General features: G+C 41.5%; 4 protein-coding genes across 10 annotated transcripts; 1 reads left to right on the plus strand and 3 right to left on the minus strand.

The window, feature by feature from the left end:
* The first annotated feature begins 3348 nt into the window (after positions 1 to 3348).
* Positions 3349 to 84293, plus strand: CYFIP1 (cytoplasmic FMR1 interacting protein 1). 5 transcript variants are annotated; one of them, XM_065075051.1, is made up of 31 exons: positions 3349 to 3556; positions 24608 to 24731; positions 24995 to 25084; positions 26477 to 26554; positions 27586 to 27687; positions 28930 to 29111; positions 30478 to 30574; positions 30715 to 30843; positions 32078 to 32182; positions 32357 to 32448; positions 33694 to 33811; positions 34491 to 34613; positions 37161 to 37286; positions 37574 to 37740; positions 39135 to 39282; positions 40705 to 40852; positions 42543 to 42699; positions 43265 to 43361; positions 43716 to 43792; positions 43887 to 43995; positions 44574 to 44693; positions 47284 to 47483; positions 55381 to 55468; positions 67315 to 67458; positions 68971 to 69061; positions 76783 to 76913; positions 78795 to 78867; positions 79789 to 79883; positions 81440 to 81678; positions 82619 to 82766; positions 83234 to 84293. In XM_065075051.1, exons 2-31 carry the CDS (start codon positions 24615 to 24617, stop codon positions 83396 to 83398), a joined length of 3756 nt encoding a protein of 1251 aa, XP_064931123.1. In that variant the 5' UTR covers positions 3349 to 3556; positions 24608 to 24614; the 3' UTR covers positions 83399 to 84293. The 5 variants fall into 5 exon arrangements, with proteins under 5 accessions (XP_064931123.1, XP_064931101.1, XP_064931117.1 ...); XM_065075029.1 differs by lacking the exon at positions 40705 to 40852 and adding an exon at positions 41177 to 41330; XM_065075045.1 differs by lacking the exon at positions 40705 to 40852 and adding an exon at positions 41177 to 41330 and having other exon boundaries at positions 32360 to 32448.
* LOC106145683 (fibronectin type III domain-containing protein 9) lies at positions 58648 to 63726 on the minus strand. The gene is made up of 2 exons (XM_021287656.2): positions 63251 to 63726; positions 58648 to 61968 (listed from the first exon to the last, which is right to left on the minus strand). The coding sequence occupies exon 2, from the start codon at positions 61814 to 61816 to the stop codon at positions 61145 to 61147; it is 672 nt and encodes a 223-aa protein (XP_021143331.1). The 5' UTR covers positions 61817 to 61968; positions 63251 to 63726; the 3' UTR covers positions 58648 to 61144.
* A 1864-nt stretch (positions 84294 to 86157) lies between the features above and the next one.
* NIPA2 (NIPA magnesium transporter 2) lies at positions 86158 to 98145 on the minus strand. Of its 3 annotated transcripts, none has more exons than XM_065075127.1 (8): positions 97868 to 98145; positions 95127 to 95183; positions 91875 to 91935; positions 91321 to 91543; positions 89604 to 89660; positions 88765 to 88855; positions 88040 to 88200; positions 86158 to 87140 (listed from the first exon to the last, which is right to left on the minus strand). In XM_065075127.1, exons 4-8 carry the CDS (start codon positions 91457 to 91459, stop codon positions 86503 to 86505), a joined length of 1086 nt encoding a protein of 361 aa, XP_064931199.1. In that variant the 5' UTR covers positions 91460 to 91543; positions 91875 to 91935; positions 95127 to 95183; positions 97868 to 98145; the 3' UTR covers positions 86158 to 86502. The 3 variants fall into 3 exon arrangements, with proteins under 3 accessions (XP_064931199.1, XP_064931202.1, XP_064931210.1); XM_065075130.1 differs by lacking the exon at positions 97868 to 98145 and adding an exon at positions 97505 to 97529; XM_065075138.1 differs by lacking the exon at positions 95127 to 95183 and having other exon boundaries at positions 97868 to 98100.
* Positions 98146 to 103567: 5422 nt separating this feature from the next.
* On the minus strand, positions 103568 to 119506 carry NIPA1 (NIPA magnesium transporter 1). The gene is made up of 5 exons (XM_065075145.1): positions 119295 to 119506; positions 115561 to 115608; positions 111564 to 111654; positions 110017 to 110177; positions 103568 to 108780 (listed from the first exon to the last, which is right to left on the minus strand). Exons 1-5 carry the CDS (start codon positions 119452 to 119454, stop codon positions 108269 to 108271), a joined length of 972 nt encoding a protein of 323 aa, XP_064931217.1. The 5' UTR covers positions 119455 to 119506; the 3' UTR covers positions 103568 to 108268.
* Between the last annotated feature and the right edge of the window lie 23921 nt (positions 119507 to 143427).

Here is a 143427-nt window from a genome sequence, read left to right on the forward strand (position 1 = left end):
ATGTCTGACACAAAATGAAGTCTGTGCTGACAATTTGTATGAAAAATCTTGTCTGGTCCTTTAGAGTATGGACCGGTGACTGGTATATTGCTAGAGGTTGGATTTATTTTTTTTTTAACTGACTTATAGACAATTACTTGTTTTCTTTCTTCGTAGTTTTGTATGATGTCCTATTATTGGTGTCATTGCACCCATTGCCTGTCGTGGCTCCATAAATACCTTTCTGTGTCAGGTCATGACAGTTTCTTTTGTTACCTTAAGTCATTTCTGAGGATGAAAAGACCTCTGTGGACTCAGCAGGGGGAAAAACAAGAAAAGCTAGATATGCTATAAAGCTTATCACTAAAATAATGGAGTAGAAAGGTGCAAAACCAGGGAGTACGTCAGCATCTTGGACAGAGCAGGCGCTTCGTGGCAGGACCACAAGATTCCTGTTGAAGGTGTGAGGCTGCTGTGGAATGGAACTCTCCCATGGATTCTTGTGGGCTCCTGTGGACGATCTTCTTTCATTGACTACTCTAAAGCCCAAGGAAAGAAATTAAAATGAAAATACCTGGAATTCAAGAATTAGACTTGTGTCTGTGGCTCACATGGTGCCTTGAGCAAAGGCTTTATCTAGTTTTCAGATGGTTGCATTAAGCTTGTTACTACCGTGTTACGTGATGTTCATCTGGTTTAGGAGTAGGGCTTGATTTTGATCAGGAGTATATAGATACATGTATCTTTAGCTAGGCCAAGAAGGCCTATGTTCTGTGAGACAGGGATGATTAGAAGGATGGATACGGTAGAGGGAGAAGCAAGTCATGAAGACCCACTGAATGCCTTTGATCAAGTGCTGTCACTGCAATACTTGAATTGCACAACAATGGAAAGAGCAGGGAGTCATAGGGTCATTGCAGAATTAAATCAGGCAGCTGGAATGGTGCAATGTGGGCTTTTCTAAAATGGTTACGACAGACATCTCATGTTACATGCGAACATAGACACCCAAATGGTAAAATGTGTTTGTCCTCTAATTGCAGTATCAAGTAATAGGAAAGCAACACAAATCTTGACTAACTGCATGTCACCATCAATTATCATTTTCTTTTTGTCTAACCTATGGATAGCTATAAACTTGAGTATGGGAATGTTGATCAAGAGTAACTTGCACCAGCAGTGGGAAAGTAGCTCCTTTGCCCACCCAGTTACTTTAGAAGTAGCATAGCAAGACCTGAGACATCAGCCAGTCCTTAGGAGAAGCTTTTGCTAGGACATTGTGCCAGGCGGCAGTGTCTTGCTTTCATAGAATCAGAATAGTTTGGGTTGGAAGGGACCTTCAAAGCTCATCTAGTCTAACCCTCTGCAATGAGCAGGGACATCTTCAACTAGATCAGGTTGCTCAGAGCCCCGTCCAGCCTGGCCTTGAATGTCTCCAGGGATGGGGCATCTACCACCTCTCTGGGAAACCTGGGCCAATGTTTTCCCACCCATGCAAAGCAGTCATTCCTGGCACCAGGTGGCTTTTGGCAAGCACAGGAGCTGCAATGTCAGTCTCACACGGGAGCACAGCGAAGTGTGACCCATCTGGGGACAAGCTGCTGTTGATTGGATCTCACTGGGAGATTCTGGCCTTGCTTGGAGCAAGTTCCCAGTCCTTGCTGCTCCGCTGTGGCTTGGTAACGGGGTCTCACTGCTGATGTGGGCCGACTGATGGCATCATGACAAAGCTCTCCCAGGATGAGGAAACAAAACCAATCCTGTGTTATGAAGGTGAGTTATTCTTTACTTCAGCGAGCTTGTTTCCCCACATGGGGTTTGTGGAAAAGGGCATGGGGTGGATTGCATTGAACAGTGTCAGCTGTCATTTTAGAAATTGAAGCGTCCAGCTCTGGTTGTGTTTTACAGCTTTGACTGAGCTGGGTTTAGAAGCTAGGCTGATAGGGAACTGCGGTGGGTGAAAGTGAGTCATTTGGTATATGCACTATAAATACTTATGAATAGATACAGAGAAGAGTAAGCAGTCGTATGCTAAAAAAGAGATTGTTTCATAGAAAATACTGTATTGTGGCACTGGGAAAAATATGACTGTGAAGATGTGTCTGTGATACGATGAAATGGTAACAATAACATTTTGAATTATTGATGATATGGAATGGGTAGAATAATTGAATTATAGAGAGTACTTGAAATAATGAGAATTAGGGGTTTTAGCAACTTATCCCCACTTATTCCAAAGGCTTTCTTGTAGATGCTATTACAAAACAGCTATTTAAGGAAACTTTAATACAGTGGAAACTTTTTTTTTTTTAGAAAAACCAACAAACAATAGATGAAGTAATTATTCTCAGCACAAAAATCAATAGCACAATGTCTCTCTAACAGCTGTTGAAAGCAGAGAACTAAAATTGCTTGTTACAGCAATACTGTGGAGTTCGCTAATGATTATATATATAAAATGTTGGATGCAACTTCAGGCAGTCAAATACAAGCAAATCGGCTTTGAGGAAAAGTCAAAGTTGTTTGGAAGCTCTCAGCTGACTGTAACCTCTACATATAGTGGGTTTGTGGATTCTGTGTGCCATAAAGTTGTGGGTAGAAACAACAATATTGACAAACCTTAGTGGAAAAAGCTGACAGTTTCATTTTGTGGTGCAGCATCAAGTCCATTAGATTAATCTTGAAGAAATAAAAGAAAGCCAGGACTTGAAATGGGAGGACATTACCTGGAAAAGGTAAGCAAAGTTTAAAAAGAGCAAGTATATACGTGTTTGTTGTGTTTTACGGGAAAGTAAAAGTGGGAGGTTGTCAACAGCCAGTGGAAAATGGTCATTCCTGTTTTTTTTTCTAGTTTTAGTTTCAATCAACAGTGGCACTTCGCATATGAAAAAGACACGCATGAGCACCCTCTCGAGGGCGTTTTAAAGGATTTCCTGTGGGATCCCCTTTGATTCTCTGAGGCTAGGTCCTGCATCCTTACTGCCGGGCTCTTTCCCTTCTCAAGTGGAAAAACAACTGTTAAAGCCACTCCGGAGTACCCGGGGTGCTGGATTTCCCTGTGGGGCGATGCATCAGGGCGCCGAATCGGGCTCCATCTGGTTTGTACACAAGTACGACGGCTTATATATAGACTTGTCGTCTTATATATATATATTTCCCTGTGCATATGGTACAGAAAAGGCCTCTTTCATTAAAGCACAGAGGCAGATCCCGCCGTGGCAGCCGAACAGGATCCCGCCTGCGGGAGCCTCGGAGCGGCTCCCAGCTCCCCGGGAGAAGGAGGAGGAACCGGATCCTGCCGGGGGAGGGAAGGGGCGGCAGGTTTGGGATGAGGCGGGAGGAGGAGGAGCTGGAGCGGCAGGAAGGGTGTTTCCCTGCGCAGCTCCCGGTTGAAGTGACTCAGACAGGAAACTCCCCGCCAGGCGCGGCCCAGGAGCGGAGCCGCCGGGCCGGCGCGACCCTCGGCGGCGGCGGACGGGCCGAGCCGAGCGGAGCCCCTGGGCGGGCGGAGCAGAGCGGACGAAGGGGCCCCTCCCGCCGCCGCGCAGCGCCTTTCCCGGGAGCCGGCGGCGAGCGGGTGAGCAGCGCTTCCCCGGGCCCGGAGCGGCCTGCCCGCGGGGTGGGTCCGTCCCTGCGGCGGCGACTCCGCCGCTTCGGCTGCGGCTTCGCCCCCCTCCCCCGCTTTTTACAGAGGCTTCATCCGACGTGCCGGGCAGTTCCACGGCCCCCGCGCCCCTCTCGCTGCTGGCCGCGACCCCCACACGCTGATTTTCGTTTTATTCATTCCCCCGCTCTGTTTTTGGTGCTCCCCCTGGCAAGCCGGCTGCGGCCCGCCGAGCTGCCCCGGGCCGCCGGTTTGGAGGGGGCTCCCGCGGGCTGGGTGGAGCCGGGCGCTGCTGCGGCTGGGAAGGGTCGTGCGGATCTCTCGGGCGAGCCCCGCCGGTAGGTGAAGCCTCAGGGGTCGTTACGTGAAAGCCAATTTTAGGCTTAGCTTCTGGGTGCCGGGTCTGAGTTGTTCTTTCTCACGCGTAGCCCATGTGCCTGTGACACAGGGGTGGTCGGAGTTTTGTTTCCTAGGCTGTCCGGGAGCAAGTTAGACGGGGAAAAAAGTTAAAAATCCTGTGCAAGTCTGTCTCGGTCTTCAGATGAAGGAGGTGATCTAAGTGTCTGTCTAAGAACATAGAGTAACTTCCTTTTGAGTAAGCTGAGCTTTATCCAGTTAAAATAACTATGCTATAGTGAGAATCACAGAATGTTAGGGATTGGAAGGGACCTCAAAAGATCATCTCATCCAGTCTCCCTGCCAGAGCAGGAGCACCTAGATGAGGCTACACAGGAAGGTGTCCATGTGGGTTTTGAATGTCTCCAGAGAGGGAGACTCCACAATGTCCCTGGGCAGCCTGTTCCAGTGCTCTGTCACCCTCACTGAGAAGATTCTTCTTATATTTCAGTGGAACCACAAAATTTCCCAGATGAGTGGTCAGTTACCCCATCCCTCTTCTCCCTGTCTCTGATGAGCAAAGAGATTGAGACGGACATGCACTTCATCAGTATGAGTGTTCCTGTAGTTCACCAGCAACTCTGCTAATCATCTTTGCTTTTCAGTAGGCTCTCATCGCCTTGATTTTTATTCCTGAGCCGTCTGATGACAAGTTTGAGTAGCATTTAGACATGTAAATGGTTGTTTATGCCAGGGAGGCTGTTAGGAGGAAGCTGTCTTTGCGGGGTGTAGCCAGTCTGCCAGAAGTGGTGGCTGGAGAGCGGTGTTGGAGGGAGAGGAAAGACGTCTGGAGGAATTTTCCTTAATTAGAAGGTCATACCACGCTTTGCTGTAAACTGTGGGAAATGGAAAGCTTAGGCTAATGAGTGACTCCAGTCCTTATTGCATTCCAGTTACTTATTTGCCTTAAGCTTATTATAATAAACTTATTGAACGCATACACATGCGGTGTTGCTGGTTAGCCTGTTTTTCGTATGCAGCTCTGTGATCTCTGTGTTATGTTTATATTAATTGCACTTATACGAACTGCTTTATGCTCAGACCAAGTATCTCTCAGACATATGCTAAAAATGCCTTGCTAGACCTTACTTCAGTGTTCTGGTTCTTATCTTTAGTTAAGCCCTACTTTTGCCTCTTAAAAACTCCTTTTTTTTGGTATTTGTAAACACAGTGTTCCACAGTGTTCATCTTATGTAAAAGCCTCTTTAAGCGTTCCCAGGCAACTGGTCCGTGAAGTCTGGCTGGTGCAGGCAGCCGGAGTCTCTGTAGCTGCCAGGAAGGAGGAGGAGGAGGAATTCGGAAGCAGCCTGTACAGCAGGAAGGCTTAGTCCCAGTATTGTCACGGCTTGCTCGGCTTGCCCTCTAAGAAATGTACAGTAGTCTTTCTCTGCAGCAGCTTAGATTTGTTTTTTTTTTCCCTGTGAAGGTCAATGTGATCAATGGAATAGCTCAATTGTATTTTGTGGGTTTTTGTGTTTGTTTGTTTGTTTTTCAGATTGCTGCACCTAGTTTATTTGTTTAGTAATTTAGAGAATAAATGTCTCTGAATCTTAGAAAACCCCCACCCCCAAGCTGCCCTGCTGAAGATGAATAAGACCATGTGTTTTGTATAGAGACCTTGGGTTTAGTCAATTCCCGTTGAGGGTTGTGACAAGGAGAGTGGAGTGGTGTTTGAAATATAAACTTAAAACTTCTCACTTAATAAGATATCATAGTATTTAAACCTAAGCTGAACCGAGTTACATAAATTGTCAAAAAAAATGAACCTATGTTATAAGGCAATGTTCCACAAACAATCCAGACTTTGCAGTCCTGAATGTGTGACTTAGAAAAGCTGATAGTACTTTAATGATCTATGTGAAACACCTGAAGTGTTCATTAGATAAATTTGTGTTTCTTTAGTTTGCCTTAAGTGTGAATTGGCTGACAAACTCTCTTGACGAGACTTCAAAGCTTAATTAAATAGTTAACAGATATCTGTTCCAGCTACATCTTTTATGCTACAACTTTGTCTGGTCTGTTCCTTAAGTTTTGGTTAGTGTCTTGTTTATTCATTGTGCAAGAGAGGTGTCTTGGAAGGTGGCTCGCACGTGAGGGTAGGTTTCACAGTCTTGTCATAACTCTCTTCTCAGAATCATCTGGTTTTTATTTTTTGTTTTGTTTCTCAAAGACCTCCTAGATACTCAGGCTGAGGTGGAAGCTTCAGGGTGGTTGGATTTGAGCTGCAAAGTTGGAACAAAAAGATGGAACAAAAAAATCCCCGCAAAGCTCCTTTTCTTGGTTTCAGTTTTATTCATCCTTTGTCTTGAAAGCTACTAGAATCGCTTGCAATGCTATGCAGGAGAAAATTAATTTTAGCATAATTTCCACACATATTTATGTGCACATCAAGATGGTTTCATTTCACAGTCCTTGCTCTACGTTCTCGGGGCAAGTTATTCGTGTGGTTCCTTTGCTGTAGCAACAAGTAAAGTAAACTTTAATGCTGGGTGGCACGTTGTGCCACAGTGAATTAGGAGTCGACCATGTGATTGACTTCACTTCTCTTGAAACAGCGACAGTGCCAGTTTCTGAATTTTTATTGTTTATATATTTCTAAATAGCTGTAGTTACTATGGCAAGCCCCAACTTAATAAGCAATTATTCTTGAAGCAAATTAAGCGCTAGGGATGCTGCAGGAGCTTGGCACAGCCCAAGCGTGAATGGCCAGTGAAGCAGCTCGAGTGGATCCGGACAGGCTCTGGGGAATGTGATTCATTTAAATACTCTGGAGCTTCCATTTGGATCTGCTCTCAGTTAGATCAGGCAGAGGTGGAGTAGTAAATATAGCAGGTTTGGAAACTATTGCTATTTAAAACATATACCTTGTTACAAGTGGTCTCTGATAGACCTTATTCTTCCAGGGCATTTTGTTAGTTTTTGGTTACGTTGTTATTTGAAGACATGGTGTGTGTGTGCTGTGTATGCAGCTCTGGTACAAGAACATGGAAGAAGGACGTTCCAGAATTGTGAAATATAACTGGATACCTACAAAAGTGTACTGAGAACTTAGTAATGGTACTCATATTTTAAGCCGAACACATCAGTTTGAGATTCCTCTTTACTGTACATCTGCCCTTAGAAGCTGACATTTGTAGGGCTCAGGGGTACACTCTGCTGTGTAATACAGATAACTGAGAGTGTGTATTGATTTGTTTAGTTTAAGTATAATTCTGTTAATCAACATCACCTGCCTTTCTAGTGGTAAAATTAATGTGTGTTGCAGAGATGAGATGTGCTACAGGAAGACAGGTGTGAAATTGCAGATAATCTTTCTATCTCTTGCCACCAAAAATGTTGTAACTCATCTTTTGGTTAGCCCCTTATCTCTTGTAAGCACACTGGGAAAGACCTTGAAGCTTGTTTCTCTGTGTCAGTATGTAGTTTCTTCTCTGCCTCTAATATGTCTATAAATACATTTATTCATAAAAGTGTGCATTGTGGAGAAAATTCTGTCTTCAAGCTGTTCATTTTTTGGGGGGAAAAGTGGCATACTTGGACTTCTAACTGTAAAAAGTAGGGTGATGGTGAACGTGGGTGTGGCACAAATGATTGTCAAGTGTTTGTCACTGCAGCAGAAACCCCTCTCCCCCCAGGCTAACCATCAACAGGGCAGCAAGTGAATTTATAGTTGTGCATCCTTTCTGGAGAAAGCCCATTGTAGAGGAGGTGACTTCAGGCTGTGTGCAGCAGAGCTGAGGGCAGATCTTGCTGGGGAGGGAGCCCAGCTCTCTGGGCCTCCATGGCTAGGAGGTGGTTGTGGTCCCTGGGGTGGATGGCTGGGAGCTGCCGTAGCCCTTCCCTGCATCTTCTGGAGCTGTTTCACCTCACCAGCACCCTGCTTCTGCTGTCAGGGACCCAAACAAGGCATCAGTCATAGAATCACAGAACCATTTCATTTGGAAGAGACCCTCAAGATCGAGTCCAACCATAACCTAACTCTAGCACTAATGCATGTCCCTAAGAACCTCATCTACATGCCTTTTAAACATCTCCAGGGATGATGACTCCACCACATCCCTGGGCAGCCTGTTCCAATGCCTGACAACCCTTTCCGTGAATTTTTTTTTCTTAATATCCAATCTAAACCTCCCCTGGCACAACTTGAGGCCATTTCTTTTTGTCCTGTCACTTGCTACTTGGGAGAAGAGACCAACCCCCTCCATGCTACAACCTCCTTTGAGCTAGTTGTACAGAGTAATAAGGTCTCAGCCTCCTTTTCTCCAAGCTAAGCAGCCCCAATTCCCTCAGCTGCTCCTCATTAGACAGTCTCATGGTCTGCTGAGGCACAGAGCTCAGGGAGGGTTCTCAAGGTGGAAATCCCTTGATAGTCAAACCAGCTGCTTGCTGGGCACTCCCTGCTGTGGTCTGCCAGGTGTGGATTTGCAACCCTGCAAGTCACACAGTGAGGTCCTTGTCAAACTCTTCTCGATAACCAGAGAGAAGTAAAGGTGAATGTGGTGGTCCTTCAGCTGGGTGCTTGTTCTCTGGTCCTGCACATGCATTGCTGGGACAGGAGCCCTGGTGTCGGCGCAACTTAAATTGAATGACCTCCTCAGGAGGGAACGTTCTACCTGCTAACTTTAATAAAGCTCTTCTTGTTTCGAATAATTGTGTAACACTAACACATGAGGAACTGGCGCTTCTGTTCCTGCTTTCGTTAGAGGTAAATGCCAGGGCAGCAGGCTGTGGTGTCCGCCTTTCCCTGGTTTACAAAACAGTTGCTCGTGGAGTGAAATTGCGTGATTTCTCCACACTGTGACCAGATGTTCGGAGGTTTTCTCAGTTTAACGGTGTGTCTCTCAGCAAGTCTCTTACAGGGCTGCTTTCTGCAGGTCTGCTTTTCAGGAATGTTGGTCAGGAGGCAGTGGAATGGCCAAGCCACTTTTTAACGCCAAGAATTACTCATCTGGAGCAAAAAATGCCATTCCCCCTCCCCGCCCTCCACCAAAAGGCATCTTAAAGCCTCAGACAATGTGTAGACTAACACTTATTAGATTACACTCTCTACAAATGATTAGCAGGGTTGGGTCTTAGTAACATTCTCATGAATTAATACAATGTAAGTAAAAGAAAAACCAGAAATGGTGCTTTTGGTTTTCGAAACAAATATCTCAAAACCTGTGCTGTGGGTTTGCGTTAGGACGTGAGTCTCAAGGGTTGACATGCTAAGTAGTGATTTCAGCTGTGTAAATGCTAGAAGGAGCTTTTGGAGATGTTTACGCACTACAGGTGTAGAAGGGATTTGTTTCAAGGGTTTAGATAAAAACACGTTAGTGCCGTATATTGCTTTAAAATACTTTAATTCTAACAGGGATATGGGCATTTTGTTGGCAGGAAATAAAAATGCTGTAGACCTGAACTTGATTTATAGTCTTTTCATTATAGCTCTAATTATTTTAAGTGGGTTTACTGACATATATTAAGTCAATAAGGAGAGGTCACTGAATTATACATTCTGAATGTAAAGTTCAGTTAAACTATCATGACACATTGCTCAAGAAAGATGTGCGTGCTTATCAGGTGATATCAGAAGTAAAGCTTTTGATTAATTTTCACTGAAACTGCATATTTTCATGTAGAAGAATGGAAGTGTAAAATGTTACAGATGATGAGCTCTTTTGGAGGAAAAAGAAAGCTTAAGACATTAAAAGCTATTTTGTTATTTTTCTTCTACCCTGACCTGTAGTATTTACTTTATTTTTTATTTTTTATTTTTTATTTTTTATTTTTTATTTTTTATTTTTTATTTTTTATTTTTTATTTTTTATTTTTTATTTTTTATTTTTTATTTTTTATTTTTTATTTTTTATTTTTTATTTTTTATTTTTTATTTTTTATTTTTTATTTTTTATTTTTTTATTTTTTTATTTTTTTATTTTTTTATTTTTTATTTTATTTTTTATTTTTTTTTTAAAGAGAACAGTTAGATTATAAGCTGCTTCTTGTCTGACTCTCCCCCTCCTCCCCAAAGTGCATGTAGTTGTATGGGGTATTTTATAACAGCTTCTGAAGTCTGTTTTTTTAAAATACAGTAATTTTGCAAAATTGTACATTATTCTTGTACAGCGTTGGATATTAAATAAAAAGCTAATTTAAAGCATAAGTATTACCAATTTGCCTAAAATATCTTCCAACTGGTTTTTCAGATAAAGCAGCATATTTTTTTCTTTCCTTTTTTGCTTCAGTGGAAGTCGAGGGAGTTGCAGTGCTGGGCTTAGTTAAATACTTTCAGGTAGAGGGAAGGAGTGGCAATGACAGCACGCAGCTTTGAAGAGTCGCTTTTATTGAAGCCTTTGTTCGCGTTTTACACTTCAAAATGAGGCAGTGCTGAAGCCAGAGCTTCACCTGCAGCTTTGCACTGAAGGAACCCACTGTATATGATTAATGCCTATCATGTCATCAGGGACATGTGCTGTAAGACGGAGCTGGATGTATCACACGGAGGCTCTGCAGAGGGACGGGAAGGAAGGGAAGCTCGGTGGCTGCCCTGACCCGGGGCTGTGGCTAGTGGTCTTTCTGTGGGCAGGGGCTGCTGCCAGAGCAGTGGGACTGGCCTTGGAGCAAACCTTGTGTGGAAATGGGCTAAAGAAGTGAGTGCTGTCTCTCTTCCCCCCCTGAGAAAACGGCGTTTCCTTCTTTGTTTCTCCCCAGTCTTGTGAAGTGAAAGTACAGTTCAAGAACTCACATGCTTAAATAAGCAGTTTGTCTAAGGCTGAGGGGGGGGTGTTTTTGTTTAAATCGAAATTTGAAGACTCCATGTCTTTATGTTTGTGACTCATCTCCCTTGCCTGTATTGTGACAGACACATACTCAGCCCACCGTCCACTGCTCCTTTCAGCATATGCACACAGGGGCACCCTTTTTGGTTAAAGTAACAGCATTCTCCCCACAGCAAATACAAAGGACAACTAACCAAGCCCATATTGAATAAGCATGAGAAATCTGCGACAACAGTCTTTCTGCAGGATGAAAGGTGCTGTGTCTGAGCAATGCCGGGTTAACTCGGAGCGCACGTGCTTCCTCCTTTCTGGGGTGTTTATTGCTCTTGCTACTTCCTTCCTTGTTCTTTGCAGAATCCTTACACTGGGAATCTTATCCTTGCTAAGAAACGAGAGAGCTTTTCACCACTGAACATGCCAGAAGCGCTGTGCTTCGGTGCTAAATTTTATTCTTGCCCAAAGCAATGCTGCACAGCATAGGGTTGCAATTCCTAACACACCCGTGTGACAGCAGGAAGAATCAGAAACAGAAGTATGGAAGAAATGCGTGTTGAGGACAGCTGCAGGAGACAGCAGCAGCAAAACAGCCCAAGCAGCAAAACAAGGAGAGAAGATTAAACAAGAGGGAAGGAGTGAACTGGGTGAGGGGGAAAGAACATGAAAAAGAGAAGGGCGGAGGGAGTTAGTCAAGAAGCAATAGAAAGAAAGAACTGGAAGTTGAAAGACAAGTAAAACATAAGTCGCATTTGATGCAGCTCAAAGATGCAGTATCAGGGGAGTGTTAAAGGGATGAGGCAAATAAGCGTCACAAAATAGATGTTTGCCCACCTAACCTAGAAGGAGATAACAGTTACATCTTTTAACTTCATTCCAGCCTGAAGAGAGGCCAAATATTGCAGAAGGGTTTTTAATATGTGTGTAAGTTTAGGATTAATACAGAACTGAGTTAGTATTCTGAGTGAACATGGAAAAAAAAGTAAGAATTAATTAGTAAATCAACACAAGCACCCCCTCAGCCATCTAGCTCCACCAATAGCAGAATTTTAAATTTTATTTTATACCGGTGACATATTTTGGCCTTCAAGCTTAGGTACACAGATTAACACAAACTAAGCAAAACCCCTCTGTGAATCCTTGTAGCACAAGTGCCATTGCAGAGGGGGTTGTGTGCTGCAGACCAGGCTGCAGCAATGGGCCCCCCCTCCTGGTTCACATGTGTGGGATGCCTTGGGAGCAAACTTTATGGAGTTAGGCTTCTCCCATATCATTGTAACTGTCCTGGCTTTGTTAAAAACAAGTTTCTCTTTCAGTGAATTTTGCCTGTCAGCTAAAGCCTTCATATTAGCTGCATTTTCCTGGAGAACCAGATACATGTTTTGGTAAACACAGCAATGGAATGCAAACTTATTGATAAGCACGGATGGACATCTCGCCAGAGGGGCAATGAGAAACAAGTGACCAAGAAACTGACCAACTGTGTATAACATTCCATTCACGTGAATACTTCATATAAAAGTGGGAGATCATGAGGATCCCTTCCCTTTTTCCCTTTTTTCCCTATGGCCGACATTAGGAGAGGACCTTGCTAGTCGTCCCTGCGAACTGAGGCCTAGTGACAGACTGAATCCAGCTCCGGTTGGCTGTAGAGTCCAATCCAGGGCTTTGGTTGCCGGCTCTGCAGTTGCTGAGTGGTTGTTTGTTTGTGGCGGGTTTTGTATATTTTGTATTATTTTCTCTATTCTTATTAGCAGCATTAGTAAAACATCTTTAATTTTTTCCAACTCTCTTCTCTCTGTCCTTCTTTCCTCCCAATTGCCTCTCCTTAGTGGAAAGGGGGGAGAGGGAGGGGCAAAAAGGGGGAAGTAGGGGGGGCGGTGAGGAGGGGGTTAACAATACATCTGCCAGGGTTTTATTGTCACCCCACAATCTTAACCCTCGACAGTAACGTATTCTCAAATGAAACGAGTTGCAATAAGCAGAATCAGTTTCCCATTTTCGAAGTGTGTGTGTTGTGCTACGCTTAAGATTCATGCATGGGGATAGCATTTGACCCTGCATTTTATCTTCAGGTTGTTGCATCTCTCCTCCAGAGCTTCAAGGTCTGGAATGATACTGCAGATATGTAGCCGGGCTGCCAGTCAGAATACCTGGTGATTACTTTCTGCATCATCCATTGCAGGTACTGCTGCTGTGGAATTAGTATGTGCTCACCCACATGCTACTGCTGGCTGCTAGTACAGCAGGAGAAGATAAACTTGCTCTTGTGCTGACTTGTTTGCAAGAATATAGTGGCTCCAGCTTTGTGCTATGATACAGGAGGCCTAGGGTTACACGATGTTGTCTAATCGTGGCAGAGTTTTCATTCTGATGCTTTAAAAGGGAGTAGCTATGAAACCTGAACCCAGTGGCAGGTGTCAGGGGAGGTGATTCTGTCCCGCCGTGGCTCACCGGTCTTGATGTAGGCTTTGTCCAAAAAGCCTGAGGGTTCCCATTCATAGCCTGTTGCAATGGAGCGTCAGGCCTTCCTGTCATTAAAAATGAATTGAATTAATCCAGGGCACTGGAAGGGAACACCTATAGTTAACTGACAAGCGGGACCGATTGTTGTCTGAGTGCTGGTGGTCAGTGTGCCAGTGAGATGTTTCAGCTGCATGGCAGCATCATTAGCAGTGGTGTCCTCCTGACTTTGATAATGGAGTGGGAGGAAGGAACAGTGCTGCCTCATGGAAGTGTGGTTTTTAGATTGGAAATGGTGCTGCTGTTGCTTACCAAAATATCTGATACTGAACAGAGTTTTTCTGAGGTGATAAGACTGGTGTATCACTGAGCGCTTGAACCTAAGTTGCACAGTCATAGCATATTATTGCTTGTGAGCAGGGAATTGAGCAGGGAGTGTTATTGTCATGATGTTTCCCTGCAGGGGACAGAAGCTAGACTGGTAGCAATGTGCCAACTTTAATAAAGAAGGTTGCAGGAAAAATTCACATGTGACTGAACACCAAGTGCTTTTAGTTTGGGAAGTCGAGATTTTCTAAAAAAACCCGCCACAAACAAACAAACCAACCCCAAACAAACACCCCCAAAACAAACAAACAAAACACCCAAACAAAACAAAACAAAAAAAAAAAAACAAACACAAAAAAACCCCAAACAAAAACCAAAAAAACCCCATTCTGTGCTTTAGCATTACGTTTTCCTCCAAATGGATGTCTGCTCTTGGAAGCCTGCTTCCTCTCCTGCACCCCTCCAGCGACAGGGCAAGGCAGCCACACTGCCCTGTAAGAGTCTAATACTAAATTAATTGTTTCCATTGTGTGGCCATTCTTCTGGGACTTGCTGCCGTGCTGGGATGGGATAATTCAGCTTCAGAATTTTTGTTTTCCCTTTTGCACCCATTAAGCCTTTTTTTTATTCCAGTCACAAATGTATTTTTGAAAGCTTAACAGTATGTCAAATAGGTTACACAAAGGACTGTCAGCTGCTGTTTGCTTTCTTCTGTCTTTAACTTTAATCAGGCAGGCCAGTAAATGATGTGAAAAGCATTTTTCTTCACTCCTTCAGCTTATGCAAATCTGTTGCTTAGGAACAAAGAGGAGCTCCAGTCCCGAAAGGAACATCTTAGCTGATCCCCTTGGCAAAAAGACAGATTGTGCTGTCCAGAGCACAGAAAACAAGCATTCAAACCCAGAAGATCCAGGGTGTTGCTGTTCTCTCAAACGCTTCAGTTACCAGTCTATTAAAATGTTTTCTGCTCATTCTGAATTGAAAGGTATGCAGCTGAACAGCTGAGGCTTTTGAAGTTTAATTAAAATAGAACTAAAAGGGAATTTTCGAGAGAGATTTTTGAGATTTGAAAGAAAATGAATATTACGGTAATCACTATGCTGTTCTTGGAAGAGAAAATCCATTCCTTTTGTTAGCCCCTTCACAAGGGCCTTTTGTGATCAGTCTCACAGTTTAACTTGGGTAGGAGTATTACACAGATTATAGAATCAACTTTTCGTCATAGAAAAATAATTTAATTGATTCTCTGCAAGCCAGTAGCATAGAAGAATGATACAATGGAACAGAAGGAGCCGAAAATGTTTTGTTGCTATAGGGATAAAACTTAACCTCTGCTGCAGTGTAGACCAAACCTATTCTTATGGGAATGTTGTCATTAGCTCCTGTGGAGTCCACTGAGATTGGTCTCATAGACCTCAGTTTAACAGGCCATTCAGTCATCTTTTTAGGTTTATCCCTATTTTAATCTCTCTCCTTCTGTGCGTGGACTTCTGAATGCCTTTGTTTCTCCTTTTTGAAGGATATGCTCCCTTTTCTTTAACTGCTGTATATAGAATTTTCCTGATTTTTGCCATGCTATCCTGTCCTGTAAAGCAGGGTAAGCTTTGATTTATTTATGCCTATTTTTAAAAAGCAAAACAACTCAGGTAGATACATGTTGTGATTCATGGGTTGTACAGTTTTAATTTGTGGTATACAAGCCAGACCTGAGATTTTATTTTAATTTAAGATTCCAACATGCATTTGCAGACTTAAGAAAGAAAAGGGGCAGTGTCAAAGGAAGTGCTGTTTAAAGTGCACACAAACTTCCTCTTTGTTTTATTTTGAGCCTGGGAACATGTACAAACGTTTGGGGATCAAATGCATCTATTTAAAAGAAGATGAAAAAATGTGTCCAGTGGACTCCAAAATGTCATGGGCTGTCCCTTCAAAACACCTCTTTTCAGTCAAATGAAACAGTGCTCTTGTCTGCAAAGTCATAATATTTTCTAGAACTTCTGTAATCCAGCATTTTTTTGGTAGTTGTTTAAACTCCACCTTAATTATCTCACTGCTTGGCATGAGTCCTCACCAGTTATTTGAAGAAGTAGTAATTTTTTCACTTACAAATGTTAATGTTTGAGATCTTTTGGGGTTATGTAGAGCATGGTCTTAACCAAAACCAATTCTTTGAATGTCTCAAACCACCTCTGATTTCTTGGGGTGTATTCTCACAGTAGTATTTGCATGTGTTTTATTGGTGAGGGAGTTATGCTAGCGTCAGGAGCTCAGATAGTACTGGGTGCAGCTGTGGCCCGTTCTGTGCAGCAGCAGGAGATGGGGTGTGCTGCAGCACCTCTTCTTGCCCCACTCATGCACTTGCACTGCCCCATCCCTGAACATGCTGTGGCAGCTTTTTTTCATAGAATCATTTTTGTTAGAAGAGACCCTTAAGATCATCAAGTCCAACTGTTAACCAAACACTGTCACTAAAACATGTCCCTGAGAACCTCATCTACATGTCCCTTAAAGACTTCCAGGGTGCCCACTTCCCTGGGCAGCCTGTTCCAATGCCTGACTCCATGAAGAAATTTTTCCTAATATCCAAATATCCAATCTAAACTTTCTGTGGTGCAATTTGAGGCCATTTCCACTTGTCCTATCACTTGCTACTTGGGAGAAGAGACCAACCCCCTCCATGCTACAATCTCTTTTCAGGTAGTTGCAGAGAGTGATAAGGTCTGCCCTCAGCCTCCTTTTCTCCAGGCTGAACAGCCCCAGTTCCCTCAGCTGCTCCTCATCAGACTTGTGCTCCAGACCTCTCACCAGCTTCATTGCACTTCTCTGAACTGTCTCCAGCACCTCAGTGTCTTTCTTGCAGTGAGGGGCCAAAAACTGGGCCTTTTTCCGGTGGAGAAAGAGGGAGAAACTGTGCTCGAGTGGGTCAGGCTTTGCTGATCCCAGCTCAGAGTTTGGTGTGTGTAGCACGTGGATGCCAGCTGCAGCCCCAACCTGCTGATCCAGCCTTTTGTGACTGGGGGCCCCAGCCTCTCCTGTGGAGTCGTGGGAACTTGCCCTGGAGTTGTGATGGCCAAAGGATACGTTTTTCCTGAACTGTTTCAGGGTGTTTGAAGTGTGATTGTCTGCATTTTGAATGGATTCATGCTCCTTTTAAACTTTATGTTTTCTTGGAGCTTGCGTTTAAATGACTGAAAAGATAAGCTTTGGAGAATTTATTTATTTTGCCCTTTGAGGTGTGTATTTAAGATACTGGTGTCCAAGAATGGTGAAGTAAAGGAGTCCCTGTGGTCTAAATTGTACAGCTTGTAAAAATGATGAGTTTGTGATAATTTCAGTGCTCTTTTGCATCTGAACAATGACTTTGTTTTATGCTTTGTTCCAGGATAAGCACTTGGGCTCTTGCATTTCCCTGTGGGCCTTATTGCTGTTGGTTCATTACAGTGGCAGGATGACCAGGGTTGCTGCTGCTTTGACTCTTCTCACCCTGAGATTAAACATAGCTCAACTCTTTGCCCATTTAGCTCTTCCCACCTGCCTTGTCGAATGCCTCCAGAGGTGGTGGTGTGTGCGTTTGGGGCAGGGAGATGCCATGATTTAACTTGAACTAGCAATACAACCATGATAGCCACTCACCCACTCCCACCTACCAGCCCCAGGTAGGGAAGAGAATCAAAAGGCAAGGGAGAAACTTGGATTGAGATAAACACAGTTTAATAAAATAACAAAATACTAATACACTACTACTGAATAGATATATAAAATAGAAATAGAATATAAAAGGTACTCAATGCAATTCCTCTCACTGAGAAGCCAGTCCCAGGAAGCTGATCCTGGGGAGAGAAAAAAAGGCAGAAAAGGCCCGGAGGCCTCTGCAAAATAGCAGGATGGCAAAGGCCGATCTAAAGAAAATCCTGAACAGAACTCTCCTGAACAGGTCTCCGAAAACGAAGAGAATGCAAGAGAGTGACTGGAAGATCCCGACTCTCCTTAAATAATTAGCATGATGCTAATGGGATGGAGTACTCTTACTGATCAGTCTGGTTGTCAAGGTCTCCCCTGCCTATGTCCCCTTTTCTTGATGTCTCACTTCTGGGGACAGAATGCTCAAAAATGTCCTTGACTCTCAGACCAGAGCAATTAAAAACTCTGTGCTGGGGTGTTATATCTTGTTCTCAAACTAAGTCTAAATAATGACTGTGCTAGTTATGAAAAAGAAAGGTTTCTAACTGCATGAAGAAAATTAACTCATTTCCAGTCAAGCCAGCACAGGAGGGAAAGGGCCTGTCAAAAGAGAAAGCAGTGGTAGGTGGGCTGCTCTGAAGAGGACAGGACCTCAGGAGGGGTTTGCTCTGCTGGTGCTGCCGTGGGGACAGCTGGGGTGGCTGGTGATTTGTTCAAGAGCAGGTGGAAGGTGCCTTACTTTTCAGCACCTGTTTTCAGAGTCCATCTGAAAAGTGGGATGAATGAGTAAAGTTATTTCATCCATCACTTTTTCATTTGCCTCTAGTAGCTTGCTGCAGCCCTTCATGCCAGGGCACCGTAAGGACACAACTGAGTAAAGGCACTCATTTTACTCTTAGAATATTTGGGATATTCTGGTAATTCAGTTGAAGTTAAGCTGAAAAAAAGGCACAGAATCTTTACATTGTTGTCTCTTTCATGCCTTTTTTTTTTTTTTTTTTTTTTGGTCTGAGGTTAATGATAAAAGGAATTCACCCTTCATGAACAGCTGAGCTATTGCCTAAATGAGATGAGCCTTTGCTCACCTTATCAGCTCGAGTTCCCTGGGCGGTGAGGTTGGCTGCTGGTCCTCCATGTGTTGTATCAGTGCTGAGGAAAGGTTCCCTCTCCATAGCATTTTCTGTTCACTCCTCAGATCTTTCCCTGGTCCTGCTATCAGCTAAACCCTTCTTTTGTTTTCCATGGAAGTTTACCTTCCAGGGCACGAAGCGATCATGTGGTAGCAATAGACTTGGTTATATCCATCACCTAATCTTTCTGGTACGCAGCAGTGTAGCAAAAGATGTGCTGTAAGAAGCTGGTGGCAAAAAGCCACCTGGAAGTTGTCACTGTGTATAGATCGCTACCTGTTCCAACCTTGCCTTGCTGGATTTTCGCTCTGATGGTTGTGTGAGGATCAATCCTTACAGATTTCAAGGTGAGGGTGCTCAGGTGTTCCCAGTGTGTCAAATTATTGAGTGATGCAAAGGAAAAAAACGTCCATTGGCTATGGGATTTAGGTTTTAATTATTTTTTGTTTAATTTAGGGAGGATTAACATTGTTACTTCTTTTTCCCAAAGGCAGAGCGGGGATTGCAATTAAGTGACTGCCTGTGAGTGCTGTGTGATAGTCTAAATTGGTGTCATCTGAAGAAAAGTTGCTTTCACTGTAGCTTGATACTCTCTACTTTTTGTTTTGGTTTGTTTGTTTACCAAAGAACTGAATTATACTATTTGTTTTCTGTGGGAATGGTCACTTCACAGTCTTAGTCCAGGGGATAATGCCAGTTTGCAAAGAATTAGGGCCATTAGGGGATGTTTCTGGGGAAGTCTTGGCCGAATGATTATGACAGAGCCTAAAGAGGAACTGCGTGGTAATTTCAGCATTTCTAATAAGATCTCAAGAAGCCTGCAGTTACCTAAGTTCGTTTGCTTTACCCGTATTTATTTTTTTTAACTTGGTTGCTAGATACGAGTTAGATCTGTTGGATTGTGTGCACCGTTGCTAAACACATGTAAGAACTATCTCCTGTCATCAGCCGTCATTTTCCTGTTTTAGCTTTTTATAGACTGAGTGCCTGAGTTGTCTTTTGATCTTATCTTTGATAAATAATGTGGTCTGCTTAACTCCGTCACTGTAAGAAATCTTAAAACCTCAAAGTTTTATTAATAACTACTTAAGGCTCTAGAATTTTGGGGAATTTTTTCAACTTTCAGCTTGAAAGCAGCAGTCTTCTCTCTCACAGTGATTCCGAAGTTAAGGCTCTTTTCTGTACTCTCTGCTTTCTCAGTCCTTTACCTTTTGGGTTTTTTTTTATTATTTCTTCTTGTCAATTTTCTATTTTTTCATCCAAAAGACTTTTCACCATAATTTGTTCCTATTGATATTTTTTTCTGGATAGTCTGGAGCTTCAGGAGACCTGAAAGCATGAGGCTGAGAGAAGTGTCCTGGCTGTTTTCTGATATGCTTGGAATTAAGAATATAGGTATTTTGCAAAGACTTCAGCATTATTCTGTAATGATGGAGATGTGGAGACAGTGCCTCTATAAGGATTGACACTCATCACCAGAGCAATGCTGTGAGCAGGTCACTGCCTACCACACAATTGCATGGCTGTGAACAAGAGTACAGAACTATGACATTTTAAAAAAATTGGCAAATCTCTTGTCTGAATGTGTTTTGGTGATAAGCCAGCTCTGAAGTTAAGTCAAAACGTAAAGAACACTAAAGGGGCTTCAAGGTCTGCTGCCTTTTTTTTGTTTTGTTGTGGACAAAATGCGATGAGGTGGCTCAGTGAGGTTCTCTGTGGAACAAGATTTTCTGAGCAAATCAGGTCCAACCAGGGCTCATCTCCTTTACAATTGAGGAAAAAGAATATCTTAGTTTAAGCTAGTCAGTGGCCTTGCAATAACGGACATAATGTTTCCCTAAAAACCCTGTGATTGATACCTCTGATCCTTGGACACGGTGGGACTTGGCACTGCAAGGCTGAAGCTTGCCTGTGCAGGAAACAGTGACTTTCTTGCTTTGGAATCCAGAAAAAGGAGATGAAAATCAGCACAGATTCTGTAGTCTCCTGCTTAGAAAGCTGGGTACGCTCATCAAACACTGAAATTTAGCAAAACCAGTGTATGCATTCTTTCTGTGGGAGAGAGGATGTTGGATGATGAATGGTTTTTCATTAAGTTGTTTATATCCATGAAAATGTGTTCTTGGAGTGCATTTTGACGTTACTGCTGTAATGATGGGTCCCAATACAAAGATAAAAAGAGGATTATTTCAGAAATAATTATTACATGTCTTCTATCCTGAAAAATCTCAGGTAGGTACAAAGGTGAAAACACAATATTGTAGGAATTTAGTAATAAAGTAATTCTCACAGCTTGTGTAAGTTTACTAGTATAACTATCAGTATGACTACAGCATTTTAATCTGTTCTCATTTAGGGAAACACCTAATCAGACTGCAGCTTCTGAATTTTTTAGGTAGATCTTTGAAGTTTCTTATATTCTCTGCCAAAAAAAGAGTCTGTTAAAGTATTACCTCTCCTGCCCAGTAATTTCACCTGTAAGAACTCATAGTTAAAGACTCTTAAGAAGCAAAACTATCAAATTTTGTGTCTTGGGATTTTTAGTTTTCTTAAATTAATTTTTCTGAGACTTAGGAGGGAAAAAAATTCTGGTTTTGCCAGCCTTCCATCATTGTACATTAGAAATAGCCACTGTCATTTACAGCTGGTTTTGTTAACAACAACAGCAAAAAAGAAAGAGGAAAAAAAACCCTTGAACTTGAAGAAAATATTTCCTCTCCTGGTCCCAGGGCTTCCACACCAGGTGAGGAGATGGCGAGCAGCTTGTGGTGGTGTCACCAGGCTGTGGGACATTGTCTCCTGACTGACAAGGTGTGTGTCCCCTGTACCAAATATGCCCCAAGGGCGGTCTGTCCAGCTGTGCATGTGCAGAGGTTCAGGTAGGGAGGAGGAACTCGGTGGCCTCAGAAGAGCCCGCTGGCAGCCGGGCCTGTTGCTGCAGGCTGGTCTCAGCAAGAGGCTGCGATGGTGTCTCTTAAATAACACGCACTAAAGAAGCGCAAGTGAAAGGCTCACAAGGTGGCTGGTGCGACCTGGAGCGCAGAGCCCTTGGGAAAGCCCGAGTGATGGAGCGTCTGACCCTCGCCGACTTCACATCCCGCTCACCCTCAGGAGACGCGCTGCATTTGGGTTTGCCAAAACGAGTTCTGCGATGCAGAGCCAGCCCCAGTTCCTCATTTAGATGGCTACTGGTGGCTAATTTCTCACTCACAGTGACCATGCCTTTATCACAGAATCATACAGTATTTTGGGTTGGAAGGGACCTTCAAAGGCCATCCAGTCCAACCCCCTGCAATGAGCAGGGACATCTTTAACTAGATCAGGTTGCTCAGAGCCCCGTCCAGCCTGGCCTGGAATGTCTCCAGGGATGGGGCATCTACCACCTCTCTGGGAAACCTGGGCCAGTGTTTCACCACCCTCACTGTAAAAAATTTCTTCCTCATGTCTGGCCTGAAGGGTGAATCGTGACCTTGCAATGTTTACAAGTGTGTTGAAGCTGGGCGGGAAGGAGCTGCTTCCTCTTTCACATCTCACTAGGTACCCGAATAAAAAAGCCAGAGAGCAGGAGCGTTGAACAAGGCCAACAAAACTCTTAGGCATGTGGATACCTTTTGGCAAAACTACACAGTGGAGCTGTGAGTGAGCGACCTTAAAACACAAAAACTTTTGTCTGCACCTGATTGCTTATGTTTTCCCAGTTCAAAAAATGCTGATCTGTCTTTGGGAAATCGTGTCAAAGGGCTTGGAAAAATGTGGCTCTGGCACAAGGATTTCCCAGATGTGTGCTATGAAATAGATGGCAGCATAAGTGAGATGGCGTTTTGCTTTCGCTTATGTTTTGTTTTCTATTTTTAAATTTCTTCCCAGTATTAAAACCAAACAAATCCAGAGATAGCCCAATAGTCTGAGAATAGAAATCTGATACTAGAGCATCACTCCTGTGCAATCATAAATATTGAGGCTAAAAGCCTTGCAGGTGTGCTTTTTAAAATAGCACACAGGGGGATTAAGGGCCACGTTTTCAGAATATTTGTTTATAGTGCTGAAGAAACACAAGCCAGCAGCCTGGCTTTTGTGGCTGCCTGGCTCTCTCCTGCAGCAGAGACCCAAGTCATTAATGGACCTTGTTTTGGGAAGAGAAGGAAGATGTGAGGACTGGGGAGAGGGTGTTGATACTTTTCTTTCATTAAATGACAGCTCCCCTATGAGTGGACTTATTAAGAGCAGTGAATTTTGGCGCAGAACAGGGAACCATTTTCCGCTGTGTTTTTGGAGTGCAGGTGGAGCAGTTTTCTATCACGTGCCCCTGGCTGTGCGTGCTTGGAGCCCGTGTTTTGTGTGTGTTTTCCTTTCCTGTGGTGCAGCGGGGGGCAGTAGGCTGCGAGGAGGAGAACTTTCAAGTTGGAAGGAGCCTCTCAGTTAAACTAAACTAAGTAAAGTGTTGTGTTTTCTTTTTTAGCTACAGTTTGATTTATAGATACTCAGGCCAAAAAATAAAAACATAGTTTATTCGAAATGCTCTGACTTCTTGGCAACTCTCTTCTGTTCCCTCTAGGGTAAAACTGTTGAGAGTCTGATCTCCTCACAGGACTTTTGGGCATTTGTTTATTTATCAAACGGAGGAGGCTGTGGGTTTTACCAGTCTCTAATTTAACTGCGGTTCATGTGATGGAGCTTGAGCTGGGTGTAGGCAGGTGTTGGGCAAGCATCCCAGCACAGGTGTGCCAGCCAGCACTCCTGTCAGTCCAGTCCTTCCTCGTCTTTTGGCAGGAATCACAAATTGCACAACGTGGGCATTTGTTTATTTATTTATTTTAACAAAAAGCTCACACTCTCAGGCTTGAAGCAAGGTTTGGGCTGGGGTTTCAAGAAGCAAAAGGCCTCTGGACTTTTCCGATGTTTTTTTTTAAGGCTGTTGGCGAGTGAGCTCTGTAACGGGGTATGTTAGTTAGCTCTGCGGCAATGGCTTGGGGCGTGGGGCTGGGCTCTGAAGGCAGGTAGGTTGGTTGGTCCTGGCTGGTTCCTTCCTTCCCTTGGCTTTGGGTGTGTGTTGGGGTTCTTTGTGTGGTGTGTTTTGTTTTTTTTTCCTGCTGAGCGCTTCCTTGGAGGTAAAGCTGCTGTTTCCATGAGGTTTTTCTCAGGAAACCATGATTAGGTAAGAGAAAGTGAGGAGTTTTTTCTGCTGTCGCACTGAAAGTGCAGGGAGCAGTGGGACAGCCAGCCCGTCCCATCTCTTGCACGGTGAGCTTGTGGCAAAACTGCAGCAAGATCTGCTTGTTCTGCTCCTGGTGGGGCTCCATGGGGGTGCTGGGTGCTAGGCAGGGCCCTGCAGCTTTGGGGCACAGGTGCTCGGTGTTCCTGCCCCCCTGGTTAAAGCGGAGAGCAGGTTCAGCCACTGCTTGCACATTGGGTGTGCGGTCATGTTCTGGTACAGGTGGGGAAAGTAACTTGCAAAGCCCTGCAGAAGAAGAGACAGCTTGATTAGAGGTCTTACCTTAAAAATGAGGAATTTTTTACTCCACCGAGGAGAATGAGTAGATTATAGAGAAGTGGATGATTGAGTTGTTCCACCCCATGCTTTCTTCCTAAAATTTCTTCTCGTTGCTGTTCAAGCCCCCACGCAGTGTCAGCAGTCACAGGTGTAGGGAGACTGCTGTGACCCTGAGGGGTTTTGTTCCTCTCTGTCACTAACCCCTCAAAGCAGATCTGGATGTCCTAGGACGTGAAACACTAGAGACCGCTGGCACCTTGTGACAGCCAGGTCTCCTGAAGATGGGTTAGTAGTGGTATCTGTGTATAAGGGTTTGAAAACTTGTCAGCTCAAAACTGAAACCTTACAGGAAAGTTTTATGCCTGCACTTGTTACAGAATTTTTCTGTCTTTATTGTGACTGAAGCAAACCCCAGAATACCTTTTCTTCTAATTTAACGAGAGAAGTGTTCCTTTTCTTACAATGCATTAGAGGTCATAATCCTTTCCTCTATTTTTGTGTATTTCTGGTGTACAGCCATGGGGGAGGAGAAACATTTCTCAACCCATAAAAGCAAGGAGGAAGATCTTAGTCCTAAAAGTCTTTTTTAAACTTAGTATACTAAAAAAAACCTGGGTTTCAGTTTGACTGTTTCTCTTCTGTTATGGTTGTAGGGAAACTGTACATTTCCAACAACATGAGTAGTTCCCTGCTCTTTACATTACTAATTTGTCTTCAGTGTATGTAATATAAAAAGTTATGTGTGTACATATTTATAGGTATGTATGTATTTTTTAACCAGGTGCAAAATGACTGCACAAGTAACGCTGGAGGATGCCTTGTCCAACGTGGATCTCTTGGAAGAATTACCATTGCCAGACCAGCAACCATGTATTGAACCTCCGCCATCATCTCTGCTTTACCAGGTGTGTTGTTATTATAGGAAAAAGATTTTTTTCATTTCCCATTGCTGTTAAGAAATAGAGTGTCTGCTATTTAAAACAAAGCACAAACCAACAAAAATAAAACAAACCCCAAAACAAACAAAAACCCCCAACACAACAAAACCAAACCACAAACACAAAACCAAACCAACCAAACCAAAAACCAAAGTGTGTTTATATTTGCAATATGTATAAATATTCTTTTCCCTACCAAGGATTAAATTCTGCATTTACTTTCTCTGCAGCCAAACTTCAACACTAATTTTGAAGACAGAAATGCATTTGTCACTGGCATTGCAAGATACATTGAGCAAGCTACAGTCCATTCTAGCATGGTAAGTAGATATTCAGATATATACTTTCATGTTAATTTGGAATAAAAGGAGAGGAACATGTCTTCTTGCATTTCATTATAAAATTGTGGTCACTGAAAACCACAAGCCAGGTAACCCACAACACTTCTATGCGGCTGTGAGATGAAAAAATGCATGGCTCATCTTTTTTTCACACATGCACTTCTTGATAATTTTAAAGTGATCTTTCTCCTTGATCAGCCAATGTTGCTCAAAAGTTTCTTGCTTTCGTTATGCATTTTTCCAGTATTCTGGGGTGAGTTGGTTGTATTGACAAGTAGCTGCTGTAACTTGAGTGAAAAATTACCTTCCATCCTCCCAAATATCCACTACTTCTCTGTCAGTTTAGTGGTATTGAAGGTCTTTTGTTGGCTTCCTCACTGTGGAGCGTGGATGTTAGTGGTGTATTGGTATGCTTTTGTGTAAGATATTCTCTGTTTTTTAACAGTTCCACAATATAACGGAAGACTTCATACCAGTAACTCCATCCATCTCTGCTGATGGTGTACCTGTGGTGTTTGGTTTTTTTTTTGATACAAAAGAAATTGCAGGCTGCAAACACTGGTCTGTACTGAACTTGTCGTTTCATGACATTCTTGGAAAATGAGGAGTAATATAATGTCATGCAATTCTATAAACCAATTAACAAATAGTGGAATAGGCAGGTTAAGCACCTGATTACATGCTACTGAAAATTATGTAAATTTACACCAATCTCTTCTTAAAATTATCTGGACACTCCTTAACCTCTTTTGATTGTTTAGATGTTGGAGGCCCTCTCCTTGGACCAGGAATAAAGGATATTGCTCTGCATGTGCTGACTCCTTCATTCTTGACCATTCTACCTGCAGTATCAGAATTTGAAAAGAAAAACAAACACCTCCCCTACCCCTTCAGATTAGCATTTTATTTATAGATCACAGTGTCTTTAGTTTGGGGAAGAAAGCACAACACAAAAACCAATCTGATCTGGGGAGATAATAATTTTTTTTCATTAGGTAGGCATAATTGCTGTATGTTTTGCTTAGTGATCTGGTAGGTTGTTACATGGTATGAAGATGATGATGTCAATTCTCTCAGAATTACGTTGGGCACTAAAACAGATGACTGAGAAAGAATGAGTAGCTGGTCAGCTCTAATTCATGTACTATGTCAGCTTAGCCTATGAATTATGGTAATATGATTTTATGTACCTACTGTATGATGTATCATATGATGTATCATTCATTCAGCTTGCAATAAATTTGTGTCTGTACATGTACATTATGATAAGAGAAACAGTTTTTTTTGGGCAAGGTTTTGGAATTATGGAAGACAAGTCGATTTAACCCTTTTGATTACAATGCCTAATTACGCTGAGTGTCTTTCTTACAGAATGAAATGCTAGAAGAGGGTCAGGAATATGCGGTCATGTTATACACATGGAGAAGCTGCTCAAGAGCCATTCCTCAGGTAAAGGATGAAAACTAAACTCTCATGCATCTTGTGAACTTCCTTCCTGTTTTGGTACATAGTTGCATGGGTGTAGCTTTATCAAGAATCTACTAAATGTAGTCTACTTTGACTCCTGTATAGGCAAGCTGAGTGTGCCATAGTGTCTTTTAGCACCTGAAGACCGGTTGGTCTCTCCTTTGTGTTAATCTTACTGATTGACTCAAGGGTAGTATAGGGGTAATGTGCTCTAGAAGGAGAATCTTTGATTGTCATATCTGCTAGAGGTAAAAATTTAATTAATTTCATTCAAGAGAATGGATCCCCCCAACTTAATACTTAAGTTCAGAACAGGTTTAGCAGGTGTCATAGCACGTAATAATTACAATTCAGGTTAAACATTAAAGTTTCTAGACATCCTAGGTAGTAATTTTCTGAATGTCAGAGCTATGCAGAATTTTATTGATCTGTATGCAGATTAAGCTCCTATGAATAGGTGAGAAGTCCATAGGCAGCCTCAAATGTCTGGGAATGGTTGTACAAAGGTGGGAAGAATATTAAGGTGCGTCAGAAAACTGAACAAAATTATAACCATGAGCTCACTCCTGCCTGCTTTATAAGGAGTTGGTAATGCAATTATTTTTGTACTCAAATAAAGTCTTGTCCTGTGGTTTAAATATATAGAGCGGAAAATAGGTAATCTGTTTTAATTTCTGGGTTTGGCCTATTTTAGTGCATGACTTTCAGCCAGTGTCTTAATAGTGTGGAAAGAAAATAGTCCTAACCATACAGAGGTGTTTGAAAACTAAATTATTTGCTGTGAGGTAACGGAGAGAAAAATCTTAGGGTTTTTTTTTTTTTTTTCATTTCTTTTTAACACATACAGTTAATCTTAGAATAGTAGCATAGAATTACCAAAACCAGCAATTTATGCCTTAAGTTTATTTCTTTAGGCTGATAATACATTTTCTCAAGTTGACTTTGGAGATCTTAGTTTCTGAGACTTTATCAGGAAAAGTTCCAAGTGTAATGATCTCTTTAATTGTCCACAGGTCAAGTGCAACGAGCAGCCTAACAGAGTAGAAATTTATGAGAAAACTGTGGAAGTTCTGGAGCCAGAAGTCACAAAACTGATGAATTTTATGTATTTTCAGGTAAAAGGAATGGAAATAAAATTTGTCAGTAGGCTTATATTTTCATATTCCTGTTTTATATGCTTGATATGGTATGTTCATTATATTTTGAAAAAAAAAAAACAAACAAAACCACAAACAAACCAAACAAAAATAACCTCACTAAGATATTGTCTGGTCAGAAGGGCAGAATTTTTAATGCCTGCCTTAAAAACTTCTGGGATTCTCCATTAAGACTTTCAACATAAAGTCGAAGGTAATTGTATATGGTCCCTATGTAGCACATGGGGACAGTTCTGGCACTTTAGGAAGAAAGGAAATAGAAATATAATGTATTTCACATGTATACATAAAAGTGTCTCAGCATAGGAACCATTTGTTGAGGAGTGAGGGATCCACAGTCTGGAGAGCAGAGCAGCAGATGCAAATCTGCTGTGGAAATTCATAATTGAGGCAAGCTAACCCTGTTGCTGTGACCCGCCAGCCACCAGAGCTTCATGGGCACTGGAGAATGGCCATCTGTCCGTCTGTCTTTCTTTCTCCTCCCATGCTGGCAGCTTGCCGCATGGTTCAATGGGCTGGGGATGCTTCCAGGCATTATTTGGAGGGAGCCAGAGCCCACGAGCTCTGGAGCACACAGGAAGAAGAGACTGAATGAAATGTAATACTTCCCGTCATCTTCCCCAACTGGCGGATCTTACTATGAACAATCTCCTTCTGTTCAAGGAGTTTAGTGCTCTTAACTCAGAACAGATTCCTCTTTACATTGCTGTCTTTTTTGTACTTGCAGTCCCCATCTCAGGTGGCCCTGAAGTGCGCTTGGAAATAAGCCCTCAAATAAACATGTGACAGGATGATTTGGGGAGCTGGCATGTACTGCTATTAAACAGCATGCTGTGGAGTTTTTTATTTTAAGAGAATATACCTATAATCTACCTTTTAGTGCTTATACATTTGCTCACTAAGGAAGATGCACTTATTTCAGAGGAATGTAAAACCTGTATGACTTTAATCTCTGAAGAAGAATCTTGCCTCTTGTGCCAGACAAGCTCTGTGGCAAAAATCCCTGACAGTAAGTTACACAGAGGTGGAGCTAGAAAGCCTGTACCAATGCCTTGTTAGCATTGCATGCTTTAAACATTTTTCTGCTCCAGTGATGCTTTTCATTGGACCAGCCCCAGCTACACAGTGAAACATTTTTCCTGGAAACATCATGGCTTTTATTCCCTTTTTCTTCTTCTTCTTTTTTTTTTCTTCCATTAGAGAAATGCAATCGAACGATTTTGTGGGGAGGTGAGACGCTTGTGCCATGCAGAGAGGAGGAAGGACTTTGTGTCTGAAGCGTATCTGATCACGCTGGGCAAGTTCATCAACATGTTTGCGGTATTGGATGAGCTGAAAAATATGAAGTGCAGTGTGAAGAACGACCACTCAGCCTACAAGCGGTAAGCGGCGAGGACCAGCAGGACCCCAGTTTCTGCTGCCAGGACACTGGCCTCCCACGAGATGGCAGCAGTTGCCCTTTTCCTGACAACTTTCTCTTCCAAAGCAGTCCCCTTATGTGTGGGACAGATTACTTTTAAACTAGGGATGCACTGCTTGCAGTTGTGCAGTTGAGTAAATCTGTTTTCTTTATGCTGTTCTTCTGCCTTTTAATGCCAAGCTGTCAAATACTTCTCTTTTGGTGTATGCTAAACACAATAAATATACTTTGTTCAAAAAAGCTTTTCTTTTTAAGTTTGAGAGGAAACTGCCCTTGTGGTTGCTTGTGCCTATCCTCTCCTATCTTTGGCATCCATTTTTGACATTTGTAGCTGAGAGTTTTTGAACTTGTTCTTAAGACATTTCAGCTTTGCCATTCAAAGTCGTCGAGACTGCAGGTGTAGCAGGGAGGGGAAGAAGGTGGGATAATGGCGGCCAAATTTTTTGCTTGAGCTGCCAGGCAATATTTGGTATCTTTTGTCGAATATGGTGGTCAGGGCAGCAGGGGAAGACCATATTTATGTCAGCTGTAGCATCTTTGGTCTTTCACAAATAAAACCATGCAGGCATTGAATAGCCAATTTATCTGTGCTGCTTCCACTTACATGAGATTTAATTTCTACCTCTACCAGTAGTTGCCTTTTGTAGTTGTTGTTGTGCCTGGAGGCCACTTAAACTCGCTTGGTTTCCTTTTTTTTTCTTTTTTCTTTGGAAGTGTGCTTCTGGTGGACAAACTGTTTTCTGGGAGGCTGACTTTTCCCAGGTTGTTGTGTGGCTTGGGTCCGTAGAGCCACTGCTTACCCCATCGGTTGATGGATATACCCAATCACTTTTGGGTTACATTGGGTCTTTTAACTAGGGTGCAGTGGGGGATTTGGGATTACAAAACAGTTAATTAGGGATAAATTAAGTCCATATCTCTCTTATAGTGAACTTAAGCCTTTTCAGCTATTTTCCTAAAAAAAACTTCCCTTTGTCTTTTATGAAACAAGCTCTTGATTTGTTGAATCCACAGCCTGAGTTTGGATAACTCACTTGTATAAATCTGTGGCAAACAAATACTGTCCGTGTCTGCCAAGTTCCCGTTCTACTTGGTTCAGGAGTTTGGAGGTGGGAGGTGCATGGAGGTTGACAATCGTGTATCAGCAGAGGGTGATACACCGTTGTACTGGCAGCTAAAGACGTGCTGACGACTGTCAGTTCCTGTGGTAGATTTGGGGATGAGTGTGTTTCTGTTGAGAAGAGGCAGATTTGGTTACAAGCGTCATGCCAAAGGGAAATACTTTTTTTACTTTTTTCTTTTTTTCTTTCTTTCTTCTGTTTGCAAAGAGCTGCTCAGTTCCTGAGGAAAATGGCAGATCCTCAGTCCATTCAAGAATCCCAGAACCTTTCCATGTTCCTCGCCAACCACAACAAGATAACACAAGTAAGCTTTAATTGTCTTTTTGCAAAGTACCTAATGCTTTACAAAACTGTTAAAATAAAATTCCTCCAGTTTGATAGTAACTCTTCTTCCCCAGGAAGTCTAACTAGTTGACTAATATTATTTTCTTCTGTTTTTTGCAGTCTTTACAGCAGCAGTTGGAGGTGATTATTGGCTATGAAGAACTGCTTGCAGATATTGTAAATTTGTGTGTGGACTACTATGAGAACAAAATGTATCTAACGCCCAGTGAGAAGCATATGCTTCTGAAAGTGAGTTTCTTTCTTTTTTTTTGTTCTTTTTTTTTTTTTGATTGATGAGCCAGATGAACCACATAACTCAAATTATTAATTTTTCTGTTTTTTTTTTTCCTCCTCTCTGTTGTCTTTTTATTATATTGCATGCTAAATCTATTTAGAAAGTTTCTGATCCATTTTTGTTTTTCATAAATTGAAGTTGAACTAATTGAACTGCAGCCTTGCTAGGAAACCAGTTCTATGGGAATATGTTTCTATAAAGTATGACAACAGAAAGGAACTACCGTGTTTTATTTTTAGACATGTGGCAAGTTTGTATAAAAAGCTTTTGGAGATGAGGCTGTGTATCAAAGGTTTCAGGGAACAAGTAGCTTAAAATTAGGGTTAGTAAGTAGGTAAGTTTAATTACCTGGAATATATACATGTAGTAGGAGAGTGTTGGGCACTTTCAAGTGTGGTTGATCTTATCAGCTGCATGTCTTGCAATGGAAGAAAAGTATAGAGTAAGGACTGAAAATTTGCCTCATGACAAATATTTTGAGTCACTTCAGTATTTAACTTCTGAAGAACTCTGTTTATTGGGACCAAATGGAAGCATCCTGAAAGAATACATAAACTCTAGAACATTTGCGTTCTGCCTTCAGGTGTGTCCAACATGTCTTTACTATTTAGGCCTTTTGTTCGGTAAATGTGCGCTTAGAACACATTAAGTGGCTGTTGCTCCACTCCTGCTATTGTAAATACTGAAGTATATCTTTATGTTAATGAATAACTTGGACAAAATGTAATTAGGTGGAGGTTTTTTTGGCTTTGAGCTCTTGTGTGTCTAATTCAGACATATGCTGAAACCTATAAAAAGCAATTGCTCAGAGATGTTAGATATAAAATTCTGTTACAGATTTGTTTGCACATACAGAATTTTAAGAAAACGGAAGTGGGAAAAAAAAAAGTCTTAAAATAGCCAAACTCTAGTTTCAGTGAGATTTTTTTTGTATGCTAAACCTTTATACAAGCAAGTCGCATCTTTTAAAGGAAACTGGTCAGGCTAATGTTAATGTAAAAACTTCTAAAAAATACTACATAAATGTATGTATTTGAAAATGTATTCTGTTTGAAGGAGGCTGGGTGTTTCAGCACTGCATTTTTTAAAATATTACTTTTTTTTTAATGATATGAAGAACAGTCTTACTGCAGGAAGTTTTTACCTCTGAAGTCCTTTTGTGGAGAGGTTTACTTTTTTCTTTTGCAGGTTATGGGCTTTGGATTGTACCTGATGGATGGAAGTGTCAGTAACATCTATAAGCTGGATGCAAAGAAAAGGATAAATTTAGCCAAAATAGACAAATTCTTTAAGGTTGGTTAAGATGTGATCTTAATACATGTTTTTAAAGGTAATTCCCCGTGCATTTTAAATATAATTAAGTAGAATGAAAAACACTTTGGACTATAATATGGGTAAATAATATTTATCTTTCACTAAGATCTGTGTTTAATAATTCATCTAATCTGATTTATTCCCTGTGTACAGCAGTTGCAGGTTGTCCCACTGTTTGGTGACATGCAGATTGAACTTGCAAGATACATTAAGACCAGCGCCCATTATGAGGAAAATAAATCCAGGTAAGGGGGAGAAGGAAACAAAGAGGGGAGCTTCTGGGCTGGCGAAAGTCTAACTGTTGGAGTATATTTTCATAATCATCCATTAGCCCGTGGGTCTGTGGTAATTAACTTCAATAGGATTTTCACTACAGTCTACTTTTTGGTGTGGGTGTTTCACTATTAATGTACTTCGTGTAATAGATACAAATAGAGAAAAGAGTTGTTTAAAGACCCTTCTATGCTGCTGAGCTCATTCTTGGATCTGTGACATTTCTTATCACCTGGGTTGGAGGAAATGAATTTTATCTTACACTAATTTAATTTTTATTTTTTCTTTTAAATATGAAACTTTCTTTAAAAGAAATGAAGGATTTTACTAAGCAAGGTGAGCAGTAGTAGTGCATGGGTAAATAGGCATGTGTATATTGTATATGAAGCAGCAACTTAGCTTGTCCACCCCTCCTTTTGTTTTTTTATTTGGCTAGGTGTGCAGCATAGCAAGGTGGCTGGAAAATGCAGCCAGTTTTTGCATAAATGGTTTATGGTTATTGCTTTGTTTTAGTGAACATTTCCATGCTCCTCCAAGACCTTCCCTCCATGTGGTTACATGAATTTAGAATGTAGTGCTTTGCATTTTAATTCCTGCAGAAAAAAAATCATATAACCTGCATGTAGTTGCTGAGAGAAAATCAACAGCACTGGGCCTACTGAGCTACTAAAAATACGAGACTACTTAACATGACGTTCTTGGTAGCATGTCTTTTGTGTCCCTCTTGATAACATGTGGATAGTATTTAGTAATGCCGTTTTTTTAATAGTTGAGAGCTTACTGTAGTGGGCTCTTCACAGTTAAGCAAGAATAACAAAAAACAATCTGAAGGTAGCTAGATGTATCTTGGAGCCTATACCTATACTTCTGCCTTGCTTTTCGATACTTTTCGGTCCTGTACCTAAGTGTATGCTCCTGAAGAGAGATGCTGGTTTGTATTTCATAGCAGCAGCCTTCAAAAAAAGCACAGAAAAGGAAAAATAAATTAATACTTGGAAGAAGTGCTGTTTGAACTCAGAAGGGCAATCCATCACTAATGGATTGTTCGGGGTCAGAGGTAGAGGTGTGAGGAAAGGCCTCAAATAGAGGACAAAGAAGTTGGGTTTTTGTTTTTTTTTTTTCTTTTAAGTTGCATATCGTGGTCCTTTCTTTGCAATATCAGTTGTACCGTTTATTGCCTAAACTGATTTAGGTGTTTTTGTTGTTGTCTGAAACAGATGGACGTGCACGTCTTCCAGCAGCAGTCCCCAGTACAATATATGTGAGCAGATGATCCAAATCAGAGAAGACCATATGCGTTTCATATCAGAACTGGCTCGTTACAGCAACAGTGAGGTGTGTGGGATTAGAGCTATTCGTGCAAATTTTACATCACTGATTAACAGTTTTCGTTAAACAGTTGAAAAGCAAGTAAACCTTAGGCTAGGTGAATGACAAAGCTTGATCACCTGAATCAAGAAAGGCTGTCTGCTGGGCTAGTACCCCACTCTCTGCGTGACATTAACCCTATGTAAATCTACAATAAATAATGATGCATCATACAGACTGCAATATTCTTCCATTTATATCTATCTATCTATCTAGGATATACACCCTAGATCTTTTGACACATTTCATTTGGAATAAGCCATCTAGCCCTTACTCCAAATGGGTGCTCATAGCAGTTTAAGTTACACTTAATAGAGTAGCTATTTATTTTTTTTTTTAAATGCATGTATACGTACATGTATATGCATATAGAACCTATAACATATATATATAATGAGTGTCTTGAATTCATCTGCAACAATATTTTGGTGATTAGGAATGCTGGTGCTTTCCATTTGACCAAAATCTGTGAATTTTAACTCTGTAAGTCTCTGGAAGAGAAAACTGATATTAATGCAGGTGTCAGTACATGATGCTGTTTTAATGCTTAAAAGAAATGTATGTAGAAATTTGGCTATGGATGCTGGATACAGCATGTTCTGATGTGGATTTGGGGTTTCTTTGTTGTTGTTTAATAATGTTCTAGGTAGTGACTGGGTCTGGTCGACAGGAGGCTCAAAAAACAGATGCAGAGTATCGGAAGCTCTTTGATCTCTCTCTCCAAGGCCTGCAGCTTCTCTCCCAGTGGAGTGCACACGTCATGGAAGTGGTATGTTATCTGTGGAATAAAACCAGATGAAAAAGAGCCGGCTTGGTGAGGTCAGACAGGCTTTTCTTTAGTGGAATGTAAAAAGTGTGTTGTATTTTGTTCCCTTAATTCCCCTCTTCCTTCACTCCTTTTCTCCTCCTCCTCCAAACCACAACCTTGGGGGAAGGTGCATTAAGTTCTCAGGGTCCAGGTGTAATGCTGCTGCTTTGAAGATCCAGTAGCATGTACAGTATCATGCAGCACATTCAACCTGTTGTATTTAATGGATAGGTGATCACCTGTGAGTCTTGACCAGCTGTTTTTATTACTCTTGATACGTACATTTTGTAAACTAAGACTTTGTTATTTTCCTCTAAGTGTTGTTTAAAATTATATTCTGTTAGAAATATCCACACCAGCATGCAGTCACACAGGAGGTGATGGAACAGCTTCAACTGACTACGTTTAGACATCATCACTTACTAAATTTGAAGCATGTAAGGTCTTAACCAAAGACACAAAAATGAATGGAAAGGCTCCCATTGGGTTTAGATTAGGCTTTTAGTCAAAAGGAACGTAAATGTGGGGAAAGGAAAATTTGAGAGGACATGAGGAAGAGGAGATAAAGAACCTGCGGAATAATTTATCTATATTTTAATAATTTATTTTAAAACCAGATGCCAGTTAGAAAAGTGACTGTGTTCTTTTTCCAATAAGTAACTGCAAACCACTTAAGGCAGAAATTGAATAGGGGGATACAGGAGTCTTTTCTTGTGCTGCAGAAACTTAGATAAAAGCTGCACATCTTAACTGCACCCAAGCATGTTCTAGGAGGGATTGAAACAGATTATGTATGTATGAGAGAAGCCAGACTTGCTCCTCCTCTGCCTCTGATGTCTGAGGGAGCATTGCGCCCCTCAGCACTACGTGAATGTAGCATGGTCACAGTGGGCATAGCTAGAGACCCATATTCTTTCTCTTCTGTATTTTTAACTGCCTCTTCTAAAAGCCAGTAGATGAGTCATGCTTTTTTTCCTGTATTATCCTATTCCTATTTAAATCAACTGTGTATTTTATGGTGAAAATCTTGTTCTCACTTTCTCCTTCATAAGAGAGGTTGCTGTCATCTGTTTCTGGCCTCTGCAACTCCCAGATTTTATTTCTGTCATTTCAGCTTCCAGACACTTTATTTCTGTCATTGCAAATTACTATATTCAGGCCCTCTCTTCACAGTGGCAATCTTCTTATTTTATTATCTCTTTGTAGAAAGTCTTTCATTCTTAGCTCTGTTTTTATCCTCCCAGTTCCAGAACAAACTTTCTCTGAGGACCACTGCAGGTTTTTTGCCTATTATCACTGCATTTTTTTATCTTTCTGATTTGTGTAGATTCCCTTAAGTACTTCTCATGTAAGTTCATGCTCAACTTCTCCCTGTCCTTCTACTGAGAATTTATTCTGATCTTGAGTGTTCCATTTGTCTTCTGCATTCACTCAGTATCCATAAACCCCCTTACATGCACCATGTTCAGATAAAAATTTTCAGCATAAGTTAGATGTCCATCTAACTTAAGAAGTTTATGCTCCCCAAATACTTCATCTTTGTTTAGTAATTTCACCAGTGTCCTCTCTGTAGCACTTAGGTTGCAGGGTGTGATGCTATTTTTTGTGATAGGTAAACTGCTGCAAATATTAATCTACTATAGTAGGCAAATCTATATTGTTCTACAATCAAACACTTAGGCAAAGATAATATCAACCAGACCTTACTATTTGTTGAACTGAAACGGTGAGAAAAATAGTATTTGAATGTGACTAGGATTTTTCATTAGCTGTACCCTGATGGATCAGCCTGACACTGCTCAGGAACATTTTGAGCTATGTTTGCAATGACTGAAAAGGCGGTATTTAAGAGAAATGCATACGGTGCAGATGATATTGTCACAGATGCTGCAGCTATTCCCACACCTTTAAGCCTATTAAACAAGTAAACAAACAAAAACAAACCCAAACGACATACCAAAAACCCCCCCAAAAACGAACAAACAAAAAACTCCAAAACAACCAACCAGCAACAAAAAAACACCAAAACCAAAACTGTAGTTTTCCAGTTGTCTTTTGAATTCTATATGTGAATATTTGGCGAGGTTGGAAGCTCCTCTTTTTGTAGGTAGGTGTGATGGATATTTTTTTTTTGGTTATGCTTTGAGGTCTGTCTGTGTTTCTTGTGCTTGAAGTGGAGGAGACACTTTTGCCTATGCTAGTATTTATTCAGTAAAAAATACCCTAAACTGCATTACCTGCTGAGTGTGAATTGCGTTTTTTTGAGGGAATACAGGATCACTGGCTTTTAAAAAAAAAATGTATTTGGCAAATTCTTGTTGGGCATTTCCACTAGATAACATTTTCAGAATTTATGCAGTTTTTGAGAATAGTACCAAATATTATTTTTCAGATATTCTTGAAAGCACTGGAGTATTTCTTAAGGCATGTTATTTGTGTCCAGCTATGTTTTGTGTTTCTCAGGCCTTTTTTTTCCCCCCATCTTTTTTCTCCCTGTGTGAACTGCAGTATTCATGGAAGCTAGTGCACCCAACTGACAAATATTCTAATAAAGATTGTCCTGACAATGCAGAAGAGTATGAAAGAGCAACAAGATACAATTATACTAGTGAGGAGAAGTTTGCTTTGGTTGAGGTAAGAAAAATCTTTTTTACAGGGATTTTCCAAAGATTAATTCTACACAAAGGGGAACATTCTCTAAAGCGTTTTCTATACACAGTGCAAAAAGACAGCATGCCCTGTGTTGACTCTGAAAGAGCATGTTTCCCTCCATTCAGTCTGTAGGAGGAGCACAGGGAACTTGTTAGTTACCCTTTTGTAATTTTTTGTATTATTTGTATTTTAAAAAAGTACTTTTTGAACAATTACGCAAACAAAATGTGAAAAATACACTTTTTAAAACTTTTTTTTTTTTTTGGCAGGTGATTGCCATGATCAAAGGTCTTCAAGTGCTGATGGGAAGGATGGAAAGTGTTTTCAATCATGCCATTCGCCACACCATTTATGCAGCTCTTCAAGACTTTGCCCAGGTCACACTCAGAGAGCCGTTAAGACAAGCCATTAAAAAGAAGAAAAATGTCATTCAGAGGTAACAGTCTTGTTTTTATCTTCTTCTTTATTCTTTCCCCAGAAACTTACTAAATTTGGTCCAGAATTGCAGAGCTGTTAAATTTTGCCTCTTCAAGTCTGTACTCCCCTACTAGTCTGTCTGGTACTCAAAGTTAGCTTGCTTAAATATGTATTGGAAGTTGAAGAAGTCTGAAGTAAAAAATGAACAGCTGCCAGCATGGCTACAGTAAGAGTCCAGACTGTCTTGAGCCACTTAGAATTATGGCATGAAGTCGCATTGCCTGTAGCTTATTTTTATTTTAAGGGAATATAAGTACTGTCATATTGAAAGCAAGACTGGCATTTTTATTTTGAAGAGAGGTGTTACAGTCCACCTTTCTTATGATTCCAGTGTTTCTTTTCCTTGTGTCTCATGTTTACATCCCGCTCCGTAGCCTTGTCTTTGCCCTCTTATAATCCTTGCCTTCTTATCGTCATCCTGCCTTCTTTCTCAGCTTCTGCTGCCTTTGGCTTATTAGCGTTACACTTCTCTTCCAAGTGCTCTGTCTGCTCACACTGGTTGGTGGCATTTTCTGACCTTATTTTTTTGTCCCTCGTTGTTTGCATTTAATCTTGACTCGTTTACCATCTGTTTACTCCCACATTTCATTGCGAAGTTCTTAGAGGTGGAAGTCTGGCTAATTAGGCTATTGCTAAATGCTCTGATTGCCACAAAAATATCATCATAAGCTAAAAAGAAACAAATTACTCCAGAGTACCAAGTTTACAGGGAGAGTCTTTTTGTCCCAGGGAATTTTATGAAATAGGGAACTATTACTTTTGTACATGCTTGAATCTGGGAGGACACATTTGCTTGTTCATTCAGCACGCCACAGGATATAGCAGGTTGTGTTTCTGACAAGAATCTGAAATCCAGATCAGTATTTGGAGTTAGAAGTATGAGGCTGCTTATAGAAATTCCAGCTGAGTTCTGAAGTTCTGCTGCAAACATGAATTCTACTGTTTCTTTTCATTTCAAGCCCAAATTAGTTTGGGCTCTTTAGTTTGGTTAACAATCTTCTTTGGTTTGATTGAATAAACTGGGTTTTGTGGTTTAGGAGAACAAAATGGCTTGATGTGCTTGCTCAGGATCTCAAGAGGTGAATGTTTCAGAAGTGACTTCTGTCACTGGTGAACTAGTTTCAGAGGTCAGCTTTCTTCTGGCAGAGGAGGGCTCTGGACTGTCCTTTTTGATAAACAGCACGAAGCAATTTTTTCGTGGATGTCGCATTCTTGAAGTTTGCGGTTTCTCTGAACCCCCGAATGCTCTTGCAAAGTTTCTGTGCTTGTGGAAGAGTGCTTGAAAGAAAGTAAAACGTTCTCATCAGTGCACTTGGATGTGTGCTGGTCTGACGTAGCATGAATTGTGTTCAGTGTTTTGCAGGCCATCAGAAAGACGGTCTGTGACTGGGAAGCGGGTCATGAGCCGTTCAATGACCCAGCTCTAAGGGGGGAGAAGGACCCCAAAAGTGGTTTTGACATCAAAGTCCCAAGGCGTGCAGTGGGACCCTCCAGCACTCAGGTATTTTCCTGTCTGGTGGTTGTGATATCTGTCAACAATTATTGCATGAAATGTTTTCTCTCTGGCCTGAACTATTTAAAAGTTGCAGGTTGGTTTGTTTGGTTTTGGTTTAAATGCTAAAAATCTACTCTGATTAGATTTATATTTACAAAATCATACTTAATGAAAATCCCGTGTCTTGGTTGCTGTCACTTTCTACTCCAATGCATAATTTTTCCAAGTGTTCCATCTCTATAATTTGACTTACTGCGAAGAAATATTTTCTCATTGAGCTCCTAATGTTTTTTAAATTATATTTGTGAGCTGTTTGAATTATTTCTTGTCTGACTCGCATCTCTGGGGTGGCTGGTGTTTTTCTTTTTAAATCAAATTATTCAATAGATGTCTGCATAGTTTTAAAATATGTTTAAAATATAAATGATTGCCTATAAAATATAGGAGAGTATTTGACTCATGACAAGGTGCCTCCTACTCTTCAGTAATGGATGATAAAACTGCTCCCTAATATCTTTTTAAGCTGCTGCTGCTAAAACAAGAGGTACTTAAAGTGTGTTTTCTGTGGCAGTCATTGAAATCCCATACCTAGATGCTCCTTCTTGTTAACTCCATGTAATTATCTTTTTTTATTTAATTTATGAATTTGTTTGGAGAGTGTATGGTCTGTTACTCATAGTTCATCTGAGAAAATGAGGTAATGAGCACTTTAGATAAAAAAATGAGGGCAACTGTGGTTTGTAAATGCTATATTTTAATACCTAAAATCTGTGGGGAAGAGAGCGTGTGTGGATAATAATCTTGGGTAATAAAAAGTTGCTTAAATTGTGCTAAAATGGGTTTAATGAAGATTTTGGGTTGGGAATTGGAAAAAAATGTTTTGATTTCTAATTTTTGGGGGCAAGAAAATTTAATGTCACCACCGATGTGCTTCTCCTGTGCTCGGGATGTTTAATGGCTTTGTTTCACCGGCTGCAACAAGCTGTTTAGAGGACATGGTTCTTTCTGCCTTTTTTCTGCTCTTGGGCTGTCGCACTTGTCTGTCTCGGCTGACAGGAGGAAGGGAGGTCAAATATGCCAATTTTAGATAGGTTTTTCTCAGATTCATGCAGTTCTGAAATGGCTGTGTATGAATTGGTAATACTTGGAAATCTTTTTGAAATCACTGTGAAGCTTATGGCTCTCTGAGCAGCCTCTGAAACGATCAGGAGCTTTTCCCTTCACTTGAGGGAGCACCAGGCCGCAGTGATCATTCTGTAGGAAGAAACCTTTCTGTGTGCCCTCCTCCGCATGCTTACTGTGCTGCTTTTTTTGTTTTTTAACAAACTAACACATTTTCTCTGCTTCTGTTTCCCCTTCCTTATTTACCCGTGTGTTTTTATTAACTGATTCTCTCTCCCCTGCCTGCCCCTGTCTGTTGGTTTTTAGCTCTACATGGTTCGCACTATGACAGAGTCCTTGAACTCTGCCGAGCTGTTGAAGCAGCTCAAGTCCCTGGGACTGGAAAAGCTATTGCATGTGACACACAAGTTTCTGAGGCAGTCCTACACCTATCCGCCTCTTTTAAACTTTGGTGGTAAGACATTTCCTTCTTACTTTTTTTTTTTTTAATTTACTTTTGTGGTGATGTGAACTGTTGCACTGCAAATGGTCTGCTGCTGAGTGTCAGTGGAGGTCCCCTTGGCTTGGGCAGGCATTTGTGCTGGTGTGCAGGGTAGCGTGGCATCTGTTCCTCTTGCCCAAAAGGCTTTTTTTACCCACACAGTGCCCGTTTTCAATTTGAATGGGAGCAGTCAATTACTGATAGTAATTCTCGAGTGTTGCTCAACTAATGTACCGTGTGTATTTTCCTTTTTTCCCCCCCCTCTTTCCACCACAATTGTTTCCTTTAATGATACAGCTTTACATGGTGAGAACTATGTTAGAGTCCCTCATTGCTGACAAAAGTGGTTCCAAGAAAACCTTGAGAAGTAGCCTTGAGGGGCCCACCATATTGGACATAGAAAAATTCCACCGCGAGTCTTTCTTCTACACTCATTTGATAAATTTCAGTGGTAAGATATGTAGATGATCAGTGTCCAGCTTAGCATGTCCTAACACCTCTAACACGACCTGGAAAATGTTTCCGATTGCCTAAGCCAACTTAACCTTTGGTTCATTTATCAAAAGCCTTGGCCTGTCCAAACTTTCTCTGAGACGTGATATTCAGTATTGTGGTGGGATTTTTATTTTGACTTGTTATACATTTGTTTATAATGCGTCAAATTTCATATTTTACCTCCTTTTTCTATTTTTTAATGTACATATTTATATAAACAAGGGATAGATGAGCCTAAACACACTGAAATTAAAAAAAAAAAAAAAGGAAGTAGTTTTTGTGTTTTGGGTTTCTTTGGTTGTTTTTTTTTGTTTGTTTTAAGTACAGAGGAAACAAATTCTCTGTTGTGTTAAATTTGATGTCATTTCACTACTCTTACTATTCAGTTAATTGTAATCGGAAACATGCTGTCCTAAAGAATTCACCTACTGACATTGAATGTATCTAGTCTTTGTCATCACCATGCTGTGTTGTTTTTCGTTTTTGTTTTGCTTCCGGACTCCTCTACCCTCAGAGAAGGGTTGATGTCAGTCATAGTGATGCTGGGGAACAGCACTTCAGAAGATTTTAATGTAAAAAGTCCATTCTTGTTTTGGTTCCCAAGACTTCTACAACAGAAGGCTTGTGCCCAGTGTTTTCTGGAGAGCTGGGAAGCACACCTCTGCACGCTTGACAGCAGCCTTAGAAACCTTTTGTTTTAATCCCTCCTTCATGTGTCTGTCTGTCATTGCCTGCCCATCTAATCAACAGGAAATGTGGAGTGATTCAGTCCTCCAGAAAGAGAGGTGGTGCTGGTGGATCTGGTGCAGTTTTGTCTGTTCCTGGTGCTTCCCAAGTTCCATGTATGGCTTTCTCAGCCCCCAACTGAGAAATTAAACTAGAAATACCCCTTTACTGGTGTACATAGTTTTTCTGTTTAACTGGTAGCCTGGTCCACTTCCACGCTGTTTTGTGTAATAAGGCACCACTTTGGGGGCCAACGTGGAGTTCAGAACTCTATGAAAAAGTCATTTGTTTAACCTATTTGGCCTATGTAAAGCTCTAATGACTCAACATCTGCTTTTTGTTGTTTGTTTGTTTGTTTCACATTGCATCATCAGAATCACACTTGTACTTTTCATAATGCATTTCTATAAGAAGTGTAATTCTTCCTTATTTGTTCTGAAAGAAACCCTGCAGCAATGCTGTGATCTGTCCCAGCTGTGGTTCAGGGAATTCTTCTTAGAACTGACCATGGGCAGAAGAATCCAGTTTCCCATTGAGATGTCCATGCCTTGGATTCTGACGGACCATATTTTGGAGACCAAAGAGGCATCAATGATGGAGTAAGATCTATTTGTGCTCTTCAGTTGAATGATTATTCTTAATGATTGTCACTCCAGATTGTAATGTTACTGCTTTAATTTGTTTTAACAAGCAGTCACAAAAAAGGTATTCTAAAACTTCATACAATTTTCCTCTTACATTTGCTGACTTCCAGATTCTCAAAATTTTCTTTTTGAAGTGAATAATTGAAATAAGAAACCCTTCATATAAGTATCATTGCACCAGCCATATATGCTGTTCCTTGAGTGAGTTCTCCTTACTCCTCAGAGATGTCAAATACAATGTACAGTGGTTAAAGCATGCTTCCATTTTGATGGAAAACTACATCTAGAAAGGAAGTTTCAGGCTGCAAACTTACCTATACAAATTCTTCAACTAACAAAAGACTTCTAGAGGAGAAAGTGTGATTCTTTTTATATAAGCTCAAACAAAAAAAAAAAGATCCTGTTTGCATGAACCACATGCATGTTACAGTATTGACTGATATGCAGCATCCTGACTGAACCATCCTAAAGACTCGTAATTTCTATAGACATATAACTCTTTTATTTTTTTTTCATTCAGGTATGTTCTGTATTCTTTGGACCTTTATAATGACAGTGCTCACTATGCACTTACTAAATTTAAGAAGCAGTTCCTCTATGATGAGATTGAGGCAGAGGTAAAGTAACCTTAACTACTGGGGAAAAATTGTCCATACTTGAATGTGAAAATTATGCTGAAGGCCAAGACCTCCTATAAGAGATTCAGAACAGTTGGAAATAATAAACAGACTGAGAAGAAAGACCAAAGAATGGGTAACTGTTTGGGTGAGATGTTGTGAGGAAACCTGTAGACCCCTGCAAAACACCTTACATTAATGCTGAAGAATCTCATCCTCTCTTGTACTGGGAATTTGGATGTGTTAGCTTTCTTAATTATGTTTGATAATCAGTGAGAGGTCTTGGATAAGCTCCTCTCTTTAAATCTCAAGTCTCTTTAAATCTACTTTATTTATTTTTTTTTTCCCTCCAAGGTAAACCTATGTTTTGACCAATTTGTCTACAAGCTGGCAGACCAAATATTTGCATACTACAAGGCAATGGCCGGCAGGTAGCTATTCCAGTAGTGAGCACTTTTATTCATGCTCTTCTGCTCTACTTTGCTTGTCTAATATACTTTAAGCATTTTCTTCCTTTCTTAATAGCCTGCTTCTGGATAAACGATTGCGTTCAGAATGCAAGAACCAAGGGGCGACCATTCAGCTGCTGCAGTCCAACCGCTATGAGACGCTGCTCAAACAAAGACACGTTCAGGTGAGTTAACTCATATTCTGTTCTATTCAAGTTGCTTGGCAATTTTGCAGTGGTGTCAATTTATGTAGGCATACAAAACTCTTTCTGTGCTTTATGTTCTGTCATTTAAGTGGCACAACTGGCATTTGAGAACAGCTTTTTGTCATATGAAAGGGCAAATTAAGAAAAAAAAAAACAACTTAAAAGATCCCATTTTAATGCATATGCCTGTTGCAGTTGAGCTAACACAAGCCAAACAGGAATGTCACGTGTGGTAGTGTTGTCTTCCCAGTAATGTCATTCACCAGTTTTCAAGATGTTGTCGGCACAATCTCATGGAAGCATAAAATGCTGATACCAATACTTGGATCTAAATGCCACATGTGATTTTACTTCTTTTTGTGAGAACTGAGATGTAAATTGTAGTACCTCATTTGTTCATGAATTTGTAAATTTTGTTCATCTGCTTTGTTTCCGTGTGTCTGGAATGCAAATTTGCCATGTGAGAGCCTGTTAATCTGTGGGGTCTCACAGTCCTCGTACAGCTTGTCTTGTAATTTGACTTTCAGTTCAAAACTTCATAGCAGATTTTTTTTTAGCTTCTTGGTAGGTCAATAGACCTGAACCGACTGATCACTCAGCGAATTTCAGCAGCCATGTACAGGTCAATGGAACTGGCAATTGGCCGATTTGAAAGTGAGGATTTGACTTCCATTGTGGTGAGTGTTGTGTTTCAGTTTTGCCAGAGCATTAACACTGCAGTTGACGTCTAGATGCTAGTCTCATTTTGGTTTTATTTATTTATTTATTTAAATGTATTTTATTTGCATTGGGAGTGAGAGACATCTAGCCTTTTTTTCCCCATTATAAATCTGTATTTGTTCGTTAAGGGCAGAAGCAAAAAAGTTTTCTCAGGTATTTTCTCAGCAAATAGTTGTACAGTCACTCCTGGAAGAAGAGGCTGAATGACTAAAAGGCAGACTTGTTTTATCCTAAACCTCAATTAAATATACCTAAACAGGAAATAATTTAAGCAGTCTTATTAGAAGAATAAAAAAACTTCTCCCTCTTATGTCTTGTTTTCATTTTTCTGTAAGTGTGAAATCATATGATGCTATGGTTGAAATGCATCTAGTTTACAAAGTCTAGATTGACAAAATCTTTTACCTGAGAAGCAGCTAAGTCCTGCAGAAGGCATTCTTTTAGTCATCTGCAGCTACATCATAAATTATACTGACAAATCCTCTGTTGCCATTGTAGTATATTGTGGACTTTATTAATTCTGATGTGCTATGATTTTTTTCTCCTCATGTCTTAACCTACAGCTCTGTTCAAACAGTGCTTTGGCCTGACCTGAGGCAGAACTCTGAGAGTGTGTTGCCCTACATGGGACTGTACAAGTCCCAATCCTCTTGAGACTGAGGATCTTGTTCTTTCCTTGCCCAGAAAAAAATGAATCTGCTGCAACCAAAGGTCTTGGGAGTAAGGTGTAAGCATCACCCATAGAGAAGGCAGATACTAGCAGCCATGAGGAAACAAGGAAAATGAGCATTCTTGTGATGAAAATTTCTGTTAATGCCCACTTCTCTCTGTGCTTATAGACAAATTGTAGACCAAAATAAAACAGCCTTGTGCCTGATAGAATCAAAATGAGTTTATTTACCCAGGCAGCTTGGTGTTGTAGGGTGGCAAAAACAATCTTTATGTGGAGGAACAAGATCTGACTTGTGCCTGTGGAAGAAGAGCATCTGTGCAATATTGAGGTGTCTTTTTGAGTTAGCTTGCTGATTAAAGTGCCAAAAACCAAATTTTATTTCCAGACGGCATGAATTTGACAAGTAAATATGCAGTCAGCAAGAAATGTATCAGACACATTCAGTTCTGCTGGGATAAAAAAAGAATTAAAAGTTATGCAAGGAAGTTTGCCACTGGTGTTTCTGTAGTAGATTTTTTTACCAGTGAGATTTTGTCATGCAGTTAACTGCCTTTATTTATTTTCATTCTTTACTGAAGATAAATAAAATTCTGAGGCCATAGAGCCTCTTGACTTTCCAGCACTTGGTGTTATAACCTTTGAATTATTGAAATGTAGTTTTTCTTTGTTACGTGCAGGATTTTCATAGTGTCTCGTTGAACAGAAACCATTGATGATGTGTTTCTTAGGTCACAGGTTCTCACTCTTTCTTGAGTTAGAAAGTGGCAGGGCCAAGGTGTTGTCCATCCACCATACTCTTTTTTTTTTTTTTTCCCCTCCTTTTTTTTGTTTTATGCAAAATTTCTGCTGAAAACTGCTTGGTTTCTTCAGTGAGAAACTAACAGCTTAAATAACCAGTAATTTCTGCTGTTTTTCAAGCTAAATAAATTAAATGAAGGTAGCCAAAAGATTGAGCCAATTTTTTCCCTCAGATTGGACTCAATACTGTAATTATATAGTGGTTCTTTTTCCTCAAAGTAACTGTTAGTCACAGGTTTGAAAATCCTTTGACACATGGAATAATTAAATCTGACAGCACTGTATGGGAAGATGACCAGTGGTTTGATGCCAGACAAAGCCACTGGACATGCCTTCACTAGGTCTTTGCACAACAGTCTTCAAAAGCAGTGCCTGGGTTTTTTTTTGAGCAAGAGATGGTGTTCTTTTTGCTTGGTGTTTTCAGCGGCTGACCTCAGATGTTATGTTAGGTTTAATGTTATGTTATGAAAATACCAGAAACCATACTGGGATTTTCTTGTCAAGAGGAGAAACATTATGAAAAGCAGTACTCATATAGGCAGCTAGTGATTTTGTGAACACCATCACAACATTTGTAAATGTCTGGCCTGGTCTTTCATTGCAACTTAGTACATTCTTCACTGGAGTAAACCATGAGGATTTATGGTAAATTTGGTGCTATCCCTACCAGTACTACTACAAAAGTTAGTTGACCAGTTGCCCTACTGAGCAGAAATGACTGTGATAGTTTTTAAAGTGGGAAATGCAGAAGATGCTTCTTGGCCTATGTCTGACTCCATTTAAATGTTGGAGTTTTAGCTTTTGGTCACTGGAAGAAGAGTTGGCACAGATGTGTTTTTGAGACCCCTCTGCAGTGTGGACCAATTTTAATGAATGCCCTTAAGGTTTTAGTGGGAGATAATTACAAAATGATCCCAAGAGCACTGATTCTTTTCAGCTCTTACCATTAAAGTTGGAGACTGGGGGGTAGTCAGTTGTTAATTTGTAATTCTATTTGGTCAAGTTTTTTTATGTACTTTTAGTTTCTCCACTTTATTAAATATGCTGCTTACTTTCTCTCCTCTTGTTTTTTGTAGGAACTGGATGGCTTGATAGAGATAAACAAAATGACTCACAAGCTTCTGAGTAGATATATGACCTTGGACAGCTTTGATGCCATGTTCAGAGAAGCCAATCACAACGTGTCAGCCCCTTATGGAAGAATCACTCTTCACGTCTTTTGGGAACTCAATTATGATTTTCTTCCTAACTACTGCTACAATGGATCCACGAACAGGTCAGCTTGGCAGCCTTTTGTTTGCAGCAATTTTTCAACCACCTTCCTGTGACTTCTTTCTTAGCAAATGCTGACAAGTCCATCTCCATTCATTTAGTGTGTTTTTTACTTCTAATACTTTACTTGAAACGAAGCGGCATGAGTCATTTTACTGAGTACTGTCAGATGTATGAAAGCCTGTTATTTGTACGCAATAGAAGTCAAATGTAACCACCACATCCAAGTTCTGACAATTTAATGACTTAACTATGATATGCTGAAAAATAAAGTATGTCCAAAAATACAGCAAAGTGCGTATCAGGAGGATATTTTGGTAACAAGATCCTCAACTGTGAGATGATGGAAATAAAATTATATTCCCAATTCTGCATTAATGTGAAGGATTGTTAACTGGAGAAGGGAAGTGTTCAGTGTTCACTGCAACTGCAGCTGCAGCCTTTTAGAAGACTGAGTAAAGGAAATAGGAAAGACCTAAAGTTTGAATGAGAAGAAGGCGCAGTGCTTGGGACTGCGTTTCTGGGCTTCCTATTTGTGTTCTGTTTTTAGGATTTGTGTTGCTTTTAGACTTTACTCACATTTTGATTAAAGCACTGTGAAGTGACAGTAAAGTGATATTGAATATTGAGCTGTAGGAAGAGGAGGAAACCTGTTCTCATCTTTCACTGTCTCTTTGGAGAGCTTTCCCTGTCTGACATGTTCCATGATGGTTATGTTGCATTTTAGAGCCAAGATTCTGTCTTTAAAAAAAAAAAAGAATCTTTTTTTGTGATTAAGTTTTAGCCAAGAAACTTATGTTAGATTAGTCTGTTTGCCCAGGAGTGCTGAATGTGTTTCCAAGGAAGCTACTGTGCAGTTGATGTATTTGGAGGTCAATACTGGAATATTCAGTGTGATGTATTAAGACTCATAGAAACATAATATCAAAATAAATTCGTGGTGAAATGCTGATCCTTCACCTGTCAGCTTTAATGAAAGACATTCAGTAGCTCCTATAACAATTCAGTCTGTGTAAATCTTGGCTATAAGGACTGCTATACCACAGACCACAGCTCTTGGGAATCGAGCGTGGAACACCAAAGGACACTGGCACGATCCTGTAAAACGGTTACTTTTCTGTTTGAAAACAGAACGCACGAATTGAGTTAGGCTGATCCTCAAACTTGTAGCGTAATTGATTCAGGATAATTAATTTAAGAGATAATAAAGGGAACCAGATCTTACACAGTATGTGTACCATGTATCCAATTTCATCACAGAATTGCTTTGGTTTCGGTCAAAACCAGCAGTGAGGAGAGAACTAATGTATATGTTGCACATGCTGTATGGTGCCAATTGATATTTTGCTGGGGAGTTTCTAACCCTTTTATGTTTTTTAAGCATGTTCATTATGTCTCTTGCTGCCTCGCTGTTAGCATGAACTTTAAATTGATGAGCTCTCTCTGCATTCAGTTATACAGATTGTGTGAAAATACAGGAGTACACAGTGAGGAGCTCTGTGAGAGCTGCTAGGGTAATTCTTGACTCTTGATAGGTAATGCCTTGCATGAAAGCTGTGTGTAAACAAGGGAAGATACCTAACAATGAAAGAATGGAAGAAAGAGAAATAAGCAAGATGAAAGGCAGAGAGGTTGCTGAGTGGTGAGGGGCTGGAGGTGGAGCTCCCAGGAGTTGTGTGTAATACCTGTGGTTTGCCTTTTATTAATTTGAAAACAGCCTAGGTGTATAGGCCCTTGGTCAGATTGACTTGTATCTAGTTCCTTTTGAAGCTGTTTTTCCAAGAGTGCTTGAACATGATCATTTCACATATCTGTACAAGAGTTCAAATGTGTAGAAATCCTACAGGTTTGGTTCAAATGCTAAGGCCATGAAGTATTGAGACACATTGCATGTTTAATTATTTTAGGATTTTTTTTTAAATATCTGATAATGTACTGAGATTAAACAATGAGTCTGCTATTAAAAGATTTAGCAATTTCATGATTGCAGTTGATGATTTTCTGAAATATAGTCTCATTAGTGCTGGCCCAGCTGCATAGCTGTGTCCGCACTTGCGCGTAGCAGTTTGAAGAGAAGGAGTGAAGAGGTGGGTGAGGGGACCTCTGCAGATGGGGATCAGCAGTGAAATCCAAGGGTGGTTTTAATCCACCTGTTGTCAGTCAGGAAAGAAAGAACTGACTTTTGGAAAATGGCGTGAGCATATGAACTGCAGGTGAGGTCAAAGCCCTCTGTAGTCCAGCGTCCTGATGCCGGCCCAGGCCGAGTGTGAAACCAAGGGAAGCTTGTGGTGATTTTTCTCTCAGGAAACATGCTGGCCTTTAGCAACAATCAGGTGTTTCTGTAAACCAAAAATGGTGGGATGTTAGTGCATTTCTGGCCCTTTATAGGTGCTTTTTTCCCCAATTGCTCTGTCCAGTCTGTTTTTTTTAAAGCTATGTGAGCTTTGGGCATCCATGATGTGCTGTAGTGAGGAGTCTGCAGTGAAACTGTGTGCTGTATCTCTTTCAGTTTGCTCTCAAGCTGTTGCCTGCCAGTTCTTATAGCAGAGGTGACCGTGAACAGCCATTTCCCTCTTGTGGTCTTTTCTGTGCTGCTTGAGATTTTTTTTTTTTAAGAGTCCTCTCTCATGTTTGCCCTCAGTTGCATGTTTTTCCAAGCCAAAGGTCTTTCCCCACCAGGAATATTTTTCATGCTTGCACCTGCATCTGTACTTTTTTATTCCTCTGTATCTTTGTGGAGTTATGAGGACCAGGGCTGTGCAGAGGGTTCAAATGACACAATGACACCTTCCAGATTTTTGCTCTTTGTTCCTTTTCCACTATCTGTAGTGTTCCTTTTTCTGCCTTCTTTTCTTTACTAATTCTAAGCGGGTATTTTCCTTCCATGATAGTATGTTTGGTGTTCGGGGCTAACAGAGGAGCAAGTGTGAGATAGCTTCAGTGTTTATTTGGGTTGAGAATGTTTTGTGCTTTCTTGACAGAAATGATACAAGCTTCTGGGGACAGTAGTCACACTTGTAGCACCATCTCCCTCAACACATTATCCAAATCTGTATTCTCCTCTAAAATTCATGTGTATAGCACTCTTCCAAATGCAGGATGACATGTTTCTTCTGAGGATACAGATTTGTCACAGAATGAACAAAAATACCAGCTTTTTGTTTTTTGGTCTTCCTGCCTGCCTCCCCCTTCCTTTTGCAAGCTCTGTCTCTCTCATCCCGCTTTTGAGACTTGTTCTCACAAGAGAACAGCTGTTTCTTCACATCTTGCATATACTCTGTGATAGTGACTGTTCAGAAAAATTTTCCGACCTTTCAGACACTGCTGGAGCAAATCTGACAAGCAGATCTGACAGGCAGTTAAAAATACCCATTTTCAGCTACAAAGAGCCAAATGGTGCAGCTACATAGGCTGATGTGAAGTAGGGGGGTGCCTGTCATCAAATACGCCATCAAATTTCACAACAAGCACCTTATCTTCCCCCACTTAAAAAAAAAAAAAAAAAAAAAAAAAAAAAGAGTAAAAAATTAAGTCTTTCTGCCAAAAGGAAAGGCAATATAATTATTAGTGAAATGGATCACAGAATCTTAAAATGGTTTGGTTTGGAAGGAACCTTAAAGATCATCTGTTAATAGTCCCAACCCCCCTGTCATGGGCAGGGACATCTTCCACTAGACCAGGTTGCTCAAAGCCCCATCCAGCCTGGCCTTGAACATTTCCAGGGATGGGGCATCCACAACTTATCTGGGCAGGCTGTCCCAGTGCCTCACCGCCCTCATGGTGAAGAATTTCTTCCTTATGTCTAATCTAAATCTATCTGTTACTTTTTCATGCTCTGTTTTGTCTGCTGTTTCCTCACACTTCAGTCTGTAGCCTCCTGTTCTATTTGACAGTCGTGTTCAAGAAGGGTGAGTTAGATGTAGCATTCACTAAGAGAGGTGTGGGGCTACCCTTGGAACTGGTAGACAGGACAAGCTAATTTGAGAAGGCTGGAAGTTAAAAGTGTTCATACCAATTAGACAGGGAGGAGGGACACTATCTGCATAGGAGGAGGCAGAGAGATAAGATTACTTCTGATTACTTCTGAGATGAAGATCAGAAAGTTTGTGAATGAGATTGTCTGTCTGATCTGGTGCCTGCAGTAGCAAGGCAGCAAGCTGACTGACCAAAGTGGTCTCTTTCAGATTTCTCCTTATTTTCTTAAATGGATTATGATAATTAGAATCATGGGATCATTTAGGTTAGTTTGTAAAGTGCTCATTATGAACTCCTTTGTGATAAGTATCACAGAAACACCAGTATAAAATGACTTGATCCCTAAAATACTTTGGGGCTCATGTTGTCCTTTACCAATCATCTCTGCAAAGCTTTGGTAAGCCAGCAGGCTTTTCATCTGCTTCATCTACTTTGCTTACAACCCATGTTGATTAAAGTGGATAAATTGCTGTGAGATCATCAACACTGATTAAAAATCAAAATAACTTATTATCTTGGAGTACGCCAAAACCTGTGTCCAGCAGTATCTGAGGAAAAGTAAAAATTTGCTTAGTTGTAGCATTGATATTCAAAGAGCCTCAGTCCTTCAAAGAGACATTTCTGTTTCTTGGAGGAGGAGCAGGAGGAAGCCAACCAGTAGGATGTCAAAAAGAAAACACACACATTGAAAAAGTGTGAAGAATAGCATATGATGCTGAACTATGAAGGTTTCTATGTAGCCTTTGGTTTTGAGGGAAGAAATCTCTAACGTATATCTGAATGATATATTTAGATTAGTTATATACCTCCTAAAACGATGCACTCTTTTCCCTCTTGTATCCTCAACACTTAGCCACAGCCCTGCCGTAAGATACCAAACGATGGTATCTCTTACTCCTGCTTCTTTTTTTCAACCTCTTTCTTCCTTTCTCAGCATCTTTCCCCAATGTCTCTCAAGAAAGTATAAAATGGGTGCTCACTTCAAGTCTTTAAGAAACCTTTGAGGTTATTTTGCTACTATCCTAAAACATTAGAGGTGGAGAAAGCCCCAGGAATGTAGAGGAACACTGAGGAACACGCAAAAGTTTCTTGTCTTTGTACAGAACTAATGAAACTTAGAGACTGTGTCTCAGAAGTATTTCTCTGGTGTTTGATTTCTGAGACTGTGATTTCTTCTCAATCCAAAAAAACTGTGTCTGCTTTGCTCCAAGGCACTAGCACCACTATAGTTCAAATATATTCATAATACCATTTTGAAAAGAGAAAGAATAAGAGTTACACCTTCCCAAGTCATGGGGTGAACCCACATTTATATTCTGAAGCACTGTTCTCCTTTTCTCCTTGCGAGAGTTTTAATTTAGTTTTAATTACATTTTAGTTTTAATTACATCTGCACGCTGAAACCCAGTCATATCTCAAATGACATGATGTTTCTTTTGATTTCTGTCATTTTAGAGATTTTCTTAGGGCTTGGAAATCAATGTCGGTTTAGCAAGAAGTAGGATTTGGAGAGAAAAGGGAATAGAGTAATCTCTGTGACTGTCATATGTTGCAGATTACTTTGAGTTACATCAAATGTTTGCAACATCTCTGGTAAACTGATTAATGAAGTATCTGTGCAGAGAACAGTTTCAGATAATCTGAAGAGGAAGTTTTTAGTTGCTATGTAAGTGAGAGAGAAAGAGGGAAACAAATTAAGAAAATGTAGAGGTTTTGGTTTTTTTTTTTAGTAAAAAATAGAACACTTAAATGATCTTTTCTTCCTCCAAAGCTCTAGATGCAAGCACTCACTAGACTTCAGTACTTTTGGAAAGACGAGGCTAAAATACATATGAACAAGTAGCTGAAACTGTCTGTATACCTATTTTTGGTCAGGTTAAAAAAATACAGAAAGCCTTGCCCCAAAGTTACAGATTCTCACAGGAATGATTCAGAGTACTCAGAGATAAAACACAGTGGAAATAATTGTAACTGTCATGGTGCAATTTATACATGTTTAGGTGAAACCTTTTTTTATTAGCGTGGCTGTTTTTGTTTTCAGCTGGAAAATGAATGTACCAAATACGGAATGTCTATGTTTTTTCTAGGAAAAAAGTACTAGTGAGTCATTTATTTTGTGTGTTGATTCAATTCAAACATATTTTAAACAAAACCACATCAAGATACAATTATATCTTATGATATTGTAATGTACTGCAAACTTTCTTTCCTGAAAACTTTTTCTAGGTGCATTTGTTTTACACACCTACCACTCAGAACAGCCTGATCTGATGCAAGCTTTTGATTTAGACTTCTGAAATAGCTGGTTTTCCTATTCCCTGTGTATATACAATTTACACCACTTACCAAGAAATCCTTTTTATCAAGATAAAAAATAAAGTAGCCACCCAACCTGTAAACACACGCACCAATATTTTGCTTTGTTTAGCAACATTAAGCAGAATCAGAATTGGAGCAGGTGTTCAATAACTTCTTTCTGCACTAAAACCGTAGTGCTGCAGACGGCACGTTGCACAGTTAACAAGCAACACCAGAGGAGTGAGTCTGTGCTGCTTGCTCTCAAGAGGACTTGTGCCTGCAGGCTTCTGCCCAAACGCTGTTCTTCAGACTCTGAGACCCACAGTTTGGAGGGGGCTGTTTGATCCTGTCCTTTGCAGTATTGTCAAGGGTTTACATTGCGGGGTGACAACAAAAACCCTGGCAGATGTATTGTTGACTTCCTCTCCCTCCCACTTCCCCCTTTTGCCCCTCCCTCTCCCCTTGACTCACTCAGGACAGGCGATTGGGAGGGAAAGAAGGACAGAGAGAAGAGAGTTGGAAAAATTAACAATGTTTTATTAACACTACTAATAAGAATAGAGAAAATAATACAAAATATACAAAACCAATCTTGAAAGTCTCAGCAACTGCAGAGCCGGCACCTGAAGTCCTGGATTGGACTCTACAGCCAATCGGAGCTGGATTCAGTCTGTCGCTAGGCCTCAGTTCGCAGGGACGACTAGCAAGGTGCTCTCCTAATGTCGGCCATAGGGAAAAGAGACGAGATCCTCGTGATCTCCCACTTTTATATGAAGTATTCACGTGAATGGAATGTTATACACAGCTGGGCAGTTTCTTGGTCACCTCTTTCTCGTCGCCCCTCTCGCAAGATGTCCATCCATGCTTATCAATAAGTTTGCATTCCATTGCTATGTTTACCAAAACATGTATCTGGTTCTCCAGGAAAATGCAGTTAACATGAAGGCTTTAGCTGACAGGCAAATTCACTAAAAGAGAAACTTGTTTTTAACAAAACCAGGACAAGTATCTTTGTAGTTATCTTGTCATCCTCTTACAACATACAGAGATAAAGCTCTTCACTGAGCGTGATTTATATTGGTACATGCACACACTGAAGTATGATAAAATTTTGAAGTTAATTTTGCTGCAAGGATTATACCCTTCCTGCTGACTTTTGTTTAAAGGTATTAACCTAAAGTATTTCTCCTGCTGTGAGTTTGTTTTTGGGGAGAATAAAGCTCCAAAACATTAACAGAAATGTCATGTTGTTCTTTGAAGCTATAGTTTGTTCTCAAGGACTTAATTTTGGAAACATGAGGAACTTCCTTACTCTCTGTGAAAGGCTATTGCGACTTGGTTAGCTGCTTCTCTTTGCTGGGCTGGAGTAGAGGTGAGGAATATTTTGGGAGACTGCAGACCACTGGGAGAACAGGGTCTCAGTAGGTGGTGAAGTACATCATGATTTGTGTCCAGGCTTTTGGGCAGCACAGTCTTCATGCTTCCCCAGTCTCAGCTTGGGCTAAAAGCCTACACGTCTGGCTTTGATTTTATACACAGACGAAACAGTATTATAGTGGGTAAGGGGCAGTAGGCGCACACTTACTAACCCAAATATAATTAATGAATTCTTGATTTTGTTTTTATAGATTTGTTCGGACCGTGCTACCATTTTCTCAGGAGTTTCAGCGAGATAAGCAGCCTAATGCACAGCCACAGTATCTCTATGGATCAAAGGTTGGATATAATTCACTGTATATTTATGGTTTGCTAATATGTAAAGGTATCTTTTTAAATCATAGAAATCATACAATATGAAAGTTATTAAAAATGGTACTCAAATACATTTTATATTTTAAATTCAACATACACTTTTTTCAGACTTTGCTGTGAAGCTCACCATATGTTTCAGCCAAAGTGCAAGTGATTAGTCTGATGGTTAGTATTATCTGACAGCTAAAAATAAGTCCTTCTCTCAACCACCTTGCATTGCACAGTTGCTTATAGTGGCAGAGCAGACTCAAAGAAAAATTAATTAGTCATCTGGTGAAGTGAGAACAAGAGCCCATCTTGGGTGCAGCTGCTCCCTTGTTACAGGGATGAAGACTGTGATGGCAGGAGAAAAGGAAAAACTGCTTTGGATGTTATCTGTCTTGAAAGGAATATAGATTCTGGCCATCCTAAACTATCAAACACCACACTGCTTTAATTGTTTTAAAAAATAATCCAACCAACCAACCAACGAAAGAAACCCCCACAAAACAGTAGCGTTTCTTTGGTCTTTTCAACCTGAGGACCTCAGAATCGTCATGATGAACTTGGCCTTCTGGCCATCTCATCTCCTGTTTTAGCATCGTCTTTCTTGCTTTGTAGATTAGGAGTGTTTAGAAGGTTTATGCACGTTTTCAGCAGAAGTGTACGTGATGTGCAGCCATGTACTCTGTGCCTTAAGGCAATGCCCAATACTGAGGTTGGAAAGGAGCTTCTATGGGTAACAAGTTGAGAGAATACTTGGCACAAGAATAGTCGTGGGCTTTCATGGAGCTACCTGAGTGAGGAAAGGTGGGCTGCAATCACAGGACCAGTGATATGTTTCTGTGTGCAGTATTGTAAGTTGGAGGGATAGATTTGTTCTGCCTGATCACTGCACATTTATTTTCTAATGCTTCGGAATTATTACCTGAGTCTTAACAAAGTTAAAGGTATAGCAAACTAACATCTGTCTGCATTTTTAATATCCAGTCAGAAATATCCATCTACTTCCAACAGCAGTAAAAACCAGCAGTGGTATGTTGAGCAAATTGTTTGAGAATATTTAACAAGATGACACTCTTAATTTTGCATTTTCTTGAGTATCAGGGAGGAAAAATGAAAGTATGGAAAATATCCATAAAAATGTAAGGATAAATTAGAGGATGTTGACTAAAATAAAGTTTTAAAATTATGTACTCAAATTATCCTTGTAATTTACAGAAGTGCACTGTGTCATTTTCATGTCTAGCTACTTTCATTATGTAGCTCCTTCTTGAACATGAGCATAATTAGTCCTTGTCTTACTGTTATTTTCTGCACATTATATCCTAGTTATACAGTGCAAACTCTGTGATTTGCCCAGCAAGCTAGTTTTTGAGAGCTGAAGAGAGAGCTCAGAATTTACAAATTTCAGTCCTAATTTGTGAAACTTTAATACTTTTAACATGTGAAGGAGGTGGAAAAGGATTCACATGCCTTTAACATGGAATGTAACGACTGATCCTCTGGTACCATGAATAGTGTTTTATATAATTGTTCTCTAACTGGAACAGTAAATTATAGGAAAGTGGGATTTTCTTAGATTAGAGATATTGTGTTAGTTACTATTTTAGGAATTCACCAGATGCAGTGTAAAGAGCAAGAAGCCCACTGAATTTAGTAGAGATTGCTAACTTAATTAATCTAAGTGATGATAGAGTGGGATGAATGACAGAGGATTAACTGGGGAACCCTTTTTTTAATCAGTCAGGTTATGTTATTAAAACGAGTTTAGTAATCTTTACTCTGATAGCTATCCATTTTCAGAAATTGGATTCTTTTTCTATATGAGCAGGAGCAATCGAGAGGGTTCTTAGATGCACTTCTAGAGCAAGTTTCATGACCAGATATGCCTATCTTAGCAGATATTCCTCACTCTCTGTAGTTTTAAATTTTTACAAAAGTATACTTTTATTCTTAAATCTAATGTATTTTGGAATTGAGGATATCAGAATGAAGTGTTAGGACGACATTTCTACTATGTACAGCAAGTAACAGTAATTCTTACGTGATAGAGGGTGCACATTCTAGCACGCGATATAACTGCGTGATATTATTTTGTACTATATAGACAGGCTTGTCACAGAGCACATCCTTGTTTGGGTTCTTTAACATTATGTTGTCATATTGCTTCCTGACTGGATAATAGTGGGATATGGAGTAGCTATGTATTTTTTATTTTATTGTCTTTTTTGAGTTCTTGAGCTACTCAAGGTATTCAGGTGATCAGTTCGTATTCATCATATAGCCAAAGAAAACAACTTTTTATTTTACTTATTGGACTTTTTTGTTATTGGTTGGATTTGGGTTTCTTGGGTTTTTTTTTTGGGTGGTGTGCTTTTTTTTTTTTTCCTTTTGGCAATCCATGGTGTTTATTTAGGTCAAGACAAGAGCATTGTGGTTCCTTGTGCATGTGTATACTCATAGATGTATTGGACGGTAATGGCGAAACATTTTCTGTGCAGAAGCTTTGCACCAGCAATGTGCTTGCTTAAGAGTAATTAGATCAATTTTTAGTTCTGGTCTCAAAGGATTCACATATTCTTAGATATTTCTAAACGGATCAAAGCACTTGGGCTATATTGATGCTCAGCATAGACAATTGCATCCACATTCTCTGTTGCATCTAAAATTTTCCGAGCAAGACTTTCATCCAATTAGCAAAACAAAAACCCACATATATAATTTACTTCTCCTGGCTGACATGGGAGAAATGCTGTCAGGTGGGAAGGAGACAACCTGCAAAAGCTCATCATCCTCTTAAGTGAGCTGGAGTATTTTAAAAGCTCTTTGAGCATGGTCATTGAAAGCCCTTTACTCAGGTGAAGTGTGTGTGGGATTAATTAAATGAATGTTAGAAGACTGAAATTTGACAACATGGGATGGATGCATAAAATGCTTAATAATGTATGTATAAGAGTCTCTTCTGTGGATCTGAAACTAACTGTGCACATTAATGAAGTGCCTGGTTTTATGGAGGTTGTGTAGACCAGAATTTAAGAGCTTCCTTTCTGGCTTATACATCATTTTTGAAAGATTTTCATGTTTGTATACCTTCTGCATTTTTTAGATGCTAACTCATTTGTTTTGTGAAAAAAGACCGCTTTGGAAAACACTCTTCAATGTGAATATAAAGGTTTTTATTTACTGCTGGTGTGCAAATTAACATCAGTTTGCGTGATGTTGCATCTTATTATCAGTTTAGTAATCACTTAAAATGTTTGCCCCTTACAAGTTCACTCTTAAAACTGGGCAGTGAACAACCAAAACACAGAATAGCCAGAATGAACCTGAATGAATATGTAGTAAAACTTTCTGACCAAGAGACATAGAGAAGTGTAGCTCTACGGACAAGTGATGTCACGAGTTCTTCAAAGCTAGTGGAGAAGTCAAATGGCAGAAAATCCTTACGTGTTACTCATCTGCGGCAGGTGCGAGATGGTCCATTGCTCGGCGGGTGATATAAATATTTATCTGAGGAATGCACAGTAGACTCCTTGGGTGGAATGGATTTATATTTAAATGAAGTAAATCCCATTCCTAGGGACACTACCATCGTAGCTCCTTGCCTTCTCAATCTGATATATATATGTGTGTGTGTGTGTGTGTCTTTTTGTATATGTGTGTTTATGCATAAATAACAAAATTCAGTAGGTGAATTTTAAAACTTCAACACTTCTTTAAGACCAAATTGGTCCTTGTTCTCAGTATCGTATATACATGTGTGCACAACATATAAATGCATGTAAATATATGTAATGGACTGCCTTAAAACACACATAAAGAAACAGAGATCCAGAGAAATAAACGGGTTTTCAAGGGCCTAAGATGCTGTCAGAGATGAGAATGTATGTCTCTTGGCTCCATCCCTTTAAAATAATCTTCTCTTTTCTATGAAATTCTAGTCAGAGAAGTGTTACCATTAATTTGATTACAAGATCATTTTAAAGCATTTTTTATATCCCTGCCACCCAGCCCACCCCTTTTTGGCAATAAACCCGTAGTGTCGGTTTCATGGTCTGAAGAGAGTTTTTCAACAGCAGTGAACTGTTGTCGTCTTCACAGTTTATCTAAGACTGGTGTGTAAGACGAAGAAAAACGTGTCAGTTGGAGGAAATGCTATTAATGTCTAAGGGGTGGAGAGCACGCTATTGCTAACATAACACAATAAAGATGCCTTTTGAAGTGTTTTCTAAAAATGGAATGCTCGCCTCCTTTCAGCATGTGTTTCTGTGTGTCATACCTGTCCTAGTAGAAAAAAGTCAAGACGACACATCAAACTTGTGCCGGCTCGTGTCTTCCTTGCAGTGCAAGAGTTGATGTCTTTCACACGTTCTGGGAAATGTTGTCAAAATACAGTAGCTGAAAAGACCCACTGCCTGCTGTAGAATATTCAGCGGGTGCTCTCTTGCCAAAATTGTAGACTCCTTGGCTTCCCGGGTGCGGTGGAAAGGGGTGGCAGCTGCCAAACCCACGGTTCTCCAGCCCTTGCAGGTACAACCACCCGTGGCAACAAGAGCTGACTTTATGCTCACGTTCGTAACAACAGCAGTTTAAAATGCCTGCAGTCACAGCATATCTTTGTTTTTTAGAAATACAGTATTATACAGCAATACTAAATTTATTATGTTTTTATGGAACACAAATGCACTTAAGGGATTTAAAACAGGATGACTGATACACATAAGCTAGACAAGATGCATCGTGTTGTGAGAGTGAACAGATTTCTGTCCAAAGGCCCTTTCTTTGCACTTTGCCATGAAGCCCAAGGCAAAGTGAGTTGAAATGGCAGATTTGATTGTTACAAAAATAGAATATGTTTTGCCATATTTTTAATTCCTTCCCCATTCATCACACAAAATTCACTCTGCGGTTGGATAGAAATTTGTACTGGGTGAATGAGTTTTGCCATTGAAACTGGAAGAGAGAAGGAAGGCCGGGAGCTGCTTCTCTGACCTCTCTTTCCTCTACAGGGAGTCACTTGCCTATGGAGCAGAAGGTACCTTGTGGTGGGTGTGGGAGAGCGCAGAATGAGTCACAATCTTGTTTTCAGACTGAAGGGAAGTTTCGAAGATAGGTGAAACTATACTGTTAAAGTCCCGGTGAGTTTAGCTTATGCGCTGAGACTGGCCTTGTTCACACAGGAGCTATGAGGAAAACCGTTGTCGGCAGAGCGCGTAGTGCAAGTGTAGTAACTTGTAGCGTGTAGTTTGAGAAGCAGTGGGATTGTGGGGGTGACACTCACCGTGGCAAACTACTGCACTCGGGGTGTATGTTCCAGTTGCCTGTAGCGTAGCAGTCTGGGTTGCCATCTGAAAACTTCTACTGAGTTTTAACTTAGGCTAGCAAAAAAAAAAGTATCTTCACCACTTTTGATTAATTTTTGTATTTCTTTGCTGTTTTAGATTTAAAAAAAGCAACACAAAAAGTCACTTCAAAATATAAACAGATTGTTTGCTACATGCATAATTTTTAAATAACAGTGTGTGGCCAAATTACTAGTTTATTGGGAATCAGAACCTTTGCCTTCGAGTGCCTCTGGCTGGGTGTGGGCTTTTGGAAAAGGGTGTGAAACCGGAGGATGTCATACACAGTAAAAATCTCCTCCCTGACAAAAGGTTTCTAGTTTACAGCAGAGCACTGTCCTGTCGTTAGCACTTGTTCCCGCCTTTTGGAAGTCAGCATGACGGGCTTCTTGCATGCTGAGGGATTCTCTATGATTGTGGCCAGCTGAATGCCACCTGGATGCTTTTCCTCGCTGTCCTGCGTCAGCTGGCTCTGCGTGCCGAGCTCCTCCGAGATGTGCACCGTGCTTTTGGTCCACGCCGTCCCGTGGTCTTCTTCTGAGGTCCCATTTTGCCCTTGCAAACGCTCTCGTCTCCGGCGGCACAGGAGCTGCAGGCAGCCGTAGAGGAGGATGGCGGCGATGATGAGGAGCAGGATGCTGCTGGTGAGCCAGATGCCCAGCGCCAGCTCTTTCTTGGTGTTGCTCGCAGATGCCGGGTCTCGTTCCAGCGTGTTAAAAACTCGACACTGGTCTGTGGAGGGGTTGGCGGACTGGCAGGTCACACACACGATGTATGTTGTCAGAGGAGTCAGGTTTTCAACAAGGAAGGAGGAGCGGCTGGCCGGCACCCTCTCCTCCTTCTGGAAGCTTTTTCTCGAGTAACTCGCCAGCATGCTGTTCCAGTTAGGGTGGTACATGACGCTGTAAAAGCTGTCGGCACAACTGGCCATTTTTGGCCAAATCACCAGTGCCGTGTTTCCTGTGATGTTTTGGACGATTATTCCCATCGAGATGTTGCTTAGGTAGGTTTGTGTGTGCTTGTTTGTTTGTTCCTCTCGATGCTGATCTCGCTGTGGAAGGTGGAGATGTTCGTTTCCCAGGGATGTAACTGAGAAGTTGCAGCACTGTAGGTGTTGTGCGGATCTTAATCAGTAGTGCTCTGTAATTTAGGAAAGGAGTTTGTTAGGAAACTATGCTCTTATGGTTGGTACTGCTGGTACTACAGTTCATAAACTTTGGAGTATTTTAAATTGTGTACTTTTTTCCCCCAAGTGACAGGCTAAGAGTATGCTTCTCGGTTTTCAACAAAAAAAGTTGGTTTCTGCCTTTATAGACTGAATAAAATTGAAATTGTTATTCTATAACAAAACAAACCTTAATAACAGATAGTGTATGTTTTGTTCATCTGGTTGTTTTTTACGGTTTTACTGTTGTGAGGGTAACTTTTGGAAAAAAGACTACCTCAGCAGTTTAACCTGCTTCTCTTTTAGTTTTGTCACCATTTACCAGTGTTAAAGGCAGTTTCTAGTGGCACTCGTGTGAAAGCTTTTTCCCACTTTGAAAATTTCCGATTAATGAATATAAACGCCCATGACAGTAATGCTCTGTTTTATTGTTTATTACTTCATGATAAAAACTTAGTATTTTTTTTTAGTGGTCAAGCTTAAGATGCTAAGTCTTCTGGGTAAATAACAACTGACTATTGAAAATTCACCTCATGAAGAAAGGTTACTTCACCTCGTGAAGAAAGATTCACTCATAACATTTTCTGAAATTATTCTGTAATATTTTAATTGTATATTATACTAGATAGGAAGGCTTGCAAAATCTGTACTATTTTAGTGGGATTTTGATAGTTACATTGCATGAATATTAAAAATTCTGAGATTGTTTATGTATGAAAATTGTTGCTGGAGGCTTTTGGATTATACTTATTGGGAAGTGGGAAGAAAAATATGTATGTTTATTTTCACTGCAATGTTAAACCTTAAATATGACTAATCTGGGTAGATGCTGCCCTTCTTATCGTGTGATAAGTGAGTCCTTGTTGATACAGCAACAATATAAAGGAAGTGAGTTAGCTATCAAATAAGCTTACTAGACAGAGGCATTTTGGCATCTGTCCAACTTCTGTAGATATTAAAATTGGATGCATTGGTAAAATCAGAGCTTTTACTTGGTTAGTTGTCCTCTCTTTAGCTGGTAGATCCAAATTACTGAAAATTATAATTTATTTTTTATAGAGCACTTCCTAACACAGTCTAGAAACAATAGTTTCATCCTCACAGCATTTTGTAAGTCGAATGTTTAGATTTTAATTAAATAATGATAATACATTTCTATTGTTATAAAACATCAGTTATTAGAAGACACATAATTACTGACATGTAAATGTTGGAAAACCCATTAGATGTTTTATAAATTATAAAGTCAGTACTTACCGTCCCTTCCTGACGGAAATTTCAGAACAGAATTTTCATATGGTGATGCTGCTGCGAAAATGATATAAGCAACTAAGTTTTCTGTATCCTTTTCACACGAGTTGTTTCCTGCCTGATCTCTGCTTGCCAGTTTGCTTGTTCTTCCCCTCAGATTCCCTGGACTGAATTTTCATTGCTTGGTGCTTTCAGTTCTTTTCCCTGATGCTGCTGGTGGCATGGTTTCTTTGTCTCTTCCACTTAAATTCACGCAAGAGCACATCTTGTCTAGAGGTGCTGTCGCCTTGCTTTTCAAAGAGCATACAGGGGAAAAAATAATGTCTTTTTCTTCCCTCTCCTGCTTGCCTCCCCTTGGACAGCGTACTGCCTGAACATCCCTGTTATATGCTCTTGTGTCTGTACCAGTGATGCTGTGAGTGATTAATGTTAGCACTTTAATGACATCAGCAACGAGTAACTCTCTCTCTCTCTCCTTTTTAAACTTAATTTAGAGTAGGGGAGGGAGCCAGCAGAGCTCCAGAGCTCGCTCTCTCTCTTTCCTTCCCTTCCTCCCCCTCCAACTTTGTTAGTGGCTTCTTCCCGAAGGAATTTTTATGCTTTTGTGCATCATGGGGGGAAGCGGTGGTGGCGTGTGATGGTGTTTTCTAAATCCCTTGTCACAGTTTATAAAGCTCCGCTAATCCAGCGTTTACAGGTGGACCATTTTAGGTACTTCCCCAAGAGGGTTACATTAAAGAAAGATGTATTTTTAGATTGACTGTCATCCTATTGTTATGTACTGGTGGGGTTTTTAATACTGAAATCATGTTTTCAGGGCTTGCTTTCTAAATTTCAGCTCTGTGACGAGGAGTTCCCTCCCCTTAACCTCACAGCAGTAAACTGCGTTAATCTACTGAAGGAAAATTCTCCTTGCTCTCTAGCTGTAATAGACAATTTGGACACATTTATTGTTGAGACTTACCTGATTGAAAACACCAAAAGCAAAAGATGAAGTCTCACCTTTTAAGGACAACTGTATATATGCTTAGTGTATCAGGTCATTTGTCTGCACGTGTTTTTGTAAGGTTTCACCAGTTCTTTCCCCCGTCAATGCACCAGACCCCATTTCTGTAAGCGGAGGGGCATGCACATCTCATATGAGAGGGATGCAGCTTCAGGCTGTCTGCCTGGTGGAATATGTTTGCAGTTTGGCCTTTTGGCCAGCTCTGGTCTGTAATTTGTATTAGGAGTCTAATAACTAACCAAGCGTCTATTTTAGTTCACATTCACGGAAAAGATGGCTGAGAATTTGAAAACATCACTCCTCCACAAAATCCACACAAGCCTGCGGTCCTTAGAACGGAGCTTCCCAGACTGAGGGACGGCTGAGGCTGGGGTCTCTCCAGAGTGGGGTGACCTACAGCAGGCTGCTCAGGGCCGTGTCCAGTTGGGTCTCAAACATCTCCGAGGACTGAGGCTCCACAGGCTCTCTGTTCAGCCACCCTTCCCATAGTGAAGTTTTTTCTGATGTTTAGATGGGATTTCCTGTTTGTGCCCATTGCCCCTTGTCCTGTCACTGGGAACTGCTGAGCAGAGCTGGCTCCATCATCTTTATTGCCTCTACCAGTTAATTATGCACGTGGATGTGATACCCCTGAGCCTTTTCCAGGCTGAACAGTCCCTGCTCTCTCAGCCTTTCCTCATAGGAAAGATGCTCCAGTCTCTCAATCATCTTTGAGGCCCACTGCTGGAGTCTCCCATACATCACTCCATGTCTCTCCTGTACTGGGGAGCCCATCACTGGACCCCAGTACTCCAGGTGTCTTCCATCTGTGCTAAGTAGAGAGGATGGATCACTTCCCTTTGACTTGCTGGCATGTTCTCTGCCTAATGCAGTCCCACTGGCTGGTGGCTGCCTTTGTCATGAGGATGTACTGCTAGGTCATGGTCAGCTGCTTGTTCAACAAGACCCTCGAATTAGGAAAACCAAAATCCCTCCCAAACCCACCTTCTGCTGGGTCAGGCATGTAAGAAATATGGGTAACCTTTAAGTAAATTTAAGTACTGTCAACTTCTTGCATTTTCATGTTGTAGAAATAAATTGCTGGTTATAACTTTCTGTGGTTGTTGAAGCATGATAAAATTTATATGATTTTCTGTGTGTGTGTGTTTTAATAATATATTGGTTTTGGATCTCTCATTATCTCTTGTTATGGCCTAATGGTCTCTTCTGCTCCTGTGCTTTCACATATTCTTTCATAGTGCAACAATTTTTGACCCAGGAGAGTTTGTGAAGTACATCTAACACATCTTCAAAAGGTGGCCAAGAAGTCTTAATTTGTTGTCAAATACATATTTACTATATGTCAGTCTAAAATCTGGCTTTTAAATTTCTAAGACCACAGTTAAAAGCATGTTGGAAACTGGTGCTTATATAGAGGTCTACAATGTAAATGAAAGTGTTTATCTTCTAGCCTGATGTCTTCTAAATATGATTTTTAAGTCCTTTTATGAGATTAAAACCTTTCAAGAGCTTGGTAGAGTTTTGTCATCTGAATTCTTAGTAGTTTCTTTGTGCAGTGCCGTATATTACGGTATCTGGTATTGACTTACATGGATACTTGGGGCAGGATCTGCATTGGAAGGAAGGTCAAGGTTCTTCCCAGATAGTGGTGAAGGAAAATTTTCTATTACAGCTGATGTGTGTGGAGTTGAAAGTCTAATAGTATGCTGTCTTTCCTGCATATATTAGAGTAAATGAAAACCGCAGAAAAGAAAAGGAATCACAGCAGAACCTTCTGCAAGAAAGATTGACAAGATTCCCTTTTAAAATTAAATTTCGGGCTATTAGGAGAACAACCCACTTACAGAAATGGAGGATGTTATGTTAGCTAACTTGCCTTTGATCCATGGCTTCAGCAAACGATTCCTAAATCCCTACACAGCATCAGTCTGTACAGTTGTGTTCACTTTGAAGAAATAGTCATTAATATGGCAAAGCACCTGATCCTTTTAATACAACTCTGGAAGAATTTCCATGAGGTTATGTTCCAGAATTAAATTTGCTTTGATCTTGTGTACAGCTAAGGGATTTGGAAAAGAGAGATCCTTATTAATTAGTTGCAGAGAGCAATAACTGCAGAAGGTTTGGTTGTGTGGTTTTTGTTTGCTTGGTTGGTTTGTTTGTTTGTTTTGGGGGTGTTTGGTTTTTTCTGTAATTGAGTTCTCAGAGATTTGAAACACCTATCGTGAACCGAAAAGTGAAGTAATGAAGTAACTTCTTTCGGCATGTTTTGTACATGAAATAGACAATAGAGGAATAGAAGCTGTGCTTCAAATTCAAGGATCTGAACATTGACATTGATCAGCAGCAATGAAGCTGGTGAGGGGTCTGGAGCACAAGTCTGATGAGGAGCAGCTGAGGGAACTGGGGCTGTTCAGCCTGGAGAAAAGGAGGCTGAGGGGAGACCTTATCACTGTCTGCAACTACCTGAAAGGAGGTTGTAGTGTGGAGGGGGTTGGTCTCTTCTCCCAAGTAGCAAGTGAGAGGATGAGAGGAAATGGTCTCAAGTTGTACCAGGGGAGGTTCAGATTGGTTTATTAGGGAACATTTATTCCCAGAAAGGGTTGTCAGGCATTGGAACAGGCTGCCCAGGGAAGTGTTTGAGTCACCATCCCTGGAGGTGTTTGAAGACACGTAGATGAGGTTCTTAGGGACATGGTTTAGTGCCAGAGTTAGGTTATGGCTGGACTCGATGATCTTTAGGGACTCTTCCAACCAGATTCTATGATTCTATTCTGTGACTACTGTTGTCCTTTTGTACCTATGAAAACAGAAGAATATGAAAAAGGAAATGTTCATGGCCTTATAAATGGTAAGTGGAAGATGCCTGGTGAAAAATAAGTGTTTACAAGTTTTTCTTGCTAATATAGAGATTTTCACTGGAGTTCTTGCCTCACAAAAGGGAGAGTGAGATGCAAACTTGTTACTTTATTTTTAATATGCTTAAAATGCTGTTTAAATGAAATTATTATAAAGATGCAGTCAGCTGAAATTGTCATTAATCGTATCTGTTCTCTTGTTTTAGGCATTGAATTTGGCATATTCCAGCATCTACAGCAACTACAGGAATTTTGTTGGTCCTCCTCACTTTAAAGTCATCTGTAGACTTCTTGGGTATCAGGGTATTGCGGTGGTGATGGAGGAGTTGCTGAAAGTTGTCAAGAGCCTGGTATGCCAATTGTCTTTAATTTCCCACTTTTTCAAATGGCTTTTGATAGGAAATGTCTCAAGAAAGATCTCAGATAAAACTAGTTAAAATGTTGCTTCCATTGAAGTTCAATATAAGCTGTGTTTGAGAGGGCTGAATGTCTTGTGAAAGCAACAGATGATGTGCCGTGGTAGCCTGAGAAGTGTTTTGAAAACCTTGGATTCTGCATTGGAGATGAATTGACTTTATGGAGACCTGTATTATTAGGTCCTGGGTAAAGTCTAGAAAAGTAAGTGTGTTTAAAATTAGCTGTTTTCAACTTAGAGATTGTGCTGTAAATTCATTTTATTGATTTTTTTTTTTTTTTTTGAGAACAGTTGGATTGTGCTTTCTGCCTTGCCTAACTTCAGGGCTTTCATTAATAACATCACTGACAGATGACACCTTAATAACAGGGGAGGCTTAATCTCTGTGCTTGATCTAGCAATAGATAACATCAAGCCTATTTAGAAGAGTGCTCAGACCAGATGTTGAAGTTATCCATGCAGCTGGAGTATCTGGTATTGGAAAGGGCCTTTTCTGTAACCAGGAGGAGGTCGAGGCGCTGACTGTCTACTGTATTACTAGTATCTATGTATACAGTCATAATGCATTGCAGTTCAGTTTAAACCAAAGAAATGGTCTTTTCCTCCCTGTTGCCTGTAAGGAACATGCTGCAAAATAATCCCAGCTATACTGGGGGACAGCCGTAGTAGTCGTGATCTCACTTCAGACACTTGACACATTCAGCAGCTTGGTTGCAGTAATTCCCACAATGGTCTAAGTACGTTTTTGGTGGTCTAGGGAGGCTGGAGGCTGCTTGAAGGAATGCTATGATCTAGTCTTCAGGGTAAGATGAAAACAGATATTTATCATGATTCAGGGTTAAATGGTATTGTTATTGTTTATTTAGGTGGTAGATTGTCTCAGTTCATTAAAGGTAGCATTGAATGCTTGGGTATTTATAAAGGAGGTTAAAAAGCCTTGGGGGAGAGGTATCCTGCCAATGCCTGATGCAGATGGTCAGACGTAGGGACATGGGTGTCTAGTGGGAGGAAGGCAGACTGACTGTGGGCTGGGACTGTGTCTTAACAGGGATGTCCAAAATAGCCAGTTTGAGCTGTTACAGACATACCTGATGTTAAGGATTTTTCTGTTGTTGCTTTTGAAAGCATTCAAATGCAGCTTTTTTTACCAAAAATCTAAAAGGTGGGTAGACAATAGAGACAGTAGGCAAAAAATCCATTATTTCCTTTTTGGCCTTCCTGCCTGTAGCTGTTGTGCCACTGTAGCAAAAGGTGGTGGCTAATGCCATGTGATGGAAAGTGCAACTGTATTCACTGGAAACAGTTGCCTTTTTGAAGATGGTGACTGACAATTTAAAGGCGAGATTTTTAAAGCTTGTTCAATTTGTGTGCAGTTTGAATGCGATTTGATGTAAAGTTTGTTAGTGCAATAACACTGACATGTTTGCACACGTCTGTTTTCTCTTAGTTACAAGGGACGATTCTTCAGTACGTCAAGACCCTAATGGAAGTGATGCCTAAGATCTGTAGGTTACCAAGACATGAGTATGGTTCTCCAGGTTAGTTCATGTTTAGTGTTACCATATTAGCCTTGATAAGATGACACTAATCACTGTCTTCTGAATCAAGTGTACCTCTGTCTCTCCATCCCTCTCTTCTCTCTCCCAATAATCAGCATTTAGTCTGTTTTTTTTATTTCATAATATGAATCATTCAATACTGGGCTTTCTGAAAGTGCTTTATAAAGTTTTAAGACTTCTGTGCTTAGGGCGATTAAAAGGACAACAGTCTGTACAGAGACAGCCTTACGACATAATTGATCTCGAGCTGGGATGTTCACAATAGCTCCTATTTCTAGACTTTCTCATAAACTTGTTGAGCTTTTCCCTCTGCATGTTTGCTTCTCACACTTGTTCTGTTTAAATGTCTAATTTAGATAAGCGTGATTCTCTGCAAAAGCCTCTATTCCCTCTTCCTTTGCCCTTAACAAATGTAAGATAAAAGGAGTGATGCTGCTGAGAGACAAACTGGTCTTGCTGGAATAGTTATATCTGAGGCTTGTGTGGGGCACGTTGTAGTCACTTAACAGGAGGTGCGACAGTTGCAGGAGAAGAAATGACTTTGAAAGCTGCTTGCCACTATGGAGAAATAATTGCCTAATTAGTATTTATCACATTGTTCACTGAAATTCTGAAACTGCTTCACCCCCTCCCCCCCCCCTTCAAAATATTCCTCCTCCACAACTTCTAATTAACACAAATTAATCCTTCCATGTGCCACCCACCTCCTGAGTATATCTTTATCTTTCCAGAGTCGTTTAGGTTTATTAAATACCACTCGGACTGGAATGAGGGTTTTTTTCCTGCTTCCCACAGCTTCCTTGACGCTCATTACCACTGTTAAACAAAATCGAGGACTTACTAAGTGTTTCCTTCCTGTTTTTCTCCCTGGAGCGTAGAAATGGATGAATCATGGTAGTTAGCAGTATAAAAATAACCTAGCTGAAGTTTTTACCCACTCATTAAGGTCTGACCACAAAAGCAGTAGATATTCTCAAATGTAGGTTATGCATCACCAGGGTCTGCAATGCTGCAGGTGACATTAGGGAGCTCACAGTTTCTTGCCAGAAATCCTCATGTGCAAGGAGGTTTTTTTTCAGGAGATGCCCAGGGACTTAAGCAGACATTTTCTCTTGAGGTTAAAAGGCAATCCATCCTATATGAAAGGCAAAACTTTACTTCTGCAAGAGTAGCCTTCACAGGATTGATTAAAACATTTTAAAATTATCACTCTCCTGTTTTGCAGAGCTCACAGACTGCTTTGACCTCATATTTGCTCTTATAAGAGAGATCCCGTATGTTTAGATGCCTGCTGTACTAAGAGATCAGAGTAACTCTTGGTGTTACAATGGAAGATCATAGAAACTAGAATTGAACTGGATCTCAAAAACCCACCTAATTCTTTGCTCCTTCGCTGCCCCTATTCATGTCAGCTTTTGTCTTGACATGTGTGTTTTTCCTGTTCTGAACTATTTCTAGCAGTGGACACTTAACAGCTTCCCAGTGCATCTCTTCCAAGAAGTGGTAACAAAAGCCTTCATAGCACTGTCACACCACCTTTCCCTTTTCTGCTGAAGACACTAGACAGAAAATGCGTGTGGAAGCTCAAGACACCTCCATCCCTCTCTGAAGAATCACGTTGCACTCTCTGACACCTGTCCATCATGAGCTGTCTGCCCTTTGAGCAGCTCTGACTGATAAAGGAAAATGTTCCCTGCGATGGGAATGTGCTGTAGGTTTTAGTCCTTGCCTGGCATCTTGAGGGGAACTACAAGGATGTGGAAGGGCAGGCTCGAACCGTGCTTGATTTGAATCACTCTCCTCTCCTTTCTGTGCTAAATTCTCCCTTGTACCAGCCTTTCCCACACCTTGTTTACTTCGTTCACCACAGAAAATGTGAGCTAATATGTGCCAACCATTTTCTCTCTCTGCCTTTGAAAGCTTCCTGCAGAGTTGTTGTAGTAAGTCTGAGTGCTATGGAGTACCTCTGTAGGTTGCTTCTCTTCTTTCATAACAAATCATTTAATCGCTTCTTTATAATTGGTACTACCTACACATACAGAACAGAACTGTGATCTTGATCTACAGATTAAATATGTAGATTCTCAACCGTCTTGATGTAACATGGATTTATCAATTCAGGATTAATTTCCGGAGTCCATTCTCCATATGCAAAGTGATTTAAGGATGCTCAGTAAGTAAGCCTCTAGCTATTTCGTACATTCCAGGCTTTTCATCTGGAGAGCTTTGTTTGGACTCTGTTGATTACAATTACTTGAGCCCTGTGTAATCAGCCCTCCAGATTTGTGGATCTCTAAATGGTGATTTATTCCTGCTGCAAGGAGCATGGTACAGACAGTGTTATCAGAGTTTTTAAGGACTGCTGTTCGCCCATGGGTTTGTTTCCATAGGAACAGTCTAAAGCAGTGGCAAACTTGCTCATCTTGTAGTCATAAAAATATTTGTCTAAAAATACATTAAGCATAAAGATTTTTAAAGGGACCTTTTAAACTCACTAAAGCTCTCGAAGGAATGTTGGCCCATAAGAGTTTAAACCTGAAATTTCATCTTGGAGGTAACATTTTCTTCTGCTATTTTTCTGGTATTTTAATATGGCATTCCTGCTTTTGGAAAATGAGTATTTCATGTCCTGCTGCTCTGAAGTGTCATTGGACGTGATAAGGAAAGTAGTTTGTTGGCTCTGCTGTTAGATGAGGCTTAGATTTTTGTTACTGGTATTAAACACTCATTACACCAGCCCATAATCTCTTGAAATGCCATGTGTTCGCAGGGCAGTTTGGGAAACCCTCCTCGTGCCCCGCACTGCCGACTGCTGTGCTCCTGTCTCTCCCTGGACTGATGGTGTTGTAGCCAACACCTTCTGAGCTGCTTCACCATGGCACCCTGGCAAAATCTGTCTTCTACCCTTCCTTTTTCTGGAATATTTTGGGTCAGGGTCTAACAGGAACTGGCGCTAGGCTGGGCCAGGGAGCAGTAGTGAGTCGAGGCTGCTGGGGAGGCATTGCTCGGGGCACAGCAGAAGCGCTGGTGATGCCTCCTGTTATCCCAGGGTTTTGATCAAACTTGGGTGAGTAGGAGAAAAATAAAATTTCTTGGTGGGGGTGCAATGGCTTGAGTCCTTGTGGGGAAGAATATGAAGGGAATTATTCTTAGGTTCTTCTGGAACCTGTTCATTGGAGAAAGATTTGGGAGGGAATCACAGACTATTTGAGAGAATCTAGGGGCCACCCAAATCACGTAGATGGTTGTGAAAGGGCAGCAAGGACTGATCAATTATGCAAAACAATGGGATATTTTGTATTACCAAAATAAACAAACCACACAGGTTCTGTGATTGTGATTCCCAGACACATGTAAATGTTTAAACATTATGAACATTTCTGTTGAAAGGAGTGGCATGAGTGCTGATATGCAGAGTTAATGATGTCTCCTGTGAGGCAAAGAAGTATTTGTAGCTGGCATTTGAAGGTCTGTATGAAAGTGAACATAAACTAAAAGTCATCATAGAACCCGGTTTCTTGGGAGTGGTTTTGCTGTTGCAGAGTAGCAGATTTTATTTGACACTAGTCAAGTCAGTACTCTGCAGAAAATAACCCGTAACACAGCTAGACTGAGAATTATATTCAAGATCTGGTTTGTTGTTAGTTGGCAATTCAGTTCTAGAATTAATAGCCAATTTTTGTCCTAACCTTTAAGGCACCAGTATTGTTACAAGCTCTGGAATGTGTTTAATTTGAGTCCATAGGAGTAAACTGAGATTGTTTTATAGAAAATGAAAGGTGACCGAAGTGAAGAAATCCAACCTGCTTTATGTTGCGTGTGTCGACTTGGATGACTTCCTAAATTAATTAGTGTACAGACTCCACAGTTGAAACTTGGCATCTGCTGTTTGAGTGCTGTCAAGATAGAAGCAGAGATGGAACCTAATCCTTTACTAATCTTCTATACTTTACTGGATCTATTTTATATCAACAGCCCTTGCTTCTGTTGAGATCTGTGTAAATCAGAAGCTAGGATTATAGGATCGATTATTATGACACCTAACGTCATCCCATCTGCAGGAATAGAGGGGTTTAATTAAAATTGGTTTATTGGAGAGAAGGAGCAAAAAGCCTTGATTCATTTGCCTTACAAAATGCTATGTATAGCATAACTAATCCAGTAACTAACAAATTGCACCCGCAAATAAAACTGGGGCAAAGAGGAGAGCTGCATGCAGTTAAGTGAAATTAACTCTCCTCAGACACTTGTTCTTTTTCCAGGGCTTCATTATGCATGTGTAGTCTTTCATAAAAATACAGTTCTGGGTACTGTATAGTTTAAGGAGGTGTAATTGGGAATGCCTTCGCTTAAACATTAATGAAAAGAAGATGATCTGTTTCAGCTCCAGGACTCCACTGGGGAGCAGATCGTGCTTTCAGCGTCATTTCTGTTCCATCAAAAATAGCCTGTGTAGCTCTGTGAACTTCTGTGTCTTCTGCCAGTAAATCAAGCCCTTTATCTAAGAGTGCACCACTGATAGCAGCATTTGGAACAACTGCATGCTAAATGCTGGCTCTCAGATTTTCAAAACAATGAAACAATTTGTTCATGAATGCATGTACGTGGGTGTCTGTATTTATATATCTGTATATGGAGACTGGGGCTTTCGGTGAAGAAATAATGATCTTTCTTAAGGACTTTGATAGGAACTCTGTCACCTGGAGTGACTATAAAAGACAATGTGTAATGTTTATGGTATAAGCCTCAAGCCTCTTTCACTTCTGCTGTCTGATCTTGCTGCTTTGGGGTAGACTTACACTGATAACATTTTCTCAATGTCATTCTGAGCATCAGTCTCTTTTCTGAAACTCCCCACAAAATCCACAGGCTGGGCAGGGGATTGAGGGGAGCCTGAACCATCCCCTCCTTTCCATCCCTTTCACGACCGATGCCTGTTTCCATGTTGCAGCGGCAGAACTGACCTTGCTGTTCTGCTCAGTTTCTGTTTCTCACCAAATTGCTCCCCCCTCACCATACAAGATCAGGGGAAAGACATCCCCACGTCTGTCCCTTGTAGCCAGTGTCCTACTTGCTCAGGTAGTAGTGCTTCCTCACTATGGTAACTACCTGAAGTCTATGGTTACTCAGTGTTTTGGGAAATGTTCCAGCCTTTCTGATGGTTCACCATCAATCCCTGTGTACATGCCATGGATACCAAGACCAGAAGCTTGGGTAAAATATTCTACTTTGATCTCCTCTATGGCACAGGCCTAAGTCCAGGATAACTCAATGGACTTCTGCTTTCAGAAAGGCAGCCAGTCTTGGTGTGAGGAAAGTAGTTGACTCCTAGCAGCTGATGCTCAGAAGACCTTTCTTGCAAGGCATGAAAGCTCTTTCATCAACAGAGAACAACACAAAGTAAATACTAAGGCATGTAACTAAAACACACTGTAGACTTGTGGTAAAGTTTGCTTCAATGCTCTCACTCTGAATTTTTTCCTAGCATCAAAATTTTTTTTGTGAAAAATTATCTGCCATAGCAAACTGCTTTTTTCAACTTCATCTTTAAAACAGGAATCCCAGTATTCTGCATGGCAGCATCTCCTTGCAGTGGTGTGCTGGTATGTTAAAGCAGCAAACACAAGTGCTCACTGCTGCTCAAAGACCTGGGAATTGCAATAAGCAATTGCCTTTCTGCCGCAGTGTTGAACAGGCACTGAGGGTCTTTTGCAGAGCTTTTTCATTACATGGTCCCTATGCTGTGGGAAGGGGGAACTTGGTGATGTGCTGGCACAACTTCTTTGCTTTTTAGCTAGATTCATATGTGTTTTCCTTTGAATGAATCAAGCTCGGCAAGCACTCATTACATCCGATCTATCGCCATTAGTTTTTCAGTTTTGCTTTTCCATTGAGTCACTAAACTACTCAAGTTAGGTCTGAAATGTATCTCCCCTGAATGTGTGTGGGAACACTCACTCACTGTAAATATTCTATTGACAAACAGTTCCTAGGGATGTCTAATACCAGAGCCAGCCCTGCATCCCCTCGCCGTGCACTCCACTGATGTTTCATGTTACTAATTTTAGTGACAAGAGGCTTTCTGTAGGAGTGTGTGGGTTAGACCTGCAGTTCTTGCCTTCACTGTATGCTGTCAAGTTCCTCTGCTGAATTTGAGGGATTTCCTTGGCACGGATGCTCTCCAGGCTGTATTTTACGTTTGAGCGCTCCCCTCTCAGCCATTGCCCTGCTGGGTACATATGATGTCTAATGCCCTGCATGGGAAGTGTTCGTCTCACACATGGGAAGGTATTGGAGGGCATCTGTGCTGTCTTTCCTTGTTTCCTCCCCATTGCTTTAGATGGGATTTTGTACAGATTTAACTGACTTAATTCAATGTACTGGAAATGAACTGCTGTATGTAGCATGTAATTCGAAAGCTTTGCACAATGTATTCTCTTCTGTCATCGGTCAAGGTTTTTGTTGGCCTTTTAAAATGGCCAAGCTTGTGCAGACAGATGGAAAAATGCTGATAAAAATTAACTTGTGAAAAAGCAGAGAGCTGGCTGACCTACTGCAATTCTTTGCTCTTCCTCGCCCATCCTGAGCATCGCTTTCACGTCTGTGATGCTGACCAGCTCGAGTTCCTGAAGAAGCTGCTGAGCCCAGGGTTTCCTGGGCTTGTCTCTAACCAAGGGACTGCACAAACTTTCTGGAGCTGGGGGGAAAGGAGCTGGAAATCCACCAGCACTTTAAGCATCAGAGACGTTTGGTGGAAAAGACGTGTGCTTATGTAGACTACGTGGTTTTGAAAATCATAATTTCATCTGCTTTTTAATAGCTTTCGGCAAAACTTTGACAGAAACAGTGTTCGACTGTGCTTGTCAGCAGGGTCTGATGTACCGTTGCCAGCAGAGGCTGACTTGTGATTTCTGTATTTCTCTGTTTTGTGAGGTGGCAGATGCCCTTTGGCTGTGGGTGGTACTGTCAGAGTCACAGCCCAACACCACCCCTGTTGCCTTTATTTTCAGCACTCTGCTCCTTGCTGGCTCCATCATCGTGGACAATAACAGCTGCAAATTGAACCTGTCGGGTGATTCAGCAGGTTGAGGGACAGGAGCTGGAACAGGACTAATAGCAGATGAGAATTACAGAATCACAGAATACCCGGTTGGAATGGAACCTCGAGGGTCATCTGGTCCAACCTTTCTTGGCGATAGCCCTAGTCTACCTTCCTGTTCCTGGAAACTATTTTCTTAGCTCTTACACTGGCTCCCTTTTCCAGGAGTGAGGAGCTAGGTACTCCATTGTGCATGACGTACCCAGTTATAAAGGTCAGCATGCCACTGGCTTAACACTTTATAACCTCTGATTTTTAATGTATTTAAATGCTGCTCCTTTCCGTTTCTTCTAGGCTGCACATCTGGAGATAAAAAAAACTCGTGTGTGCTGATACATGGAAAGAGAACTCTAAACCAGCACCCTGGGTTAATTGTGCTCTGATACAGTGTACTTATGTGCATTAAGTGCAACCTTTGAATAGGCAGATTGGTTAGAAAATTGGTATGCTTTTGAGGCAGAAAAAAAAATTACTTCTTATTTGTATGGCTCTTATCCACATGACCACAGTCTTTTGTTTGCTTTCCCAAGGTAACAGGTGGGCCTGTGTGATCATCACCAGCTCCTGAGATTTAATTTCTTTGCTTCTCTTTTCATTTCAGGTATCTTGGAGTTTTTTCACCATCAGTTGAAGGACATCGTTGAATATGCAGAACTGAAGACTGTCTGCTTCCAGAATTTGCGGGAAGTGGGAAATGCCGTCTTGTTTTGCCTCCTCATTGAACAGAGTCTGGTAGGTGCCTGCTGTGCTAGTTTAAAACCCATCTGTCTCTCAAAATGTGCTTTCCAATTTTTGCTACTAACGTCACAAATAACATGGTTGAAATCTTCAAGTTTGCTGTTGCTGGTGGGCAGATGGGTAGAAACAGTTCCCTGCTCTGATCTCTTTCAGGCTTGCAGGGGCTTGCACATTTGCGAGATAGCAGGGATGCCTCACCTTGCGGGGTGAGAAACACACTGCCTTGTGTGCAGCACCTGAGGATCAAATATTATCACTTTGATCATAGATAATGATCAAATACGGTATTTCTGCAGTCCGCCACAGGGTGGCTCCTCTCTTTATGTCAGTGACTTCTGCCCCTGGTACTGTTCTGTTGTTTTCCTCTCCTGGTGTCACCTGAAACATGACAAAGTTAACATGGACTTCTTGGACATCTTCTTGCTGATGGCTGACAGTGGCACCCACTCTGTCAGACATTTGTCTGTTTTAGCTTTGAATGAAGCTGTGAAACGTGCCCAGTCTTTCAGCTGCTCCCTGTAGCCTCTACTTTAGAGCATGCAAAGCTCTTTTCCCCCACCTCTCATTTTCTTGTTCCATTACCATCTGCTGTTCAAACAAAATTGCCAGGCATGTAATTTCTTTGTCGTCTTGCTTTCGGGTGGGCTTTGCTTATGGACCAGAAAAGCAACGAGTGTGTCGCCTTCCCTTTTCTTTACCTGTGCTGTGCCTTCGAGACTCGGGTGGGGAGTCTCTCCCCTGCCTGTGTGTACGGGGGCTCTGTCCACACTGTGCAAGCACACGCTGCTGCTTGAGGCCGGGCTGCCTGTCACGTCAAGATCTCTTCTGACTGAAGACCAGCTACGTCATTTCCTCAGCGAGATGGCTGAGCGCCTGCCAGTGCACAAAAATAAATCCACACATAAGACTCCTTCTCTGGGGTTGTATTCATAGAATCATAGAATAGTTTGGGTTGGAAAGGCCACTTCAAAGGCCGTCTCATCCAGCCTCCTGCAATGAGCAGGGACATCTTCAACTAGATCAGGATGTTCAGAGCCCCGTCCAGCCTGGCCTGGAACGTCTCCAGGGATGGGGCATCTACCACCTCTCTGGGAAACCTGGGCCAGTGTTGATGACTTTTGAAGGTCCCTTCCGACCCAGACCATTCTATGATTCTATGATACCTTGGCCTTGCGGAAGGTATGGCTGATGAACATCTGTTCTTATATTAGCACTAAGGGGTTGCAAATGAGCAGAGCCTCTGCTCCAAAAATGAAGAGAGTGGCATAGCAAAATCATGCATCTGCTTCTGGTCATCTCTGCATTTTCTCTGCACGTATGGCATCCAAGAAGGAGCTAGGAGACATCTGTCTTCCTTCCTCCCATCCCTGAAGATGTAAAATACTTCCTGAGAGGTGGTTCATTGCTGCTGTTGTGTGTCTCAGCCCTCCTGGTGGGGAGCTGTGCCCGCAACAATTGATAACAGGTTGTGGGAATAGCATTGTTAAAAATAACCAAGCAGTGAGTCACCTTCTTCACCGCTCTGCTTGTTTGCGCAGGAGCCGTCTGCCGCTTTCACACTGAAATTACTCGTTCTGCATTAGTCTTTTTAATAAATACGCTGTCCTTCCCAAACTGCCAACTGAGGGTGGGAGGAGGGCTGCTGGAAGTTATTTGGGAATCCGAGGTAGCCTGGTGAAATCAACTTGTCTCTGGGGAGCGATCCCATGAGGAGAGCGAGGGCTCAGAGCCGCTCTGTGCGGTGGCAAGGGGTGCTGGCTGCCCCCGGGTGCTCCTGCCACAGCATCGACATGCTTTTGGAAGCCCATTTTGGGGTTCTGGTGTGGTGTGGGGGTTCTTCAGTCCTAAACACCTCTTGTTTCCTTTTCGTTCCAGTCCCTAGAGGAGGTGTGTGACCTGTTGCACGCGGCACCGTTCCAAAATATCCTGCCCAGAGTCCACGTCAAAGGTACGGGCCAAGTGAAAACACGCTTTCCACTTTCCTGCTGCTGCGGTTTCAGGGACCATCCCCAGCCATCCTTTACCACACCGCTGTTAATTAGAGGATGGAGGTAACAGATTTGGGCTTGTTTGCCTGGCTCAAAAATAAGTGCTTCCTGCTGGGGCTCAGTGCAAATTGGAAGAGGAGGAGGAGGAGGAACGCTGTGACAGGGAGAAGTGGGTATCGGTACCCAGGGCAGTATTTTTTTCCCCTCATGCTTCTCTTCTTTCCGTGTTGCTGCTCTGTCTCCTTTCCTTTCTGTTTCTCACTGCCAGAGCAGCTGATTTGTTCTGCTCGGAGAAATCATGTCAGCTAAAAATCTTTGAGTATACTTCCAGACTTACCGTAGCTGCTTGCATCTCTGCATAAAACTAACCAGACCATTGTAAACAGTGTTTTCCCATTTGCGGGAGAACATCTCCTGCTTGCCAGTGATGGGAGAGTGCCAACTGCTTTTTTTAAGCTGTGCTATACACAAGATTCCACCCTCATTATATGGCAGCTTCTAGAGTCAAGCATTTTATATATGATAAGGACAAATTAGTTGGTTTAGTACAAGTGGGACTCAAATGTATTAGCAGCAGCAGCATAATAGGGTCCTATATTAGGTCTTCAATTTAGCTAATTAAATGTGGTTTACTACAAATCCTTGGGGTTTTTTTGTTTGCACATACAATGCAACATTTTAAAATAGAAATATGTATTTTTCTAAAAGCTCATTGAAGATTAACCAGCTACTTAGAACTATAAAAATGACTTACCAGTTTTCTACTACATTGAATGAAGATTTTGTAAAAATAAGAATTTTCTTGCATCATTCCAATTTGTAGAATTGTCAGCTCCTAATTACATGAATCAGTGCTCTTTTTTTTTGTTTGTTTCTTTCAGAGGGTGAAAGACTCGATGCTAAAATGAAGAGACTAGAATCGAAATATGCTCCACTACATTTGGTTCCTCTCATTGAAAGACTGGGCACACCCCAGGTAATCTCTCTCATTTGTGTTAGGGGCAATTCAAGAAATTTCTGAGCACTAGGAAGCCTGTTCTCTCACATGTGCTGCTAGCTGTGTCAGAACATCAACCTGCTCATCCAGTAAAACTGTTAAAGCTCAGAAGTTTAAAATATTTTATACTGAGGTATAGGTGACATGTTTTGGGGAAAATGCTGATTTTTATGTATGTTGCTATGTGATGCCCGCTCAGCATAAGGTCCAGTCTGGGGAGTCCTAGTGCCGATTCCACCAAAAGCAATCAGTTCTCTTGTGCACATACATATACTTTAAACAATTTCTTCCTCTTTGAGCCAGGTGATTGGAAACACTTGGAAAATAAGCTGCCATTTGAGTTGAGCTCTCCTAGAAACACAGTGACCAAAGAGAACCTTCTTGAACTGCCTTTGCAGTTTCAGCACTGTTTTCTGCCAATGTGAGGGTTACATTAATTCCCTGCTAACCTTAGCAGTTTGCGGGCAATTGAGATGTGAATAGTAGAAGCCAAGAGCAGAGTGCTCTGGAGCTGACCTCAGACTGCTTTTATCTTCAGACGTGGGATGGCACAAGCTGGGACAAGCCCTAACTGGCATTGCCATCTCTGGATGTTTTGTCAGAGCCTGTTTGCGCTGGATGTTGAGCTTTCCCGTCTCTGACAGCAGCAGCTGAGGGAGATGCACAGGAGAGTGCAGGCAGGAGCTACTGCCTGTGCCAGCAGCAGAGCACCAAACTCTTTGGTTTTGTTTTCTGCCTCAATTCAGGCAAAGAATTCTTTAAACTTCCCTGGGTCTAGCCCAGGATTAGCATTAATGCGGTTGGTGTTATTTACTTTCTAAGCCTGTCTGCTTGAAAAGGCTTTTATAATTTTCTCTGAACATTTTTTCCACTGAACTGAATCACAGGTTAGTGGCTTTGGACCTCACTTAAAGTCAGGAGAAATATCTCTTAGAATAAACCAAAAAGGGGCAACGAAGCTGGTGAGGGGTCTGGAGCACAAGTCTGATGAGGAGCAGCTGAGGGAACTGGGGCTGTTCAGCCTGGAGAAAAGGAGGCTGAGGGGAGACCTTATCGCTTTCTGCAACTACCTGAAAGGAGGTTGTAGCGGGGAGGGGGTTGGTCTCTTCTCCCAAGTAGCAAGTGATAGGACAAGAGGAAATGGCCTCAGTTTGCGCCAGGGGATTCAGATTGGATATTAGATAAATTTTCTTCCTGGAAAGGGTTGTCAGGTATTGGAACAGGCTGCCCAGGGAAGTGCTGGAGTCACCATCCCTGGAGGGGTTTAAAAGATGTGTAGATGAGCTTCTTAGGGACGTGGTTTAGTGGCGGACTTGGCAGTGTTTAGTTAATGGTTGGACTTGATAATCTTAAGGGTTCTTCTCTAACCAAAATGATTATATGATTCTAAGTGAAACTGAAAAACATGGTTTGGTTTTGTTTGTTTGGGGTGGTTTTTCTTTGTTTTTTGTTGGTTTGGTTGGTTGGGGTTTTTTTAAGTAAAGTCTTGTGGTGTTTTTTACCAGGATTTTGCGCTTTCTTTCCCTCCACCTTAGCAAATAGCAATCGCAAGGGAAGGGGACTTGCTGACCAAAGAACGCCTCTGCTGCGGCCTGTCCATGTTTGAGGTCATCCTGACGAGGATCCGCTCCTTCCTGGACGATCCCATCTGGCGCGGGCCCCTGCCCAGCAACGGGGTGATGCACGTGGACGAGTGCGTGGAATTCCATCGCCTCTGGAGCGCCATGCAGTTCGTCTACTGCATCCCCGTGGGAACGCATGAGTTCACTGTGGAGTACGTACAACCGCGCTGCACCGGCAGGCGACAGCGCTGGGCTTGTCCTGCCTGTGGCTGGCAGGGGGGCGTAGAATGGAGACATTTGAGTGCCATTTGAGTGACATTTGCAAGGGCAAAAAGAAGGGAAAGTGCTGCCATTGCTGGGAGGAGCTCATAATCCATGAACACAGATATTATTGTATCTGCAACAAAAATAACCCTCAATTTTAAGGATTGCCAGCGTATTATGAATGATCTCAGGACAAACAGGCCCTAGCACGCATCTTTCAATAGTGGTCATACCCCTACGGATGCTGCGCTTAAATAAAATAGCTGAACATTTGTGCACTGATTTCTAAGAAGTATATTCTCTGAATGAAGGGCAAGACTGAGCATTTGGAAGCTAACTTGATTAACACGAGCTAACCAGGAACTGTAGTTCTTGGTTTTGTGAGTTTTGATAATATCCTTATTATTGAAAGTCTGTTGAGATGTAATGTGCTTTTCACTGAGCAGTTACAGAGGCAAGAGCATAGCATATTTGCATCCTTCCATGCCTGCAGCCCAGAAGAGCAGAGGGGTGTTGAATTCCCACTTTGTCTCCTTTGAACGTGTTATTTTCTTTGAAAATGGAATGTGATGCCACTGGAGTCTAGTGGGGAGTACATTTTTTTTGGAGTAACTCCACTTTGTGTAGAGCTGGGGAGGGGGCTTCTGTTTGGTTTTTTTGGTTTTTGGGCTTGTTTTTTTTTAAGTGTCCCTTTGCATTGCATGTGGTATCTGGAAAAAGAACTTAATTTACTAGAGATTCTGCAGTATTTTCTAGATTAATGTCTAACACATCCTAGAATCATACATATGTAGTTTAATGCAATGGCTGAGCACTGAGCGTTTCCCGTGGATATGTTTGTGAAGATTTAGGCGAAATGCCCTTTCTGTGGCGTGTTTCCCGTTCCAGGCAGTGCTTTGGAGACGGCTTGCACTGGGCTGGCTGTATGATCATCGTGCTTTTGGGACAGCAGCGTCGCTTTGATGTGTTGGATTTCTGCTACCACCTACTGAAAGTCCAAAAGCATGATGGCAAAGACGAGGTTATAAAGAATGTGGTGAGTTGAAAACGTCTGTTCTGTACTTGCTGTAGTAATGAAGACAACGACAAATCAGAGCTGTTCGTACTTGGATCCAGTGTAGATGCAGCAATCGCTTTTTTCGAGCGAAATGCTGAAAATGAGGGCACCAGGGATTTTAGGACAAAAGATTAAGGCATTAGTACTGGATCTGAAGGCTGGTCAGTGAGAACTCCGATTTCCTGAATACGTGGGATTTTCTTAATGCTTCCTGTCTCATATATGTGCATTCGGATTATGACCAGGCTGCTGTAAATTGCCCTTTTTGTACAAAAAGCACTGTCAAAAGCCAAAACGCACCTTGGATTTTCCCCGGATTGGGAGTGGAAGGGAAACATTTGTAACTTGCCTGGGAAAGGTGAGGTAACAGCATTTGCTGCTTTTGTGTTTAAGGCTTTTTATCTCCAAAGCTAATTCCCGTGTATCTGTTTTTTTGATGTTTGCAGCCTTTGAAGAAAATGGTCGAGAGAATTCGCAAGTTCCAGATTCTGAATGATGAGATAATTGCTATTTTGGACAAGTACTTGAAGTCAGGCGATGGAGAGAGCACACCCGTGGAACACGTGCGCTGCTTCCAGCCACCTATTCACCAGTCTCTTGCCAGCAACTAGACTTCCCACCTAACCATACTTTTTGCAGCTATTTAAGTTAAAAAAGTATGAGAAAAAAAACCAACCAGCAAAACCCAGACAGTTTTAAAGAATCCTCTCAGCTGCATTTTTCAGTATGCCTGTGCCATTTGAGTGGTGCGCTGTCCTCTTCACTCTCCAAGCACAGTAACTGTATACAATCCACTTATTTTTCTAGACTAAAATTTTATACACTTTGATTAAAAACCTGCGACTGTAAAAGATTTTTTAAATCTCTTTGCATTCCTGTACTGAGGTGGCCATTTTAGACTGGACTGGCTTAATTTCCCCCTGAAGCTATCAAAATAATAGCTGCGGAGGATAAGAAACTGGGGTCTGTAGAATAAAAGATTTAGAAATCAATTCCTAATGGTCTGTATTAGAGCATTAACTGCTTAATTAGCCTTTATTAAAAAAAGAACCAACCGACTCTGCTGGTGCTTTGTGAATAATTTTTCTACTCCTTTGATTATTTTTCCTCTTTGCAAAACTATTCTCTGAGATGAGTAATTATGGAAATGAAGGCTAATTAAGGTGATTGATTGTTTCAAAGTTCTCTAACATGGAAATGACTGATAGTATCCTGGTCTTTGTAAAAGGCGGTAGTTTAACTGATGAGAATGGCAACTGATTGCTTTTTCCTAGTGAGAGCTTCTAACACAATTAAGGTTTTGGTTGGCGATACATACCTATACATGTTTACAAGTGATAAAGAATTCTTGTTTACGAGAATCTCAAACACAGCGATCAGGTGTAAACTAGCCCAGTACTAAGCTCTAATACTGTTAATCATGATTTACTTATGGAAAGTATTTGTTTAATTACACTTACTGTATTATGCAAACAGCACATCAGTAAAATCGTTTGTAAAACTTCAGCAACTGTAGAAGTTGAATTTCAAAGAAACCTGTTCGGACAGAAGGTGCGAACTCCTGCTTGCTGACTGCAGGATCCTAACGGAGCTTTTCAGCGGGCTGTTGGGATCAGCCCAAGACAAATGTGAGTTAAGACGGCTGGAACAGACACAGATAATTACAGGTTTTACCTGGGATTTCTGGAAACATTACTTGGTTAACTTTTCTAACCCTTAGTGCCAAACCAAGAAGCCATCCCTTTGAGAATCCATTTTTCTCCCTTTCCTCTTACTAGTTCACAGCTGAGTTACATCTCTTCTCCTGCTCAGCTCTTCTCAGATGTTTCACAGCAGAAATAGCCCAGTAATGGGCAGAAATGAGCATCTGACAGAGAAGGTATGGACTACATGAGGAAAGCGTAGGTGCCAGCCTCACAGGGAACTGGATTTTTGAGGAAAAAAGAAACAAGGTGAAATTCCTCAGCAAAACAGAGGACAGACATGTCAATCTGTAGACAAATTTCCACCACCACAGGTTTTTCCCCCGATGTCTATGCTTGCGAGCTGCCTTTCTGGGGTGGTCCCCATCATGGTAGGGATGCAGACAGGACTGCCTGCTATGGGGGAGACAGAAGTATGAAATGCTCATGCTTTGTTACACCAGCTTGTTGCATGGTTTCTTTTACAAGGGGCTAAAATGCAAGTTTTCTTTAAGAAACATTCCTTTTTTAGTTCTCAACAGAGGAAGAAGAGGACTTCTGGCCAGCCAAACATTTCCCAAAGCTTCAGGCTTCAAGTAAGGAAATGAAAAAGTTTCTTCATTTGAGGTAATCATTGGTTATGGGATAAAAGTCTCATGCACCTGAGGCTTTGGCTTAGCACTGTGGTGCAGAAACAATTAATAAAGCCTGGGTTTTTATATTTAAGAAATATTTAACTAATCGTGGTGTGAAGTAAATTGTAATTCTTACCAGTTAACTGGGAGCAGTAAGAGACTTAGTCACTAACATCTTAAAACTTCTCATGCTAATACAGACTTGAAGATTTGTTTTTTTCCCCAGTAGCCAGTATGGATTTAAAAGAATTCAAACATCAGACCTTTGTTTTGCATTTTCAAAGGTAGCTTACTGTTTTTTCATTTTCAACAGGATACTAGACTTTGAGTTAAAACATTTAACTACTCCGCCTACCAAAAAGGAGAAATGCAGCCACAGAAGGCTGCAGAAGGCACAGAGGGCATCGCTCTTTTAATTACAAATTCTCTCTCTTATCAAAACCTGCGGGTCTGGGGAACAAAGCATCTATAAGGACATAAAGCAATGGACTCCACTGTATGAAACTGTAACCTGCTCTTTGGCTGGGCTGGCACTACACACAGCAGTCAGGAGTGCAGTGACACCTTGGCCGTTTTGCTTCTGCCCCGCTGCCCCCCAGTACTGTGCTCGGTGTGGCACAAGCATCAGGGGCATGTGGCTCCCTAACCCAGCAGTGCTGACCCGGTGCCCCTCAAAATTAAGTTGAAGTTCAAATCCCAACCTTTAACCAGACTTTAAAGAAACTTTTTCTTCCTTGGCCCCTCCTGCAAGTACAACCTACCAGAGGAAGGCAGCAGAGTTTGTTTTGCAGGTAAGCACACCATGTGACAAATTACAGCAGCAACCAGTTCCAAATAATTTCTAAGCTTCCCATCTACACTGGAAGTGCTGTTATAAAAATTATATTGATTTTTATTTTCTGCCTTTGTGAACCTAAAAACTTTTAAGCAATGACATTATATCCCACATTTTTTACCCTTTTTTTTTAGTGCAGCTCATGTTTTAGTAGGGTTACACAGTCCCTCAGCCTTCAGCCAGGGCACAAGTACAAAGGATTCAGGTTCACTACAATCTTTTTACCACCAATGCAGAAATAAAGCAATTTATTTTGGAAAAAAAATGTCATTAGTGCAATACATCTTAAAACAGAAGAATTAAATGAAAATATTTACACATAAGTTAAGCAACAAAACCAATTGTGGTCTGAGGTCATTTTAGTATTTTTTTAAAGTAAAAATAAGGCAAATAAAACCCCCTTCAGCATCCTTTACCCAAACTGATCAATCAAACTTAAAAATTAACGATTGTCTACACATACTGTTAAAAAGTACATGATTTTCCAGACAAGCTCAGACATTTCACAGCAGGAAAAAAAATTCCAGAGTTACAGAATTGTTCTTTTCTTAACACAGATATTTTCAGAAGGCTGACAGGCTACCATTTCTCCTGGCTGCAGGACTCTCAGTAGATTGCATTTCACCTAGACAGGCAGAACTTTCTTCATCGTGATTTAAGCAGTCGTACGTGCTCAGCAAAGTCCCGTTTGCTGCTCTATCGTCTTTCCGCAAAGAGAGGGGCAGATTTGCGAGGGTGAAGTTAACATCTTTGAAGGCATGCAATAAAAAGATCCCCACAATAATAGTCAGGAAGCCACTGAAGGTGCCAATAATGTCATCGGCCGCCATGTGCTGCCATTCCTTGAAGAGGATGGCAGAACAAGTTAAAACAGATGTTGTGAAGATTACGTAATATATTGGAGTCACTATCGAAGTGTTGAATATATCCAGAGCCCTGTTTAAATAGTTGATCTGCGTGCTCACACAGACAACAAGGCTTGGCACCAGAATCCAAGACAAGGGATGTTTCAGCACTGGTTTTCCAGCAAAGAATTCCTTTATAGCGATGCCCAAACCTTTTACACAGGAGACTGATAACGCTCCAATTACAGAGCAAATGGTTATGTACACAAGAATGTTGGTCTGTCCATGACGAGGTCCCACCACAAATATTAGAATTAAAGACACAATGACAACAAGAGTTGCGAAGACCACAAAACCTGTCGTTGGGCAGAAAAAAAAGAAAGAAATCCTGTTACTGAGGTACACTATCAAAAGCATCCTAGAGGTACCAAGAATACACATGAACAGTGTGGGTGGCTTGGCTTAAACAAAAAAGCTGAGGATGGTCCTCATCACTCCTCCAATAACAGAGCTGAAATGATTTTAGAGTGAGCCAGCTGAAGCAAAGACTGAACCTCAGGCACAGTTTATTACCTTTACCAGTCTATCAGCAAGACATCTACAGGATTAGATTGCTAAATTGCCCTACACAGAGACTCACTGAGGTGTAGATGCCACTGGGTGCAGGCTTGTCTCTGAAGGCTTCTGAAGGAGGTACGTTTTGGCAGGCTGCTGCATTCATCAGCACATTTCCAATAATCACGTAATTCCTTAAAACCAGCTTTTTAATATCTCTGTGCTGGCTATTTCCTCATGTTTAAAATGGGATTTGTCTTTGCATGGGTAGTATTTTGCAGGTGTGTATTTGCAAGTGCCTGAGCTCCCATGTAAGCACAGGAGCGAGCCTTCAGGATTACATGTCTCAGCAGACACCACAGAACCTACTTTACATTTTAAGGTGAGCTCACAGTTGGGCTTAGAGACTGACACACTTCAATTAAAATCTATATAAGTTGTGTTTACACAACTGTGCTGCTGCATTGTTTAAACTGTCATCTCAGTGGTTCACATCAAGACACCTTGTTCAAGGCCAGACAAGTTCACTGGCATCATTGCAAAGCTCCCTATGGAATTATGTCACAGAATTCAAACCTCTACTTCATTCAGACAACATGAAGCAGACAAGGGCTCTCCCCCCAGACTTGAAAGCAGCGGTAATGAAACTATAATGAAGAAACAATGGGCTGAGTACATATCAAACCAGCATTTTTCTTACCTGGATCACCTAGTTTGTGGGACATTTCATTCAAAGTTTCTACTTCCTCCTCTTGCGGAGCATGAATTACCATCACAGTTGATCCCAGTATGCTTAGCAAACACCCTATTTTTCCATGTAGATTAAGTTTTTCATTTAAAAAGAAGGATGACAGAATGGCACTAAGAAGAAATAAAAATAATGCACCAGCAAACATGGAATTAGCAACATCTCATTAATTTGCTCATCAGCCTACAGGTTGCTTAGACTATACAGGTCACTCGCACACACAATGCGCAGCTTAAAAATAGCTACGTAGTTGATTTTCCTTTTCGAGATACTTGCTATGGGCAGATCTACCTGTTAGTATCTGGCATCTCTCCCCAGAACCCCTTTTTTATGCTGCCTCCCAAAAAACTATCTAAGCACTTGTAAAAATGGTATTTTTAATATAAAAATCTTTACTTAGCAATGAAAATATTACTCTGTTGTATACAACATGTTTCTGAAATGCAGAAGATGACAGATTTTCACAGACTGAGGTGTAGATGCATTGCTAGGACCCTTTTATCCATAGTCACTTCACATGTGGAGAGCCTTGAAGTTACTCCTGATGCTTATAAGCACTCTTCGTTTATTGTTAAGAACCAACCACTTTTATTAGAGCATATTTCAGTGACATATTTCTAAATAACTATTTCACTTCTCTCTCTGAAATCACACTGCTTTCTGTTAGTGCTTCTTACCTTACAAGAACACTGAGAGCTCCTAAAGGAGTCACTAACGTAGCTGGTGCAAAAGCATAGGCAGCAAAGTTCGCTACTTCACCAGCTCCCACTGCAGAGTAAGAAGAAAACGAAAAAAATATAATTAGGCCATTTTACACAACAAACCTGTGAATCGGGGCAAGTGTTGTTGTAAAAACAAACCTACAGTAAAAGAACACTACAAAATTCTAATTATAGCATTCAGCTAACAGTACGAGCAGAACACCCCCCACCTCCCCTGCTATTATATTTTAAAAACATGCTGGGGGGGCTACAAGAGGTATTAAAATTAATTCAGCCAAATTAGAAGGTGTTTTATTCTGGTGTCTATGTTGCTGCTCCCCAGCCTGCCAACTTAAGTCACATCTGCATGGAGACATCTGCAATTGCAGGACACAGGGCAATGTACACATTAAGCCATAGTTACTTGAACACAACCAGTAAGTCCAGAGTTTAAGCAATGAAAAAACAAACAAACAAGTTCATCCCCAAATATACTTCCCTCTAAAGAATCCTGTGTATCTAAGCACTTCTCTGCTACGACAAAAAAAAGAATGCATATGCTAGCAAAGAGGTACAGAAAGACCAATGTCTGCCTAGTTCCACTGCCCAATGAGGGCAGTTAAATCCATGAAAGAACTTCCGGTGTGAGAGAAGTTATATTAAAACTATTAGAGCTGCACCTGTCAAATCACCACGTAGCATTACGATCCATTGTAGAATCCCCATCTCGCTCCTTTTTTGTAACCATTGCTGCCATCTGTGGCATCTTTATTTATTTAAATTATAGAATGCAGATTATATATTTGATTACTTACTTGAAAGAAGTCCAGCCCACCACAGCCACTCCTTAAGGTATGCATGACCACCTTGACCTAAAATTGAAAGAACGTTTGCTACTCCTTTAAACATACATTGACAAAGCATAAGCTGTCACTGATAACATCACCATAACATAATTTTTGCAGCCCATGCCCTTAAAAACATGAGCAGCCTTTTGATACTTCAGCTTCATAGGTAGAGGATTGAAATAAACATCTTTGAATTTATGATGTGCATATGCTTCCTACAACCTTGAAAACTAGTTATTTCTTTTGTATTAGAAATGGTAGCGATGACCATATCTGCATTACCCTGAAAGCCAGTTCTTTCAACTCTTTGTACTGACATGACAAGTCAAGTTATGTGACTCTTAAGAGTGCAATTTTGTGGAAATGAAGTGTGGCTTATGTGATTGATTATAGGTAGAAATGTGTGAAACGTAGTCACATCTTTCCATTCCAAACCAGGGAGCATGAATCACGTATCTCAATATCAACGATCTTTTAGAAGCAGCGGTGACAGGTACTGAAAGAAAAATATTCAGATTCAAGTTTCTGAGTCATCTGAGGATGCTGCAACCACCCTATCTAAATCTACCCTCTTTCAGTTGAAAATTATCGCCCCTTGTCCTGTCACTACAGGCCCTGATAAAAAGTCTCTCTCCACTTTTCTTTTAAGTTCCCTTTACAGATTGAAAGGCCACAATAAGGTCTCTCCAGAGCCTTATCTTCTCCAGGCTGTACAAGCCCAACCCTCTCAACCTGTTCTCATCACAGAGCTGTTCCAGCCCTCTGGTCATTGTGTCCCTCGTTCTGGCCTGTCTCCAACAGGTCCATGTCCTTCTTGTGCTGAGGACTCCAGAGCTGGACGCAGGACTCCAGGTGGGGTCTCACCAGGGCAGAGCAGAGGGGCAGAACAATCTCCCTCAACCTGCTGGCCACGCTCCTTTTGATGCAGCCCAGGATACAGCTGGCTTTGTGGGCTGTGAGTGCAATTGCCGGGTCATGTCCAGTTCTTCATCCACCAGTAGCCCAGGCCCTTCTCTGCAGGGCTGCTCTCAATCCATTCACAGCCTAGCCTGTATCTGTGCTTGCGTTTGCCCCGACTCATGTGCAGGATCCATGAGGTTCTCACAGGCTCACCTTTCCAGCCTGTCAAGGTCCCTCTGGATGGCAACCCTTCACTCCAGCATGTCAACAGCTTGGTGTCATCTGCAAGCTTGCTAAGGATACATTCCATCCCACTGACTATGTCATTGATGAAGATATTAAATAGTCTTGCTTCCTCTATAAAGAGGGGCACGACTTACACGCAATTATTACATGTGATTTTTAGTTTTCTAAAGTGACCTTTTGACACTCTAACACAGTTAACGTTCTCTTAAATTCACTCATTCAGGAGCACAAATGTAGTTAATAGTGCTGCTTCCAACTTCCATTTGCAAGTACAATTCAGACATAACTGACACGTGAATGAATCCTCCAACAAGTGTCCCTAGAAGGCATTACATGCAAATTAAGTAGCATGTATCACACAGAGAATTATCTGCATCTGACACCAGAGGAAAAAAAAACTACAACACATCAGCTATACGTTTTAGGTTTCATATACCTGTCAACGAGCAAAATAAGTCAAAACAAGATCATAAGTTTAGTAATCTTCCCTTGAACAGCAAAACTTAGATGTTAGCAAATTTCTTAAACACGTATTTACCTGCTCTCATGGAGCCTTTCCTAGCTAACCGGAGAAGGCCTTTCTTTTTGAGGATGAAACTTCCCCCGATGAAAATGCTGGAACTCATAGCCAACACCAGACCGATACAGAAGTCATATCTCCCACGAGTTTGGCTCATCTCGTAAACTACTAACTACTGTCACATTGATCAAGGAACAGCAGAACTTCTGTTACTCAACACAGGATGATGCAACACTGAAACCTGGGCAAAATAAACACATCAGAATTAAACTGGTAGAAACACACACTGTATGGGGAAATCCTCAACAACTTGTGTGACTGGCTCTCCTGCAAATGGTCTCTGCTATGAGCAGCTAAATAAAAAAGGCAATCTACTAACAGGTCTGAACACCCAGAAGGAAGGGCTTCTGACCTAGCATATAAAAACTGAAACACAAACAAATAAAAGTTCTTTGAAAAAAAAGAGCTAAGGAAAACGTGAAGATGTGTCATTTGTTTTTCTTTTCACTAAGTACACAGATCCATGCCCGTCACACCATGTAACTGACGATACTGAGCAAACAACTACTCACATTGAAATCAGTTTGTAAGAGACTCTGAGAACAGCCACAGCATTTCTTCCACGTAAACTCACTAGAAAAATGAGAGAGAATATTAGAATGGCTGTTTAATCATACAGTATAGTAATTTCCCTAATGCAAACAAGCTTGAGATATATGCATGTGCACTTATCCTCTAACCAACAGGGAAATCTGAAACAAGAAAGAAGGTATCTATTCTACAAAGTTTCCCATACCTGCATGAAGCATCTTTTCAGCTTAGCTACCTCTGTATAGTATGAAGGGAAATGAAAACCACTTTTTAGGCTTCGTTTCAAGACAAGTGATCATTACAACAGTATAGAGAACTGTTCAAGAGGAACTTCGCATACAGTGCGGATGTAATCTGCATGCATAGAACTGACATGTGTAGCTGCAAAGCAATAGCAGGTACAGTAAATTTTACACTTCAGGAAATCAGTAGTTTAATTATAACCCTAAGACTGAGTAAAAGAAAAGGAACTAATGAGTCGTCATCAAGAAAAAAATATTATATTTGGAAATTTAAAAAGAAAAATAAAATCACAAAATGAGCAGTTTCTGGAATAAATACTCCTCTCACGTTTCAGCTTTGGGACATGCCAAAGCTGTCACATCCCAGCAGCCAGGGCCACTACCAAGTTCTAAACAGGAGAGAAGGCAGAAAATGTAGAAGTTAAACAAAGCTGGCATCGGGTTTAGTTGGATTTGCTGTATTTCTGCAAAGTTTCTTTAATCAAATTCACATCTGATTTTAACAAAGAGTATTTCATACATTCAAGACTAGCAGGTTAATGGAGCAATAACAGTTTGCCTCTCTGATACCAGAGATGTAATGAGGGGATGAGACTTTCCTATCCACAGAAGCTACAACACTTACAACACCTTGAAGAATCACCCACTTATGAACTGCCTGTGGATCACCTGGTATCGTGAATCATAACTCTCAGCATGCAACAGCGCAATGACAAACAGAGGGAATGTACACAGAGTCTGAAGGTTATCTGACAGGGAGAGACAGGGAAAAAGCTTTCTGAAAAAAACCTGTAGGACACAAGCAAGTCCAGATTAACCACAGAGTTTGTCTGCTTATTTTTAAGATGTAACTGAGAACCATCACAAATGCTGATAAGATACAGACAGAATGGTTGGGGTTGGAAGAGACCTCTGGAGATCATCTAGTCCAACCCACCTGCTAAAGCACGTTCACCTAGAGTAGACTGCACAGGAATGTGTCCAGGCAGGTTTTGAATGTCTTCAGAGAAGGAGACTCCATGACCTCTCTGGGCAGCCCGTTCCAGTGCTCTGGCATCCTCAAAGTAAAGATGTTTCTCCTCATATTCAGATGGAACCTCCTGTGCTTCAGTCTGTGCCCATTGCCCCTCATTCTATTGGTGGGCACCACTGAAAAGAGTCTGGTCCCATCCTCTTGATACCCACCTCTGAGATATTTATAAACAATGATAAGATACCCTCTCAGCCTTCTCCTGGCTGAACAAACCCAGCTCTGGTCTAAAACACAAGAAACACTTGTCTTTTTTCTCAGAAGTCCTTTTCTCCCACAAACGGCACATACAGAGTGTTCAAAAGACGTTATATATTTACTGTAACAAGTAAGCCCTCTATATATTCAGAAACACTAAAAGCGGTGTCATGAGACAAAATAATATTTTACATTTAAAAGCAGCAGATAAGCATAAGTAAGCATGAGAGTTATCAGCCAAAGAAAATCAGTATCACTTCTACAAGTTGTTGTATGGAAGCAATATTTATAGTTGGAAAAGTAAATACATTGGATTGTTTCAACTTTGCCTACTTAACCACCAGCCTTTAAGAGTTCAGTAAATATTTTTTTCTCCTAGAAGTAATCTAAATATAAGCTAAAATATTTAAGTGGTAGAATTCACAAATTTGTCTAAAAACTGATCTTCTTAACTATGAACAGGATCATGTCACTAAGCTAAAAGGACCTTGACAGGCCGTTTACTTCAACCCTTTGCCATGTACAGCATAATTCACTGCTGCTCCTCATTACAGATAATTCAGCTAAGCTTCTCCCAATAAATACTTAGGAGGGAAACTTCACAAACACCAGAGCCACACTTTGATGCTGTTAGGAACTCTTGTATCTAACCATCTTCATCTAAATCACCACTTTGACTACCAAAGCCCATCATATTGCCCACTCTGGACTTGGAAAAGATACGACTCTCTTCATCTCTGCACCCACATCTTAACATTACTCTGCCAGTTAGGTGCTCAGCACTTCCTGCTGTGCCTAGGTGGGGTTTTTTTGGTGTGTGGTGGTGGTGGGTTTTTGTTTTGTTTTTGTTTTTTTTTTGTTTTTTTGGTTTTTTTTGGGGTTTTTTTTGTGTGTGTGTGTGTGTTTTTTTTTTTTGTTGTTGTTGTTGTTGTTGTGGTTTGGTTTGGTTTTCCCCCCCCCACAATGAAGTCCAACTCCCAAAGCTGCATACAGTATTTTAGCTGAGTTATTATTACTTCTGCAACACAGTGGAAGACTAATACTTCTTTTCATATGACCCAACATGGTTGGTTTTCGTAGCTCTTCCTGAGCAGTCATCTACTGTTGACTCATCTTCAGCTTCTTTATTAGTATAACTTCCAAATTCTTTTCTACAAAACTACTGTTCTCTAAACTGTATTTGTATAGCAAATTATTCCCACCTGGGTGTAATAACTTTCTTTTACTTCCATAAAAAGCATCCTTTTTTTTTCCTGGAAGTGTTTCCTGAAAATATGTATCTGAGTTTACACACTGGCAACCTTTCCCTGCTCAATGCCATTAATTATTTACTTGTCCTTTCAGCCAGATCACCGATATTAAACAGCACAAGACCCAGACATGATTCACACAGAAGGACATTTAAATAAAAGTCTGTTTTGACAAGAGATTAGTAATAGTTATTCCAGGTATGTCCATTCAGCACCTTTTGAACTGGTCTGTGGTATTTTATTTTCAATTCTGCTTATTTACAAGAGCTTCACGAGAAGTTTTATGTTTCTAACACTGAAATAGAGCACCTATTTACTGCTCTCCTAGCCATAAAGCTTTTCATGGAAGAAAATGTTGCTTTTAACAAATACACATTGACCATTACGTGTCACACTATTATGTGTTCCCTTCTTCATTTCCACAGGCATAAAGCCACAAGAAACAGAAACACTCCCTAACAAAACAAATTCAAATGTTTAGTGATAAACTTTTAAAAGGCTCATTATACATACCAAATTTGTTCTGATATCCAGGAGCATTCACTTCTTAAATATTTCAACGTTAGTTTTCTAAAATATAAGTTAAAAATAACATTTATTGGCATTTTAAGAATTAGGCTTAAAAAAATATGTTCATCAAATTAATTCCATTTTCATGCATGACACACAAGATTGTACACTGTCTCATCTATGCTTTAAAGAGGGATAGAACTTTTGTTTTAAAAACACATGAATAACAAAGTAGTGCAATTTTAAATTTGATCTTCCTTAGGTATGTCTCACCTGAAACACTACAGTTATTTCTTCCCTTTGCTTTTAACTTCAGTTATCAAAGAAACTAACTTGCAATCTAAACTATTCTTTAGAAGGTAATGTGCTAAAGTTGAACTTAAATACTATACTACTCCTTTCAGTTTTGTTCTTTAACTTAAGGCACTTCTATTGCAAAAACTTTATATAAAGTTTTAATTATTGACTTGGGTATGGTGAATTCTCAGAGGATATTTATATGCAGAACTCTGGAGAAGTGGGGAGTATGACACACAAATATTCTCAGTAAGATTACTAAAATCCCCAAAATACATCTAACTCCTTAATTCAAGTCTTCCTCAGTTATGTTCTGTCTACTCATGAACATATCTTTCAAGCACAGCTATAGAGAAAACACTGAAAGGACAGATATAGTACTAAGATAAAAGAATTGTTGGTTTGAAACTTAGTCACGTACATCTCTAAAAGGCCAAGATGCACGCATACAGTACCCACAGATTCTGTACACGTTTTTTAGCAAAGAGTACCTTCAATTTTGCACTGTAAGATACAGTTTTCCAGCTTTGTCAAAGTTAAATGGGTTTGCGAACTTATAAACTTTATTATTCACATATTACACAGGAAAGGTAAAAATATTTAACTTCTTTATATATTGTTATAGATATGCATATATATATATAATGTAATGTTAGAGGAACTAGAACAAGTACTCAGAAAGCAAAACATACATTAATAGTTCTAACGTTGCCTATTTTAAAAGTTTTAGTTAAACTGTGGGGAAACTTATCCTTTATAGCAGATTTCTACCAATCAAGTAAAAGCAACAAGCATTCCATTTTAAGAAACTAGGAGAAAACAGGAAAAATGCCACACTAATATTTTTTTGTAATCTTATTCTTTGTATTTGCTATTTGTAGTTAGTCTCTTCTATAAAAAGATTGCTCTTCAATTACAGCATTTTCTCATAAAGCTAAAAAGTAACTCCACTAAAACACAGTGCTATTAATTAACTAAACACAAACTAAAGACAGTGCTTTATAGCTGATACTGTATTGACTGTTATTTCCTGGAAGTCTATGAGAACAGACCCAAGATAAGAGCAGATGACATGACTTGCTTCATCTTTGCTCTACCTAGGACACTAGCTCCAACCTCAGTAAGATGAGTCACCAGTACCAGTTGACTGAAGCTCTACCTTTACTATTTAAGATAGGCAGTTTCAAACTTGAGATAAGCCAGTTAGTTGGAGTCAAATCGAGACATCAGCCCCTGTTTCTTCATTTACATGACTGATAATCTGTTATAACCTGCTTTCTATTTGCTGGGATTTTGTCCTGAGAATTAGTAACTTTACCAAAAGCAGAAATAGTGTAACACTGAATTCCAAATGCAATGCTACTGATAAAAAGTTATGCAATAATTTCCTATCAACGAACTCATTACCTTTCGGGGTAAAAAAACCTAACTGTATACAATGAGGCACATCAAAAGCATTTAGAAAGAGCCAGGATGACTTAAGTCTATTATGTTTTAACTAAAAATAATGTTAAATGTATTGCTGGAAAATTAGAATGTTAACAACTTAAAAAAGATTAGGGAAAAAAAAAAACAGAGACTAAAGAGTCAGACCCAGTCTATACAAGAATGAACATAAACCATCATTCTGAATATAAATTTAAAATTCCTTTTTTTCCACCTCAAACTAAAGCACTGCCAGGGCTCTGAAGTTCCACTGAAGTCGATCTGGAACCATGCTGCACCACCCTCAGCTGAACTCAATCCTGAGCCAAACCGAAGACGAACCAGTCTAGCTACCCGATTAACAACACACACACTCCATTAAAAAGGACAACAGCTCTGGAGCTCCGGCACAACTAGAGTACTGTAACTTGCCAATGCTGTCCAGCCAGAGAACCTAACAAACATCCAGATTGATTTTTTTTTTTAAAAAAACCTTGGCCTCCAGAGCGCAAACCACCGCAAGTTTCCCATTACGAAGACGCCACCACGGCGAAAGTCTCCTCGGGCTTCTGCAGCCAGGTTCAAGGCCCAAAGCCGTGACAGCCGCCCACCAACCGCCCGGAGGAAGCGCGGCTCGCCCCGGCCTGCTCGCTCCTCACCCGCAGCGCCCACCGCCAAGGACCGTGCGCGGCCCAGGGAGCGGGGAGGGAGGCGGCACCAGGCAGCAGCCGGAACAGCCGGGGCCCAGGGGCGGCGGGGCTGAGCGCAGCCCGGAGGCGCGGGCAGTGTCCTCCCGGCGGCGGGGCGATCGCTCCGGCCGGGCGGGCCGCGGCCACACGTGGGCTATTGGACGCACCGCCCGCCCGCAGACACCGCCCTTCCCCCCCCCCGCGTCGCCCAGCGACCCGAACGCCCCCAACCGCCGCCTCCCCCCCGCCCCCCAGCCCGCCCTCTGAGAGGCCGGCCGGGCCCCCCGCCACCGCCCCTCGGCCAGCCGGGCCCCCTCCCCGCGGCAGGCTTACCTGCGGCCACCGCTCCTCACATCCCCGCCGGGAGCGGCCCCGCGGCCGCCGCCGCGCACGGACGGAGAGGAGGAGAAGGGGGAGGCCGGAGCGGGCGGTGGGAGGGACCGGTGCCCGCGCGGTCCACCGCCATGAGGGGACGAGGGTGTGTAGGGGGGAACCGGCGGCGGGCAACGACGGCGGCGGACGAGCGAGCGCAGGCGGTGTCCTGTACCCGGCCGCCCCTCTCCGCTGATCCCGGCAGCGCCCGCCGGAAGGGGCGCGGCGCGGCGCGGCCCAGCCCAGAGCGAGGCCGCGGTGGGGCGGGGCGCCCCGCCCGCCTCCACGGCTCCTCCCCCTTCCTTCCTTCCCCCGCGGGCACGACCGGCGGCCGCGTCTCCGCGGCGCCCCCTAGTGGCCCGCCCGGGCCCCTCCGTTCACAGGGCAGTGTCGGGACGGCGGCAGCGCGGGGCGAGGGGGCGCCGGCGCCTTCACCGGCGTCGTGGTGAACGGCTCTGCCTCCTCCAGCGTCAGCCTCGGCTTTTAAAATCCCCCGCGGTGGGTAGCGGACCGTGTGTGACCGCGGCGCTGCTCACCTGCAGCCGCGCCTGGCTCACCCCCACGTGGCACCCCCGGCACCCCCGCCAAAATCCAACTTACCCAGTTGTAACGCGCTTGAGAAAGACTTATATTGACAAACCGTATGCAATAAGGGAAACTGACATTTACAGCATTGGGTAAGTGGCATGGTTTATTTATTTTATTCAGGTCACGCACTCTTCCTGCACGCTTTACAACCAAAAATGCTTTCATCTTGTATGACGTATAATTGGTAAATATGGTTAGACAAATACTTCTGCTCAGCTTCAACCATAACAAGCTTCAGACTCGGAGGGCTCTTCAATTTCTTCAAAACCCTGCAAGTGGGCTCCACACAGCTGCCATGTGATGTTGGGTGTGGATAACCAACACTGCCAATATCCATGGGATGGCTCCACATGGAAGGTGCAACTCTGCCTTTTCAAATAGGACGGGACTGTTTTGTCACATTCCTTAATGAAAACAGTTCCTACTTCTTTATCCTCCTTGTCTCAGGATTTGTCGTGACGTTATCATAGTCTGCACAAGCAGCTGCTTTGTTTTTGCTGGACTTGGAAATGAAAGCAGAGACGCAATCTTGGTTTCCCCCACAGGACACCCATAACCGAGCTATTCCTCATCACATTACCTGCTGTCGTCTTTCTCATTAACTGAACTAACGTGGTCCTTCACTCTGCCACGTAATCCCTACAGTTTCTAGGCCACTCAAAGCTAATAGATAAATTTTAGGTCTATTTTATTCCCTAAGGTAACATTATATTTCCCCAGTTTAAAACCAGTCTGGTATTTATGACATGAAGTTTTCCCTTGTGAAGTAGTTTCCACACATAAATACATACACAAGCTAAGAAATTCAGTTATCACCTATGTAATTACACAGTAGGAGGCTGGCTTTTCTGTGTTTTACAAGATACCAAAGCTGCGAAGTCTTTGAAAAAGTTCAACAACTGGTGAAAAGGGTTCCTCAGATGGATTAAAAAAACAAACAACCTAACAACTGTATAAACTATAAACAGGGCATCTAAGTACCGATATTTAAGACAATTCAAAGTTTAAAGGGGCTAAAGAAATGAATGTGGCTGTGATCATGCCAAATGCTGGAAACATACATATTCCTGAATTAAGTAGTAGCCATATCTGAAGCAAGTGAATAGTCTTCTTCCACTCTCCTACTCTCCTCCATTCAAAACCATCTCTCAACTGACCTGAAACAGTAATGAAGGGAATATACGTCTGAAAATATTAACTGGACTCCTTTAAGCATTACAGACTCTTTGTGGGACTTCAGTCAGTAGCTGTTCATCTCCTGCCTCATGTTTCTTCTACTGCTAGTTCTGCATAACATACTGTCACCTGTTCACACAAAATACAATGCGTGCTCTCAATTCGGCCCAAATCATTAAATCTTTACTTCGAAGCCAGGAGTTGTGCTCAGTAACAGAAAATACTCAAAGCATCTCTGAATAATTTACAACAGAATAGTATTTCAGGTGTGTTTGCAGAGTACCTGGAGAGAACTCCAAGTATCAAAATGGTGGTAATCTGGCTAACCTAACCCATTTTTGTAGCGTAACTCAGCAGAATAAGCCATCTTTGTGCTCAGTGAATTTCACAAGAGAGGTCAGCTATTGTAGGTACTTTTGCAAGGCCACGGACAAGATTTTTCAGGGCATAGTATCTACTACGTGTATAAACATCTCGTAAGGTTTTAACAAGGACAAAGAGCAATAATGCCACCTCATAGATGCCTGGGGTTTACAGGTAATCCAGTTTGTGTTGCACACTGACTGACCGTCGTGCAGTCACTTCCAACCACGTACATGCAGTGAAAGGGTTGTGTTGAAAGCCACCATATGCCAGCTGCCCAGAACTGCTCTTTGGTATGTGGTCCCTGGGCAGAACGGTGCCAGTTTTAAAGCATCCCACCAGCATGGGGAATCCAGTGAGGTCTGTACCTGGCAGAAAATTGGTTAGGGAATCAGGCATCTGTAACAGGGTCTCTGGTGGCCAGGTCTCTGCTGCATTTAACAAATACAGCGCAGAACAAAGAAGCCGTGTCTCCAAGTCTACTTCTACACTTGTACTGTCCCATACAAGGGACTTAAGGGACTCTGCTTATGGCTCTTCGAACAAACCTCCGAAAAATCAATGAGATTTCATTTCTTTTGGCACTATCAGATTTTGGTCTTTAACACTCTTTCTATGTGAACTGTGTAGGTGAGATACATATGCTCAGGATTGGTTACCATCCCAGACTTTCAACAATAATGGTGGTGTAAATGGAATACTTGTTTTTACCACAATGCTGCCTTAGAGGCCTAACTCTAGAGGTACACAAGAAAAGAACAGGGAGTTGAATTTTGCTGCTAAAAATGTGTTTTCAAAATACATACTTCTTATCCTATTTGCTTAAAAATCAGAGATGCTGCATGTGGAAAGGAAAGCCTCCCTAGTTTTCTGGTCTATCTTTGTCCATTGCATTAATATCATCAATGCCTTTAAAATAAAATTGCAATGATATACCCAGTAAAGAATCCATGCCAGCCTCCTCCACTGCATACAATATTTTATATTGGAGAGGAGCTAATTTCCTTGTTTAAAAATAACTTTTTAATTTTGACCAGCAGTAATACTGATGCATAGCCTAAAACACAAGCGCCAAGACTGAAACAGTTCTTAATCATAAATTCCATCATTAAAGCATAACAAAACCAAAAAGCAACCATGCCTGAAAGTCACATATTTGCCAGTACCTGATATGAGGAACTAGGGATTTCAGATGAAGGACTAGATGGGCAGCCACTGTAATTTTTTCAAGTGCTTCCTTGTGCAGGAAGCTCTTGTGACAGTAAATTAGGCTGGTGACACAGACTTCCTTACAGCTGCTGCCACTCTATGCACACCCGACTGTGGAGTAGTAGATTATTAAATAAAAGCTCTAGCAAGTAGCCAGTGTACAGGAATGCATGAACAGATCATAATAACGCATATGATAACCCATAAGACAGTTTTCAGTGACTCGGGCCCCAAAACACCTGTCTGCCAGAGAAGCATTCACTTCCCTTGTGAGCAAACTTAAGTACAATGAAGACATTAAGAATACAGCTTGCTGGTAGACACCACTACATGATGACTGGGCCCTGCATATTGCAATTGATCTGTACACATGAAAGAATCTGCTACTCAGTAAAAACACTGTTGCTATTTTATTAAAGGGTAATGGAAATAGTTTGGGCTTAGGGCTCAGAATTGGGCTGTACAGCAGCTAAAGGGGTGGGAAAGTGATTCCCCCCTCCCTGTGTGATTGTGTTGGTTTGACTGAAAGTGAGTTGATCTTCACCCAGTCAGAAAGCTTTCTTTTTTGTAGCTAGTATGGTCATTGTTTGCATTTAGTTTGAGAACAAGAAGATAACACCCCAGGACAGAGTTAAAGTTTTTAATTGTTGTTGTCTGGGAGCCAAGGCCTTCCTGAGCTCTGCCCACAGGTGTGAGGCATCGAGGAAGGGGGGCAAAGATGGGGCAGAGCTTGATTGACATCCAGACTGACCAATAAGAGTATTCCATTCCATTAGCATCATGCTTCATCTTTAAGGAGAGTCAGGATCTTCCAGCTAGGAACGGAGCTGGGATGGAGCCAGGACTCAGACCTGTTCTGGTTCTGCTCCATTTTGGGGGAGTTCTCTTCAGGACTTCCGTTAATTCAGCCTTTTGCCATCCTGCTGTTTCGTAGAGGCCTCTGGGCCTTTCTGCCTTTGTCTCTTTTCTCTGTCCAGGATCAGCTGTTCAGGACAAGGGTGCTGCTGCCTGGGACTAGTTGCTTGGTGTGGAAGGAGTTTGTGAGGAATTGCATTGACTATCTTTTATTTTATATTCTATTTCCATTATATTTATACATTATTAGTTGTATATTAGTGTTATTTTATTAAACTGTGTTTATCACAATCCGCAAGTTTCTCCCTTCCCTTTTGTTTCTCTCCTCTATTTTGGGGTGGGTGGGTGTGAGGGGGGGTGAGTGAGCAGCTGTTGTGGTTATATTGCTCACTTGGGTTAAACCTAAGTGGTCAATGGCACAATGGATGGACACCGCTAACAAGTGGGGTCCTTCAGGGGTCCATACTGGGACCAGTACTGTTTAATGTCTTCATCAATGACATAGACAGTGGGATCAAGTGCACCCTCAGCCAGTTTGTGGATGACACCAAGCTGAGTGGTGCAGTTGACGCACCTGAGGGAGGGGATGCCATCCAGAGGGACCAGGACAAGCTCAAGAAGAGGGCCCATGCAAACCTCATGAGGTTCAACAAGGCCAGGTACCAGGTCCTGCACCTGGATGGGAGCAAACCCCAGTATCAATGTGGGCAGGGGGATGAAGGGATTGAGAGCAGCCCTGCCAAGAAGGACTGAGGGGTACTGGGGATGAAAGACTGGACATGAGCTGGCAATGTGCACTTGCAGCCCAGAAGGAAAATCATATCTTGGGCTGCATCAAAAGGAATGTGGCCAGCAGATTGAGGGAGGTGATTCTGCCCCTCTGCTGTGCTCTGGTGAGACCCCACCTGGAGTCCTGTGTCCAGCTCTGGAGCCCTCAGTACAGGAGAGACATGGACCTGCTGGAGAGGGGCCAGAGGAGCAACACGAAAACGATCAGAGGGCTGGAACAGCTCTGCTGTGAGGACAGGCTGAGAGAGTTGGGGTTGTTCAGCTTGCAGAAGAGAAGGCTCCAGGGAGACCTTATTGTGGCCTTTCAGTACTTCAAAGAAAAAAATGTATAAGAAAGATGGGGACAGACTTCTTAGCAGGGCCTGTTGTCATCATAGGACAAGGGGCAATGGTTTTAAACTAAAAGAGGGGAGATTCAGGCCAGACATGAGGAAAAAAATTTTACACTGAGGGTGGTGAAACACTGGCCCAGGTTTCCCAGAGAGGTGGTAGATGCCCCATCCCTGGAGACATTCCAGGCCAGGCTGGATGGGGCTCTGAGCAACCTGATCTAGTTGAAGATGAACCTGCTCAGTGCAGGGGGTTGGGCTGGATGACCTTTGAGGGTCCCTTCCAACCCAAACTATTCCATGATTCTATAAATCACAACAGTGATGAAGAGGAGGAGTCAGGAAACAAGCATTGAGCTAGAAATAAATCATTTATTTTAAAACAATACAGGTTAATAAATAGATTAGTTATCAGAAAACTTAATAAATAGCCTTTTATAATTTACACAAGGCAAATACAACATGCCTATAACTATTTCTTAAAAAGCAAAGTGAGTAAGCTTGACTTGTAAGCCATTAACAAATATATATATATACATTATTTGGAAGCTAATAAAATAAACCATTTTTATGTGATCTGTAGTAACTATATTGCAACAGCATTGAAGCAACCAAACCTGCCACTGTATGTTTGTTGCCATCCACCTTTTCCCCATATCCCATTAGAACTATTTTTTACATTCCAAGAAAAAAAAAAAAAAAAAAGGTTTAAAAAGAAGTTCCACAGTTGAAAAAGATTTGATTTTAAAATACCCCTTTTGTGTAATATTTTCCATTTTGTAGAGCAACTGTCTGGGGGTGAGGGAACACAACAGAAAAACCATAAAAGAAACTTAGCTGTAGCTTAAAAACCCCTGATTTCTTAATCTACAATGTTTCAAAACTGCTGTCTAAAACACTTGGGTACTACTAACTGTTGACATGATTGGTGTCTAACATCGTACACACTAAAATTCTGCAATCACTTTAGCCTGCATTTGGTAGCACCAAAAAATTATTACAAAAGACTAATCTTTGTAAAGAAAAGATAGCAGGTAATAGATAAACATTTGATAACATTTGATTTTACAGCAAAATTTCAGCAGTTACACCATCTCAAGAAAATGGAGGAACTGTAGACTCCTTGATGTTTTATATTTATTAAACAAGAAGGTGAGAGTGGTATAACGTGCAAACAACAGCCTGGTTTTAGTACCCCATATTTAATAACTCAAAATCTTTCTTCAAATACAAACCTTCTGTTTTTAAATAAAAAGGAAAGCTACACCTCCAATTCTGGTATTTCAACAAATAAAATCCAGTGTTTTCATTTTTCAGTGCTAGTTACGCCAGAAAAATACCTATTTTCAATATAAACCAAGGTTATTAATAGGAAGTCTCACTTGTCAAACTGTGATATGACAGGCTCTTGTTAATGTTAGTTGCAGCTCACTAATAAATAGGCTCTATTTACACATACAGAGTCCTGGAAAGTCAATACAGCAGATAACTTGTTTAGATATTTTTCCTTTTTACATAAGTATTTAAGGTGTAACAACTTTTTTTTTTGGTTGTATCAAAAAGGTTCCTATTCTCCTACTGAACATTTGCGGGATTCTTGTGTTTGACACCTAATAAAGATTGAGACTGATGTGTAAATCCTCCATACACTGAAGGGATAATGATTAAAAAGCTATCTTCAAGTGAGTACCAAGTAAGTAAGTTTGACAAGCAGAACAGAAGCCAGACATCCAGAGTGAAACACCCTTCATGTGGATTGGAATTTAATTCAAATACATCCCACCACTGTAATGAGTCCACTTTTTGTATGCATAGCCTCTCCCACTTCTACTTTGGAATCAGAACTGATGTCATCTGGCTCATAGCTACCGATAGATGTAATGCAAAGAGAATGTGGAAAGGGCAGACCCATGAGGGACACCAAAGCTCAGGAGGCAACTATGCACATGTGCTCCCTGAGATGATGGAACTCGGATATCTGTCTTATTCAAAGTGCTTACTTGTCAAAGGGGTAAAAAAGGAGGGAATAGCTAAAATTCAACTTCAACAGTGCCTCTTTTTAAATCAGAAGAGCAATGGGACTAAAAAGGGTAGGACGCCTAAAAGGAGGAGGACGTGGGATGGAGGGAAGAAGAATCATACCAACAGTGACAACAGAAAATGCTAATACATTTCTAAAGTTGGTACTGAACCAGATCCAGGTACAGCAGAACTCCAAATAACACTGCTACATACTGAACAAAGTAGCAAAAATAAAGGTTTCCATTATTTACCATTCATGATGTAAAAGGCTGCAGATATAAATAATGTGCAAGGCCACAAGAATTTCTTATGTGCTGGCTTTTGACATCTGTGTTTTAAAGAACGAGGTTAACTAGACATCTCTAGAAAGCTCATCACAGATGCAGAGCAGCTGGGGAGAAGAGAAGGAGCCTATGCAGATATCTACCAGCTGTAAGGATGGTCAGAGGACCACAGAACACGGCTGCTACTTTATTCTTACTCTGCATAGTAAGTGCTTATTGAGTAAACTTATGTGTGTCCGGTGCAGAAAATGGCAAGGTTTAGACAGGGCAGGCAAGATATTTTGAATCTAATATTTACTAATAATTTGCATACACATTAACATAGGAGGATAGGCACTTTCTAAATAAATAGGAATGAATTTTAAAGCAAAACAAGACAAACAAATATGGCTAAAGGAGGTGTAAGATGAGACCACAGTCATTTCCATTCTAACCTAAAATTTTCACAGATGTCTTCAGAGATTAAAGGCTAGTACAAAACCAACATGCAACTCATGAACTCTAAATTTGAATTTTGAAAAGAGAACTTGTCTGCTTAGTCAGAAAATGACTAACATTGTTTTAAAAACTAGCTCACTCCAGGTCTCATTACTTATGTACAATTCCAGTTTCAATCAGAAAAAAGGGAAATAATACGACAAAACATAACTGTCTGCTGACAACCAAGTTAGCATCTTCCAATCAGCAGTGGACAAAGGTTAGTTTAACCAGCCTTCATAGTCCAATTCCCCTCACCTACAATTCTCAAACTTTCTAGAAGCCATACACAATATTTGAAAATCCATGAAGATGGCTTCTTCTCTGCTAGTGCTATTTTATTTCAGTAAGATACCTGGTTTCTGTGTTTGCCTATAACAATGTGCATTTCTGCCATCTCAGAGCCATTCCCCCCTCAATTTGGAGTTATAAAACAAGCTTCCAAATAACATAGTGGGGCTGTTACTCCCTCAGAATAGTCCTTTCAGAATACTAAATCTTTAGGATTGACTGTTGATGATTATTGCTGCCATCAGAAGGGCTTGTAACATTCCTTTTAAATGAAAATGGAGGCTGAGTTTTAAGGTAACATTAATTCAGGTCAACAAAAAATATCACCAGAATGGACAGTATTACTCCCCATTAATCAACATCCTCATTCCTTTCAGCCAGCGACAAACCTACATTCATGATTTCTTGATAAAGTGTCATGAACTTTTTCAAATGCTATCTCATAATTGCATTGGGTTTTTTTTATTTGTTTCGGGAGATACTCTGAACTAGAGATGTTGAATTCCACTGTTCCCTTTAATTTTTGTACTTAAATGGAAACAAACATTTGTTACTTTTCAAGCTTTCCTTACCAGTTTTTGACTTGGGATGTTTTAACTACCAATTGTAAGTACAGCATGAAAGTTAACTATTTCTTTCCTGTTTCAGTATTCTCTAAATTGTTTAAACCAAACAGTTCAGAATCATTTCAGTCATAGCTTAAGCTATTTGTACTACTTGACAAAATATTATTGCTGAACTGTTCACACAGGCCAGTAGATTAGTGGGTCTGAACGTATATCCCTGTTGGATATCTGCAGCTCAGCTCTCTGAAGGTCTATGCTTTTTCAGTCTTTAACCTCCTTTTCCCATGTTACAAGAGGATCAGACCATCTTTTTTTTGAGCCATGAGAAATCTCACGCTGTTCTCTCTGAATTTTGATTACTTCTTCCCATTAGGACTATAGGTTTTTCAGAAGCTGTCAAGGCATCTAAAAGTTTCAGTTCAGGTTTGTAAATTCTTCCAGAAATGTGTGGCTCCTTCTGGATGCTTTATGTGGTTAGAATTTGAGTACAGTCCAATATTATAGACACTGAAATAGAATTATTAAACTGGTATAGGCCATCTGAAACAAATACATTCACATTTATGCAGTATTTTCGGATTACAAAGGCACTGAAATAGTTCTGAGCTGCTTACAAATAAGCCACCATATATGCAATGAGTCTGTGCATAATTTCCACATCCTTCACAGTCTCTCTCTGCTCCCAATTAAAAACTCTCAGATGAATGCGGTATGTCTTAATGCACGTAAGTTACAAAGAAAAATGCATACCTGGACACTACCATCAGCTAATAAGTAATTAGTGAAAGATTTTTAAGGATCCACTGCTCTGTAGAAATAATTCAATTTAAAACTCCCCAGTGTCTTCACCATAGGGCAGACCAAGTTGCTGAGACAGTCACTAAAAAGGACAAATCTGCAGTCTATGGTTCAACCAACATTCATCTCAGAATTCACAGCCTTGGTGGAGAACACATTGCTATATTGAGATTAACACATTGTTCCACTCACTTTTCCCCCCCCATATTTTAAAGGTATACATCACTCATGAAAGGTGTCAGATTGAGTGCATTAGAAACTGATGTTCTCTGCCTATAGAAACGGTACCTCAGAAGCCACAATACAAACTGTCGCACACAGGTCTGTCAGATTATCTCCAGATCTTTTCTGATGGATTACCTTTTACAGTAAGGAAATACATCGGTCTCTATGCTGACTCAATCAGTGGTTCCAATTAAGGTCATTTATTGTGTGGACTGGGGTACACGGACAACTGTTCCTTTGAAACTGGATGGAGGCCTCCAATTCATTCATGTAGGCCACCAAATCGTTAGAGGGTAACTACTAACCTGAACCATGTTTGAATCAGTGACCTAGAAACGAAAGGCTCTGCATCCTTCCCTGAGCCATCCAGTTTCCCCTCAAAAAAATATTTTAATCTGTCTTCATGTTAGGTTTATTTAAATCGCCGATATTGAAGTTGAATTCCTTGAAGACTTGTATAAGAACAATTCCAATAGATACTGTGGTGAAGCCACAAGCCATTCCCAAGAAATCTACCACCCCTACATTACTCCATTCCCTGAAAAGGATGGCTGAGGCCAGCAGGACTAGGGTGGTAAACACAACGTAGTAGATGGCACCAAACACAGAGGAGTCGAAACATTCCAGTGCCTTATTGATGTATCTGAACTGAATGATAATGCTACATCCTAATACTGCCAGGAGTACCAGACAGAGGTACAGAGCCCTTTGACTCGAGGGGTTATTGTGAAAGATATCTTGAGCAGCCAGCCCAATGCCTTTTGTGCTGGGAACTGTGAAGCTGCCCAACAGAGAACAAATACTGATGTAAACCATGATATTAGTAGGTCCATGAGCTGGAGCTATCCAGAAGATAAGCAGGAGAAGCATAAGCAGCACTATGCAGAGATAACCCACAAAAACTGGAAAACAAAAAGAAAACAAGATAACAGCAAGGTGAGAACACTTGGTCTTCTAAAGATTTTAGCAGGCAAATCATGTCATAGTTCAGGTATACACGAGGATTAAGGTTTGCTATAGAATATAGATCCAAATCACTGAGCTTTTAGAGATGTTGTGGGCACTGCAACTGATGTCATATTCTTTGGGTAAAAAAAAAATCGTGTAGTCAAATACACACTTGCACATTTGAACTGGATTTAAGATATCTTTTTAAATTTTATTCTCTCTTCCATGTGGACTATAGTCCTTAAAGCCCTCTACGACAGCAACAGTGATAACATGTCATTAATAACCAGTTCAATAAAGCATGATGCATGGATCCAGCAAAGAGCTTAAACATAAAGTTAGATCCCATTAAGGTGACTGAGATCAGTAAGGAGAGCTGGAAGAACTGGAATGCCGTATCATTTACATTACAGCATCAGTACACAGATTAGACTGGTGAAAAACATTTCATGCTTTACAGTTTTACATTTAAAGAAACATATTTCTAATTCCTTTTGGTCAGACAGAAATGGTACATTTAGACTGGGGTATTTGTTGCTTTGGGTTTTTTTTGCAAATTTTTTGGATAGCTAACGTTATCATGTTTGAGTTTCTCTCACCTAAAGCAATTACAGGAAATAGCAATAGTTCACAGTTTAGCTCTTCTGCAAGAAAAAATAAAAGTGGGTCTGGCATGTATTAGCACGTCTCAACAGCGTATTTCTACACACCTTTATTTTGCAAAGAAATCTGCTTGGAACTTAGCTGGTATCTAATACAGACTTTTAATAAAAACACAAATGCAGAATTAAAGAACAAAAGACAAACAAAATTTTTTGTTTTGTATAAAACAACCTAAATTGAGATCCTAGAATTATACCTTTTATCTCTAAGTAGCAAGATATGTTTTTTCACAATTTTAGAAAATTTCAAGTTCAAATGGCCATTGTTCTGAGCTTCCTGTCCAGGATAATGTTTTCAAAAGTAACCACACTTTCCTTTATGCACACATGTATCAATAAATCTGATGAGGTCCAAGTACAGCCGGGCATCGTTTTCCTACACAAAAGCTGTAGTGGTTTGCTTCTGTCATGTCATGGTTTCTTCAGAAGTCAATTTTCCTACCTGATGGAAGTAGTAAGCCTACTCCTCCCACATGCTCTTGATCAATCTCTAAACAATTATTATGAGTTAATAAAAGAAGAAAGTACCTGGATTTGTAAGCTTCTCTTCAAGCTCAGCCTGAGTTGTTACACTCTCGGACTTCGGGGAATGGATGATGAGAACAACAGACCCAGCGCAGCTCAGCAAACATCCCAGCTTGCCAAGAATGTTCAGTTTTTCTTTCAGTAAGTAAGAAGCTAAAATTGACCTTTCACAAAGAGGAAGAAAATCATAAGTTTCACTACATCCTGTTAATAATGCTCCGACAGTAATGTACCACATGAATTCCCCTCTTAAAGGAACACTATCAAATGTTGGTGGATTTTCAACCAAATGTTGGCAGATCCCCAAAATGCATTTCTGACTTATCTTAGGAAAGATTCATCTAGTCTCAGTCTTACTCAATCCTTGATCTCTCCTTTCAGGATTAAAAACAACAACAACAAAAACAAGAACAAAAACACACACAAAAAACCCAAACAAACAACCAGACAAACCCCCCCACACATCCACAAACAAATCAAACCGAAACAACAACTAAAAAACCAACCCACAAACCAAACCAAACCCACCCCAAAACCCAGCAGCACATCACCCCCTCCCCAAAAATCATAACCCCCAGATGAGGCATCTGACACCCCTGAGGCAGATACCTATCCATTAACAATTTAGCTGTCACAAAGCCCCATTTTATAGGTGCTACACAGTCGTGAGATAAAAGTGACTTCTGGTTACAAAGATCACAGGGCTCAGCTCAGACATGTAGCTGACTAAGATACACAAAATTATGTGGCCTAGGATAAAATAATAGGTTGTAAGTAGAGCACCATCAGTGTGCTTCATAGTGTATAAAGCTAAAGACAGCCATGGAGCAAATACAAAGCAATCTACACTCTGAAGTAGACGACCAGTGTGCAGACGCACAATTCAACAAAGAACAGTAGGCAACAGAAAAATCTGGAGGGAATTCACAGCTTTGTTTTTAAATAACTGTACTTTTTCACTGCAGCAGCTTCACAACTGTAGTTTAGCTATTCACAAAACATTTAGTTGCATTTTAAAGTCCTTTTAGGAACACTCACTGCCCTTTTTATTCCCTCTCCTCCCGTGAACACGACATTCAAGAAGCTGTGGGCATGCATATGCAAGGGACTCCCTCGCTTCAGGAAATGGGGCCAAATCCAAATAAATGAAAATCAGCATCAATAGACACATGTGGGCTGTGGATAGCAGGGGAGAGAAAGAATGCGAGACAAAAGGAAAGATCTACATGATAAGGGAACTGTGAATAAGAGAAAGGCAGAAGAGTCCAGAATAACCATAGTGAAGGGGGGTGGGGGGAAATATAGATGTTTATCTGTTCCAGATCATAGTGACAGTTAAAGCAGATGATGCTCAGGGATCCTTTCTTCACCACTGCCTTCCTCTCCCACCACTTTGCTGGGGAAAACAGGAATAGGTGACATTATAACACATCGTTAACAGCCATAAGCCTGACATCTTCTGAGTGGACCTCCAGTCATCACTGGAGTCCATCTGGCATTTCATTAAGTAGTAACAACACTCAGATAAAACAAAAAAAGCAAACTCTTACCCAAATGGAACGCCAAGAGCTCCCAAGGGCGTCACTAGCACAGTTGGGACTGCAGTGTAGGCCAAGAAATTCCCTATTTGACCCAGAGCCACTGCCAACAGAACCAGAAATAAGCCTTTAAATCCCTTTGTAAAAAGAAGCAATGAAAACTTACCCAATACTGTTTGGGAAAGACTGGAAAACAGATGTTAGAGATTTGCTTAGCTCTGTTAATTTTGCCCTTAAACAAAATGAATGGAATTTTCTATATTTTTAAACTATTTTTTAATACACAATTTATATTTGCCACACAAGAAGATCCAAGGGGGCACAGTATATAATCTCATTTGCAACTTCTCTTAGTTGAATATAAATAAGACTATGAATTACAAGCACTCATTGATTACTCTCAAATATCTCAATATTACACTCAAATATTTTTATATGAGAATGGTTAAAAGTATATATAATCCATGATTTCAGCTTTAGAACATGCAAACATGTGGCACAAATGCACTTGGTTATAGTTCTAACAGCAGTGTTACTTTTGCGTGGTAAAATAAGGACAGTACTGAGGAAAGGAATATAATAATGAAATACTAAGCACATGCATAAAGACTCTTCAATATACAGTAGACCGCATCAAATTTTCACAACACTATATAGCATCAAAAGTCATTCCTGACCACTGTAAAAAGAACAGATCCTTGACAAGTCACAAGAACAGCCTCACAATCTCAATTTTTTTCTTTCCCCCAATAAAAACAAATTCCAAAATGCACCACAGTATTGCACATCACAGCTGTGATAAACAGTTCATGTGTTCAAGTTTTCAGTGAAAAAAGAAAAGCTGGATGGTTTTGCAAGTTCTGGCAAGTTTACAATGGGTCAACATGGTGCCTGCATAGTCACAGGGTCTGTGGTAACTGGCAAGAACCTTGAGGCTGAACACAAATTACAAACAGCTCGAATTTCCAGTTGATTTTAAGAGCCATTATCAGCATTTAAAAACATTTTAAGAATCCAAGCTGTTTTTATGCTCAGGCTGGTATTGCACTCAACTATCAAATATCATTACCATCATCCTGTTCTTTGCCTCTGCAAAGCACTGTGCAAACATTAATTAATTTACCAAATTAGCCCACGTTATCAGTAGAGCTGAAGACCTGTGTAACCTGCAGGAAAGGACACAAACAAACTTACAAAACTGCAGAGTGTGGCAAAATTACACTAATTCAATTCACTGGGTCTTTCTCTATGTGGAGGAGTGGGCCAGAGAAGTTAATGAGCAGCATTTCTAGAGCATAAGAGTCAGTGGTGGTCTCCTGAATTCCCCTTGCCCCTGGGAACAGGGTAACTCAGCTATCAGCCTCAGGCTTGGTGTTCACCAGACCTGCATGGCGACTTTGACATTATCTTCAAGGCATCTGAAGGCACTGGGGCAGATCTTTCACGGAGGATGAGGCACAGCTGGCATGCTGCATTTCTGCAGGTTACATACAGTTCCAAGTGACTCTCACGTTGCTTTTTTGGAGGTCAAGTGCCTTATTTTTCTGTTCGAAGAAACCTAACAGATGGCACCGACACTGGTCCATAATTAGGTCTCTGAAGCCTCAAACTGCACATATTTGTAAGGCAACTGAACTTATCAGAAGTTTTGAGTATCACCATGGAGTAAAAGTCTCTTACCACCACGAATGACAGACCAGCAATAATTAAGACCAATTAAAAAAAGAATCTCAGTAATTGTTACCATCTACCTGACGTTGAGGACCTTTGCTGTTAACCTATCCAGTTCTCTCTGGATAGAAATTCCTCTCCAGATACATCAATGCTCTAAGTCAAGTCATGGCTTCAGCTCTGGAAGGCACACCAGGCTTTAAGCTTGCCAAAGGAGCACCAATACCCCCAAAATTACTGCAACACAAATCTGGATGAACACTGAGGTGTCTACATTAGCAAGGAGGCCATGAGTAGAACTGTGCAGCAATAGATGTCTGCTCTACACATGTCAGAGGCTTTATTTTGGACTAACTTCAGCCTGCTCCCACAGACTGAAAGTTTATTTGCAGCTGGTGTGCATTAGGCATGTTCCTAGAGTGCACCTTCCAGCCCAGTTTTATCTTAAAGTCCAGTTCAGGAGCTCCAACACTGCTCCACAATATGAAATAAAACCCAGTCTGGGGAGACAAACAGGAGATTTCACATCACAAGTGCATTCCCCATCTGCAATAAAACACTAACATACATGTATCCATTATAAAAACCAGCCACATCTATGCTGCTATCAAAACCTGCACTGAAACCAATTAATTAGGCACTTAGTTTAATGCTCATTGAAATACTTCTACATACGCTGCTATTATTCTTTTGACTTTAAAAAAAAAATCCTTTAGCAGAATCTGTAGCCCTTCAAGTCTTCAGTAATCCAATGGATCCCAAGGTCCCAAAACGGTTAGGCAGTGTTATGCTGAGTCAGCACACCAACACAGCAATGTTTGTTCACCATCCGAACAAATGTTGTGAAAACATGTTGACAGAGTTCATGCAGGTTTTGTTAGTCATCCTAACTCCAAATACCCTGCCTGAGAAAATTATACCAGCTGTTATAATTTCACCCAGCTAGCTGGGGATACTGCTACTTTCTCTGCATCCCATAGGTTCCTCCCTGGCTCTTGCTATTGCTGTTTTGTGATTCTCCTGCAATTCTGAATATACAACATCCTTAAGATATTCTTTCCTTGGTTCCTGTGTAAACTTACTGAGGCTTGGTTTTGAAATACCTGCACCTAGCTGATGGACAAAAGCCAACTGATACCATCCCCTTCAGCTATTTTGCCTTCATTCAATTCAGTCAGCTCTTTTAAGCATGAAATTGTTTTCTCTGATTTGCCAAGATAAACTCCTGTAATAAAACCTCTCTTATTTTAACTCCTTCTGCTCAGAGATTCAAGACGGGGGGGGGGGCCTCACAAGTGATAAATGGCAGTGATCAATGCATGGATTTATTGCTACTTAGGCAGTATTGTTCCTGGCAGAGGAGGAAGCTGATAAAAAGCTACTTAAAATCAGGTTAAATTAGCTGAGGACTTTACTCTGAATCTCTATTGGTTCCTACACTTTCCCTGAACTTTGTCCTTCAGGAGATCTCTGAGTTTCCGTTCCTTTTGCATAGCTTTAAGACAATAAAAAGAAAGGCTTACCTTTTTGCCACAAAACAACAGGCACAATTGGACTCATACTTCTCAGAAACACCATTAGAACATTTCCAGATAATTCACAAAAGGCTGAGTTAGAGTCCAAAAGTGAGGTATGATTTTAAGCTCATGGGTAGAACTAGGGCTGAATTGCAAGAGGAGAAAGCAAGCTGCTCCCCATGCTCTGGATTCACATCAGAGAGTGAACTTAGCCTGAGCAGAGTTTACAAAGATACTAAGAGTGGAATTACACTGATTTCATATCAGCACCACACAAGGCTTCACATTAATCTTGTAGATTAAAAGCAAAACCGAAACTCTATCTGTCAAACTAGAAATCAAAAAGGATTTTTTCTTTTTCAGTTGAGGCTGGCTAAGTGCTTTCTGATCTAAAAAAATAACATGTGTTCAATGAGCCCTTTTGTGCAGAGCGACAATTTCTTATTCAGCTTTGGCTTTTATTAACAGCTAAGTGGATCAGTGCAACCCAGAGACACAAACTGTGCAGGAACCGGAGTCAGAGCACCATGTGGCTGCCAACAGCTGCAAGTACCAACAAATTTGGAAATCTGGAAAGATGTCTGACTCGGGATTGTCCCAGCTCTTTGCTTTCTCAGACACCAGCAGACACAGTAGCCAAGAGTGAGAGTTTACTAAAGGTAGGATACTTCAGAGAGATGGAAACTTCATGACAAGTGAGTGTAAGATTCAAGATGAGAACCCAGTTTTCCTGATGTCTCATTTCACCATCTAAACACAATGTCTCCCTTAAAAAAAACAAAACAAAACACAAAAAACCCAACACCTTTTGAGATACTTACTTGCAATAGTGCCAGACCACCATACTATATCTGTTAAGTACGAAGTACCTGGAAAATAAAGTATAAGGAGACTTATTATTGCAAAATTGGAACTATGAAATAGAATAATGTCAACAGTCTCAATTGTTAAGGACCATGTTGACCCCGTTCTTCAAGACAACTGAATGGGAGAAAACAAGAGAGAGGGTGCTTGGATTTGACCTAAGTGTCCAAGTTGAACCTTCTTAAGACAACATATTAGTCAGAAGTTCTGGTTTCCAGTGAAGTACTTACGCATCACTGACACAGTATAATTATACTTAAAGCAGCATCCAGAATGTCACCAAATGCTTCACAGGGTGCCATTGAAACATACATTTAAATGTTTCTAATGCCACATTAGAAATGCTACTATGAGAATGGGAAACCTATGGAAGCAAAACATGATTTGGATCAGTTAGTTTGGTAATATAGCCTCAACGAAATTTCATTGGAGAAACTGTAGCAGAGAAATGGTTTTCGAATGCAGTTTTGGTGGTGTCGTAGTGTGGACTGATCCTCCTGCATTTGAACATTGGAAAATGCTATGATTGAAGCCTCTGAGTTCCTGACGTACTTCCATGGTTCAAACTGAGGACTGAAAACTATGGATTGTACCTTAGTGTCTCCCAAGCTCAAGGATTATTATGCTCATCATCAGATCACAGGCTCTCGCCTTGTGATGTGCCAGGTGAGCTTGTGTACCACATTTTATAAGTTTTTGTTTTGTAGAACAGCATGGCTAACGACGACTTACTAAACTAAAACCTGGCAACCACTGACCACGACCTCAGCGTCATGTTATGCTCCTATGTTCTGCTCTGCATTTATTTGGGAAGATGCTCTCTGGAGAGATGCTGGAGCAATAGGGAATATTGTACCTACTCTGAAATCCCAAATGAAAGAAAAACACAGTCACCTATAACTCTGGAGACATATAAAATATGAAGTGCTTGGAAAAAACACTATATAATTGAAATTAGATGGAAAATGACTAATGAAAATGGCCAGCTTTAGAGTGGGTGTAATAATTTTTCAGACTTTTGTTATTGCATATAAAATAAAAACACTGTTGGGGGCACAAATTATAGAAAATATTGACTCAAATAACTTTGCAAAATATTTGTCACCCACTGCTGTTTCTAACTAAGCAACAATTGCTAATTGCATTGATACTATATTATTGATTCAACAGAGAAGATAGAAGTGCCTCCTTGTTAATTATACAACACCTACTGAAGCCAGTGGAAAAAAGACATCATCTGACACGGATGATCTCGGACTTCCAGCTCCGACTGATAGATTCAAGGCAGAATCACACTGCTTCACAATACCTCGAATCCTATGTTCAGTTTTGGGCCCCTCGCTACCGGAAAAACATTGAGGTGCTAGAGAGAGTTCAGAGAAGGGCAACAAAGCTGGTGAGGGGTCTGGAGCACAATTCTGATGAGGAGCGGCTGAGGGAGCTGGGGCTGTTCAGCCTGGAGAAAAGGAGGCTGAGGGGAGACCTTATCACTCTCTGCAGCCACCTGAAAGGAGGTTGTAGCGTGGAGGGGGTTGGTCTCTTCTCCCAAGTAACAAGTGATAGGACAAGAAGAAATGGCCTCAAGTTGCACCAGGGAAAGTTTAGATTGGATATTAGGAAAAATTTCTTCATGGCTGCCGGGCATTGGAACAGGCTGCCCAGGGAAGTGGTTGAGTCACCATCCCTGCGGGTATTTAGAAGACACATAGAGGAGTTTCTTAGGGACATGGCTTAGTGGTGGACTTGGCAGTGTTGTGTTATCAGTTGGACTTGATGACCTTAAAGGTCTTTTCCAACCAAACCAATTCTATGATTAATGAAAGAGAATCCAAATACCAAGGGTATTTGCCTTTATGTCTCCACACTGAGCAAGGCAGTAGGAAATACTACAAATTGCTCAGCAAGATAACACAAATAAACATCAGTAATATCTTCAGAACAGGATGCTTTGCAGCTGCCAGCGCTGAGAAGGCAGGCACAGGCCCACCACCCACTTAACCCAGTGCTCCACCAAAAGCTCTTCAGGAGTAACCAGACCCAACTATACTGCAGAAGGCAAACTTCCTTCAGCTGCCTTGGGATAGAAAACCATTTCTTTGTCTCGTGTTTTCTCATTGTTTCCCTTGCAAAAAAGATTTGTACTTATGATGCAAACGTGATCTCTCTGTGGACAATAAAAATGGATTACAGTCTCCCTTTCCCTCCAAGATGGCTATGCTTGCAAAACAGTACTTTGTCTGAGGCCCTTAACTGTAACAATCATTGCAGAAAATGCAAAATAAACTTGTTAGATCAGGCTGCCGGCTGGTAGTAACACAATTGCAAGCTTGCCCTGCCACACTGCATCCATCCTGAACACGCTAGATGCAGCAGGCACTGGAAATGTACTGCTGCTTTAACACTAATCATCTCAAACACATGTATCTGTATATATGTATTTACACACACATACATATGTAGAGAAAATACCTAGAATGTCCTGGTCACTAACAAGGATTTTTCATAAGAAAGGGTTCCGAGAAACTCTGCTCACACACACACACAGACACCATCATCAGTAAAACAAATCACTATTGACCATAGAAATACAATAAAAAGGTCTTGTGCTACCTGCATTTACAACTTTCTCCTCACATAAAAGCATAATATTAATAAATATATTGCATTTTTCCATATTGAAAGCATCAAGATGCAACTAGCAAATGCTAATCAGAAGCTACATGTTTTGGGGAGTTCCAGTTTCAGAATAAAACACAGATATTCACACTCTGTGAATTTATGGCTTTGCTTTGGCTAAACTGTCTAGGCAGCACAGTCGGTTCCTGAACACGTTCATAGGAGAAAACAATGAGGTATGGGATTTCAATATGAAAAATAAAGAACTGATTTCATGTTACCGGTGCGCCTTCTCTACAAAAGGAAATCACCACGTGACTAATGTAACTTGTGGTGTGTGTGCATGGAAGAGCTCGAACGTACAAGGGAAGAGATGGGCTGGTGCTGTTCATGGCATGGAACTCTCCGAGCCAGAGAAACGGGTAGAAAAGTCCCACAGGTACGCAAAAATACCTCAAGAGAAACCTATGCACGCACACACACACACACACGCGTCCCTGGTGCTGTATCACAGCGTGACAGAGAGACAGTGAGCAGGCCACGCATCGGGAAGCTGTTGCTGAGGTCTCCGTTAATGTACCGCCGGTGCTCTCCACCTGCCGTCTCCGGCAATTTATCACACACATCCCTTACGCCACGGTCCAGTCATCGACCTCTGATGTCAAACACACTTCAGGTGACAAACTAAGGCGGGTTCCCCCGGTCCAACCGCCTGGAAGGCGTCCCCTGTTCCAGGCGACACCGTCACCCCCCAGGCAGAGGCTCTGTCCTCCGCGCACCCCCCGGGCTGCGCCCCACGGCACCCCCATCCCCCCGTGCCGGCCGCCGCCGCAGCGCGGAGCAGCCGCGGCCTTTCCGCGGGGTTTGCGCGGCAGTAAAGGAAGGGAGCGACTCCGTGGGAAGCCGGGCTGCTCCGGGGGCGGGGAGACCCGTCCCGCACGGTGCTGGGGGCGATGCTCCGGAGACCCGGGAGGCTCCTGGGGGGAGACGGCGGTGCGGGGGGGAGAGGGAGCCTGGGAAGGCCCTGGCGGGGGAGCTCTCCCGCCCGCCGCCACCGCAGCGCCGGGGCCCCTACCTCGCCCGCGGGCCCGCACGATCCCCTTCTTCTGCAGGACGAAGGTGGAGCCGTTCACCAGGCTGGAGACCACGGCCACGCTCAAGCCCAGCGACACGGCGGCGGGGCCGGGGCTCTGCGCTGCCCCCTCGCCCGCTGCCGCACCGACCGCCATCCGCATCGTCCCGCCGAGAGCTGCTGGCACGGCGGCTGCCCGGGCCCAGCGCACCCGGCAGCGGCTCTGCGCCGGGACCGGGACCCGCCCTGCGCTGCGCTGCGCCGCGCCGCGCTGCGCGACCCGCCCCGGCGGGGGCGGCTCCGGGCGGGCACCGGCGGCAGCCGCGGCTCCTGGCGCCCGTCCCGCGCGGGGACGGCAGCAGGATGACGTCATGGCATTTCTCCCCGAGCGCCGCTCTGACGTCACGGCTTTGTGCCACCCTTCTCCGCCCTGGCACCGCGCGGGGCGAGGCGGCACCGGGCGGAGAGCTGCCCTGCCGGCCCCAGGGCCGCTGCTGGAGGCTTGCAGCGTTTTGGGGCGCGGGTGCGGGGGTCCCCGGCGTGGGGAAACACGGACCTGAAGCTGCGGTCCCCGCGGGAAGGAGCTGGGAGCGTCCGTAGGCACGGGCGTGCAGGAGGATGTGCAGAGGGATGCGGGAGGAGAGAGGGATGCGGGGGGACAGAAAGGCGTGGGAAGGTGTGCAGGGATGTGGGAAGATGTGCAGAAGGACATGGTCTGCAGGGCAGAGGGAGCCCCGCTGCGCCAGGGTTTCTGCTGTGGGAGCAGCGCTGCTTCCCAGTGCTCTCACTTTTCCTTTGGCGTTTTTAAAATTGGTGTTAGCTCCTCAGTCCAGCCGAGAGCACAGTGCACTGCAGCAGCAGGGCAGGGGTGAGCTGAAGGCCAGGTGGGGACTCAAGGTTGACACTGCAGCCCCACTTGTGACCTGGAGCTGTGGCTCGATTCACTGTGCCACCAGCTGGGTCAATGTGCTGGGCAGAGAAGGAGAATCAGCAAGTGAGCACGTGGCTACAGGCTGGGAAAGCTTGGCCACTGCCAGGGGTTGTGCAGATTGCCTGAAAGCTGTGGGATCCATATCACTCTGGTTTCATCCACAGTAAAGCCCAGAATCTGCATTTATTTCCAGGAAAAAAGTTTACTCCTTCTTAATGGCACAGAGCAAGGTCATCTGCTCCAAATCACAAGTCTCCCAGCCCTTCTCAGGTGTCATTCAGCAATGCTGAGGTTCTGGGAGAGCAGGACAGAAGTCATCTTGCCCTCACACAAAAGGGCTGGAGGTCCCTCTGGCAGTAATACCCCCCAGGTCATCACGGGGCCACAGATCTCTTTCTGAGAGAATTTGGTCTCTCAAAGCGAGAAGTGCTGCGTGGAAGGCAATCCTCCATGCTAGGCAGAAATATTTTGTAGCATGTATTTCATTGCAGTTCTTACCATTCCCAGATACACACTGAAGTAAATCAATCCATAAATGGATTACCATGGCAATATCCAGTGAAGAAAATGGGATATGGTATCTTGTCTCAGTTTAAATGGAAGTGGACATTTTTGTCATTCGTAACTATCGGGCATACTTAATGTGAATTTTATAATTCCCAGGAAATGCAAGTTTAGAGAAGAGGCAAACTCCTGAAAATGTTCTTCTTGTTAGCATATTTCTCAGCTTGCCTACATTGTTTAAGACAGCTGTCCTAGGAAGGCACAGGAAGGCTGCAATATGCTTTTCTTTAGGTTTCAAAGCAAGAAGATGTAATAGTTATTGCATTATTGCCCATATTTTCACCTAGGTTGCTTTATCAGATCATTGCATAAATATTTAATGCTATGGACAAGAGGATTCATCCTTGTGAGCCTCCCAAGACGTGCAAAATGAGAACACAGGAGGTGGAAGAACAGTTATCCATAGCAACCCTTGGAAACAAAGATAGACGTGAAGACAAATACAGGCTAATTATATCCATTTCTGATCTATATACAGCCTAGTAGCATGTACAGTGAAATTTATTACAGGAAATAATTTATGCTTACACAGTGGAAAAATGATGTATATTTAACAGTCTTTGCATACAATTAGCAGGCAAGTTTCCAAACAAAGCTCAAACCTGACCAATTTTTATACTCAAAACCAGATACCAGAGATCTTAAGAAAACAGTTTATTTATCTCTAGCCATGTCATTTTAATCTCCTAATTGTAAAACTTACATGTGCATTTCTAAAGTACATATTTGGATAACTAAGTCTAAATACACTTAATCTGCCTTATTCAGTTGGTTGCTATTACACTTGCCATATAATAATCATAGTATACTTAAGGATTAGTCATAGACTAAAACAATAGGCGCAGTGCTTATAAATATTAAATTTCCAAATATCTTGAAAAACAGAGCCTGAATTCACTAATCTCTTATAAGATCACTTGATGCAAAAAAATCTGCATTACCTAGTTTACAAACATTTTGGACCAAAACATAAAGATACCTTAAAGATAACAGCTGTTACAATTACTTGAATGGAAAACAGATTATTTTCCTTTAACAATTACATATAACCAGTATATAAGCTCCTAAGGTCCATCTAGTCTTCTGAGACTGAGTTGTGTTGTGATAACATAATTCCTCCTGCTGAAGTTGTATCATCATGTTTGTAGTATTGCAGAACGACATGCTTTGGCTTAGTTTGGCTTTTACATTGTAGTAGTGCAGTATTACTGATGTCAGAGTGGTCTGATGCCTCATGAACACACAAACTGCAAGGGAGAAACCTCAGATTTATGTGGTATTTCCTCCAACAAGCTCTGCTCCTCTCTGGTCTTATGCAACTCCAGCCTAAGCACTCGTAGCACTTCTAGTTCCACACTTGTTGGCCACTTACTGCTTAATTCAAGCGATATGTGAGAGCTGGTATAAAAAGTGTACAGGTTGCTTTATATAAGTAGCTAACACTGGTAGAGTGTGGGTGTTCAGGATCAGTCGAGAGGTATGCGCTGTATTTAATAGACTTCTATAGGGCGTCTACCCAGAGGAAGAGGTGAGTGATTGAGGTAAATCTCTTGGAAGTGAGCGAGCAAAGTTGGTAGAGGTTCCCCTTTTTTTTTTTTCTTTGCAGGCTGATGGACTTTTTCTGGTTAGGATTGGTTTTCCCTGATCTGAAAGGGAAGAAAAATGCTTGTGCTTGATCTAAAGGAGTGTATTGTTTTCTCTGTAATGACTTAGATTCCTCTATTATTTTTGTTTCATATACATAAAATAAAAATGTTGGTTTGTTTTTTTTTTTTTTAGTTAAAGCAGTTGCTGGAGTGTTTTAGCTAGGCTAGAGGAAAACCATATCAGCCTGTATCTGACACAGAATGAGAACACAGTAGCTGTGCCCAGAAGATAACCTGAAGCACCTCATAAAATAACTGGGTGGAAGTTTACCAACAGCTGTATCAGACCCTGAGGCAACAGCAATACTTCTGCTTGGCAGAAGCACTATAGAGATCCACTTTGCCAGCAATTGAAGCAGTAAGAACTGAGACTGCAAAGAAAATAGCGAGATGACTGTGGCAATCCTTGCTATTTTCTCTAGCTCTTGAGAGCCAAACACCACAGTAAGGGCAGTTATATGAAGACTGGTGTAATGGTCCACTGAACCTGGGCCTGAAGATGACTTAAAAATCCTTTCTAAGGAGTCTTGAGCAGTTGCCTGCACTATAAAAGTGTATTTGTTATAAGTGGGCCATCACTGGTAATGACTGGGTCCTCCTTTGGCAAGGAAGTTATTTGAATCTTGATTGTAATCCCGCTCTTTATTTGCTATGGGTGTCCATACCTGCAGATGAGAGAATGAATGGAAACCTGCTGAAAGGTGCTGCACTGCACTGATGAGTCTTGCTGGCATTTTTGCTGTCTACTCCATTAACAAGGACTTTGTTGAACTGGACTAGAGAAGAGAGTATATAGTCTGTGGGGCCAGGTTTGCACTTTTTAAGTCCATAGTGGTCTTTGTGAAATAAAACCGTAGCACTGAGCTCTACTGCACTGTAGACAGTGACCACAAGACTCTGAGAACATCCTCTGGAGCTAGAACTAAGAAAAAATCAGGCTAAGCCTTGATGTCTCAAATCAAACGAGTAAAACTGCAATAAAACGCTACCGTATATCCTATGTGACCTGTAGGAGGTCACACAAGTGGCTGTAGTCTCTCTGTCCTGTGGGTTACAAGAAGAAAGGCAGCCCTTGGGGTACAGCAGGTCTCTTCCAGGGTAGAACAACAGGCTGCAAATCAGCACCATCCAGTGCAGTCTTGAGTGGGAAAGTGAGGGCAGGTTAGGTTTCCTTTATTAAAGGGTCCAAGGTCCATGCAATGGAGCTTGCTATCGATGTGCAATTTTTAAAATTTAGTCTGAAGGAGCAATAGAGTCTTGCTGTCACTTTTGCCCATGGAAAACCAATTCTCTGCTAAATGACAGTGGGCACATATAATGCCAGAGTTTTTAAGAACTTCAGCATCCTTCCTGAAGAGATGGTATAAGAGTTGTGTTAGGTTACTGCCACAGAAAGCATGGTAGGTGTCCTCCAGCGAGATCATACCATTTCAGCTCTCCTGTGAGGAAAACAGATCTCTTCAGACAGAATCTGTCCTTGGTGTACCAGGCAGAAGCTAGGCAGCTAGTTTTTATGTATGTTCATGACCACACTCTAGAGAACCCATGTTAATTAACATCGTGTCTACCAAGATTTGCTGTGCAGAAATCATTTCTAGATCTCCAGTGACTAGGGGACACAGGAAAAAGCACAGATGTTCCAGTTAATCTTGTAGCAGGTGATGCAGTCCACCTACATTAGTTGCAAACTCTGACAAGGGCATACTCTTCTATGCTGATCTCCAGAAGTTGAATCCCCTGTCTTAATGTGATGAGTATAGTATATATATATCCAGCTCTTTGTCTTCATGTATTAGAAGGGTGATGAAAGCCTAGCACATGCTGGTATTTTAGCATGAACCATTAGAGCAAATCTTCTAATGAAGGTATGGCCATCACAATCATCTTAAGAAGAAACAGGCTCTAGCACAGTCTCGTGTGTGAAGAATTTGCCTGTCTTTCTCATACTTTGGTTGTTAACGAGCTACATTAATCTTCTGCTTGAGCTAAAGGGAATTCTGGACCATGTTTCAGACTTAGAGATGTTGTTGGTATGTTATTGTAAGCTTCGATATATGGTGATCTACATCATTTCATAAGCTGCATACCAAGCTAGTGTGTAGTAATCATTGAATCACCTGTGGTGGTAGTCTCTCCTTGTTAAGTTGGTCAGCTGCTGAGCAGAGTGAGCACCAAGTTTTAGGGTATACCTTGGAGACCTGGACAACTCAAGTTCTCTCAAGTGAAGAACATTGGACGCACTCCTCCTAATTAAATAAATGCTCTCATAAGATTTGCTGGTTAGTTCCAACAATATAGATATATATGGATTTTCTACTACATTATTCCTCAGAAAATCACAATTTCTAGCAGACACCTCAGGAAATATAGCAGCCACGTGGCTGCTCAGAGATCTGTCTTTTTAAGGTTGAGTGCATCCTCTACTCCAAAGCCTGAGTGTTCTGGTTTTGGCTGGGGTAGAGTTAATTTTATTCCTAGCAGCTGGTATAGTGCTGTGTTTTGGGTTTCGTATGAGAATAATGTTGATAACACACTGATGTTTTATTTGTTGCTGATCAGTCAAGGACTTTTCATCTTCTCATACTGGGCTGCCAACAAGAAGGTGTGGAGCGCACAAAAGGTTGGGAGGGGACACAGCCTGGACAGCTGACTTCAGTTGACCAAAGGGATATTGCACACCATATGACATCATGCTTAGTATATAAAGCTGGGGAAGAATGAAGGGGGAGACATTCAGAGTGGTAGCATTTGTCTTCCCAAGTAACTGTTATGTGTGATGGATTCCGGCTTTCCTGGAGATGGCTGAACACCTGCCTGCCCATGGGAAACAGCAAATGAATCCCTTATTTGGCTTTGCTTGTGTGTGCGGCTTTTGCTTTACCCATTAAACTGCCTTAATCTCAGCCGACGTGTTATCTCACTTTTACTCTTTCGATTCTCTCCCCTGTCCCACCAGGGGAAATGAGGAAGCAGCTGTGTGGGGCTTAGTTGCCAGATGGGGTTAAACACAACACTGAGTTTCATTGTAAAGTTTATTTGTATATGGTATTTTTGAATGGGGTTTCAAAGCAATATTACTGGAAGACTGTAAATGCATTGCAGAGTGTCTGAACTGGAAATTTTGTCATCAAACTAAGCAATAGGGCACCAATTTCATAATGAGAATAGCCGATATTTAATGACTTTCCTGTTGAACTTAACTTTCAACTGACCATATATTTGCAAACTGCAAGCCATCGAACTCCTGGGACTCAGTTATTCAATTCTAGGTGTTTACAATATGCTGCTCTCCTAGTAATACATTTATCTACTAAACATGTGCCTTCTCAGCAGCAAAGCTACATCCCTGACTTCATTCATCATTGCCCCTGAGGGCACAAATAATCAGCCCATCTGCTCTGGGGCAAGAGTACTGGGAAGCTGGGGTTCCCAGTTAATGGGCTTAAACAGGGTCCTAGCAGGAGAAGTGCTGATGGGCTGATGCAAACTGTTTCTAGGGAGAGTCTACCAGACAGTGCATGGTAGGAGGAGGCTTTCCATGAAGTTCCTCTTCTCCAAATCAGAGCAGCTGTAGAGCCAGCTACTTCAGTATTTAATATTTAGTATTTAACACTGATTTTAATGTTTAAAACAGAGCTGGTTTGAGAGTTGTAATGAAAGGCAGCTGTGGTGGTTACTTATCTAAGCTGGAAGGAAACCTGTTGGCACAAGGTAAGTCTCACTGTGTTTGGCACATGTTCAGTGTTATCACACAATCATCACACAGGCTGATCTGCACTTTTTAGTAAGACAGGCTATATTTATATTAAGTGTACCATTAAGATCTCAGCCAATGTCGGGAAGGCATTGTCACCTTCTAGGAAAATTAATTAATCTTCTATAAATCCTGGCAACGTCTACATTGAAAAGTCATTTTTCATAGTAGTCAGAGTGCCTATTATATTATAGGCAAATATTAACACCCTGTCATATGTCATGGATCCTAATGTTAAGTGAGATCTAGTGATGACTAAAATGCTTAGGTTGAATTTGGTATGAGTTCCTGCACAGCAGCTGACAGGAATGCTAACTAACTAGGTGAAATTGGAAGTCATGTTTCTGGTCCTTAGCAGATGAGGTACCAGGGATGTGAGACAATTATTAGACTGAATTACTGAGTTTCTTCTTAGTTCACTTATTTCACTAATGCGTTGGTGGTCTCTTTGACATACATCTGTCTTAAAGATTTCTTTGATAGTGTTTGCTCATCAAATAATTACTCCAAAGGAGTCAGTCCTTACAGTTCTACTGCTAGTTGGACAGTGTTATCTTTATCCTGGATATATAAAGACTGTGATTACTGGTACCCTGACAACAGTCAGCTTGTGCACACAAGGTATTAGCGGTTTCCAAACTGTCCAAAAGAGATCTGAGAACAGGAATCGCTGTGCTTAGCTGTCACTAACTTTGAAGTGCCTAAAAACATTTACTGGCTATATGAGATGGCCAGCAAATATTGTAAGTAGGGTCAACCTTCAGGGCAAGTCCTTCTTCAAAGGTATTTAATGTACTTCATACTACCTCTAGCTTTAATGACAAAAAGTATTTTAATGCTGATTTTAATGATAACCGCTGCTGAAATGAGATCTTGTGGTTGGGTCATGGACAACTGTAACAAATAATAGTGTCTCAGGTTTAATGATCTAATCTTAAACTCAATGAAATTTTGAGGTTCCTTTGTCAAATAAACGTGACATTAAAAAAAAAAAAAAAAAAAGGAACAGAACAAACCAACAATTTTTAAAAGGAACCTGTGAACAAAAGAGTATTTATAAATCTTTTGTCTCTAGACATCTTTCCTTCAAATGAGGCTGACTGCATAATAGCCTTGTGAAAGGCAGATAGGATAATTGCTACTTCAGCAATAGAACAGCAGGAACATCTGAAGCTCCTTCCTTTCTCTGATTCAGCCAGCAGCTGAAAGAGAATCATTCTCTACCTTAATGCTTCTTTTGGACTCTGTTTGGCTGACTTCAGTTTTGCCAACCCCCAAAATTAATATTTGGGAGACTTCCCTCTTTTGGCCACTAAATAAATAATTACTTTACTGGGTGTTTGTTTGTTTTCTATTTTAAACTTCTTCTGCCCCAGTCTGAGCTCGGGGACAATGATAGGTGCAGCAACACCTGCCAGGTTAGAGCAGGGAAGGCTTTTGACCACCATTGTCAGAGTTCCGGCTCCTCAAAAGCAAAAAGCCAGCTGGATTTTGAGATGGGCATTAGTCAGATGTGCAGGGAGAAGGAAATAGGCCATCAAGTAGAAAAACAGAGATCTTAGCTCAGGAACCAGAAATATACATCACTAATACTGCACCCAGGACTACTGCCTGTCTTAGGAGGAAGACACGTTTTGGGTGGAGACTGGTTCTTTCTGTAGGTTCCTATACCCATGCCAATTCTTCCTGCTGTGGGAATGGTTGAGGAACACTGTGCATATTAGCTCTCCTGCACAAATCATGGGGGGCCACCAAGCATTAGCCTTTTTTTCCCTATGCCTTTGTGATGAGAGTATGGCCAAGGGGTTGCTGACAATACAGCGGGATGTAAAAGTCCTCTTACCTTTAGATCCAGGGCACATGTGTCATAAAACACAAACTCTTTTCAAGTGATCTAAATAAAACAGTAGTAGCAGAATCAAAGCCACAGCTCGCCTGTTTGCTAGAAGATAGGTTACAGCCATGCAGTAGCTTGAGGAAATGACCTCCATGCTGGGATGCTGAGACAAAGTGGATGGAAATATTTTTTCTATCAAGAAAACAGCCTGCTATTTGCAGTAGTGCTTAAAGCAAATACATGCAAACACTCACTCATCTGAACTGTGAAATGAATAAATTACAGTTAGCCTCTGTGATTCAGTACTGAGTTCTTCTCAGTATTTGAGATTAAGCACATGACTCTAACAGCAGCATGCTGAGCAGGAAGAGGCACACCTAAATGCCACTTGAGTGTCTGGGCTGTGACCCCCTTTCCCACTGGTTCACAAATGTTTGGGCATCTTTTTCCATGCACAGAGGATTGTAAGCAGGAGTACACAGATTTTTAGGTACACAACAATTATACATGGTGCAAGTGCAAGGAAACTAGCTAGGTCTAACAAGCAGAGCATGCAAGCACTATTCTCAGCTCCCCCGTGCAGGGTGACATGTTGTCGTTGGCCACACAGTTGTCAGTCACATGGGAAAACACCAGTCTTTGTTGTTCCTCGGAGCAAGCTAATCCTCTGTCTTGCTGAGTTGCTGTCTTATAACTACCTTTTGTTTTTTTCTCAGTTTTATAACTTACACATTAGTGGTTTTATCTTGAGGCCTTGATTTAATAATGAATATGAGACAAATATGAGTCAACAATTTCGCCTTTTTTTTTCTTTCTCCCTCCTTTTCTTTTTTTTGGTGTTTTCCTTCTCTTGCCTGGCTCTCTCACTGCCTGACAACAATTTTCTTCAGTAATGTCACACATCTTAATTGATTAATTGGTCCCTGGGCCGTGCTACTGTTCATGATCTTTGGAGAGGACATGGCATTAGCACAGCTATTCTCAGACTGAGAATGGTTGGTGCATTAGGGACCTGGGGAATACATCTACCAAGGGAAGGTGGCCTGTCCCTGGGGAGCTGCTGAGGGATGAGCAGCAGAGGGAGGAAAGCAAGAAGATGGCCTGGGAACAGAGCCAGGAGATGAAGAAATGCTTAAAATGTTCTCCCTGAGTGAGGAGACAGGCGGCACCAAGAAGCATGGCTGAGGCATTACGTGGATTTTGAGAGCTGTTGGGAAAAGCCGCCTTCCCCTCTTGCCCCTTGTCCTGGTGTCCCCGCTGAGGCGCACTGTTTTGGCTCTGTGCCTCACAGCAATCACAGACTGCTGATTCCTTTCTCAGCCTGGCTGCCAGGACCTCCTCCTCACCCCCTCCTTGCCATGTCCCCTGCTGCTCTCCAGCCAGCACTGCCCCTGCACCCATCCAAAAGCAACTCTTACGTGAGAAGAGCACCCCAAATCCAGAATGCTCTTCTGGTGAAGTGGATGTAGAACAGCAATCTGAGAACTGCTGGCTCGGTGCATCTTCTCCCACACTGCTGAGGACAAAGTGGCACTTCTCTGCATCCCAAAATAGCACGACAACATTCAAATGCCCAAATGGCACAGTATGCAGATATGACAAGGGTTTCTCCTTTGTCACAAGAAACATCTCTGTAGGGAACAAGTCATGCTAGTACATGGCTGGCTCCCAGGAAAAGAGCTAGGGAACCTGTGGGGACAGATGCTCACCCTGAAGATATTGCAGGTAGCATACACTCATCTTCTCTGGCCCTTCTAGGTAGTTATGCAGCCTGTCAGCCCTGCTGAGCAGTGACTTAGGTGCAAATGTTTCAGTGCATTGTTGTTGGTAAGCTCCCAGTGTCCTTTGGCATGGTGCTCAGAGCTGCTTCCTCCATCAAAGGGAGCCTTAGGTCTATCTCCTGTCATCATGTGATAAAAACTACAATCTGTGTCATTCATACAAAACCTAGCAGCTAGAAAAACTGTCATTTTGGCTGCTGATTTTCACTTGTTATTTGTTGACAGAATCCCTCCCCTTCTCTGGAGTTCCCTTTCTGCTGTTTTTTTTGTGGTGGTGTTTTTTTGTTGTTGTTTATTTTTTGTTGTTGTTGTTGTTGGTTTGGGGTTTGGTTTTGTTTTTTGGTTTGGTTTTTGGTTTGGTTTTTGTTTTGTTTTGCTTTTGTGGTGACAAACTCTTCTCTTGTTTTACTCTGCTAAGTATTTTCTGGTTGCTTACCCATGTTCCAATGACTAATGTTTTTGAAGGGGTGAAACTTTGTGCTTTCTATCTCCTTTCTAGTCAGACACTTAAATATTGCTAGAATAGGACTCCTACACTGAAGTGTAAGAGAAATGGGAAATCGAGATAGTTTCTTGAACTTTTATGCAACAGTAATGATTAACTTTGACCTCCTACCTATATGTTAGAACTAAATGAAAGAAGTCCTTACTGCGAAAGTACTTTTCTTCAGTATAAGAAATACTTGCAAACTGAATTAGCAACTTAATTGTAGAATGTGTATTTTTATAGTTGGTTAGTTTGACAGTCTGGCCAGTTTGGATAGCCGATGTGGGTTAAACACAAAATGTGTTTGATATGATGGTTCAGACAAGAAACACTCAAATTCAGCCTTCCCATTCAATCTTAATATGGCCCTCTACAGAAAGTATATGCTGATATAGCAATATTGTACCATAAAGCTGTGAATCACTGTACACATACAAGATGAGCAGAAGTCAGGAAAGAGGCTACTATGAGGCAGAAGTCCTCATCTTCTTGGAGAAGTTGGAAGATGTCAGATGACTGAAGGGTTCATATGGAGGGAACTGTCATTCTCTTCAACCACTGACTGTTGTGTGGGACAGCTGGACTGTGTTGCTATCAGGGCCACAAAGGCCCTGGCAGGTACGACTTGCCCTCACCAGCCTCAGCTGGGACTCCCATCCACACTCTGCCCATTGATGCAGAAGCTCCACTGAAGACTGGGCCTGGGTATAAACTCTGTCATAGCAGTGTGAGCTCCAGGCTGGATCTCTGACATAACTAAACTGTTGTTTCCACCTCCAAGACTCACCTCAGACCTGACTTGTCACCTTTCCTTTGCCAGGGTCTGTCCCAAACAGCTTACCCACTGGCTCCCAGGCTGCACACAGGCTCTTGCCCTTGAGGTTCCCCCTGCTTCCCCTGTCTGACCTGTAAAGCCTGCAGGAAGCTGTGGTTGGCATGCAGAGGCAGAGAGAAGCCCATCAGGCTTCTTTCACATCCCCTGCATCAAAAGTAATCTCTGTACCTCAGGTTCTTGAGCCATTCAACTGGAATTGGGCAAGGTGTAGTGGTCCTGACCAGCAGATCATTGCACACTGAGGAGTTTGTGATCCACATAACAGTCAACCTGGCCCAGGTCTGTGCTTTGCTGCACGTACAGGTTGGCCTTCAGGCTTGTGCCATGCTACACATACCCCTTGGCTGCAGGGCAACTTCGGACAGCTTACTCCAACAGCTCCCACCTGTTACCGGTGGTCACACCACCTCTCTGTCCTTGCCTTTATCTAACAGTGCAGCAAGAAGTTCTCGTGTGAGCATCCTTTCTGTTTGACAGTAGAAATGATGAATAGAATTGCCTTCCTGTAAGAGAATCTTGTAATAGCTTGAATGATCAACATGGTGTAACTTTTTTCACAGACAGGGTCAGCACAGTGTGCTCCATGTGGATCAGAAGCCCATTCGATGCTGCATGACTTGAGGCTTCCAGCATTTAAAGGGACATAATATTATTTCTACTATTCTCTATTGTTATAGTGTTATAGGACACTTTACAAAGTCTGAGTGACTTTCTTACGGGTATCACCATGAATTGGCACATCCTGGTGCAAAACAGGAATTTATTAGTCAGGTGCAGCTAATCTTCGCTGCCTACTCAGGGACCTACTCAACAGACACCAGATGCTCAGCAGCAGCAACAGGTGTCCCAAAGAGGAGTGTACCTGGACCCTTGGAAGAGCCCTGACATGTCCCCTTACTGCCCCTGGAGGAGGAGCCCACAGAGGCAGGTGTCCTCCAGCCTCACTCCTCATCCCAGAGGCAGGATGCAGACAGAAAGAAGGGGTGAGAAGAGCCACCATGCTGGTAGAAACTCTACCACCCCATTTCCCATACGACTGCCTGATTGACACGATGACATGAAAAGAGATGCCCTGTGGGCACATCTATACCTTGTCATTCTGAATTAGCAGAGAAGCTCAAGGACAATCTGGCAGGTGAGTTCGCCCATCCTTCTGCCTCCCTTGTTGGGAACCCTATGGTTTTCTTGTCAAGAAGAAAGATGGGGTCTCTGTCCCTGTGTAGATTGCTAGTCTATAGTATTAGACTAAACTAAATAGCTGTGAAAGTCAACTAATTTAGTGCTAGTTTAAAAGATATCAGCCTTTAAAAGTTTGAGAATAAAACATTTTATTGAATTTCTGGTTCAAGCAGCCTGACTAAGAGGTAAACCTTCCTCAGACAAGCCTTTTCTTTCATTAAAGGTTCATCTTATTTGTAAGATGCTGCCTTAGTAGCTGTTTTTCAGCATCTAAGCACATCAGGAAGTGAAAAGGAGATGGACCCAAGCTGCCTTATCAGAGTGGTAAGGAGGGAGAGGCTTATTGCTCACTGAGTTTTGATGGAGTATAAAAATAGAAGATTAAAAGGCAGTGAAAAAGATGATGGTTGGCTTGTCAATGGCAAAGGAAGGAAATTATTGTGAGCAAGAAAAAAGGTTATTAGATTGGCAACTGCAAAAGAAGTGAGATTCAGAACCAGATAGAAAATGGGTAAATCAGCATACTATCATGAGAGGGAGTGGTTCTGAGGTTAAAAATTGTGCGCCACCCAGAGGTAGGAGAATTTGGCCTCAAGAGAAAAGGTGTCACAAGGTAGAGGAAATTAGGTTTGTTTTTTTAAATTAAAGTTTTTGCCTGGCACAAAATTGGCACAACAAAATGTCACCCAATCACTGCACACAAACAAAATTTCATGGTACCAAGCAACTTCATTTTTAAAGGTCATGGCATTCTAATTCTCATATTCTGCACTTCAGTTAACTAATCGACAGTGCCTCCTTTATTAGCTTTTCTTAAAAATAAGGGAGGTAAGCACGTGCCTTAGAGCAAGCCAGTTTAGATTTTAACGTCTCAAATGGATCAAGGAACTAAATAGGTATGAAATGACAGCATAGAAAATTCTAGTACATGCATTTTCTAAAAGATTCATTGTTTCAGCAAGATGAAAACATTTACTAGCTTCAGATTTAGTTGTTTCTGGATGCTGATCTGTGCCTATGATTCCAAGACATCTAAACTCACCTTCAGCTTAGTTGAAGTAAATAGCTGTTTGAACTGGAATCACTCTGCATTTCCCCATTTCTGTGCTGTATATTTCTCTAACAGTGTTGACATGCTTGGGAAGAGCAGAGTAAAATGAGATGTTGCTATCATAAGTCTATCCCTTTGAAAGAGAGATTAGAGTTTTTGTCTGGCACTCCCCTCATGAAAAAGAGATGAGTGAAATAGCAGGGTAAACTTTGTGCAACGCTTTCTCTCCTCAGCATCCCGTATTTTTGTTGCTCTCCGTGAATGTTCCTCCCACAATGTGGAGCTCTCTCACCAGGGAAATGAGAGGATGGGCCCGTAAACCCTGAACTTGTACTGAAGAGCAGCACTATGCTAAATTCTTGGGCAGTAAGCCATCATTTTGGAGGGGAGGATGGTTATTAGAGAGGGAAGCATCAGTGCTGTATTTAAAACCTGTTCTAATGCCTTAAATGATTTTCTATTCACCTAGTGAAGGAAATCTGATGCTTAAGATAAGCAATCAGCTGCAAACCATCAGGCAAACACTTCTAGCTCCCAGGTTAGCTGCAGCCCTTCATTCCCAGTGTCCCCTTCCCTTCCTCGCCCAGCACTGAACTCGATTTTTATAAATAATGGCTCACTCAATGGCAAGAGGTCAGAAAGCTCAGCAGCTCAAAAACACAGGCAGCTCTTATGAACTATGCAAAAAATATCTTCTCAAATGCATGTGTGAAAGGAACACTTAAAGTTTCTTTCAGCCTAAAAGCTGACCTCAAACCCCAACAAATTTAATCTGTAAGGCATTTCAGAATAGCTTAGGCCACCGGCCATGTCTGTACTATGTGGTTTTCTGTACCTGTATACACTGATTCCACCAGCGTGTAGATTTCCTCCCTTCTATTACAGCAAAGGAGGAGAAAACTGTCTGAAAGATTTTGGCTGTTGTACAAGTCTTGATACACTTTAATCTCGTGCTATGTGGCTACAAAAATGGAAAACACCAGTATGAAAATGGAGTAGTATCTCTGTGACAGAATTATTTTTCACTCGCCTATGCTTCAACATGGGAATATTGCATGTTGTATACCTATGAAAAAGTCACATCAGTGGGCAGCAGGGAGAAAAACTGCCTTTTTACCTCCTCCCCAGCTGCAGAGCTTCGGTCATGCTGGGCCTTGTGGCAGGGAGGCAGGAGGGACCACGGCTCCTGTGGAAGGACCAGCAGAACAGACTCACTGTCAGCGCGGGTGGGAAGGGAGTCAGCAAGAGGGGAAGGAGTATGAGAGGGGACACAAACTCTGGTTGAAACAGGGATCCTGTCTCTGCGGACAGCAGGCCCGGAGTCATGCTTCAGGGGTTATGTAAAGAGAATTTTCACATACTCTTTTCTAGGTTCTTCTGCTGCTTGGTTAGCACAAAAACTGAACGTGAGGTCCTTTTAGACTTCAGAGAAATGGGGGAGGGCACCACTCTTCAAAGGCCACATTTTTTAGCAGATCTGAGGCTTCCTTATTTACAGCTGCCTTGCTTCGCTACAACACACAAGATTCACACAGAAGCCCTTTGGCATGTTTACTTGAGGAGAAAGGGAGGAAGAAGAGGGAAATCCATCACTGCTCTTGGCTGACTTATGGTCCTCTGAGCCATGGAGAAAGGTGTGGCCTCCAGAAGGACTGTGCTTGGTGCTACAGCCATGACATTCAGCATTCCTAATCCTATGAATCTCCATACCAAAGCACAATGCTACTTGTACCTACCCTTCTATCTTAAGGGGTGCCATTTATTTGAAGATAGTGGAGCCTACAGCTTGTTATTTACATTGCATGCAGACAGAAGCCATCATAAGTTAATTATTTTATGTTCAACTACCCTACTAATGCTTAAATCAGTAAGATTTATTCAGAGGTTTTCCCATTCATTGTAAGTTGTAACTGGTGAAACTATAGCATTGCAAACATTGTGAAGTTCAGACAGGACATAAACCCTTAGGTGTGTCTGTGAGAAGGGGAAAGGTCTGGAAGAGAACAAAGGACCTGCTTGTTCCTCTACCAAAAGAGCTTCGGGCCTTTACAGCGCCTGCTGCCTCCTGGGGCTTTTGCTCTGTTTCAAGGAGAGGCTGTGTACCTGTCGCTCTTAACTGGTACTTTTGTGAGTAATCTTAAATAGAAAGAAGTGTTCCCAATTCTCCCACTCACTGAGAGTGCTCACTAATATGCAAGATGCTTATGGGTTAGTCTGCAGTAAAAAAATAATCAGCTATATAATCTTTCACGTGAGTGTTAAGTTGTGTGCTAGGCAAACACTTCTCGCTTTCTTTCAACTTTGGAATGATGCACTGCAGCTCAAACTTCTCATTCTCAGTTTCAATCCAAGGGAGACCAAGTTAAAGTTAGAGGGTCATATTTTTTTATACGGATTCCTGTACTGAGAATTTAACCATATGCAATATTACTGTGATGCCATTTCTGCCTCAAAGAAAACTTAAGATCTGTATTGTTACAGTTTTAAGGCTTAAAATTTTAATGCATCAGACACTGAGACAGAAGAAAATACATATACTTCCTTAGGGTATTAAACTATATGCACATGTATGTGTAGCTTGTTATTCCTAAACCAAATTTCCTGAATTTCCTAAAGGGAAAGATTTAAGGAGAGGAAGCATCAAATGGGAATTCACACTTGCTCAGGTTCCCTTCAGGTCTTTCCCTGAAGCCCAGAGCACAAGCAGCAGGAAGGAGACTGGAGGCCAAAGGCAAACAGGGTTAGATGACAATTAATCATCCCCTCGCTGCTCAAGGATTCCTTGCTGCCAGTAAATGTCAAAGTCGAATTATCTTCTGGATCACTTGACTATGGAGAAGGAGTATTTTCAGGAGTATTTGCTTTTAGTAAACAAGCAGATGCTGTTAAGGAAAATGGACGTGTCTCTGAGTGGCAAGATCTATCTATAGCAGAAGCTAAAAACAGCACAGCATGGAGGACAGCACAACGTGGGGGAACCACGCTGCCTACAAGGGCAGCCTCTTACGGCCCTTGCTTTTTCTTACTGGAAAGCAGTAGCCAGCATGTCTCTAATAGCGCCAGTTTCCTAACACAAGTAGGAGTCCTTTCCTTTTTCCTCACAAATAGTCTTTTCCCCCCAACATACAATTCCGGTGAAATTAACATGTGAGTAGGTGACTTGGAAATGAGACCTAGCTGGCCCTGAGACATGAAATAAGAAGGGAGAAATGATTGTTCCACTTGTAGAATCCCTTTTTCCCCCTCAAATTCCAAGTACAAACAGAAGTTGATTTTTATTATTTTCATTTTTATTTTTTTCCTAGACAAATGATGTTCTTTTTTGGACTGGAAAAGGAGCTGGTTGTGCCTGAGAGCATGGAGGTAAAAATGTACTCATCCAACAATTTTAGTAAGACTAATGATGACAGAGGCACTGAATAATTTGTTTTCCTGCTCACAATGGTATCCTACATATAAATTAATAATTACGTTTCTTGGCTCGGTCTCGAGTGTGATGAAGCAGGAGCAGCGTCTGATGCTGCTGAAAATGTGCTGCATTACAGCAACAACTGTAAAACTAAGGAGCGTGAACTATGAGCAAGAGGTCCCCTGGGCGGTAGCTGGTCTGGGATTAACGTGGGCCATGTGCTGCTTTCTGCTCTGCTAAAGCCTGTGAGCTTCCTCAAGTCACAGAACCAGGTGCCTTTCCTTTCTGAGACCCCTTCTGGGAAAAAAGGTTGGCCAGTCAGCTCTGGAGTGGTTTTGGGGCAAATGTTTGTCACTATCAGAGACATCATATGCTGCCAGACAGCCACAGGAGGAGCAGGCAAAACCTCAAGCTTTTTTGTCTTTCATGTGAAAAGTGGATCCAACCATCACCCAGTCCAGAATCTCAAGATAATTCTGACAGTAATTAAGAATACTTCATCTACTATAAGTTAAGATTTTAGGTGGAGGCTAACAAACATTAGGACAATGTTCAGTGTGAATTTTGCAATTTTGAATTGTTCTTCTTTTTTGATTAACAGCTCTTAAAGGCAGTTGCAGGAATAGCTGCAGTTAAGAGACCAGGAAAAGATGAGCAATAGCTTGATTTAAACTAAGGGAGCACTGAGATCTCAAAACAATCCCAGATGAATATGTATTCCTGAAAAGCATGATAGAGAAATAAAAGCAGGAGGACAAGATGGAATATGACTTAAATTCATTTCCTTAGAGAGACAGCTGATACTAGCATTGGTCCGGAAATGTAGTTTAAAGAAGCTGAAACAAATATGAAGAAATAAATCAGTCTGAAGCATAAATGTGTGGGTGTTTCGATAAAGTGGAAGGAATTCTGGAAGGACGATGGGCAGGGGGAATAGGACTAGCTTCTGACATTATGTAGAAAATTTTAAACCTATTTTTCATTGTGATTAAGAGTATAAATCTAAGTCAGGTGTGGATAACTATTAAGCCCATCTCTATCCAGCAGACAAGGTACTTTCCTGCTATGCTGTGGATGAGGGCCTAATGCAGCAGCATCACTTCCACCTTCTCTGGCATAAAGAAGAAGAAAAAACTCTTGCAAGTTACCCCCAGATTTCTTCACCATACTACACAAGCCATTTGTCCTTGTGTAATAACTATGTAGGAAATGGGGTACATTCTTTGGCAGCTTCCTTCCTATAGGTTTTGAAGACTCTGTGCCCAAGCCCTGTGCTGTCAGCCTGTTGGTGGCAGAGACACGAGGTACATAACCATTATCTGAAGCTGAACAGGCTTCATACATTCAGCATTTTGGGGCTGAAGTCTTCAGTCTTTCAACTATGTAGAGCCTATCTGAGCAGTTCCATCCAACAGCAGAGTGTGTCCCATCATGTTGTAGGCCTCCACTGCTCCTCTGGCCACACTGCATCATTAAAATCCCTGTTCTTGTCTTTCAGGAGCCAAACCACATGGAATTAGGCTGTCTTTGTGATCGCCTTTCCACTTTGGAATCAGCAGTTCTAAGTAACTTCCCACAGAGATATTTGAGGTGATCTCTGTGGTGCTTATGCTAATATGTCTGGGAACACTGTGAAAATGAAAGAAAAAAGGGGTATTAATGTTGGTCCAGGCTTAGGACATCTCACCTACCCTTTTTGGATAATTAGGTTTATTGGATTGGCATTGATCATAGGCAAAATAACAGGGGAAAAACTGATATAGCATTACACTACAAAAGAGCAGGAAAGGATCAATGTAGGGAGGTTTGGAAAGCTTCCTTGTTAAGCAAAACAGATCTTTGTCTTTGCTGAGATGACAAATTTGATAAAAGTAATTGTATATATTTAATAGACGTAATTTTCTTAAGAACATTAGACTTGTTTTGACTGGAAATTAGTTTTGTACAGCACTAAGCAAGTACATATCAGATTAAATACCTGGGGTGTAACTGATAGCAAGATCACGAATATACACTAATATAGCTGTCATTGTGAAATCACTGAATAGACATGCTCCAGTGGGGCTCTGCACTATCCCCAAGGTGCAGATAGTGAAACTTGCAGATGATACAGGACGAGTGCCTGGCTCTCATCATGCAGAAAAGCCTGCATTGTCACATAATTTGGGTATTGTCAAATTCACCCAAAACCCAAGGAAGGCAAATTACCACTTGCAGAATGGGATGGGAGGTGAGGAAAAAGAGGAAGTGTATCCTCAAAAGCAGTTTGCTGTGAATAGGATTAGGCATCTCAGTGGACAAGCACCTGAATGTGCAATCCTGATATGGCAGAGCAAATAGAACTTATGGAAGTAGGTAATGTGACATAGCATAGGATCTCTGTATGATGTACTGCATACAGTATACTGAAATAGGATGTGTAGCTCTGCTCATAATGTTTTAAAAGCATGTTGAAAAGCCAGTAATGTAGGAAAAGCTTGTAAATTATTTGAGAGATAAAAGAAAGTGTCTGAGAGTTCACAACTTCAAGAACTTGCTTTAAATCTCAACAGGCTATCAAAGGATGATTTGATCAAAGCATATAATCCCTTCCTTCATGATGAGGGGGTATTGATGTTCTTTGGTTTGGCAGGAAAAGGAGCAAGAATGAGTAGTTACTAGTTAGAAAGGGATGTATTTATTTGATTTTGTTTAGCAATGGTGATGATCTGCTGGGCCAAACTCCCAAGAGAAACAACAAAAGATCTGGTCAAGGGTCACCAACCATGATCTGCCCCACAAAGGAAAGGGAGACAGGTGTGACAGAATGGCAGGTAGAAGCAGTGACCTTGCTGACAACGGGTGCAGTCTCAGAGTAGGGCGAGCATAGCCAGGTCCATCCAACAGTCCAGATCACTGGGCAAGTCATAGTGGTGAGCCAGGTCTGAGGTCAAGCCTGGAAGCCAAGACAGAAAATCAGGGTTTGGATCATCTGGATACGTGCCAGACATAGCGGATCTGCCGTGTAGTTTAGGTAGAGAACAAGGGCAAGAGTCTCACCTTAAAAGCACCTCTTGAGAGGAGTGACCTACTACCAAGGCTACTATCTTCTGATTCAAGGCTAGATAGCTGTAATACAGATCAGCCTGGAGTCCAAGCAGCCAAACCCCGAGGAGCTGGGGAGGATACACTCCACCTCCTGATAGACCTTTTCCTATTGATGGCTTCATACCTGGGCTGGGTACATATTTTATGCCATCCATATTTGATCACCAAAGCATGAAATTTTACAGACTATGCTATACTGAAAAATGGACTGGATGACATAATGATTCTGAAATAAGGGTCTACAATTGTATGCATGAGGAAGTTGTAGAAGTTACATTTGTTTAAGATCTGGAAGGTAATAATGCAAAACTACAGGAGCTGATCAGGAAACATTTAGTGAAGAACCCTTGTTCATCTTCAAGCAGGCAGCACAGTAATGACAGCCACAGTTTCCTTTTCTTGGTTCTTAATTGCACTGAAGTATTTTCTCCTCCTGTTTGAATCTGCACCATTAGGCTTTTCTGGTTCTAAGGCCAGTAGTTCATTGCCATCTCTTGGTTCATGTTATTCCTTCCTGCTCCACCATTTTCAATAGCCTTGTTCTCACGGACTACAGCATCCTAGTTGCTCAATCCCATCTCCCAGTATTCTGGCTGCCTCACAGCTGCCCTGACATGCTGGCAAGCATCTCCCTTCTCTGCTGCAGAGAAGCCCACTGCCGCCAGAACCTCTCCCACTGTGTGAATGAACACTCAGCCCCGCAAAACTTGAGTCTTCTAGGCTGCTCTCACGTGGTGTTTATTCAGTCTGTTGGTCATACTCCAGGCTGCTGGGTCTTCGCTCTTGACAGGCTCAGCTGCATCATGCAATACGGTCTCTGAGCTGGGGCTTGGGCTAGTCCAGCATCCCTTAAATTACATAAACAGGCCTTGAACAGAGAGGCAAAAGTGACTGTATTCGAATTCCAGGAAGCTTATGGCCATGGCTCTTTCTAATAGAAGTATACAAGGTGAGCATTTCAGCTGCTCTTTTTGCATAGAGAGGCAGAAGAGCTCTTGTACAAGAAAGGCATTGAATCACCCACTTAAATGGGTCCTCATCGCTGTAACTCTTGCCTGCTTGAAGCTAAGCAATGCCTTTGTGTTATAGTAGAGATACCCTGTTTTCATAATGATCGGAGGTGTCTCAGGTATCCGAGAAATTAACAGACCTTTTGTAATGTATATTTATTGACTATATTTTTCTAAGTGCTGCAGTGTGATTCCATCTCTAAATATAAGGGTAGAGTTCTGAAAATAAAAATCTAATTATCTGTAAGGCACCCAGCCAGTGCTGCAGCTCCTAAAATCTTTCTTCTGTCCAACAATCACAGGGAGGGTAAAAATCACCTTCTTCTGTCCTTGATCTCCACAATGTCCTGAGTATGGTGAAGTGGATGAGTTCCAAAAAATGCAAAGCTGTTAACCCTAATTGTTGTACAGTTTCAAATGCAATGGTTGCATAAATCTCTGGCTCTTCTCCCAGGCATTGATCCTGTACTCCAGTAAGGCTATTCTGGAAGAGGAGAGGGGTTTTTCAAGTTCATTGAGATCATGTGATATTTTTCTTGTAATATTTTTACCCACGGAGATAACAGGGTTTGCTTAAAACTTTCAGCAGTCCAGATGTGGTCTCCACTTCAGCCATCTGGAGTGCTGCGACTCAGAAATTTTTAATTGATTTTTGTCAAAGTATTCTGGAGGTCATTCATCTGCTTATGCAGTATACTGTAAACCCTGGTGAATATTTTTAGCAAACTAAGTAATTTACGAGATGTTCTGTTCAAAACATGCAACAATAAAATTGTTCCAGACTTAGCCGTGACACAGCAGTACAGAAAATGTTTGCAGAGTTTGAATGATGTGACTTGTGAAGGCAGAGTCTGCAACATCTAATCTACGTGGATAGTGGTCAAGCAGATGGCTAACAACCTGCTTTTCCTTCAGAAGTTTTGGCCTGTGCTGTTTAGTTCCAATATTCCATTTTCCTTCAGTGCCCTTCCCATGATCACAGTACTGGGGCTGCTCTTCTGTACTTTCTTCAACCTGGTGTTGAGGAAACCTTGTTGGTTATTACATGCTCTCAAGTAATACTTTGGCTTTTGAATATATTTCAAAATAAATGTTGACATTAATGCTCATAACACAAAAAAGAAGTCAGAAATATAAATTTATTTCAGAATTGCACCAAATGAAAAAAAAAGGTGGATATATTATTATCCAAGTCCACAACATATTACTGTATATTATAGTGATGAAAATAGCAAAGCTTATGTGGTCTGTATGGCATACTAATAGTCTTGAGTGAAATACAGAAAATAGCACTGCTTAAGGGCTGCAACCTTTAATGTAGAGGACAAATTCTGTTAAGTACTTAAGATGGCTCTGCAAGATTCTTTCATTATAAATGGCACTGATCAGTGAAAGAATGGATTGTTTGTTGCTTTATTTACCAGTTGGGTTGTTAATGGAGACGAACTGTACACCATTCGTCATTTCTTCACATCCAGGACGAGGGTGTTAAGGAAATACATGGGACATTGCTGAGAGCTAAATTTAAATGTAATATTTGCATGACAGGCAACAATGTCTTACAGTACAAAATCATATTTACTCTCTACTGCCAGCACGGTTCTGAAACTACTCAGAAAAGCTAAACAGCAGAGCTGAATTAATACATGCAAAGAGTTTCCATTGGCAGAGTACTTGTTTTGTAGTTTTTCCATTCTTATTATTCTTTATTTTGTTGTAGTAATATTTTAGACATCCTAAGATTAGTGAGGCGTTAATTTTTATTACATTTACATGATGGACATTTAACGCTTTAAGGGTCAAACTCTAACTTAATTTAGCGCAGTAGAAGCCCTTTCCAGCTAAACTAATCTAATAAGACTGTAATGTAGATTCAATATCAGGCACTACGTGCCAGTGAAGTAAGGCAAAGCATCACTTAGAGTCTATCCAAATTGTCTGTCTTCGTGATCACTGTAATCTAAAATACATCCAATGTACCAAAATGTAGTCTAGTAATACAGAAGCAGCTATAGAAGTACTGGGACTAAAATGATTTCTTTTTTGTGAAATATTATAGCTATATCGATGCCCTCATTGCTACTAAAACGGCACTTGACTAGGGCCAGCAGTCCCAAGACTTCATTACGCGCAGAGGAATCAACGTGTGTTTGCTACTGAAATAGTGGCTGTCTGTATAAATGTGAGTCTGCAGAACATTGGCCCATATGTCGTTTTGACCACTCAGAGTATCATCTGTGAAGCCACCTACGACATGTTCGTTAGTTGGAGGTCTGTCTGTCACTGATCTTACAAAGAGCTAAGGTGTTGGCTAATTTTGGCTCCATTTGCCGCTGTCAGGGAAGCCAGCTCACAGCTAAGACAGTGTGTGACTCTTCCACAGAGCAGCAAAAGATGCTAAAATCAGATGTGAAATACATTTATGCAAAATGTTGAAGATAATTAAAACTTACACTAATTTCTGAGTATATGAAAAATCTGCCAGAATACATATGGCCAAGTATGTGCAGCATCTCCTACCTTACTCTACTTACAGGTAAGGGATAGACATGGTGGTGAGGATAT

Source organism: Columba livia, chromosome 1 (assembly GCF_036013475.1).
Source record: "Columba livia isolate bColLiv1 breed racing homer chromosome 1, bColLiv1.pat.W.v2, whole genome shotgun sequence".
In the NCBI taxonomy this organism is placed as follows: domain Eukaryota; kingdom Metazoa; phylum Chordata; class Aves; order Columbiformes; family Columbidae; genus Columba; species Columba livia.

Excerpts from the sequence above, each read along its gene's own strand:
- CYFIP1 (XM_065075029.1), top strand. The coding sequence starts at position 24,615 with ATGACTGCACAAGTAACGCTGGAGGATGCCTTGTCCAACGTGGATCTC. Across the intron at positions 24,732-24,994 it reads CATCATCTCTGCTTTACCAG|CCAAACTTCAACACTAATTT; the intron begins GTGTGTTGTTAT and ends CTTTCTCTGCAG. Across the intron at positions 41,331-42,542 it reads TCATTTGATAAATTTCAGTG|AAACCCTGCAGCAATGCTGT; the intron begins GTAAGATATGTA and ends TTGTTCTGAAAG.
- NIPA1 (XM_065075145.1), bottom strand. The coding sequence starts at position 119,454 with ATGCGGATGGCGGTCGGTGCGGCAGCGGGCGAGGGGGCAGCGCAGAGC. Across the intron at positions 115,609-119,294 it reads CGTGCGGGCCCGCGGGCGAG|GTACTTCGTACTTAACAGAT; the intron begins GTAGGGGCCCCG and ends TTTATTTTCCAG. Across the intron at positions 111,655-115,560 it reads GTGGTCTGGCACTATTGCAA|TGGCTCTGGGTCAAATAGGG; the intron begins GTAAGTATCTCA and ends TTCTGTTGGCAG.
- NIPA2 (XM_065075127.1), bottom strand. The coding sequence starts at position 91,459 with ATGAGCCAAACTCGTGGGAGATATGACTTCTGTATCGGTCTGGTGTTG. Across the intron at positions 89,661-91,320 it reads GAAAGGCTCCATGAGAGCAG|GTCAAGGTGGTCATGCATAC; the intron begins GTAAATACGTGT and ends TTTCAATTTTAG. Across the intron at positions 87,141-88,039 it reads CCACAAACTAGGTGATCCAG|GTTTTGTGGTCTTCGCAACT; the intron begins GTAAGAAAAATG and ends GCCCAACGACAG.
- LOC106145683 (XM_021287656.2), bottom strand. The coding sequence starts at position 61,816 with ATGGGAATAATCGTCCAAAACATCACAGGAAACACGGCACTGGTGATT.